General features: G+C 35.7%; 3 protein-coding genes and 2 long non-coding RNA genes across 16 annotated transcripts in view; 4 read left to right on the top strand and 1 right to left on the bottom strand.

Moving 5' to 3' along the window:
• LOC125659463 (disks large homolog 1-like) overlaps positions 1–34,615 on the top strand; it is a 79,596-nt gene extending 44,981 nt beyond the window's left edge. For both annotated transcript variants that reach the window (XM_048891138.2, XM_048891139.2), the window contains 17 exons: positions 5,413–5,479; positions 5,970–6,106; positions 8,078–8,219; positions 10,592–10,703; positions 19,776–19,932; positions 20,442–20,544; positions 20,712–20,814; positions 21,461–21,637; positions 24,053–24,116; positions 24,287–24,413; positions 25,848–25,874; positions 26,073–26,120; positions 26,440–26,541; positions 26,697–26,869; positions 28,360–28,469; positions 29,078–29,169; positions 32,106–34,615. In XM_048891138.2, the coding sequence (XP_048747095.1) occupies positions 5,413–5,479; positions 5,970–6,106; positions 8,078–8,219; positions 10,592–10,703; positions 19,776–19,932; positions 20,442–20,544; positions 20,712–20,814; positions 21,461–21,637; positions 24,053–24,116; positions 24,287–24,413; positions 25,848–25,874; positions 26,073–26,120; positions 26,440–26,541; positions 26,697–26,869; positions 28,360–28,469; positions 29,078–29,169; positions 32,106–32,212 (1,848 nt within the window). In that variant the 3' untranslated portion in view covers positions 32,213–34,615. The remainder of the gene's footprint in view (positions 1–5,412; positions 5,480–5,969; positions 6,107–8,077; positions 8,220–10,591; positions 10,704–19,775; positions 19,933–20,441; positions 20,545–20,711; positions 20,815–21,460; positions 21,638–24,052; positions 24,117–24,286; positions 24,414–25,847; positions 25,875–26,072; positions 26,121–26,439; positions 26,542–26,696; positions 26,870–28,359; positions 28,470–29,077; positions 29,170–32,105) is intronic.
• Positions 34,616–44,724: 10,109 nt separating this feature from the next.
• Positions 44,725–78,139, top strand: LOC125659467 (hexokinase-2-like). Of its 4 annotated transcripts, none has more exons than XM_048891145.2 (11): positions 44,725–44,948; positions 70,887–71,049; positions 71,539–71,678; positions 72,370–72,585; positions 72,779–72,878; positions 74,359–74,438; positions 74,596–74,708; positions 74,902–75,057; positions 75,198–75,337; positions 75,640–75,776; positions 76,460–78,139. In XM_048891145.2, the coding sequence occupies exons 1-11, from the start codon at positions 44,865–44,867 to the stop codon at positions 76,577–76,579; spliced, it is 1,449 nt and encodes a 482-aa protein (XP_048747102.1). In that variant the 5' UTR covers positions 44,725–44,864; the 3' UTR covers positions 76,580–78,139. The 4 variants fall into 4 exon arrangements, with proteins under 4 accessions (XP_048747102.1, XP_048747100.2, XP_048747103.2 ...); XM_048891143.2 differs by lacking the exon at positions 44,725–44,948 and adding an exon at positions 64,779–66,215; XM_048891146.2 differs by lacking the exon at positions 44,725–44,948 and adding an exon at positions 65,929–67,977.
• Positions 59,813–62,894, bottom strand: LOC130050002 (uncharacterized). The gene is made up of 2 exons (XR_008798358.1): positions 62,390–62,894; positions 59,813–59,911 (listed from the first exon to the last, which is right to left on the bottom strand). It is a non-coding gene; the product is annotated as an uncharacterized LOC130050002 (long non-coding RNA).
• Positions 78,140–87,855: 9,716 nt separating the features above from the next.
• LOC125659109 (mitotic apparatus protein p62-like) lies at positions 87,856–114,528 on the top strand. 8 transcript variants are annotated; one of them, XM_056148313.1, is made up of 10 exons: positions 87,957–88,115; positions 88,385–88,482; positions 88,674–88,796; positions 100,743–100,833; positions 102,386–102,543; positions 102,651–102,692; positions 102,887–102,978; positions 103,303–103,333; positions 105,578–105,641; positions 114,410–114,528. In XM_056148313.1, exons 1-9 carry the CDS (start codon positions 88,085–88,087, stop codon positions 105,629–105,631), a joined length of 720 nt encoding a protein of 239 aa, XP_056004288.1. In that variant the 5' UTR covers positions 87,957–88,084; the 3' UTR covers positions 105,632–105,641; positions 114,410–114,528. The 8 variants fall into 8 exon arrangements, with proteins under 8 accessions (XP_048746613.2, XP_056004288.1, XP_056004292.1 ...); XM_048890655.2 differs by having other exon boundaries at positions 87,979–88,115; positions 88,370–88,482; XM_048890656.2 differs by lacking the exon at positions 105,578–105,641 and having other exon boundaries at positions 87,856–88,115.
• LOC130050001 (uncharacterized) lies at positions 105,839–107,277 on the top strand. The gene is made up of 2 exons (XR_008798357.1): positions 105,839–106,451; positions 107,137–107,277. It is a non-coding gene; the product is annotated as an uncharacterized LOC130050001 (long non-coding RNA).
• Positions 114,529–144,179: the final 29,651 nt, after the last annotated feature.

The raw sequence follows: 144,179 nt of genomic DNA, 5'->3' as shown, positions 1-144,179 counted from the left end.
TCTTTGTTGCAAAATATGATCTAGAAATTGAAGGATCCAAGTTTTACATGGAGGATAAATACTGAATCTTTACAAAATCTTACGTTCAGGAACAACAGGGCCATGGTTAGTAATATTAATATGCAAGCATCCTTAGATAGTGCAGAATCAAGTTTTAGAATATATAGAAAATAATCTAAAATAGAAGCATGGCTATAAATTCTCATACTGCAAGCATCTTCTGATAGTTCAGGTTGAAGTTTGTTCAGACTATGACCCTGGAGGGTAGGAAGAGAGCACAATGGGGGATCAAAGTTTTGTATGGGAATATATAGGGAAACATCTTTTCCAAAATCTTTAAATCTTTTCCAGAACAACAGGGTCATGATTAGTCATAAATATGCAAGCACCTTCAGGTAGTGCAAATTCAAGTTTGTTCAATTTAGGGACACCATTGGTAAGATGAGAGCCACAATAGGAGATCAAAGTCTGATATCGGAATATACAGGATAAACAGGGCCAAACTAAGTCGTATCAAAATGCAAACGTTACTAAGATGTGTGGATTAAAGTTTTTTAAGCCCCCATGACTAAAGTGGTGGTTTCGGTTGGGGAGAGGGGGTATTGTTATTGTCCTGTCTGTCTGAAACTTGAACCTTGTTTATAACTTTTAAATAGTGAGTGATAGGGCTTTCATATTTCAAATATGCTTTCCTTGTGACAAGACTTCTTTTGTTTCTAAATTTTGTTACCTTGACCTTGTAGTTTGACCCAAATTTCAAAACTTTAACCTTGTTCATAACTTTTGGATGGTGAGTCATACATCATACATATTTCATGTGTGTTTTCCTTGTGACAAGACCTTTCTTTTGGTATCAAACATTCTGACCTTGAAACTTGACATTGGATTTTGACCTTTCAGGAAACCTAGGCAATATTTCCTGAATGTTTATGGTAGGACTTCAATATTTTGTATATAGATTCCTTATGGTAAGACCTTACATTTCATACCTTGATTTTTTACCTTGTATCATGGTTATATTATGGTCCTGTAGGGTGAAGTTGGAGCCACAGTATGGGGTCACAATTTTCATGGGAATAAAAATTGCCAAAAAAATCTTTTCAAAATCACAACAGCTGAATAACAGTAGGTCCAAGGTGATTCAGATGAGCAATGTGGTCCATAGGCCTCTTGTTTTCCTTAAATGTAACTGATGTCATTAAACAGTTCATTTCCCAATGCTTGAAACTGTTGTGGTTCTCTCTCTCTCTCTCTCTGTCTCTCTCTCTCTCTCTCCCCCCCCTCCCAATTTTGAGGCTTGAAAATATCCAATAACAAACTGCTAAGTCTGTAATCCGAGGCTTGTAATTCGCTTCATATGAAATGTTGTATGGGTTAACTAATTTTTTCACTTTCTCTTATAAGAAAGTAGAGGTTAATTAAATGGTGCTTCTGTTTGAAAATATGATTTATTCAGTGTTAATTTTAAAACAAATGCCATTTATTGACATGTAACAAAAATTCCCAATATGTTCTATTTTGATTCTGTTCTTCCCCATTGAATGGTTATCTGTACCATTCCTGTACGGTAGAGAGGGGAAAAAAAGTCGCATATGATTAAATATGTTATTCAACAAATATGAATTCCTACAGTTGTGTTCAGTCTGGTTTTGCCTTTTCCAGGAAAATTTTCAGAAAGATGGAGACAATAATTTTAAACTCTTGCAGTTACTCAATAACTCACTGTGGTGATTTTGATTGCTTTTAAGCATCATACCAAAGTTAATCCATGGGGTAAAGAGATGTTTCCGTAACATAGTGATGTTCTTTGTATAGTTTACATATATCAGGTGAGGAAGACGTGAAAGTATCCAGCTCTCCAGTTTGAAAGAAATGAGTAATACCATTTCTTGCAGATTGTTTTTCCATCTGACACTTGTCTTCATTATCCTTCTTTTTATTGCATATTGCATAGTCAATGGGCTAAAAAAATGTTTTTTCATCACCAGATATTAAGCCTAGCAGGCAGAAGACAATTAATGGAGAGCATAAATGGCAAATGATTGAACTTATCAAATTTATTGTGTAGCAATTTATTGTAATTTAAGTCTGAGGGGAAACTATGGCTAACATTAAACAAATTTTGTTCCATTTTTTTTCTCTCTCTCTCTCTAATGTCCTAAATGTATTGAGAAAACCTGCATACTATAGTATGAAACATAATGCTGGAATCACCACAGGAATTGTTAGTAGTACAGCACTCCATATAAAAATCTACTCTGTCTCCAAATCATTTTGACATTCAGTATTGAGTACTGTAAACCAACATTTATTCGCGGCTACTTCATTTCACGATTCACCTGTGGTAAACTGGTTCGCGGCAAGTAATTTTCGCGATCGAGCCTTTTTACATACAATATGATGAATAGATCAAATGTTATATGTTGAAAAGTTGCATTATTAGACCACCACCACCCTTTCTGTTTGAAAAAATAATGTCCGAAGAAAACGGTGAAGTGATCTTTAAGAAATTCCAACTTTTAACTTTCTCATTCTGAACATAAGATGATCAGAAAATATGAAAGATTGAAAGAAATTCAGATTTTTGAAAAAAATTTCAACTTTTGATTTCTATTATAGCCCCATCTAATCAGATGGATGATATTGACAATAAGTATCTTTTTTTGATTGATTGAAATTCATCAGTGAAAAGGACATCTACTTATGATAGAAATGATGTCGTGGAATGTTCAACAGTGCACAATCAAACAATCTTGTAGAGGGTTATAAAACAAAACACTCCATTTCAAACAAGACAGGTACTATCAAGTATTAATTTCTATCTAGAATATCACATGTGCACAAACAACAAATATTCATTGCTTTATGAAACGGAGACATGTGTTTTAGTTCTCTGAAAACTGTTCCTCGTAGATAATATTTTGTCATTGCAATTCAATTTGATTGTTTTCAAAGCATGCATTGATTAAATGCAGGTTGTGTCATTGTGTTATACCTTTAGGCAAGATCTTTTGGTTTCATTTCACAGATGATGTTGATGAGGTTGTGGTATAATTGGTATGTTATTCAAGCCAGGTCTGAAAATTGATGAATCTTTCAACATTAGGGAGAGTTTTTTTTGGTACCAGCTTGATGAAAAAGGGAACCATATAAATGGATATTGGTAATAATTTGGTATATTGAGAATGAAGTACTTCGTGTAAAATGGGAGATAACTTCATAAAAGGGATGAGCAAAGCTGGTAAAATGATTAAGTGGAAAATTAGAAGAGAATCGATTTTAGCAGTTAATGTCTAAGCATGGTATAAAGAGAGCACTGAACTGGAGGTAACAATGACTTGTGTTTCTGTATTTAATTTGCTGGTATTCATGGGTAGTTACACTTATCCATAAACCCAGAATCCTTTTAGACTAATCTGACAGTTTTACTTTTAGTATTACATATCCAAAGAAAGTGATAAATGAATAAAATGGTGAACTTTTTATGCCCTCGGAATTGAAGATTCAGGGAGCATATGGTTTTTGGCCTGTCCATCTGTCTGTCTGTGGCAAAAAACTTTAACCTTGGTCATATCTTTTACATGTACACCGTAAGAGGTAGAGCTTTCATACTTTCTTATGGCAAGACCTTTTTATTACCACCAAATTCTTTGACCATGTGATCTTATCATTGACCTTTACCTACTTAATCCTCTTCGTGCATGTCTGCACATAAGGCTGAAATCAGAAATGTGAGGTCGGTGGCCGAGTGGTTAGGCCGTCAGACTCTCGACCGAAAGGTCATGGGTTCGAGTCCTGGCCACGGCAGGGCTGATGTTGTGTCCTTGGGAAAGGCACTTTACATGAATTTCCTCACTCCACCCAAGTGTAAAAGGGGTACCTGGCTATAGACAGTGAAAGATATTGTTAGAATGTTAGTGCTCTAGCGCTTAATGCCGCTTATAATGGCAGCTTGCACTGTATGCTTCCTAGGAGGCTGAGAAACTTCTAGATATTTGATATAAGGTCTGCCGGGGTAATAATGTACATTGATAATTGTAAAGCGCTTTGAGCAGCATACGCTGGATAAGGCGCTATATAAAACCAATCATTATTATTATTATTATTATTATCAGCTCCCGCCACACTTGTCTGTCCTTTGTCTTCGTTTCTGCTTCTTTCCAGGTTAGTCCCATCTCTTTCAACTCTCCATCTATCATTCTTCTCTAGGTTTCTTTTGGTCTTCCCCTCTTTCTTTTCCCTTCAGGAGTCCATCTGAGAGCGACATTTGCTGGGCATACTTTGTTCATTCTCATGGCGTGCCCTAGCCACCTCCATCTGCGTTGTTTAATTTCTAATTGGATGCTCTTTTGAGATGTTTTACTCCGTAAGTCTTTATTAGATATCTTTTTCGGCCAATAGATTTTGCAGATTCTCCTGAGGCAGGTGTTATGGAAGGATGACAGCTTCTTAAGGTCGCTCTGAACAAGTTCCCAGCACTCTGCTCCATAAAGTAATATGGACTTGACATTACTGCTATAGATCTTTACTTTAGTTTTAAGGGAAACTTTTCCTGATCTCCACAAAGGTCTTAACTCACAAAAAGCTGATCTTGCCTTGCTAATTCTCGATGTTATGTCTTTTGATGTTCCATTGTCCTTACTTATGATGGCACCTAAATATGTGAAGTTGTCTATTTCTTCGATGTCATGATCCTGGATTCTTATGGGTGTATTACAGGTATTATTTATCGCCAATACTTTTGTTTTTTGCATTTATGTCCAAACCAATAGACTGTGTAGTTGTTTCTAGTTGTGTTGTCTTTCTTTGCATTTGTTGTTTGTTGCTTGAGATGAGACAGAAATCATCGTCAAAATCAAGGTCTTCGAGAAATGATTCCATTGAACTTTGACCTGGTTTTAATTTATTCTAATCCAGGGGCATCAGTGTTTCACTAACACATCTTGTTAGCTCCTTTTTGAATACATCAACTGTCCAAAGGTTTTGATTCAGAAATGTAAATGACATTCAGATGCATGAATGATAGTTATATGCTACAATTTATTTTCTGAATCTGTTAGATTTAAATGAGGCATTAAACTTACTTGATTACTTTTATTTTGCAAAGTTTTGTAATTCTGTATGTAGATATAAAAGACATTTAAAGCTAGATTTGATTTGAATTATTTAAAGATTTTATAATGACCCCCAATACTGAAGATCAAAGTGGATTTTGTTCTTGGCTCATCTGTGTGTTTGTGTGTGAATGTTGTCCTTTTATTTGAATTATGCAGTGCAGATCCTTCATATTTGCCACTGTGCTCTGCTGATGCGAATGAAGTACAAAATGGGATTGTAGTCAGACTTATCTGGGTCAAATTTGTCACTGTGACAGTATATTGCTAATGGAAAATTTGTACATTTATTTTTCAGCATGTGAAGAGGCTAAAAGCACCTACAGAAAATATCTTGGAAATACAGCTGGTCAAGTCAAACAAGGGTAGGTAACTGTAGTTTTGTATGTCTCCAACACTTTGTTTCAGTGTTTCATTTGAATTAATTTGATCAAGATTTGTTTGTTCATTGAGCTTATACAATATGAGGTTTCTTTCTTCATTTGGATGGTGTAAACATTTTCATTTGCGTTATGTTTTTGTCAAATGTGAAGTTATGGTGACTTTATGATAACTGTATGAAGTAGAATTGCACAAAAGGATAAATCACATTTGCTTTTACGGAAATGGCTTTACTGTATCACATATAGCATGCAAATTATTTTATGCATTGTTATCAAACAAGAGTGTTACATGTACTTTCAGAAGCCTTTCATCAATACCAGCGGTAAAAGTTCAGTCACTGAATAACTGTTATGAAACAATTATAATAATTCAATTTCTTATTGTAACATGAAAAGTTAACACTGCCCGGCTCCTCATTCCCACCTCTGCATGATTCTTCTGTATCGCATGGCATTTATTTTTTTGCTGCAGGCCTAGGTTTCAGTATAGCAGGGGGAATAGGAAATCAACACATTCCAGGAGACAATGGGATATTTGTTACCAAAATTATAGAGGGAGGGGCAGCCGAACAGGATGGCAGGCTAGCCATGGGGGACAGGCTCATTGCAGTGAGTAGAAATTGACCAATAGCATCTTAGATGTCGGCAAATTTATGATATGCTGTAATGGTTAAATTATTATAAGCTTTATATGAAGTAATTTGTCACAGCTGCATATCAGAGGGAAAATGCTTATGTAAGGAGTGATTTTAATTTTGAGGCATTTTATGTTATATAACCTGGTTTGGGTCAGTGTTCATTTTATAATCCGCAAAGCGACCAGATTATATAATAGAACAGACTGACCCAGACCAGGTTATGTAGCATAATATGCCCAAAAATTAAATCACTCCTTGTAATTCAATGGAAAAAGACAAAACTACAAATTTTCATTCATGACTATCTGAATGAACACTGATAACATTATGATTAATTCAGCAACCACTGATGAAGTTTCACTTTGTTGAGCTCTGGAGAGGGTCATCTTAGTTCTGTGTATAGCTGAAGCATGTAATTTATTTATTAGATTTGAAAATAATCTTCAAATACAAGAAAATACAATTTTTGGTTTTTGGTTTTAAGGTATTCAATGTATAATGACCATATTTCATATCTAATAAATGGATGATGGAATTTTTGTAATCATGGTATCATTTTGAAGGGTTCATCAAATAAAAATAATCCACCATAGGAATTTTCAAAATTTTGTTTACTGCTTGATTTATTTCACCTAGAATTTAACATTGAGGTATATGAGAAAAGCATGTTTTATTACAATATTTTAGAAGAAATTATATTTTCATACAAATCTCTTGGTAGAAAGTTACATACGCTTTCTCTTGATGAAAATATGAAATAAAATTAATCATTGACCACACACATTTTTAGAAAATTAGATTTTTCTTATTTTTACAAAGGGCAGACAACTCTTCCAAAAAGTCTTAAGTGCAAAAAAGTCAGCTTCTAATTATGTACCAGTCATGTGAATTTCATCTGCTTCACTTTCATCATTATTTAACAATAAACATTTATGTTGATCTAAATCCTTCAAAATTGTTCATCATCCTTTCATTATACATGGAATACCTTAATATGAAATTTTGAAATTACATTGAAACTTGCAATTGCATGCAACATTGTCATCAGTGAAATCCGACTCAGTAAATATAAGCAAGTGACTAATGGTGATCCACAGTCCAGCCTGATGGGACATCATCTGGTAGAATATGACACATTTTATGCTTTGAGAGATAGATCAAGCAATTCCCCCATCCCCCAAGTGAAAAATGTATTTTAAAATGAAACTGAGGGAAATTTACAAGTCCTTGATATACATGTACCATTGTTTAGAATATGGTATCTTTGTTTTATGCTGTTATTTAAATATACAGAGTTTGAGAGTATTGAGTTTATCTAACAAAAGTGTCTTACTGTGTAAGTACAAATTTGTCTTATTTGACATCAACAAAAAATCTATCTAACAATGTCTTACTGTGTAATTACAAGTTCATTCTTGTTTGATATCAACTAAAAATCTATCAAAAGTATCTTGCTGTGAAAGTACAATTTCGTCTTATTTGACATCAACAAAAAATCTAACAAAAGTATCTTGCTGTGAAAGTACAATTTTGTCTTTTTTGACATCAACAAAAAATCTATCTAACAATGTCTTACTGTGTAATTACAAGTTCATTCTTATTTGACATCAACTAAAGATCTATCTAACAAAAATATCTTACTGTGCAAGTTTAATTCCATTGATTTTCTCATTAATAGTAGACCTACAACTTAACAATGCTACAATGTAGATTAGAATATCAAAAGAAAAAAAGTAGTGCCACTTTGGGTTGTCAGGGGGCATATCCCCATACTAAGTTAAGTTATGCAATATACACTAATTTTTTTCAGTATGCTCGACTAGTCAAATTGTGCGCAACATGTAATATTGAATTAAGTTTTTAACAAGTTATGATAAATTTCCTCAAAAATGGTACATTGTATAAGAAATGTATGCAAGAAATGAGAATTATTTTTCTGCAGGTGAATGAAGCCAATCTTGATAATGTGACACATGAAGAAGCGGTGGCAGCTCTGAAGGCCACACAGGAAGTGGTTAACTTAACCATAGCCAAACCATCCTACGTACCCGACAATGTCAGCCAGGAACCTGCCACTCCACCCTGTAAGTTTGTGATGGAGGGTAAAGCATTTACAGAATTATATGATTGTCTCAAACTTGTAAATATTGCTTATCACAATCCAGTCTCCCTATTCACAGGCATCATAAATGTGGGCTCAATTGCAAATACTGCAAACTACAAATAGGCTTCATATCGGGGATTTGTAAATAAACGTAGTCATTAATAAATTTTCATTTCATTGTAACTAAGGCAATTTTACCATTGTTATAGATATGTTGTAAAAGAAATGGGGTTTAGTGCACACTCCCAACATGGGGGGGGGGGGGGGGGGGGGGGGGGGGGGGGATCCTGAAAAAACCTTAATCATATGTATTTTGTGCATTGAAAAAATTACAAAATTGATGTGCAAAATTGCTGGAATCAAAGTCAATATTGAGAACTTTCTTCCTCCTGTTTGTTTTCATTTGAAATGATGATGACAATGTTTCATGAAGGTGTGTACTTATTGCACATACATGTATATATGTTTACATTCACGAGTTGATGTGCAGACAATATTGTTGCAAAGAGAGATAACTCTATTTCCAAAACCAATTTAGTTATCCAGAAATGCTCACAAAGAAAGGGGAAATGATGGACATAAATTAAAATTGATAGACATTAATTAGAATTGATAGATGGTAATTTAATTGATTTAATTTGTGATCAGATTTGAAATGTTAAAAATCAAATTAAAAGTAAATAACTTGTTTTGACATGACAATAAAAGATGCAAAGTACATGGATATGTAAATTGTAAATTAAACATCAAGATTAAACATCAACAACAGGTAGATTGTACTTATTGGTATGATTTAGGCTGTCTTATCGAGTTGTTGTTGAGAAATAAATAGTAAAAACCAAGGACAGATAAAAATGGATTTATTCTGTTGTATTTTTGTGCTTCCTGGAGAAAAACTTACCGACATTTCCATTTTACCTTTATTTATATGATGCACACTACAGATTGACTTCAGGAATCAGCTACCACTACTGATTCAGTTGTTGAAGGATTGAGTAGTACATGTATTCAATGTGATACTTTTATTTTTATGGTATCATGTGTATGTTTTTGTTTTCATTTCCATCTTGTTATGCCCCCCCCCCCCCCCCCCCCCCCCCCCCCAGAAGGGGGATATTGTGTTAGTGTAAATTCTTCTGATACAAACTTTGTCTGGGCCATAACTTTTTTGTCTTTTGACATAGGCCTTTGATATTCAGCATGTGCGCATACCATGATAAGACTGTTGTGTAACATTTTTAATAACCTTTGACCTTGAAATTTTATGTAAAGGTCAAAAAATAGAATTTGGGAGGCTTTTTTTTTTTATCCAAACCATAACTTTTTTTGTTATTTGACATAGGCCTTTGATATTTGGTATGTTGGTAAGTTTAATTTACTGTCATATGTTCACAACACTGTTACTTGGTTGAAGCACAATTAGGTGACTGTTAAGTATTGTAAGTCTTGATTTTCCACTTTAAAGATGATGCCTAAAAATGTTTTAAAAACTATGAAAGGGGAGACATCAGTTTTAGTATGCTAAAACAATTATTTCTCCGAGCTTTATTTTTATCTTATTTCATTTTTTTTTTTTTAAGGAGTGTAGGTACATTAACGGAGAGAGTAAGGAATGCATGATAAATAGATAGAAAGTAACCAGGAACAACAGAATGAATTTCTTTTTTTTTTTTGCTGACTGCTTACCAACCTTTTTTTACTACCAAACTGTGAATTCTACGAAACTAGTAAACAAGTTTAGAAAAATATATCGGAAAACTAATGAGACTTGAAGAAAATACCAATTTTGTTTTCAAAAGATTTTTCAAAAATTATTTTTTAATTAAATGTAGATTTGCATGTGATTGTTATGTATTTGGCACACAACTGGAGTGACTAAACTGTCGACAATATTTATGTAACTAAACTGTGGACAATATTTATGTAAGTATCATGAGAGCTACAACAGTGAAAATCACTGGTGACCCGGGGGAAAAAGAAAAGAAGGGTGATCACTTCAGTCCTATGGATTGTGCACATCCCTCACTATCTAGGTTACAATTCCTGGAAAAAAATCGCACAATACTCTACGGTATATAGATGTGCATGTATTCATTCGTTAACTGGATACTCCTATAGAGAACATGAATTGGGACTTGAGTAATATTTACAATATGATGTCACTTAAAACCAGAAATTTGAAACAGCATTAATTTTTCAGCAAACCCCATTTAATATTTGACACTTTATAGTAACATGACACACCAATAAAAGCTTTTATCTCCTCTGAGTAGATGTTTAAATATAATATTACAAGATAAAGACTAATAATTGAATTCAGTTGAGATATTTTATAGCAATTTTTCATTACAGCTGCCAGAAAAGCTGAAAATATTGCTATTGTTGCACCAACCTCTAGTCCAGACCGACCTACAAATGTTTCACACCATTCAGAAAACACCTACGCAAATGAGGATCCAGGGAGGTAAGGCCCAAAAAATACATCAACTAATAGACAGGCCCAAATATTTCACACCTCTGAGGGGAAAAAATGTGGAAGCGATAAAACAAAATGTACAAATGGCTATTTTCTTTTATCAAATTCCTGGTATATTTTGAACTTAAAGCTATACAAACTGTAAGTGGCGGTATTTTTCAGCCATCCAAGTATGCACCTTTTGGTATAACTGATTTAATCCCCAAGATTTAATGAAAAAATCAGCAAAATAAAAAAGGGACTTGAGAGCATATCCCTATAAGGAATGTTTCGTACAAATCGCCTATGACACAATCGTTGTATACACGGACATGGGAATGATGATTGCCGAACATTATCAGGTTACTGAGACCGAGGTCATACAAAGATAGAAACTGACATGAGTAGTTACACATTTTGTTTGTTTTAAATCATCATATTGTGTCATGAATGACTTTAAGTATTTTAAGTGTAAGAAAGTAATAATTACACAAATGTGCCACTCAAATGAAATTTTGATAGTGAATTAACTATGAAATTGGCATATTAAATTGTTTACAAATCTGACATTTGCGCAGTGACTCTCTCGCATCATTCCAAACTGGCGACCTCCGAGTTCAATGCAAATCAGAGATTACAAACAGGAATTACTGTCAGGAAGACTCTGATTCAATGAGATTATTTGTATTCAATCACAAATATGTTAAATATTTGTTCTTTTAATTTCTTTACCATCAGTTACAGCTTGTATTGCTTTAAGAACATTACTCAGAATATCTAAAAACACACCATACAGAGTGAAAAATGGTGTGTAATTATGAAACTGAATGGTCAGGATGTCAATATCTGGACACTCAAATTCTTTATCTCCCGATTTTTCATGACTTCCAAATATCGAGAGTCATCTGTGTATCATGATATCGAATATTGTCCCGATAAAATACCTCAATTCAAGTGTTGGTGTTTGAGAGGGGTTGACTGTATTTTTTATGAGATGTAAAATCTATTAACTAGATTCCAAATTTCAAAACTCCTGTACCCCAGGGCCTTGGGGATGGGGCAAAAACTGTCAAAAATTTATTAGTTTTCAAATATTTTCTTCTCTACAACCATACATATCTGTAAGAAACACTAAATGCAAAGTCATGTAGAGCAGGAAGGCCTCTACCAAAATTTTTAATTTCATGATCCCAAGGTAGAGATTCTGACACCAGGGCAGGGTCAAACTTGGCATATAGTATTTATGTGTAAAACATTTATCGCAATTCACCTTTGAATTAGAACGCTTTACCCGATATATGAGATGATTGAACAGTTTGAATGACATGTTTGATGTATTACAACGAGTTTTCATTGGCCGATTACAGCCCACCCACTTTCTCGAGCAGATTCAGGTGATCAGATAAGATGGATGGACTAGAAAATTACTAGCTGAAGAACTGTAGCTCTCTGAAAAAATATTGTGACGGAACAGAGCTACAGATCCAGCTCTTATAAAAACCTTCGATTTACGGGGCACAAAAAGCTGCGCACGGTTGAGGCCTGATATCGGTGTATTCTTGTGTTGCTATCTCATAAATTCAATATTTAAAAAATCTTAGCATATTTTCCTACTATACTTGTGTCCAAACATACCTTCAAATATTAATTAATGCGACACACGACCTGAAAACTCGCAGCTTCAAATGATTTCGTTTGTTGATGTAGCCATGTTAGGTAGCCGGTCAATTCGAACTCTGTTGATATTGGTATCTATTCGTAAAATTGGTTGTAAGTTATGTATTCGCTCTTCAACATGAATAATAAATAGAAATTAAAAAGTATAGTTTTTTTAAAGGTAAAATAAGCTCTCGATTACAATCGAAAATGCTACAAAAGTCCATTATGGTCCTTAACACTCGTGTGGCAGAGATGGAGACCGGCCCACGGGCACTGGAAGTTAATGTAAATATATAGTATGTACATCTTTTTATACATGCACATACTAATATTTAAATTAACTTCCAGTACCCATGGACCAGCCCAGACTAATGAAAGCCGCATTGCCGTGAGTTTAGCTATTTGAATAATTATCATTTAATGGAACTGGGATGATATATTATTTAAAATATTTGTGGGGTATTAGTTCACATCTAGACGCTATTGTGCCAGTACGGAGATGAACTGGGATTCGAACTAACTGGCAAACTAACAAGGCTACGTCAACGAACGAAATCATCAAAAGCTGTGAGTTTTGGGGTCGTATGGGGCTTTAATAGATATTTGAAGGTATGTTTGGACACAAGTATAGTAGGAAAATATGTTAGGAATTTTTTGATATGAAATTTATGAGACAACAACACAAGAATACAACTTTTTCTCTTTCTTCCTTTGAAGTTTGTTTCCATCTGGCCGTCATGTTTTCAAATGCCGACTACTCCCGTATAAGGGAATTTGGGTGGACTTATACATATGGACCAATGAGAGTTTCTGTTGCATTTCGCAATTGTATTACAAACAGATTCAATTGTGTCGTCACACAACGCAATGCTATATCGACCAAAGCGTTCTAATTCAAAGGTGAATTGCGATAAAGGTATTGATACTAAATCGAAACTAAATGGATATTTAGAAGGAACAGGTAGCCCTTAATTTACTAAAATTGAAATTTCATAATTCCAAGAGAAGGGGTTATACGGGTCCATGGTGGGGCCAAGATTATCGTAGTGATTTATCATTTCAAAACTTCTATAATTTTGCTGATACAGTTGGAAAACTATTTGTGTATAAAGAAAAGCAGAAAAGGATGTACCAAGATTGTGAATTTCACATCCTGACTCTGACTCTAGGGCGAATCCAAAATTTACATCTAGTGTTATATATAGTATTAAGTCTTTCATCATTATGGCTACTTCAGGGGCATTTATGTTTTAAAAACACATCTTATTTTCAATGGCTTCTGAATATTAGACTTACGGTAGGTTAGATATGCAGAACAATATAATTATTATAGATTTGTAGCCTGTGGGAGTAAAGATATTTTTATCTAATACTCAGGTTATGAAAGAGGCCAGTGGACTTCTTGTATATGTAATACTTGGATTAGGCAAAGGAAGATTGCTTTCAATTTTCATTTTCATCACAGGGCCCTTTTTACTGGTCAGGTGTCATTTGCCTTGTGTTTTTGCAATGAAAGCTATGAACAGGAATTGATTTACAATTTGTAAAAAGGCAGCTCTAGAACTGTGAAATATTATTTATTAAGGATACGAAGCAAAATTGAATAGTGTAAGTTCAGAAGTTCAGAAATTAAAGTAAAGGTTTTTGTTGATAATTAGACAAAGAAAGATAACTCATATTCGGATACAAATGCCTGACATTAGATGAACGAAAGTAAGACAAAGAAAGATAACTCATATTCGGATACAAATGTCTGACATTAGATGAACGAAAGTAAGTGCTGTAGTACATGAAATACATGTTCAGAAAAAGTGAAACTTTTCCAAAGTGTTCGAAGAGGAAAAAAATTCTTTTTAGTTAGTCTTGATATGTTTATATATTACTAAGTATTGATTTAGAGGATTTCTTACTTTTGTTAATGTGGTAGAGTGTTCACTTCATAAACTAGGAGGTCAAGAGTTTCAAGCCTCACTCGTGGCATGGCCATGTCAAACCTAAGACGTAAATATAGGTATGATTGCTGCTTTCAGAAACACTTGACACTTAAGAGTGAGAATCACAGGTCTTTTGGATATTACATTAAACATAGAGGTTCTATGATGCAGTAGGCATTGGCACATTTTCGAACCCACACTGCTATGGCCCTGAGCGTTTGGCATAGGTCTAAATTTGTGGTACTTCACCTACAAGTTAGTGATGTCTCAATTTGAGTAAAAATTCTTGCAGGGACATAAAACAAACAAAACAACCAGCTTTGTTGATGAGTATTTTAAGGATCAACCAATTCCAGGGGCAGATCCAGGAATTGCAGTTCCGGGGGTGCCACTTTATGAGACAGTGGGATCTGGGGGCGCCTTCAGGCCCCCAGTGGGTCCCGGGCAAAGCCCTGGTGGGGGTCCAGGGGGCAAAGCCCCTGGAAGCTCCGGGATTTTACAGATTTTATAGGGTTTGAAATATGTCTCCTATTTAGTCATTTGTACTATTTTCTATCATTTCTAAGGTGAAGTTAATAAATGACGCAAATTTTAAGGGTTTCTGGGACAAAATTAAGTTCTCCCAATAAAGTAATGCAAGCAATCAAAAGATCTTGTCATTTATTTCTCCGGAAGTGGAAGAAATTATTGCTTTTTTTATCATTTAGTACATTTTTCTAAACAAGATACCCCAATTTACCTTAAATTTGAAAATTTTAAATCCACCACTGAATTGTATATACATGAATATGTATTAGTGATAGTGAAAATATATGAATTCATGAATGAAATCGTACCTAATTGGAATTTTATAATGTCCATATATATACAATTTATATGTACAAAAATTCTAAAATGTATGTGAATATTTCTATTTTAAGCCAAAAATACATAGTTCTGTGTAAAGATAAATAAAAAAAAAAAAATTAGACTTAGTTGGAAATCAGTTTTTGGCTCACCTGCATCATCAATATGCAAAAATCCTCATTTTATATAGTGTGTTCACACCACTAGGGTCAATAGTGTAGGTTATAGTGTGTTCATAGGACTTCATACCGTGGTTCCTCAGGGTCAAGGCAGGGCCAAATAAGTGTTCAAATATTTAGCATTCTATTTAATTTATTGCTTCGGATTGGTTGATCCAGCAGGGTAATTATTTGCAAATTCTCTGGTATCACATGAAATTTGTTTTGGTTTTCGGTAAAGCTGTGGACTTTTTGAACTGATTGATGGCCCGGGTCTTAATGAAAGTTGCTGAGTGTGTTTTATATATATGTATATCATAGATCATTCACCAGTTGTCTGAGATATAACTTAAAAATCCTTCCACTGATTAGGAATGTCTACTATGCAACCCAAAGCAATGTCAGCAATGTCGTCATCTTATGAATGTCACCACAAAGTGTATTAGTGGGTATGTGATTGATTGTAGATAAAACAAATTGAAAAGAAGGTATGCAAAAATATTTAATGATAATTTTGATGAGAATGTAACTTGATAACTTTAATGAGAATGTAACTTATTAAATGCACATACTTTTTAAAATGAATTTTTTTAACTGTGAAACCAATTATCAACACACAATCACAAAACGTCTCACTGTAACAGAACCAAATGTTGTTTTCTTCCCGCCTTGCAATTTCATAATCAGGAATTTCTGTTAATGATCCATTTTTTACTGGGTGAAATTTTTTTATTTTTATGAAAATAGTCATAAAATTCTTAACATGAATATCGTGACAAACTTCAAAATTTACATTGAAATGTTTGATTTTTTTTTATCATTACCATTTTCTGACAAAATTTGGAAACTGATACATTTTACAGCAGGGACCCAAGTGCCCATAGACATTTTAAAACTGAATAGTAGAACACTTCTCAGGCTCAGATCCTGGTGTTAACCGTAAAGATAATGTCTGAGACTTTGTAAGAGATTCTTTATGATTTATATATTCAGTCTTCATGGGTTGAACATGTAGGTACTATCTATTGATGAGTAAGTCCATCTTTTAGTGATTTCAGTGTATGGTAATTCTTGCAGCATATGGCTCATCATGGAGTGGAGTTGTCATATGTTGTTAAAGGATTGGTATTACCATTTCACAGATAATACACAGTAGCTGGCACAGGACACAGTAGCTGGTGACAAAATCCATATACATCTGTTATATCATTCCTGCTAACAGAAAACATATTGATTTCATTTTATTGGCTGCCATGAGACACTTGCTATTTTGAATGTTGTCATTAGACTGCTGTAATGTACTGGGGAGTATAATTATGTCTCGCTTTCAATACTAGTTATCTTAATATTAGATGTCTATTAATGGAGTTTATCATAACTGAAAATTATATGCTTTAGGAATTTGATTTGTTTGCACAGTACAGGAACATGCAATGTTTTTTTTTTAGGGGGGTGTAATTTAATCACACATACTTGTATGTGCAAACATAGGATTGCATTTAGTCATGAACATTGGATGGTGTGTTATGCTGTTTCATTTGATCATGCAATCTTTTTTTCTAACTACCTTTAAAAGGTGACAATTTCAAGTTTTAAACTAACTGCTTACAAATTCATGACTGCCAAAAAAATCCCTACATTTTGATATCACAGACCTCATTTTATTCCACTATATGCATTAATATGATGCAATCAGTTTTGAGATGTCCCCTCACATTTCTCAAATTATGCAAATGATGGTTCAAATATTGCACTTTTATTCATACATTTGTGTTTCCCTTTTACTAGATGAATACGCACAGCATGTCACTAGATAAGGGATCTAATTCAATGCCAATGTCATTTGTGACTGTACAAAATAGTAAACAAGAATTAAATAATTGAATTTTAAAGTTCGAGTCCCTTCATGGAACCCCATTTCAAGCTTTTGCCTGATAAAGAAAGCCACTTGAATGAGAACTGTATTGATCTAAGCTGTGCAGTGTAGACACTCAATCTCAAAGTGCGGTATAACTGGGATTGTGTTTAATTTAAATCTTCAGAGCAGGCATTGTTGTCTAAGCTGGTATTTAGGTCAGTAAACAGTGGCTGCCCTGTAAATAAACTGGACAGATATACGGTTCCTCACTGCAACTCCTACTCTTGTGTTTTGTTAACCTTGCCATGATTGGAAAGATGTGATGTCTTGGTCAGCTGGGCGTTTGAAGCCATGGAACGCATCACATTCTTAATGATATGCTAAAGGATGTTTCACATTTAATTGAATTCAGAGTGTAGATCAGGTTTTACATCAAAGGAAATTGTCCTGATCTTCTAGGATTACTGACTAGTGTAGTGATTTGTAAACATGGGGGAGATATATGATAAGTAAATATACACGTATTCACTAGGAATGTTGAAACAGAAAGGACAGCAGCGGAAAGACCCTTATTTTTATGATCCTCACATCAGCAGGTTAGTACTGGCTACTTACATGAGTATCAACATTTTTAGAAACCTCAAAAGATATATATATATATAAGCATTTTGTCTCACCACCAAACTGTCCAGAAGAAGCAGCATTGCAATACAACAGGTTACAGTACAAGAGAGGTTAAATATAGAACATAACAAATGTAGAAATTGTTCCATTGTATCATGTAAAGCCATTTATTTTGACTGTGTAGTGTGTGATCATGAAATGGGGGATAGCAGAAAACTGCATGATTGATAAATTTGGAAGCTAAGGTTGATCCAGTAGTGGTTTCTTACATAACCCCTGGGGGTGGTGTTGCTGCAAGAAATTTTCCACCAAATTCTGAACAAGAATAGGAAGCTAATTGTATTGTCTGTGGTCCTGTTGTATGGCTGCTTGATACTCATGTCAGAGTTGATGGTACATGATATGGTCCTGTAATCCAAGTAAAGGCTGGGTAAAGGATAGTAAATGTGGTCTTGCATCCATTCTACTGAAGCAGGCCAGAATTAGGAGGTCTGTGTGTGACAGAATTGACCTACACTCTGAAAAATCAGGGACTGTGTGAGACTCCTAGCGTTACGGGTAGTGTGTGATAACGTAATTTACATTGATCATGGTAAACTGTTTTTATCATTATTAGTTCACCCATGAATGGGAGTATTACTAATTGATGAGGCAATTCTACCAAGAGCCAGTGTCTGCAGTCAACAAGTAACACCTCTTTGCTCTGTGAAGTTACTCTTCGGAGAACACTCTGAAATGCGGCCTGTGAATACTGAAGATGATAGGGTGTGATCCCGATATTTTATGGAAACAAAGGATGCTTTTCACATTAGAGGAAATCAATTTATTTTTATCAGGAAAGCACCGAATCATTACGAGAAAAAACTTATCACAATTCTTATCAAGGACATGGATTGATTATAAATGTTTCCTGCAATTGTTGTATCACAAATTCTGTCACATTGTATATATGGACAAATGCTCAAGACATGTAAATGTGTACATATGTTCCTAAAATGTGATGGAATCATTGTAAAATGCAAGCTCTGAGAAATGAATGAGATCTTGATGATGTAGATATGCAGATAGTCTTATTTTTGTATGAAAACTTCATGGAAGTTTTGAAATTTAGTCAGGCACATGTAACTTGAGTACTAGCCACTTCAACTGAATCAGATTCTAATGAATATAAATTAGGTGGAGTCAACAAAGATGGAGAGGTCAAGTACTTACTCTATAGTAGATAATAAAGCTTAAATACAACTTTCAAGTTTGCTTTGGTGTAATTTTAAGTTTATTTAATCTTCCCAGTCTAATTATATCAATATAAGTGCAGTCACATTATTTTGTTTTTGTTGCTGAACCACCTTTGTTATGTATACACCAATCAGGCTTTGAGATCCACCACATGTGCTAGGCCTCACTGTTATGGCTTGGGTCAGTGCTTTGATACCACCAAGATGGCATACCTGATTGATTGGTGCCCTGTTTCCATGGTTTGATGCTAATGCTTTTCTGCTTGTTGTGTAAATGAATGTACATCATGTACTCTTTAATTGAGATTCTCTGATACAAGATATACTGCTTATTGTTAATTGGTGTAAGATGACTCACCACATTCCCCGATGTGTAAAAGTATGTACAAAGTGGAAGGTGTATATATGTACTAACAGTTTAACATCTTCAATAAACCTTGGTACATTGCTAATTGTTATCATGATTACTAGGGCAAGGATGGATTTGGCAGAGTGGGTACAGATATTGTGTAGAATTCGTAGTTGTGCCACTACTAAGGTGCTATTTCTGTTTTCATTCAGTTTCCCAGACGGCCTTGTGTGAGATAGGTTTCCTCCTTGCAATGTGAGATCCTCCGTAGGATTTCCTGGTTACATGTGTACAAGGGAAGGGAGAATTATGAGTCAGAAGTTCACTAATCAGTTCAACAAGGGTGTTTTCACTAAAGATTGTTATTAATTGTACTGGTATTCTATATATTTTAATGAACTCATTTTTCTTTCTTCAGGGACCCAAGGAAAATTGTACTGAAGAAAGGTTCAACTGGTTTGGGCTTCAACATTGTTGGAGGAGAGAATGGCGAGGGGATATTTGTTTCCTTCATTCTGGCTGGGGCACCTGCTGACCTCAGTGGGGAGCTTAGGAGGGGTGACCAAATATTATCTGTAGGTTATCCTGAATATCTCCATACTGCAAGAGTATATACTAAAATGATTAGTTAAGGGAATATGACTAATTTGACAGTATCTCTAGTAACAAAGATTGATTTTACAGAGCTCAGAGATATACATGTATAATTGAAAATTGTCAGTTCCAGTATTAAAGCAGGACTGTTTGGAACCACCTATTGTTTAGGATTATGTAACTTTGTATGCATAGCACTGAGGAGCACATATCAATAAATCATTGCACTATTACATCATTATTGGAATTCGGAAAACTTTACTAATATAATGCAAATATTAGAGTGCTGTATTACATGAATTTCATATTGTTAAAAGTCGAGAAAGCATGCAGAATAATTTGGAAATGCATGTAGTTTTATCAATGACTTGAATGCAGCAATAAAGCATGTCAAGAGCATCATTAGGTCCATCTTGCAATATTTTGGCTGAAGAAATACTTGTTCCCCCCATGATTTCACTAAGGTTATTAATTCTGTGGTTTGTTGTAGGTTAATGGTAAAGACCTAGTCCTGGCCACACACGAGGAAGCAGCAGGTGCTCTTAAGACAGCCGGGGACACTGTGGAACTGGTGGTTCAGTATCGACCAGATGGTAACCTAGTTCTAATAGAAATCAAAATGATTTATCTACTGTTGAAAGATTCAAGAGGAAATTTGCTTTTAGTATGTGAGGAAAATTGAAACATCTTAACTAAATACCCTTGGAGGTATTGATATTGAATTGGGTTTTAACGGCATATTGCTGGTTTCATTTTGCAGAGTACAACAGATTTGAAGCCAAAATTCAAGATCTGCGGGAACAGATGATGAGCACCAGTACGGGCAGTCTACGCACGACACAGAAACGGACGCTATATGTCAGGTTAGAAATGCGTATCAACTAATGTACTTAAAAGACAATTACACTTTTTACTAGTAAAGTTTCCCACTACCCTATTTAAGGCCGAAATTCAACCCCATTCCTAATTGGGAAAAAAAACTTCAACAATAATATAATGTCATCATTTTTTTTCAAAATCTGTGTTTATTTTCTCCTTGACTTTTCATTATTGGGATCAGTATACATCAATTAATGAACCGATAGAGTATGGAATCCCATATGAGCTATAACTTGGCATACTGTTGTAAATGTTTGGTTTAAGTGAAGGCAATCTACAAGATGCATGATGTTGAGAGAATTTTAGAGATAAGAAATAAAATGAATTGTTGTATTCTCATGTAGTATGATATTATGCAGTGGCAATGATAGGAATTAAAACATGTCAGATGTAGCCATGTTACCTTAAGGTTTATTGTAAGATTATTGATCGTTGTGACATGTCTCTCATGGGGAAAGTAAATTGTTTACAAATAGCGTAGACACATTTCTGTTGTATTTGATAACAAAGGACAAATCTGATGATAAAGTTGAAATTTTGCAACTCAGAAGAACAGAATGGTTAAATTTTGAAGGAAGCCTTATCTTTATTGTGATTGTATTGTAAACCATTGGTCTCGTTGTTTTCTAGAGCACTGTTTGATTATGAACCAACAAAAGACAGTGGATTACCTAGTAAGGGTTTAGCCTTCAAGTACGGGGATATTCTGCACGTAACGAATGCTAGTGATGATGAGTGGTGGCAGGCCCGCTATGTCACACCGGACGGAGAGGAGGAGGGAATGGGCATCATTCCAAGTAAAAAACGGTCAGTAACCATGGATACAGAGGGAGATCTCGTAACATGGAGATAATGTCTTTGTAGTTTGAACTGGTTTCACTTTTATCATGGAATTCAGAAAGCGTTACATTTAAAAGGAGTCTAGTCTAAAAAGTACAGAGAGGAGGGATAGCAGCTGTAGTAATTATAGTAAAAACGAGATATAGAAAGTTTCCAAACTTTACTTTTCATACCTAGTTGGAATAAATGTTACAATATCAAAAAGAAAATGCTAGGTGTGCTGGAAAAAGGTGCAATTCTAAAATGTGGGCCTCCAAATGTGGGGTATTTTATTTTTGGTTATTCTGTTAAACTTTGCATCTTTCAATTTTGATATGGATAAAAATGGTCATTTTATATTTTGATTGAAGAAAAAAGTCAAAGGTACATGGGTAATTAAGATCATAGTTCTGATTTACAACAATAAGTCCTGGTGGTCTTCAATTTTAAAAAAGATAATGAGAGTTCTAGAAAATCCGACTGTTTTTATAGTTTGATTTCCATGGCGGTCAATGTGCAGTAATATTCAGATTTTATGATATATCGAATACCTATATGGTTTCAACGGCAACAGTTTGTATGAATAATAAAAACAATCAATATTTACTACACATTTGAGATACAGTGGAACCCCGTTATTACGTTTTCCATTTTGTCACGATAAAATAACGTAATAACGGGGGCAACGTAATAAACGTTCCCAGTGAAATCCATTAAAAATATCATTTGGAAATTGTATATCGTCCGTTGGTACTCCGTGAAGGGGTGTGTGAATATATGTTTACTGTTTCTTTGTTTAAAAGACTATGATACTTTGTTTTATTTACATCTTATCTTTAATGTCCGTAATTCTTCATGTTCTTATCCCTTTTCTTTATTTCTGGTGTAGGATTCATAAGGATGTTTTGATAAACGTTGCTTTTCTGCATTCGTTTGGACCGCCATTTTGTTCAACTTTAAAACAATGCGTTCATGTAAATTTCTCTCAATAACTCGTTCCGGTTCGTATTCAACATTCGTATTAAAAAAAATAACAAAACATCGTTTTTATTAAGTTCGCGAATTACACAAAACACAACGCAATAAAAAAAAATCCCATCCAAAAAACAACAAAACTATAGACACAAAACGCACACGATACCCAACACTTACACACTTTTCTCACCAACGATAAACACGGAGAACAATTTAAGCGCAATCCACATAAAAAAAAATATAATGATGCACGAAGATTTCATTTACAACGCTAAATGATGGCACTAAAATCACGTGCGCATCAGGGGATTTTAGAATATTCACAGAGGTAAATGCCGTGCACGAATCGGCCGATAACACAAGACAGTTTGGTCGGTGTATGTATGGACGAGATTTACGAACACCAAAGCTGCATGTCGAAACAACGGACAATTTTTTAATTGAACACTTCCTTTAGTCACCTATGTCCAAGAAGTTACCCAAGCGGTTTTAACATTGCTACGATAAATCTTGTCTTTCATGTTTGGTACCAAAGCTGTCCGTAAATAGAGTTTTAATAGCGAAGGTAATCACACAATGCTGAACACGCAGGTAGTTGAGAAATTATTTCTTTGATTATCAAAATATGAAAAATGAAGTAACTTTCATAGAGTACAATTTCTAAATAAACATTATTTAATTGTTTATCACTGGCTTCGATACGGGGTATTCACCTGTATTGATGTCGCAAGATCTATCGAAGCGTGATCAGTCAAGCGTCTCTAATCCCCAAACAGATCAGGAAATTTACGTGGTGACTGCCTCAGGCAGTCAAGGTGTGAATGGCTTATTATTTTGAGAATCACTATTGAATAATTAGGGGTTTATTACGTTTTCGTCGGAATTTTTATAACGTAATACCGAGTCCCGGCATCTTAGGACAACGTAATAACGAGGTCTATTTTATATAGGTTTGTTAAGAAATGGTTTTGTGCTTTGAAATTCCAACGTAATATGCGGACTAACGTATTAAAGGGGGAACGTAATAACGGGGTTCCACTGTATATACATAATGTACACAGAAATTAACAGCAAGACTACAGATTTGAGGTTGGTTCAAATGCAGCTATTGAAGAACAGAAAATTACGTGGTGTTTTAAAGTATAGTAACATAGGGTTGTAATGGGAGAAATGAAGGTCAGGTATCCCCACACTAATGCTCTTTGTAGACGCAGATATTAGAATGCTAAATTGCAGGCTTCAAATTTAGTCTTGGTGTCTTATTTACAACTCCTTTTAATTCTGATAATTACATTCTGTTTAAGTTATGAAATCCTTATTAAACATATTATCAGATTGCCACATAACATGAATGAAACAGGGGAATTTTTCTCTAATTTTATCTGTCAATATGGTGTATTATGTTAAATCTGAGTCGTTTTGTTACAGGGTAGACAGAAAAGAAAGGGCACGGTTAAAAAATGTCAAATTCACTGGTAAAACGAGTGAAAAGGTAAAGCCAATAGTACATTGACGTCATGTGTTTATTACTAGTGTTTGTCATAAATGGTGTAATTCAGTGTAATAAAGATAATTTCACATGCATTTTACAATTTGCTTCTGTTTTTGATGTAGGTGCAGGGAAAATTTTAGAGTAAAATATGAATTTTTTTGTTTTTACAGACAAATGGCAATGTGCAACATGTTAATTCAAATGAGAAGAAAAAGAAGAATTTTTCATTTTCCAAACGTTTCCCCTTCATGAAGAGTAAAGACCACGCAGTGGGGGAGGACATAAGCGCTGACGAGCGTAAGTAACTCAGGGTACCTGTACTAAGTGCATGCCAGGTGTTCGTTTCTGAACATCGCCAGAATTGAATTCAAATTTGTTCTTATTGTATTCCAAGATAGATTCAAACTTTATAGAAGTCCTTTAGATGAAAAGTACATGTGCATTCGTATTTATATAGTGATTATCGACAGATATCTTGAAATGACAGTAATTTAGATTCTCTTGTGGTTTTGTCTTTTTGTAGCTGAAGGTAAATTTTTGTATTAGCCAGTGTCTTGCTTTGCTCTGTTCACTCTGCTTTTGTCTCTGACTTATAATGTAGACCAAAACATGTAAGATGTACATTGTGTAACTTATTCAGTGTACACATTGTGTAACTTATTCAGTGTACACATTGTGTAACTTATTCAGTGTACACATTGTGTAACTTATTCAGTGTACACATTGTGTAACTTATTCAGTGTACACATTGTGTAACTTATTCAGTGTACACATTGTGTAACTTATTCAATTTACACATTGTGTAACTTATTCAGTGTACACATTGTGTAACTTATTCAATTTACACATTGTGTAACTTATTCAGTGTACACATTGTGTAACTTATTCAGTGTACACATTGTGTAACTTATTCAATTTACACATTGTTTAACTTATTCAGTGTACATTTCACGTGATTAACCGATGTTGTTAGTATTGTGGTATTGTCAGATGCTTATGTAACAAGTTGCCTATTTGACATTCTGTTTAATAATCTAGCCTGACTGCTTCAGTAGATTTTATTTTTGTGTCAAAAAACAAAGATCGAACATATTTATCATGGAAAATTTGAAAGAGGGGTGACTAACACTATATCTCTGTATGTGTTATATAATGGAACAATAAAGGTTAAATTTATCACTTTGTTTGAATGGAAGGTTACTATTCTAGGAAATGCTTCTCTTACACGGCTATCATATTTTTGAGACTTGCACTTCTTCTGCAATAAAAACTCTCAGATTTAGATAAAAGTGTAGTAATGCAGCATTTTACAGAGAATAATCTTTCAAATCCATCTTCTTTTTAAATCAAAATGTACACTTATTCATATATATGCCAGAAGTTCATTGCCCATTGTTCAAATCGCTGGTAAAGAAAGAAAAGAAAATTAACCAATTAAGTGTGTTTTTTTAATCGTGTTTATAAGACTTTCCCTGTTGCATATTTAAATATCTTGTATATTTCCTGTGAATATTAAAGATCTTTGTATTGATTAACATAATTTTCTCTGACATGATTTCCTTTTGTTTTGCATTTGATTTGATAATTGTAAAAGTAAGTCTGAAATAATAATGTGGTTTTATTTAATACTGCCTAGCAACATTATGTTGCCTGGTAACCTGCATGCTAATGTTGTTGATTGGTTGTGTGATTGTGCATGGTGTGTTGACCCCAGTTTGATTTTGTTGTTAGGTGGTGCTGACAGTGAGGCAAGCTATCGTAAGTACAGTAATTGTCTATTAAACTCAGTCAGTGTACAGATTCATACCAATAGAATCGTCATCTGGTGTACAACTCAATTTCAACAGAGTTTAACTCTGAAACACATTGCAAATTTCTATTTTAGCATACTTCATCACCATTACATTTTGTAGATTATTTTCACGTGTTTGAAAATGTTCTGAATTTCTTCTGTAGGTGGAGATGAACCTATTCTCTCGTATGAGGCTGTAGTGCAGCAGGAATGTAAGTCAGACATGATGGAACACTGATACTTTTTAAAATCTGTATTTTGAAAAGGCTCTCCTTCAGATTCAGGTGGCACATTGGGTAAAAATGCCTACCAATTTTTTTTTTCTTCCAAGGTTTTTTAGGAAGGTTAATTAGATTTTATCAAAAACAAACAAAAACGCACAAACAAATCCTATTATGTGTGCACCGTCCTAAATCCATTATAATTTTGGTGGGAGTGGAAAAATTAGAAGTGCCACCCAATGGCTGATGTTTCCATGGACATTATTTATGTGTTACGTTGTATTGCATGTCATATGATTTTTGTTTGCAGTAAAATATACTAGACCAGTCATCATTCTGGGTCCACTGAAAGACAGGATTAATGATGATCTCATCTCAGAATTTCCTGACAAATTCGGAAGTTGTGTCCCTCGTAAGTTTCCCTTTTCTGGCTGTTGTTGGGTGTGACTCTTGGTACAGTCTTGATCACGCCATTTCTTCTTTTCATATGAGCATTTACCTGTTTCATATCAGCATGTTGTATTGTACTGCACAAGGGAATTGACTTGACCTGGATTTTTGTTGTAGATACAACACGACAGAGGCGTGACTATGAGGTGGACGCAAGAGATTATCATTTTGTGGAGTCACGGGAACAAATGGAGCGCGACATCCAGAATCATCTGTTCATTGAAGCAGGACAGTACAATGAGAACCTCTATGGAACCAGTGTGGCATCAGTTAAAGAGGTGGCAGAGAAGGTCAGATACACTTTTTATTGTTGTTGCACAGTTTAAAGTTCCCTAATCATAGGATCAGAATGGACAAAAATAGATTTACCAGCAGTAAAAATTGTATTTCATCACTTAGCAGCAGTAAACTTAGGGAATGCGATTGTTTGGTGAATAAAGTATCACATGCCTTGTGTTACAACGTGCAGCAAATGTTTAGTATTCCATATACTACCAACAAGGGCAACGAAGTAAAACTGTTGAAGGAGTGCTGTCGATTTCACTCCTGCGCTCTTTTTTTTTTTCTTTTTTTTTTTTTTTTCTTTTTTTTTATATAGAAAGGTTTAACCAATTTCAATTAAATTTTGCTGTAGGAAATGTCTATAACAGTTTTCATTATAAAGTGAGTGCAAGGACATTAAAGAGCCACACATAATTATGGAAATCAGCTTGGTACAGTAGAACACACTTATAGGGAAGTGCTGGGGATGATAAATGTGGCTAGTTGATTGTATGTTTTACACATTCCGTCAAAAATTATTCACCCATATTGAGACATCACCAGCTGTAGGTGAAGTACCACAAATTTAGACCTATACTTAGCACTTGGGGCCGTAGCAGCGAGGGTTCTTTAATGTGCCAACATCTGCAGCAACACAGGACCTCTGTTTTAAAGGTCATATCCAAAAGACCTGTGATTCTCACTTCTAAATGCCGAGCATTTGGCGAAGGAGCAATCACTACCTATTTTAACAACTTAAGTTTGACCATGGCACAAGCGAGATTCGTACTTGTGACCTCATGGTTATGAAGCGAATGCTTGACCACTAAACTACATGACCTGTGGATGATGAATGCCATTTGTTATATCCAATAGTTCATGATGTTTTAAAACTGCAGAGAATGAAATTCACTTCGCTGTAAGCATGAATTCATTATTAAGCGTGATCGTTGTACAAAAGAGATGTTGGAATACACCGGTTTCGAGATAAGAGCTCTTCTGTCTAGGAGGTGCATTTAATGGTACTTTGAATGTGTAAGTGGGACAGAGTGGACCTACAGTCAGTTAGGAAGACAATAAAATGTATTAAAAGTACATTTGTTTAAAATATGTAAATTTAGGAAATGAGATACTGTGTTGAAAGAAATGTTTTACTAAAGTGGAAACATATAAACAATGTCATATTTGAAAGTAATGTCCTAGATATGATGCATACGAGCAATAAGATAACGTGATATAATAAGAATTTCATGTATCTAATTACTCCCTGATTTAATACTTATCACTTATTCAGTTTGTATGTCAATCGAATTCGGGTTATGAAACTGTGTATGAGGAACTTCCTGAGCACATTCATTTATTGTTTTACAAAGTTTTCACACCTTGCAGTGTACGAAAGTTCTTTAAAGGGAAATAATTCTGACACATCTCAAAACTAGTGTATTTGACGATTCCTTAAGATTAAGAATGGAGGAAAAATAGTTTTTGAATTATTAAAAGAAAATTTGTGGACTTTCAGGGAAAGCACTGCATACTTGATGTGAGTGGGAATGCCATAAAGAGGTTACAGGTGGCTGGATTATATCCTGTGGCCATTCTTATCAAACCGAAGTCCGTAGAATCCATAATGTAGGTGTTTTTCAGTATTATACATATATTATAAATATTGTATTGTATTATACATATATATTATAAATATTGTATTGTATTATACATATATTATAAATATTGTATGATACATATATTATAAATATTGCATTGTATTATACATTTGAATTGTTTTGCAACAATCCATACATCAAAGCAGATTAATTTCCTTTAGCAGTAATTAAGGGTCTTTTTAATTATTTTGCAATATGAAAATAGTTGAATACATATTTACAAAATATTTTGAAAGTAAACTGAGGAGATCTCCGTATGTTCGACAAGAGGAGCAGTATTGGTATGACAGGTTTTATTTGAAATATATTGGGCTTTGATCCCTTGTGTGGAGTTGGCTCTATTTTGTGGTTTACAATATTGTGTCCTGCATCAAGAGTTGCATGAACATAACTGAATTTAAAGTCTCTCTTGGACAAGGTATATTTGGGAATGGGTATTTACATTTTATTTATAATAAACAATGTTATGCCTGCAAGTTGAGAATCTCTCTCTCTCTCTCTCTTTCTTTCTCTCTCTCATCACATTTTTGGTGTATGTTTATAATTAGATGATTAAATTTGATCTTTGTTTTGTAGGGATATGAATAAGAGAATAACAGAGGAACAAGCAAGATTGACATATGAAAGAACCATGAAACTGGAGCAAGAATTCGGAGAATACTTCACAGGTTTGTACAGTTAAACACTCTCGTAGGAAAGTGCTGGGGATGAACAATTTTGATTCATTATAAAAGTAATTCATTATATCCAGTAAGTTCGTAATGTTTTAAAACCAAAGGGAATGAAAATTATGAAGTTGTAGGTGTGGATTCATTATAAGCGTGTTAGCTGTAATTGTGTGTTTAGCTTACCTGAGCTGAAAGCTCAAAGAAGCTATTCTAATCACTTTTTGTCTGGCATCCGTCCACCCATGAACTTTTTAACATTTTCGACTTCTTCTCCAGAACCATTGGGACAATTTCAATCAAACTTGGTACAAATCATCCTGGGGTTAAGGAAATTCAAGTTTGTTTAAAGGAAGAGACATGCTCCTTTCAAAGGGGAGATAATCAATAAAATGCAAAAATAATTGCTTTCATCCTGTCTGTCTGAAATTATAACCTTGATCATAACTTATGGATGATGCGTGAAAGGGCTCTCATTTCATATGTGCATTTATTTTGACAAGATCTTTGTTTTGATACCAGAGTTTTCACCTTTTGATAATGACCTTAGAGTTTGATGCCTACTCTTGATAAAACCTAACCAAGACAATATTAGGTATAATAATCTCAATGGGTCTCGGGACAGGCCCTCACCACAGTTAGAATGCCTCCCATATATTCGTAATGTAGCAGAAAATTGCAGAATCACTCTGAAATAATTTTAAAATCGCTAAAGAATAAACACATAAATTTAAAGTGAAAATTAGATACAACTAACCTCATGTCCTTAACACGGTAAAAAATTGTAAAATGATATTGTAAACTGCACAATGACAGTTTTCTCGATTCAAATTGACTGCCATTTACTGGAAACTGTCATTAGAACACCTTAACACCCTTTTATTTTCGAAAACAAATGCATAGTACCAAATTTGCCATGTAGAACTGCCGACTACCATACATGGAAAACAGTGAAACGTACCATTCACAAAGAGCTTGAAGACAAAAGGAGTATGATGTGCAGTGGACACAGAATTACCCAGTAGAATTGAAAGATGAACAGGCAAAAATTATCTCTTGAATGCAAGAGGGAAAAGATGTTTTTCCAGTGCGATCGGGTTAATTTTCTTCATTCAGGCCCAATGAAAGCAATTTTCATCAAAAGAAGAATATTAAGCCTTCATATTAATTTAACTTGACGTTACAATATTTATTTCACTTATTTATAGCATTGATTAGAAACGAAGAGTTCAATTTCCTGCAAAATAATTGCGTAGTAAAGATCATTAGTAACATTTTCCCTAAAAGGTCATATCTCCATGTTTGAGACCTCTCGATAAAAAGGTTTTTGCTTAAGCAATGACAAGTAAAATGGAAGCTGTAAATAGCAATATTCAAACTCGTAGGTTTTGCTTCTCCCTCGGTGCTAATTAGAATGGAATTAATGGGGAGTCAGTTGTGAAAGTCACTTTATTGGTTGTATATTAATGATATGTGACATTATTTTACTGAAACATGTATTAAGTACAATTTATATATTGGGTATATGGGATGCATTCTATTATTAAACTGGGTCTGCAGAACATCCTTGTGACAAGACCTTTCTTTTGTACTAAAGTTTGAGACCTTGTCCTTTGAGTTTGACCTACTTTAAAAAGAATTTAATGTAGACTATACCTCCTGACCTATTTAAGGTAGAGCTTTTATATTTTGTATGTTGATTCCTTCTGGCAAGACCTTACATTTCATACCATGATCTTTGACCTTGTGACCTTGACATTGAAGTTTGGTCCAAATTTCCAAACTTTAACCTTACTCATAACTTTTAAATGGGGAGTGATGCATCTGGTTTCATGTATGCATTCCTTGACAAAACCTTTCTTTTGATACTAAAGATTTTGACCTGCTTTTAGGGCAAGCTAACATAGGCACTAACTGTTTTAAGTTAGGGCTTTCATATTTTGTATATAAATTCTTTATGGCAAGACCTTACATTTCATGCCATGATTGTTGACCTTTTGACTTTGTATCACGCTTATGTTGTGACCTGTGGGGCTGGGTTGGGTCCACAGTATATGGTTAAAAGTTTTCTTGGGAGTAAACTTTTTTTTTTTAAATCTTTAAAATACAATGCTTGAACAACAGCAGGGTCAAGGTGACTCATTGAGCAATGTGGCCCATGGGCCTCTTGTTATTGCATACAGGGGTTTTGTCAAGGTTCTTTTTACTACCAGTAAAGGGTACCATTCTCCTTTTGACAAAAATATTGATAAATGTATCTCCCCTTTCACTGGTAAAAAAAAAAAAAACTCCTTTCAATTTTAGAAAACTCTTAAATTGGAGAAATTTTCTGCATAAGATTGTATATGGATTTCAAGAAAAATACAATTTATATAACTAATTTTTTAAAACTTAAACGTTGCAAATAACTTTTGAACATTGAGTGCTAGAGCTTTTATATTTCACTTGAGTATTCCTTGTGACTAGACCTTTTCATGGGTACCAACATTTTTTACCGTGACCTTGACCTTGGAGTTTGATCTACCTTTTAAAAACTTTAACCTTGCTGATAACTTTTAAACAGTAAGTGCTAGAGCTTTGATATTTCACATGGGTATTTCTTGTGACAAAACCTTTCCGTAGGTACCAAAATGTTTGACCCTGTGACATTCACTTTGGAGTTTGACCTACTTTGAAAAAAATTGACATTGGTTATAACTTCTAAATGGTAAATTTATGTTAGAGCTTTCATATTTCACATGAGCATTTCTTGTGACTTGATCTTTCTACTGGTACCAAGATATTTGTCCTTGTGACCTTGGCCATCTTTGGAATTGGCCATTATTGAGGGCATTTGGCATTTGTGTTTCACAAACACGTTTTGTTTGATTTCTTAAATGATAATTGTTATATTCATTATTTTGACAAGTAATTGAAGGACGGACTACTTCTTATTTCAGCTGTTGTGCAAGGTGATACTGCGAATGAGATCTATGCAAAAGTAAAGGAGGTGATCCGTGACCAGTCCGGCCCGACTATTTGGGTCCCAGCCAAGGAGAAGTTATGAGCTGGCCGACAGGCTGGCGGTTACTGTTGCAGATCAACCCTTGCTCACTGATTGACAAACTGCCAATAAACTGTGACATTCTTACCAAATTGTGTGATGCAGGACTTGGGGATAAAATCTACAAACCTGGGCGGGCAATAGTTTTATTTATTTGAGTTATGTTTCTCTCGGTTTTTTTTACTGTGAGTGTATCATTCTTCATTCTCAAACATGTATGTGACAGTATGAATCTTTCGCTCATGTCTAGATTAGAATTTCCTCTGGTTTGATTGATTTTCAAGAAAAGTCTATTCATGTCTTTTGTGATTTTGATATTCACACACACCCCAAAAAATCAAAATGTATAGGGTTGAACAAACACTGTATTGTAGTAAAAATGAAAGTAATGATTTGGAATAATAATCAGGTATTTAAAGAAAAGTTTACTCAAGTATCTGATCAACCAGGATAATAACAAAGTATTGATAATCAAGTGTTGCCAATTGTGATAAAATTGTACATATAAATGGAAAGGATAATATAGAAGAATATCGCAGGAGAATTTTAGTAGTGTAATATATACATGTAATTTAAATTTTTTTATGGTGAAAATATTCATGCTCATTATGTTGATTGATAGAATATTTTAATTATTCCATTTTATACCGTTTACATTGTACAACAACAGGTTATAATGCTGCCAATGTAGTCTTTAATTGCTTCCAGTGTATTTAGTTGTGCAATTTTAAATATGCTCTCTGCAATTGAATGGATAAAGTTGACTATACTAACATTCCTTAAGTATTCCAATGCAATTTTGATTGTACAGTGATCTGTTTTTAATAAGAAGGGTTTGACAGACTTGTTATTTTGAAATATTTTAAAGCATTGTTGTATCCATTGTTGGAAAAAAATCAAAGTGCTGAAGTTTTTAAAAAAAAATTGTTTTGTTTTTTGTATTATTGTTCATTAGGAGCCAAGCTTTAAACTCTTTCTAACAAATTTTTTGAATGTTTGCATATCTTGGGCATTTAATGTCGTGAGATTAGACAGCTCCGGGTTTCTGTTCCTTCATTTGCCTACCTCGTCCAGCCCCAGTCTACCAACTGATATTTGTTAGCAACAGTCAAAGATCATTTGTTTTGAACATTTACAATCAAAAACAGAAGTCCCACTATCTCAACATTTGTGTCTTAATTACAAAATCCGAAGGAAATTTCACAGTGTTGTACAAAATTGTTCCCCTTGGTGTACTAGTCATGAGGGTATCTAGTGATTTTCACCGGACAGCTGAAGCCATCTTGTTAGGAGAGAGGGTGGCAGCTGAAATGAAATTTTTTATAGGTAGACTAGGACCTGATTCATATCCACTCATGGTGTACTACATTTTCAGAGGAGTGTCTGGGCGGATATTTTCTTGCCATTTAGGGTCTATCTCTGTTGTGATGTCATTCATTTTTCATGGTGAGATAGAGGAATTTCTACAAGTGTTTGTAAAGATGTCCAGAGTCAGCCATTGTCCATTCATTCAGACACTGCTGTTTGTCATTTTCTATATCACATTTTTGTGCATTCAGAATCACTGATATTGTTCATGGATTCATTATCTGCCATTTGAATCACTTTTAGGTGTAGATTTGTTTTTGTAAATTTTTTCAGTATGAATTACCATATCTAAATAACCCACATTATTGTCTTCAGTGAAGTCAGCAAATCTACAATGTTTTATGGTAAATGTAGATCATTATAAGTGTACTGATGTAGCAGGAAATTGAAGATTTGAATATACAAATTAAATTAGATGGATAGAAAAAAGCGTATAAGGTACATGTATTTGGAATACAGCAAGTTCCAGAAATTGTTACCTTTTTAGTAGTTGGCTAAGTAATTTCAGTATTCAGCGTACATGGAAATTTTAAATGGAAGGTTAAAGCTATAATTCCTTTATCCTATTTGCTCCACAGGAAACGCCCAAATAAGGGCATATTTGAGATGCTACACACATTTGAACTCTGTGGTTCAGTCACAACACTTCTGGACAGAGACATTTGTCAAACATGGGAATTTCCTTACCCAGCCCCTCCCCCTTTACCTTTTTTTTTATTTGATGGTGTAAAGTCACCTCAGACTTCGTTCATGTAAACATCTTTACTGTTCTGAGACTTAACTAGTGTAAGCGTAATTTCTATATGCAGTAAGTTAGGTATGTGATACAATTCTCCAAATTACTGTTATGTCATTTAATGAGTTACAAGTGCTGAATGATTCTCCGACTTTTTCAATGTTTGAAATAAAGTCTTGTCTGCTTTCCATTGTGCATGTATATAATAAGAAATGCTTCTCATTGGATAAGCTGACTTAATTCAGGAGTCATTTACCAAGGAAAATAGTATATCATTAATATAAATTAAATAATTGTTTAAATCTCTTGTTTTTGTCATTCTTTCTTGGCATGTGAGAGGAGAACTAAGGTCAGTGGTAACCGTTTTATTACCTTGGCAGAACCAGATTGAAAGCAACAACTCCTAGTGTCTGGTCATGTTTGTGACATAAATGAATACATGCAGTTCTAGAAATGTGCGATCCGCATTCATTTTATTATAGCAGACCAAGCTTCACTTGTAATTAATTGACTAATTATATGTTGGGACTTGTTTTTAACAGAAATTTATAAAATGTAGATCAATAATTTATATCAAAAACGCTATGCATGGTCATATTTTTATAGAGGGGATCACTTTTTGTGTGGTCTAAGTAAGTTCGGACTTAAATATTACGGAGGCTGGATTTGCATAATTTACGTAAAGGGTATTGTGTTCCGGCTGAAACCCGAAAATGGTAATTTTGGTTCCGGATTTTATTGTAATTTTGGTTTCGGCCTTGGCTTCAATCTGTTAACTTTATCATTCTTGGGGATTAGTCATCTTAAAATTGGTTAGTGGCGGATTTAAGGGGGGGGGGGGCGCAGCCGGCGCGCGCCCCCACTAAAATTATCAAATTTAAGAAATCGTGGCATCTTGTTTAGAAAAATGTAAAGGATAAAAGAAGCAATAATTTCTTCCGCTTTCGGAGAAATAAATGACCAAATACTTTGATTTATCAAATTACATTTATTGGGAGAACTGAAGTTTTTTTTTCCTCAAAAACCCTTAAAATTTGCGTCATTTTATTAATTTCATCTTATCAAAAAATTATAATAAATAGTAAAAAAGGACTACATATGAGATATTTCAAGCACCATAAAATCCAGGAGCTTCCAGGGACTCGCCCCATGAGCCACCAACAAAGGCTTCGCCCTGGACCCATTAGAGGCCTCAAGACGGCCCCATAGCCCCTGCCTAAAAAATTGCGCCCCCTCTAACTGCGATTCCTGGATCCGCCCCTGTTGGTATCCATTTGTATAATATATTGGTGGGATTTTATTTGTTAAACTGGTCAGTCTGATTAAAATCGAACCTTCAATCTCGCTTCCCCCAACGAGGGGACATAGAAAAAAAGGGGAGTGGGGTGATATTGAAGGTCTTGTTTTAATCAGACTGTTAAACTGCCGTACGCAGAATGCTACGGTTGACCTTTGATAATCCGGTGTGACACTTCGTTTGCTTGTATTTGGTGTGCCGGTTTTAGAAAACCAGCGAGTTGTCGCCGCTTTGTGAACAAGAATATCAGTAAAACGGTTGAAATAAAGATTTATTTATTTTTTACTAGTCTAAGGTATATGTTCTGGGTGACGTTGACCTTTTCAAAATGACCTTGGTCCAAAAGTTCCTGTCTCGGGGAATATTTGTGATCAATATCTGATGAACGGTTTAGGAGATGGGAACTTTTATACAAAAAAAAAATGTTGAAATGAGGAACCTATATATGTTCTGAGTGACCTCTCCAAGACCTGGGTCCAAAAGTCCTCGTCTCAAGGAACATGCAAAATGTTCAATAACGTCAAAAGATAACGATACATAAAAAGTGCGAATGATCGGATTTAGTGCTTAAACAGAATCCATGTTTATTTTGTATGTGTCTATCATATATTCATTCTTTCATGGAATATGGTACAAACGGTGTGTATATATTCCGGCATTTCATTTTGATTTCTATAACATCAAAATGGTGTATTAAAGTAAACTACTGACAACTATACACACTTCAGAATTATATCGCACAAGTTTTGATGTTCTGTGATTTCTTCTAAATATGCCACGGAGTTCAGGTAGAATACACATTTCTGAATGTTCTGATTATAATTACCTGTGTGTCGGCAGCTAGTCACCTAGATGTATCCCGGTGTCACACTTATTCCATGATTAGGACAGTATGTGGGAATCTTGTTTTACTTCAAATTACGGTGTGTGTGTGTGTGTGTGACTACATGTTTGGTAGGTTGAGAGTCGTATATCACAACCACCAAAGTAAGCACGTTTCACCCCCTGTTTACAAAAACATCTCAGTACGAATTTTTTAATACCCGGTTGTCGACAGTTTTTTGCTTTTGTAAACACAGAACCTGCTCTAATGATATTAGTCTTTAGTGCATAACCAAATGAAAGAAACAAAATCCCATATACTGATTGATTGTATATTGTTTAACGTCCCTCTCGAGAATATCTCGCTTACATGGAGACGTCGCCATTACCGATGAAGGGCTGCAAAATTTAAGCCTGTGATCGGCGCTTACGGCCTTTGAGTAGGGAGGGATCTTTATCGTGCCTCACCTGCTGTGACACGGGACCTCAGTTTTTGCGGTCTCATAAGTATGCATTTAGATTTTATACAATATCAGCAAACTTACACATAAATACTATATACTAAGTTTTGCCCCACGCTAATACCGAAACCCCTACACCATAGTCGCCTCTTACTACAAGCAAGGGGTACTGAGGATCTATTCTAACCCGGATTCCCACTTGATTAAAATCCCATATAAGGAATGTTAGTAATTTACATTTAATATTTCTAAAGTTTTAAAAGATTTAAAAGTGTGTGCCCGGAACCAAAATGATGGCTGGAACTTAAATTATAATCTGCAAATAACGTGCCATTGGCTGGGTGTAGTATGTTGTATACGTGCCATTGGCTGGGTGTTGTATACGTGCCATTGGCTGGGTGTAGTATGTTGTATACGTGCCATTGGCTGGGTGTAGTATGTTGTATACGTGCCATTGGCTGGGTGTAGTATGTTGTATACGTGCCATTGGCTGGGTGTAGTATGTTGTATACGTGCCATTGGCTGGGTGTAGTATGTTGTATACGTGCCATTGGCTGGGTGTTGTATACGTGCCATTGGCTGGGTGTGGTATGTTGTATATACGTGTCATTGACTGGGTGTAGTATGTTGTATACTTGTCATTGGCTGGGTGTAGTATGTTGTATACGTGCCATTGGCTGGGTGTTGTATACGTGCCATTGGCTGGGTGTAGTATGTTATATACGTGTCATTGGCTGGGTGTGGTATGTTGTATATACGTGTCATTGGCTGGGTGTAGTATGTTGTATACGCGGCCTATTCAGTATTACACTGTTCGGTCTCGTTCCAAATTCATGATAATCTTTTTTTTTGGGGGGGGGGGGGGGGGGTCATAAGTTGTTAATTAAGTTAGAATTTTAGGTGACCTGTTACAGTTGGTCTGCGCCCGGCGTCGTTCGTCGTCCGTTAACAACTTCTTCCCAGAAACTACTGGACCAATCTTGACCAAATTTGGTATGTAGCATCTGTAGGTGAAGGAGACCGGAAATTGTAAATTTCATGACCTCCCATCTCAAGGGGCCTTAATTTTATGGTAAAAACTGTAAAATTTATATATTTCTTTTAAAATCTTCTTTGCTCCTGGGCATCTAGCAGAGAAAGTGAGTATCCTGTATAGTAATGATGAGCAAGGAAGCCTTTAGCAAAATTGTAAATTTCACGGTTCCCGGGGTAGAGGCTCTGACCCCAGGGTGGGGCCAAACTTACTATATAGTGTTTATGTGTGAATCCCTTAAATGACACCCTCTTTAGTGTTATTGATACTAAATTTAAACTAAATGTATATTTAGAAAGAACAGGTAGTCTTTTATCAAAATTGTAAATTTTATTATCCATGGTGTAGGGGTTTCGGTATTAGCGTGGGGCCAAACTTAGTATATAGTATTTATGTGTAAGTTTGCTGATATTGTATAAAATCTAAATGCTACTTATGAATAGCAGAAAAGGATGTACAAAAAATGGTGTATTTCCCAACCCAGGGTTGGATCCAGATTAGTCACATCTTTTTATATCAATACACCTATTATATTATGTAGTGCCTCACATCAATGTATGCGAGGACAGTTAAGTTTTAAGAAGATATCATGATTCATACTGTTGTTGAACATTAGAATTTAGCTTAGATATTCAGAACAGGGTATTTTATCTATATTTCATAGCCCTTGGGAGTGGCGATACGTTTGCACTAGTACTCAGGTGATCGATAAGGCCTGTGGGCCTCTTGTTGGTTGTAGATTTTCCCTTAAATTTTAAATATACAATTAAATTATGTTCACCAAAAGGTGGGCAATTTCTTCCGCCCGAGAGTTGGACTGATCCACCTACACGAAGTATTGGGCCATTCGAATCGCGACACAACCCTGTCAAAATAATCACTGCGTACAACTTCGGGAACGTTGCTTCCGCAACCAATATATAGAAAGTCTATTCCGCATGTTGACACGACAAGTGTAATCGGTCAATAAGGGATTGCTTACTCCTGGGCACTTGATCCCACCTCTGGTGTGTCCAGGGGTCCGTGTTTGCCCTACTCTTGACTTTGTATAGGACTTATGAGATTGATCGCAGTTCGTTATCTTCACCTTTTTTTTTTTTTTTTTATTCCCAACTAAATTGGTATAAAATGTTACAAGCGTTCTGTAGAGTATTTATAACAAAATTACAATTGTCATTTCTATTAATAGTGGTGTTAGAATACATGTACATATAATACCGTATAGCGGTATTTTTTTTTTTTTTTTTTTTTTTTTTTGACGGGTGATGAATTTGGTTAATTTTAGCGGCTAGATAGCTTTCCGCCAAATTTTACTCGCCAAACATGCACCTAATTGCAACTTCGATATTTGCAAGAGAGATAACTCTTCCTTGTCCGCCAAAATTTATTCCGCTAAAATTACTAGCATACCATTGAGCCAGCAAATGACCAAATTTAAGACCGCGGCGGAAAAAAACCTCTATATGGTAGATGAATATTCTGATACAAGCTACGGTATTTGAATATCCAAATCTTGACTTGACTTCGCGGACGAAGATTTTACAAAGGGGGCTGTCCACGCCTATTGCAGGCGCGCTGATGGCTGACAAGACCGATACGGGACAGGTTCAGCCGCAGTGGCTGCAGTCATAGATCTGGACTGGTCCTGATGTAGCTATTGAGTCTGTTCTATTCTTCCTCCTGTGGCATTTCTCTCTCAGGATCTTACTGCGTGAGTCCTCGGCAGCAAAAATAGACCACTTGTAGTGGTCAATATTGCAGGTACCAAGGGACTTCATCAAGGAGTCTTTATAACGTTTCGTCGGTGCTCCTCTGTAGCGGTGGTCAGTGGAGAGTTCGTCGTACAGGACTATCATTGACAGGCGGTGGTCCTCCATTCTGGAGACGTGCCCTATCCAACGTAGCTGCGGCTTCAGCAACATGGCCTCGATGCTGGTGATCTCCGCATGTTCGATAACCTCGACATTGGTCACATAGTCGTTCAAGGAGATTTTGAGGATGGTGCGGGGACAGTATTATTCTCAAAACCTTCCTGATGGGAGCGCTGTCCCCACACCATCCTCAAAATCTCGCCGATGGAAGCGCTCCGGTAATCGTAGATGATGGCGATAGGTGACCCACGACTCAGAGCCGTACAGGAGTGTGGTGAGTATTACGGCTTTGTAGACGCTAATCCCGGTGTTCTCCTCCAGGTGCTTCTTGATCTAGACTCGTTTGTATGGCCTGCTGAAGACGCTGTTTGCTTTTGCCAGTCTGTTGTCAATTTCCCTGTCGATCTTGGCGTCTGATGTGATAGTACGGGTACGTGAAATGACGAACTGTCTTCAGCTCAGTCTCGCCAATGAAGATGTGCGGAGAACAGTACTCTTCTCGGGGGCAGGCTGGTGGAGGACTTCCCTTTTTCCGACTAATCTCAAGTCCGAAGAGCTGGGCGGCCTCTGCAAAGCGAGATGTTAGGCACTTCAGGGTTCTTTCGGAATGGGCAACGAGGGCAGCGTCGTCGGCAAATAGGAGGTCTCTTAGCATCTGTTCGACAGTCTTTGTGTGGGCCTACAGTCTTCTGAGGTTGAACAGACTGCCATCAAGGTGGTAGTGGATGTAAACTGCGTCATCGTCGTTGTTGAAGTTTTTTGTGACTTGCTTAAGCATCATACTAAAGAAAATGCTGAACAAAGTCGGTGCCAGGACACATCCCCTTTTCACGCCGTTGATGATGGGGAAGGGTTCAGATAGGTCATTGTACAGTCTGACCGGGCCACACTGGTCTTCATGCAGTTGGGTTACCATGCAAAGAAATTGTGGGGGGGGTGGGGTGGGGTGGGGGGGGGGACTGCCGAAGTGTTCCATGATCAGCCATAGTCCCTTTCTGCTCACCGTATCGAACGCTTTGGTCAGATCAACAAACGTTACATATAGTCCTTTGTTTTGTCCCTGGCATCTTTCTTGAAGCTGCCTGGGGACATAGACCATGTCTGTTGTGCCCCTCTTTGCCCTGAAACCACATTGGGTTTCTGGCAGGTGGTCTTCTGCGATGGTAGGTATCAACCTGTTCGGTAGTTGGAGTAATCTGACTTTTCATCCTTATTTTTGTACAAGGTTACGATGATTGCGTCACGGAGGTCTCTTGGAAGTTTGAACCATTTATCCAAATAGTATAGTCGTAAATGGCCAGTTTTGTCTGAGTTCATAAACTGATACAATATGTGTATGTATATTTAGTTTACATGTGTCTTAGCTCAAATGAGCTGAAAGTTCAAGTGAGCTTTTCTGATTAGTCTGTCTGTTCGTCTGAGTAGACGCTTCCCATGACTGTCACACTAATGTAGTCATTCTGAGTAGAGACTTCCCATGACTGTCACACTAATGTAGTCATTCTAAGTAGACGCTTCCCATGACTGTTATACTAAGGTAGTCATTCTGAGTAGAGACTTCCCATGACTAATACGAGTCTATACCAGTAGAGCTACAGCCCCCAGAGACTAAATCGGGGGGGGGGGGGGGGGGGGGGGGGGGGGGGGGACAGGAGTCGGACCAGAGTAGGATTTCAACCCGGGACCTCTGATTCTGTAGGCAGATGCTTTATTAGTTCAAATACCTAGTCATCAATGTTCAAAACGGCCAGATTGCTCTCTCTCTCTCTCTCTCTCTCTCTCTCCACTGACGGACCAGGCTGGGAATCGGATACCTGGTCTCTGATTTTCTAGGCAGGTGCTATACACTCGAGTTATCTGGCCTCTGGAGTTCGAGCTGATCTGACCGTTATACACACATTTAATCATGAGTATTTCACCTGTGTGTACGTTACATGATTTGTAGTAGTGTTAATTCATGTCAATAATTGATTTATTTCCAGTGTGAATAAAATATGCAAGTTGCAAAACATGAACTTTTATTGGATTCCATAATCAGTGGCGGATTTCAGGGGGGTTGGGGGAGTTGGCGCAGCCGGCGCCCTCCCCCCTAAAATTTTCTTCAAATCTAAGGTAAATCGTGGTATCTTGTTTAGTAAATTGTACTAAACAATAAAAGAAGCAATAATTTCTTCCACTCCCGAAGAAATAAATGACAAAATGTTTTGATTTTTTGAATTACATTATTGGGAGAACTTAATTTTTTCCCCAAACCCCTTAAAATTTGCGTCATTTTATTAATTTCACTTTATTAAAAATGATAGAAAATAGTACAAATGACAAAATGGAGACATATTTCAAGCCCTGTAAAATCCAGGAGCTTCCGGGGGCCCCCACCAGGCTGTCCCCAGACCCCCTGCCTCATAAAGTGGCACCCCCTTTATCGCAATTCCTGGATCCGCCCCTGATAATGGTCTTCCGTTTCGTATGATTAAACCATGCATGCAGTTGTTGTTCATGGTCTGTTGATTTCATTTTGGTTGGCTGGGCTTGGTGTCAAAGGTTATATGTCATGGTTTTTTAAGTTATGATAGGTTTTTAGATACTCAGTTGTATTCACCAGCACAGTGTCCAAGGGTGGTTTTCTTTGCATATCTTTTCACAACTTTTATCCGACTTCAGGTAAGAAACTGAATCTTAACATATCAAATAGTGTGAATGTGTTAATGAATAAAAGGAGTGAAATGACGTATCTTATTTCATATTTAACAAAGGAGTAAAATAGAATGAATATTTTATACAGGTTCCTTGACAATCAGTAATCTTAATATTGATATTATGGCTCTGGTACCATATATCTGGTAAGATCTGTGTTCTGTATGTATTTTTGTGATGTCTAGTGTATTTATCATATGATTTATTTTGTGTGTGTATGTGTTGAATGTGCACTTTATCATATATACAAATGTAGTTTGCATAAATGATAAGATTTGTCATATCTAAGAGCATTATGGAACTGATACGGTCCATCTCCCCTTCCAACGTTTACAATTTGCACGTGCTCCTTCTTTGTATATACTTTCTCAGACACCGGCTTCTTCAAACAATGTTTGCTGCTAACCGATGGACAGTATCAGCCAACCCGAAAGACCATATCAACGGAGAAGCGAATTTCATTTATAAGTGACAATCTTCACAGGAGCACGAGATGCTCGCCCATAAATATTATTATACAACCGTTTTTCGTTTCATTTCGCTAGATTTCGGCTCGTTTTACTTCGTTTCGTTTCGTTTGGTGTTAACTTCGTTTCACATTTTACACTGAGGTACCCGGGTGTGAAACCAATTCTCCAAGCAGCGTGCCTGCTAAACCGCGCGACCATCTAGATAAGTAAAAACAAAAAAGAGAGTTCATTGCTACTTCCGTGCTTTATATAAAATAGTTTAAATGCAACATGCATATTGTATGTGCGTGGAATAACTGTTTTCCATTTCCGCGCGACCATCTAGATAAAAAGAGTTCATTGCTACTTCCGTGCTTTATATAAAATAGTTTAAATGCAACATGCATATTGTATATGTGCGTGGAATAACTGTTTTCCATTTCCATTCTCAATGACCGTGTACCGTGGAGTACTTTGCTCACTTCAACAGTACTTCGTGATTCCTTCAAGACTCGGCTACAAAACTAATAGGCAAATTTTCAACTGTAGATATACTAGTTTTTAATGTTTTTCAAAAATTTAACTTAAGCACACCCTAACGTGACAGAAAAGTAAACCTGATCACGGAGTCCATTGACTGGTAGAAGAAGTAGAAGAAGCGTATAACAGCATGGCGAGAATTCCATCGTCATCGAAAGCAAGTTTTTTTTTTTACGTACCTAGATGGTCGAGCGGTAGATAGCGCGTTGGTTACATGCTGCAAGGAGATTTGGTTCCGCAGGTCGTGAGTTTAACCCCAGGTAGGGGCGGAAATGGGTATCCAAATAAAACACTTAGTGAAATTTCCTGTGCTTTATTCGAATTGCATCTACTTCTTCACTTAGGACAGAACTCAGTTTGGAAATGTATTCAATCTGATTAAAATCAGATCCAGATTCATTGATCCGCTCACGTAGATCGCTACTGATCCGATCACGTAGATCGCAACACTAGGATCTGGCATAGAAGGTCACGTTCGCATGACCTTTCCTTGGAATTAATATTCATGTGAATTATCAGCCAATCAGATTGAGCCATACAGACGATGATGACTATTCTTAAATAGGTCAATTTTTAATTTTCTATCCAAGAATTTTTTGATTGTTTCCTCTCCATCGAGATTTTTCAATGTCTGGGAAAAAAAAAAAAAAAAAAAAAAAACAAAAAACCCACAGCATACAAATATGGTTTACATAGCATGTTTTGACAAGTGTGTAGTCTCCAAACATGCAGCAATCTTGCATCTATAACGTAAATATTGACGCAGGGGATTATGGGAATCTATGTTCGCTGGCAGAATCTGACAGCGTGAATTTGATTGGCTTAACGAAAGGTCATGCAGACGTGACCCTCTATGATATTGTTTGACCATTAAAACTCACTACTTTAAATAAAGAAAGCCTGCAAATTCTTTATGGATTCCTTTTTGCAGTCAGCGTTGAAAATAATAGCAGGTCCTATGTGATGGGTCACTATTTCGTTGTCAAGGTCACATGGCTTGGTTACATTTATCAGTTTCTATAGAGTTTTGTTGAATGAACAATGATTTTGACTTTTCTGGAAACAAGTAGAAACTGTACAAAATCCCTCACAATTTAGAATTAAGTGTAATTTTACTACGGATAAAGTCTGATATTATAATTATGATCCCAGTATGTAGGCCTAGGCCTACATCTAACCGAGTATGGGAGTGGATCTAATCGGCAGACCTCTATTTCTAGAAATTACGTAAGATCCTGATTTTTATTTGCATATTTAAACCAGTGAACAGCGTTGTTTCGGAAAAATACACGTCAAAGGTTTAACCCCTATAAATAACAAGGTTTATTGCACTTCCGGTCTGAGATTGTGCCGCTACTCCCGAACCTTTTGATTGTTTGTAGGGATGTCTCACGAGAGAAAAGGTTCCAAAGGGAAGAAACCGGCATCCAAAAGAGATTTTTTCAAGCAACCAATTGATAAACATTCGGTAAGTGCGGGATAATCTGTGCCACATAGACCTTGTCTAGGACGACGTGAGATACAACACTCCTCTATGTTTTTCCTATTTTACAGCATAGGGTATTGATTTCCATTTGTACATAGGTAATGTGCTCGAGTCGATTAAATAATAATCAACCAGTCTAGTTTGGATTGGTTCTAGTGCATAATTCTGTACTACAACTATTGCATATGATAAAATGTATATTTTTCAATACTTATTAAGTAACTTAAAAAATATATGATCTACTGTATAGTTTCCAAACTCACATTGCACGTAGAGGAGAATGGGGACAGATTATTGCATAATTATGTTTTTAGTCATGAAAATTTATCAGTTGAATGATCAATATACAAAGTCTGACCAGTGGAATGTATGCCTTCATTTAATTCACCACCACGTTAGTCACTGCTTTAGATTTTTAAATGTTTAGATTTTTAAAAATAGTTTTGCTCTCAGTCATGAGAGGTTGAAAAATTCCTTATTTTAAACAACATATTGGATCTCCACCAAGATCATAGGTGTAGCTTGGGTTCGAATATTACCGAGGCAGGGGGTCTGGGGGGGCTGTGCCCCCTAGAAGCTATGTTAACAACGTAAAAGGTGGTGTTTTTTTTTTACCGAGGCAGCTGCCTCGGTTGCCTCAATGGAAGCTACGCCACTGAAGATGATTTTTAAATTGCAAGAAGTCTTGGGGGAAATGCAATTTCATCTTTTGGTACATTTACAATTGATTGACAATATAGGGAGTTTTTAGCCCTGTGAGTTCTTTTCGGATATATCTCAAAATGAACTTGATTTATTATTCCAGGGCAAACTGAATGTATAACAAATAGCTTTAGACATGAAGACTGAATTTAGGGAAATTCAAAATTTAAGGGAAGTTTTTCATGTTACTCTTTGGTAATAATCCTCCTTTGTATTTATAAAACTTGATAATTTAATAATTTCTTGAGAATGTCCCCCCCCCCCCCCCCCCCTTCAACCCAACTATCTTATGGCATTTGTTTATTTCATCCATGCAGTCTGTATATTTTACAGGTGTGTTCATTCTAGACACATTTAATTTGATTCTTGTAAATGCATTTCTCAGTGACCAAATTGTCAAATTGTATTGCATGAAATATACATTATGGTGTAAAAATAGTTTCTGTTGCCAAGGTTTTTCAAGACATGTTACTTTTGAGATATCCATAATTCCCACCAGCTTTAAACTCTGGGATCAAAACTCTGCCTTGTGCAACAAAGAGGTTTCTAGATCTATACATGTGGATATCCTGTTGTAAGGTACTAATCTGAAAGATGTTTCTTTTAGCAATCTTATTACTAAACAATTATGTAACTGTAATGAGGATATGTGCATTTTAATTACATTGTCAAGCTTTGTTGATTAAATCATGATTTATTCCTTCAGTTTGTGAACCATATACAAGATTTGTTAGACAAACTTTAGTTCCAAAACATTTAGCAATAACAACAGGGAGTTTGCAAAGTGTTTTGTTTAAAAAAGGTGTAAAATTACTATTATTGTAATCATGTGTATCTATGAAAAGTCAGGTTTTGTTGAATTTTTTTGCTTAAAGGTAAAGATCCAAAGCTTTAAGTTGCCTACACATTTGAATTGAATTCATCCACAAAGTAACTAGCATGTGAACTTGGTAGAAATGTGATTTAAACATATTTTGTGTTAAACAGGCATATCAATGATATACCATTTGCTCCAGCACGAGATCCCCAAAATGTTTTTTAAATATCAATCAACTGTCACACTATCGCTCCATCTTTAGTTAGAAAAAACAGGATCAGAGCGTATGGCATAAAGCCACATATATATGAAAAGTGGATTTAAATCCCCTCCTAAAAAAAGGCAATTTTGAATGAAATTTGACAATATAGGAATGATGATGCTGTTCATGATGACAAATATTGACATGAAGAGTGTGTCGTGATGAGAAACATTAGTAGTCGTATTCTTTTGGATGATTTGTAGGTCATTAAGCAGTATTTGGCAGGTTACCTGGGAGGATGTGATAATTCACACATCTAATAAGACCGACAGACAAATCTATCTAAAATCTAAAATTTGTCTGGTCTATAGTGAGATGAATATTTTAAGATTGATTTGTCTATGGAGTGAATTAGTGCAGTCTTCAAGACAGCTGCACATTTTTTGTCTATAGATTCCATTGTTCAATTATTATTTGTCTCCACTACTTATACAGGGCAGGCTTTAGGAAATATACAGGAATAAACAGTGCTGTTAATGATTTATGCATATTCAAAATTAAGGAATAAATCTGTTTCAAGTCATGAAAGAAATAAAATAAAAGAGTACAATGAAAATTAAGGCTATTGTACCGGTAGTTGGTGTGTAGTAAATCAGTCAGGTTTTATAGAACTTGAAATTGTCTATCGTACAGAAAAGTAAGTTTCACACACTGCATTCTCGTATACAGTATACCAATCAGGAAAATATTGGTGTAATCTATGATTCAGCAAATTTAAGAAAACTAAACAGGTTACAACTTACACCAAAGACTTGTTTAATACATTGATCTGTACAAAGACTTGTTTAATACATTGATCTCTACCAAGACTTGTTTAATACATTGATTTCTACCAAGACTTGTTTAATACATTGATCTCTACCAAGACTTGTTTAATACATTGATCTCTACCAAGACTTGTTTAATACACGACTTGAGTAATGGTTTGGACAATTCACATGTTCAATCCCTCTGTACAGCTTCAGTTTAAAACCACCCATGCATATCGATTGTAGGGATGTTTCAAAGCTCTGGAATATTTTATATGTAGAAAGACGTATATTTATGCCCCCCTTCAAAGAAGAGGGACATATTGGTTTGCACCTGTCGGTCAGTCGGTAGACCACGTGTTGTCCGCTCAATATCTTGAGAACCATTCACTTGATCATAATGATATTTCATATGTGGGTTGGTTATGAAAAGAAGAGGACCCCTATTGTTTTTCAGGTCAAAAGGTTAAAGGTCAAGGGTCAATCTACTCTGGACATAGGAATATACAATCCACTCAATATCTTGAGAACCCTTTGCTTGACAGACATCAAACTTGGTACACTGGAACATCTTCAGGAGTTGATGACCCCTATTGATTTTTAGGTCACATGGTCAATCCACTCTTGACATAGGAAGATATTGTCTGCTCAATATTTTGATTTGATGATACTACTCTCAATTAAATGATCTGTGTGTGTATAACCCTTTTCAATTTTGCACCATGGGGGGCATATGTGTTTTACAAACATCTCTTGTTGCATTTAGCGATTACAAAAATAACAAATATCTTGCTATCACAAACACTATTATTGGCGAACATTTACAACCTGATAATATTTTTCTGCTTTTGAAAGTTTCTGTTTTCTATCTTTCTATCCTACTTTGATACTGTGGGGATCCGGGTTAGAATAGGTCCTCAGTGCCCCTTGCTTGTCGTAAGAGATGACTATATGAGGCAGTCCTTTGGATGAGACCATAAACACTGAGGTCCTGTGTCACAGCAGGTGTGGCATGATACAGATCCCTCTCTGTTCAGAGGCTGCAAGTGCCGAGCATAGGCCTAAATTTTGCAGCCCTTCACCGGCACTGGTGACGTCTCCATATGAGTGAAAAATTCTCGAGCAGGATGTTAAACAATATTCAATCAATCAACCATGGATTATAACTTGTAATGGAAAAACATTACAAACCCATACTTGCCTCAAAGATTAATTATTTGTAACTTTTGAGTTAAAGTCATTAGAAATTGGTCAACATCACAAGTAGAAATAAAGTTCATATCACAACTTTGTAATGGACAGACATTAGAAGCTCATGTTGGGTTTTAAGGTTGCTTTTTACCAAACAATATGCATTACCTGAGTCAAGTCTTGTTCAAGGTTGCTACTAATGAAAACAGTTTAATGATTGATAGTATATTATTTATTGTCTCACCTGAGAGAATTTTTCACTCATATGGAGATGTCAACATTACCAGTGAAGGGCTGCAAAATTTAAAGGGGAAGGCAACCCAAAAAATGTTTACATGATAAATGATAGGATTAATAATATATTATGATATATATTATGATAAAAGTGTCATACTATTCAGTTGATATACAGCCTAGATAAGCTTAGGTACTAATTTGAAAATGTTAAAAAATGAAATTCCCACCATCTATAGAGGCTGCCATGATGTGGAACTCTTTTGTATTCAAGACCACAACAATCAAATAATTTGACTTCACACTATCTGTTCTGGTTTTGATGAGATTCAAAGATCAAAGATGTGCATGTGGTAGATTTTGCGAATAAATAGGTTGATGCCCTCCTGTCAAGCAGTTAATTACACTAATGCAAAGGGAAGATGTGAAAAAAGTTTTTTTCTCTCGAAATTCCTGACCTAACTTAGTCATCTGAAAATAAAAGACTATGTAAACTCTGTCAAAATGCTTCAAGATTTTGAAAATTGAGAGGACCTGTATGTTGAAAATTTGTCTGTCTTATTTACCATTTTATTTTGAAAATATTCTGCCAAATGTCAGATGTACAAATATTATTTATAATTGTATAAACACAAATGAGGTAACTCCTACCTCAATACCAAAGTGGAATGTAGAGTTATCTCCCCATGGTGTCAATGATATATGCATAAAGGATGTTTTCAAAGTTTGTTTTAAAACTACATCAGATTCCTCTGTACAGTGGCTATACAGTATTGACTTCTTCACAGAATTCTTCCTGTCGGCTACTATCTCAAAAAAATTCAAATCAAAACATCAGATGTTTGTAACTTTTGTAAAAAAGAAACAGAAACTATTAAACATATCTTTGTGAGTTGTAATGAGGTATTGGATCTTTGGAGAACTTTAAGTTTGCATATTTACAGGACTACTTCAAAAAGGATTGGTTTTAATTTTAAAAATATAATTTTAGGAGAATTACCACTTACTAAAGACAACATGAAAATTAACTTTATTATTTTGTATACTAAACAGTATATTTTCAATACCTCATTACAAGGTAAAACACTAAACATTTTAGGTCTTTTGAACCATTTGAAAATAAAATACAGTATTGAAAGGTGTATATCTATTTACAATTCCAATCAATTATCTTTTGAAAAACAATGGAATTTGTGGAACAATATATTTGAACCCACTGAATAGTATATTTTTTATTGCATTTCTTGTATAAATTAATATTTTTTTGATACTATTATAGCAACCTCAATAATTTTGTTGTTGTTGTATAATTTCAGTTAATTTTGAAATGTATGAGTGGAGTATGAATGGTTGGTATGAGTAATTATATATCCATTGTACATCTTACCTATAAAAGTATATAATATGATGCACTTAATTTCTATACGGCTCCAAACTTAACTGTTCGTGACTTGTCATGTTTACAGTGCTGCTGATGAAATAAACTGGAACCGACGTTATGACATCATAAATTAAACTTCAATGGCTGCTCTCTTAGCGGCAGGTAATTTGTAATATATGATAGATTAATATTGATTTAATCGTAAAGAAAGGATTTTTGTTTATGTCATTTACGATACCAGTATAAGTAATAGTTTTTTCATAAAAGCAATAATATGGTTAGGATTGATTTTCCTTTAAAGGGACTGGTTCACGATTTTTGATAAAAATATTTTCCAGTTTTGATGTTAAACATTAGAAATATAACTGATTTATTGTTGACAGCCAAAATTTTGACCTTCTGAATGCAAGAATGAGAGCTATATTTTAGCCTTAAATATGTGTTATGTAAACAAAGACTCGAGTCTTTTTATGTAAACAAACAAACAAGTGAAATATTGATTTTGAAATATAATGCATCTTAATTTTGCATGGTCACAAATTTTGACTTGTAGATGACACATTTCATCCCAAAAATGCTTGAAATGTGAAAGATATAATAATACTTGGATCGATATCCATTTGAAAATTTCGTAAACAATAGCATACCGCAATCTTTGTTTACAAAACAAATAATAATCTCTCTATAATGAGCTTCTGTGATGATATATAACCTTAATTTTCATGTGAAATCTTTCAAACACATTAGACAGTAGATTTTGATCATTAAAAGGGAAAAACAATGTTGGGTAAAATCGTGAATCAGTCCCTTTAAGGTAGTACTCTACATCGTCATAATGGCTGACTTCCTTTAAAAACATGGATGAAAAAATCGTTATCAGCAATATTTGACTTTTCTTTTTCCAGTGAAATACCTAGCCGAGTAGCTCAGTAGGTTAGAATACCGACTGCTGAACTGTAGGTCGCAGGTTCGAGTCCAGCAGGGGTTTTAAATTTTTTTCAGATTACCTTCTACTAAAACTGTATTTTTTGACAAAATAAAGTAAATTTGAAAATTTTCAACTTCAAAATATTGTTGTACATATCCTCCACTTTTCATCTACATCAAATTTCTCTGGTGTAGCATACCTCCTTAAAATAATTTACACAAGATAAGAGAGAACTTGATTATTTCCCCTGACTGCCTTACTGTATTGGATTTTTTGGCATGGATCTCAGATACTGTACCAACATGTGAGGTGTTTCCATTCACTTTGTAAATTTACACTAGCTTTATTGGAAGAAGTTTTGATGTAATTAAACTGTACATATATTGCCTTGTTACATGTCATATTAAGTGTAAAAGTGTATAATATGTTTGTAAAGTCCAGTATTGATATCATTGGAAACTCACAGTACCGACCATGGGTTTCCAGAGGTGAAGCAAAATCATGGAAGATTAAATCTCTTTCTGAGTCAGATATCAGAGAGGCTGCTCTTGTATCATAATTGAAGAGCTCATACATGTAAATCAGGTGTTACTGCATGTATGTCCATCATATTAATTTTTATGCATTGAAATAAAAAGCATTTGTGTCCAATGATAAATCAGTTAGTCAGGTGAAAAAAATTCCAAGTTTACCATCTAGTCAAAGTGAAATTTAATTTCCATAATCATTTTTGAAACGAGAAAACTTTATTGACGGAAATTTGGCTGCAACGTCCCGATACCCAGGCGCACTTCCTGATTTTATTTTGAAGCTGAATCGGTCCTTCACTATGAGTTACTCTGGCAGATTAAGGGTATTGTTGACATTTTAGATCATTAGATAATGTTAGATCATGTCCTATTGTATTTTAAAAGGTGCTTTCATGTCTTAAGAAATGAAAATAACTTTTGTTATTTTTGAAATTATTAAAAAATGCATGTAGAAATTTGCAGTTTTAATAAATTTAATTTTATTTAATGATGGCTTTTGATATATATAATCATGTTTTACTATTCTATGATGTAGACCCTTTGTTATTCATGCTTATCTTCCCTAAAAATCTCTTGGCGGCCAATAATGAAGTAATGCAAATACCAGTAAAAGGCCTCCTAGATTGTTTACAAGTACATAAAGGCTTTGTTCTGTAAAAATTATTTGCACTAAATCCAAGAGGACAAGATTTTCATTATAAAAATTCCACTTTGAAGTGAGAGGTAAAATGGTAGGGTAATGTATCCCATATTTACATATTGCTCAAAATAAATATAAAGTGTTCATGTGATGAATTTATGTTGTATGGTATTAACTATAGTTTGAGTTACTTCCCTTACCTTTATTAGCACTCTGTCTTGCACATGCATCACCTGAAGAAAGAGAGAAAGTTTGGTATAGACTTTTAAATTTTTTCTTCTTCATTTAGATAGGTTTTATTTGTTGTGTATATAGATAAATGGTTTTTTGTTTTTTTTTTACTTCATACTTGTTAAGCCAGTTGTTTGATTTTGAATTACATGGGTTTTATATTTGATAGTGACCTTTTAAAGCAATCTTTAAGGATATTAATTATGTTTCAAGTAGATGACTAACGCTGCAAACGTGATAGACAGCACGAGATGAATAAAAGTTTTTTTACTTGCAGGGTAAATCTAATTCATCAAACATGTTTCAGTGTTATCTGGCAAGCGTGTGCATTTGTAATGAAAGAACTACATTGAATCCCATGTTCTGGTACCTGTCCAGGTAAATATTCCCCCTGGGGTTTAAATACCTGCACACATATTAGACTACTGTAGAGGTTGCTTTAACTTACAGACTGTGCCAAACGTGTACTCTCCCAAATTGCCCATAATATTTATTAATTTTTAAGTAAGGGATACAAGACGAAGATGGTCTGTTATGTCAGATACGGGACTGGCACGGTCCCATATCTGACATAATAGACCATCTTTGTCTTGTATCCCTTACTTAAAACATTGTTCTATCTAAAACAGTATTTCTCATAATATTGGCCTGCTCTTAATAATACTGGACTATGTTCAGTACAGTATGAAAAATAAAGTACTGTTAAGACAAAGAACTGACGTCACAACAATGTTTTAAATCTGCATATATTCAACATTTGTAAAATCTTTCAATTAAAAAGAAAAAATTTACACATAAGATAGGTATTGTTCATTTTATTGAAGACATTTTAACAGCAGCTCTTCTTTGAAGTATCAAGCACCTTAGATACTATAAACAGTGTACTGGATGTCAATTTTACAATGCTGATTTATAATTAAAATGCAAATTAGTATATGCAGTGGCCAATGTAGAAAACTACAGACACTGTAGCAGATTGGGGGTACATCCATGGGTCTGCTACATGCAGTATAGATCTACAGACATCAGAAGATTGGGGTACATCCATGGGTCTGTTACAACAGTGGGTCCAGGCATAAAGGTTACTAATGGCCAAGTGGTGTGTCATGACCCTGAAACAAGGTTATCTAGTCAAGGTCACTGGGTAGAACTAAGCCATAACTTTGAAATGGAGAAAATTAGAACCTCATCCTTAGCACAAAGTTTGTTTATGGTCAGTTAGTGAATCATGTCCTCTTGCAGTTGATAAACCTATCTTTGGGGAAAATTTGAGTGAAATCCAAGCAGCAGTTTTTTTTTTTATACCCCACGCAATGAAGTTGCGGAGGGCATTATAATGTTTTTGACCTGTCAGTCCCTATTTTGTCAGCGCAACTCCTCTGAGACCGCACAACAGAATTTCATGAAACTTTAGTTAATAAGGACACATTGTGTAGATGTGCATAATTCCTAGAAAATTCTGATTCAATAATTTTTCTGGGAGTTATGCCCCCATTGAACTTAGAAGTTTGAGCCTGTCTATCCTATTCTTGCAGTAATGCATAGCATTACCATTCATTAGGCCAATTAGAATTAATTGATAGATTATTATCCCCGCCTGCCCCTCAAAAAGGGTCCACCCCAATTTTTTTATTTTCGCCAAAACTATGATTTGAAACAAATTTGCTTCCCAGTGACATGAGTGAATGATTAAAGTCACAGAATGTTGGTTTTAATATCTCCTACCAAGGATTCTTTGAATGTTAACTTGATTAACACTTTGTGGGATGCCTTTTCTTATTAATCTTTTTTTCTCGGGAAATAAAGATTAAGAAATAAAATCCTCCCACCCGCCCCATATTTTTTTGTGTGACCGTGGATGATACTAATTAAGTTGAATTGGCCTTATGTGAGGCAGCATCAAGCAATGTTGGAGCGTGGGGTATGAGAGCTTGCTCACTTCTGCTTTCCTTCATTATGTAATCTTGTACATACTCGAGTAAACATGTATAAACTCAAACATAAAAAAAACATTCACATCCTTGGCAGACATAAAAGAAGACAGTGGGGTGTGACAATGAAAATAATGCTATCTACATGTAATATCAGATTTCAAACCCAAATACATCGTTGCAAGCCACGGCTGAAAAGTACGCTTTCACGTGAAAAGGGAGAGGAGCTTACTTTTCACTAGTGGCTTGCGACGATGACCCAAATATTACATATATATACTAATGATATGCACATTTTTGAACCAATATGAATTGAGATGAGCATAATGATTGAATCACAAGAAAATCAATATCATGGTTAACCATTTTATTTCCGCAATGGAAAAGGAATTGCTACAGGTCAAAGGTCACAAAACCATTTATGGTTATGATATGCTGAGATGCGAGTCAGTAGATTGGTTGTCTGAACAATATGACAAAAGAACCTTCAATCTGATATTAAGGTAATTTGTAACATTTCTGACACTTTTTTCTAAAATTCTATTTCGATTTCCTCTATATGAAGACTTGTTGCATGATTTCTGGAATAGGTTTAAACTTTATAGTGTAGTAATATTTCCATACTTCGAATGTCGGCCTGGTCAGCTCAGTGTTTAGATCTATTAATGCAAGAGTATTATGATTTGATTCCTGATTGATCCAATGATGTTTCTCCCTTTATAATGATAACTTCACAATGTCCAAATATATACAGCCTTTTGTAATGCAGAAGAACTGAGGCCAAAAATAAAAATTGATTTGTTTGATGTACTCCGACCGACCCGTCAAATTTGCTCCTACACGATCATTTTTTTCCAGCAATTTCAAATTTGTTTTTGTTTTTTCTTCGGTTCCCTTGAAAAATTGAAAATTTCATGACGTTCAAAAAAAAAAACCCTACCGACCGACCCACCTTGAAAAATGTGGGTCGGAGTACATCAAACAAAAATATTTTTAATGATGGCCTGACGCTACATTTTTAGCTGAGTTGCAACGGAAGTTGAACTCGGTTATTGGTTTGGTGATGCGGGCGGGCGTCGACAATTGGTTTCTGGATGATAACTGAAAAATTTACTATCTAATCAAATGAAACTTGGAGATATTGTTGGGTACCAGGTAAGGAAGACCCCTATTAATTTTGGAGAAAAATGGACAAAGGTCAAGGTCACGGTGACCGAAAATAAAATGAAAATTTCAGAAAAATTTGGTTTCCGGATGATAACTCAGAAAGTTTAAATCCGAATCAAATGATACTTAAAGATATTGTTATGTACCAGGTAAGGAAGACCCCTATTGATTTTGGAGAAATAGGTCAAAGGTCAAGGTCACAGTGTCCAAAAATAGATTTAAAATTCCCAAAATGTTTGGTTTCAGGAGGATAACTTGAAAATTTTTAATTTGAATCAAATGAAACTTGGATATATTGTTGGATACCAGCAAAGCAAGGCCCCTATTGATTTTGGAGAAAAAAGGTCAAGGTCACAGTGACCGAAAATAGATTGAAAACTTCAGACAAATATGGTTTCTGGACAGTAACTCAAAAAGTTAAACTCCAAACTCCTTTTAAAAATGTATGCACAAGAATTTATTACATTATTTCCAACAATTAGTTCTTCACAATTATAAATATGCCACATCATTCCTGACTTTAAAATGTATCCCATGCAGCTCGGTTCATGCACCCCTGGGTACATATATTGATTTTTATACGCCCGTCTTTAGACGGGACATATTATGGTATGGCGTTCATGTCCGTCCGTCTGTCCGTCCATCTGTTAGCTTTTTCGTGTCCGACCCGTAACTTAAATACTACAAGGCCTAGAATCATCAAACTTTGTCTGTAGATACATCTTGGGTAGAATGTTTGTCGCACATTAAAACCAGGTCACTGTGACTTTTCATTAAGAAGATATCCGTCTGTCCGTCCGTCTGTTAGCTTTTTCGTGTCCGACCCGTAACTTAAATACTACAAGGCTTAGAATCATCAAACTTTGTCTGTAGATACATCTTGGGTAGAAGGTGTGTCGCACATTAAAACCAGGTCACTGTGACTTTTCATTAAGAAGATATGGCCATATATGGCAAAAACTTGTCTGGCTCATAATTTGAAAACTAGAAGACCTAGAATCACCAAAATTGGTCAACTAATGCATCTTAGGTAGGAGGTGTGTCGCATCCTACTTTAAGGTCACTGTGACATTTAATTAAGGTGATATGAAAAAAAATGTTTTGATGGATACAATCTATACTGTTAACAATATGTGACGGGCGTATCATGTGCCGTGGCGGTGCACTTTATTATTACTACAACTATAGGAACCAAAATATGCAAACTGATACTAATATGAATCGGGTAATATTTCCCAACTAGAAACAAGATAGGATGCAAGTGAATTATACCGAAAATGTCAAGAAAATTTGTATATCATTGAGAAATGTTGCATATATCTTTATCATATGCAGGTCAAAAGTTGCTGAAATTCAGTATTATGCTTACAACCAATTTTTAAATAGCAGATGACCCTTTCAGGTTAGGAGGTTTAAGGTCATTAAGGATTTCTATGCATTCAGCAATTGTCAAAACTAGTTTACTTCTAACTTAGTAAGAGAGACCTTTATCAGAACATTATCAGACTACTAGAGAAGAGAGTTGATTGTACTATGGTTGTTTTTCTACATTGATTTTTCAATGTCAGAATTTGAAGGTCATGGGTCTTTGCATACATGCACTGGTTTTTATCTGATTCATGGAGAACCTTGACATTTATATACAGTTATCAAAATTCATTGAGCCAGGTTTATCATAATGACTTGTAGGTGACCCTTATTGATTTTTTTAGTTAGAATTGGTCAGAGGTTCCTGATTTGTGTAATTTAATACATACATTTGAGAAACAATTTGTATGTAATTATAGTATGATAGAGTTCATGCTCAGGGAGACAAAAGTTGGAATTGTTTGTCGATGTAACTGACGATCAGCTCTTGCGGACACATAATTCGTGTCCAATGTGCACTCTGTTACCTCTCAGTCCCAAATCCGTTACAAGGGCCGAACAAAATTCGTGTAAATTATCAAATCATTTAAGTCACATATTAGCCCTTTGTAAAATGAACAACTCCAAACATTATTATGGTCAAACTGATATTTGAAACTATTTCATACTCTTCTAGAAAGTCTACACATTTAGAAGAAAAATGCATGTATTTATTTTTGTCATAAACTGTTTGAAGACTTAATTGTCAAAAGTATTAAGTAAAAGTTGCATTAAAACTTTACAAGATAATGGAACTTTGTGACTGTCATACATGTGATTTATGTCATGTGCTTCCCAAAGAAGCTGAGACTAAATATCTACCTTGTAGGTCCACATTCTCCTCAATCTGTAGGAAACTTCTGATATCAGCAAGTCTGTAAAAATAAAAATCTACAAACTTCAAGGTAAAATGCTGACAATAATATGTGGAAATATTTCATGCCAAAGAGCAATTGTGTAAGTGGGCTGGTCCATTAATTTTGTAAACCAGCACGATTACCTCGAAACAAATTCATTGTCAAAATAAGAAAACAAATTTTTTAACCCACAGAGGGATTTGACTGAAATTTAACCAGTTCTAGTTTGGCCCAAAGTCCACCCTTACCCTTTCATTGAAATCTATTGATAACTCATTATAAAAATGTGGTGGACAGCAGGTAGAAAAATAAGCTCAGGTTGAATACCGGTACATAACCTCCCTCTAACATTGTTGACAGAGCAGTAAATTTCCATTATTTATGTGCATGCCAAATGAGCAAATAAAACATGTGATTTACAGTAGATAAGCTTGAATATTCTCTCTCTCTCTCTCTCTCTCTCTCTCTCTCTCTCTCTAGAATATCACACTCTAATGTTGATCTCAGACCTGGGATTGGCCCAGAGTTGATCTCCGCCTGAGCCCGTAGGGCTAGAATCAGGGATCAAAATATACATAATACATGGATATTATAGACAAAAAATCTTTTTCTACAGAACCCAACATCAAGACCATGTAGCTCTAATATTGTTGTATATTATACATTCCAATATTGTGTGGATCCTGTGATTAACTGGGGTGGGGTCATAATATGAGGACAACATTTTTGTGGGGATAAAGAAGGTAGAAAATCTTTTATAAATCTTCTGATGGGAAGAACTGCAGGGCCAGTGTGACTCGGGTGAGCATTGTGGTCCGTGGTCCTCATGTTTTGAGGGATGACCATTTAGAAGAAATGAGCATGGCATTGGTTTGGAACAACAGATTGATTGATTGATTATATATTGTGTAAAGTCCCACTCGAGAATCTTCCACTCTTATGGAGACGTTGGAACAACAGAAGCTATTAATTTCTTGGAGATGGTTTTATAGTAACATCACATTCAACACTTCGATGTGTGGTGCTTATAGGTTCATGACTATTATAGCCCTTCAAGCTCAGGACCCAATCACACAAATGTTAGGTTGACAGCTTGCTACAAAATTTTTTTTTCAAAAGGGATGATGATAACTAAATTCATGTTTTTATAAGTAAAATGAATTCAATTTACTATTTGGAATGTAATAAATTCATTCCCAAGATTTTACATTGGGGAAAATTTGTATAGAGTTATGGGGGGGGGGGTTAATATAGAAAATTTACAAGGCTTACTCTTATTTTTTAGCAATTTTTTGTACTCATTACAACTAATCTAAGCTAAAAAGTGTATCAACCCTTGCATCTATTTTTTTTATCAAGTGTCTTGACTTGCAATGAACTCCTAGTTAGTCATTCTTATAATATTACTTTCCTGTTAACTGTCAGTTAGACTTATAGTAAATACATTTAACTTGTGCCACTGGGTCAGGGAAATACATGTTAACTTCATAATCAAAACCAATAGTTTGCAAATTAAAAAAAAAAAAAAAAAGAGCAAAAAAAAAAAAAAATCTTGAAATCTGTGCAAGTACATTGCATGTTTTTTGTTCATGCACTTAGAGTTTTAAGTTGAGTACATTCACAAACAAAAGGTCGGTACATGTAGACCTACAATCACAGAATCAAAATAAGTATATAAGCTTTTGTACATATAAATTAGACACATATTAGATCAAAAAATGGTGTTGGCATTGTATTGATTTTGTATGGTTAACTGCCAATTCAATAATCACCAAAGAATTACTTTACAAAAGCAGGTTGGATACTTGCCTGCTAGAGTTTTAGATTAAACGACCTTCACCTACTGCATGTCGCATGTGTCAACTTCTCACAGCGTTAGGGTTGGATGGGATCCAGCACCAGTTCAACAAACTGGAACCTAGAAAACAAGTAGAGCATGTCCACAAACCTGCCAGCCTTGTGTATTAAATATGGAATATGGAGAAAATATGACCTGGGACAATAAATACAATGCTATTTAAGGAGTCCAACAGATAGGAATACTGCACTTTATATTATTGGAGTGAAACTCGTGTATTTTAATTACGAATTATGATACTGGTTATTTCTATGAACTTTTGAAACAAGTGAAATTATCTCATAATGCAGGAATGACACTTGGGGGCTTTTTGACATGAAGTAAAAAAATCTTAGGATCACAAATTGATTTTTCCATATATGTACTTGAAATTTATCATTGATCTTGTGGTTTAAGTTTTTTCTCCCTTGATATCATAGTTTTAATGTTGTTACACAATGGCATTGATGAATTTTATGGATTGATAGTAAATGGATAGGTATTAAGTCATTTTGTTCAATTTTTTTTAAAAAGAATTGAAATGAGTCCAAATTACTCATACAAGTCATTTCCTGTAAATGATAAAAATTTTATGCATTTATCTGTATTTTTTCCAAGTTTAAAATAAATTTGTTCTTCAAATCCCCTGAATTTTTGATTCCTGGACAAAAATGCAATCTCGTATGTAAGTCAGCTCTTGGTATAACTTTTCAGAGCTGATAAATATCATTCTTTTATCTTTTTTATGATATATTAGAAAAGAATAAATTAATTTCGGGTGAGAAAAAAGATTCACCACAATGAGATTTATACTACATTGTATCTTTTTATCTTCTGCAATGCAGACAATAATGTTTGTATCATAGAATGTTACAGCAAAAAATTGGCCAAATACTTGCACAAAAAGTATCATAGAAGTTGTTGGTCTTTTGGATGAGACCTTGGCCACCAGGGTCTTGTGTCAAGGTTGACAATGAAATGAAGAGTGTAAAGCACGAAGGTTTTACTCCTAAAGGTGGTGAATGAAAAATTATCATGGCTTCACACATACAATAACCCCCCATAAACCATGGTGTCATTGTTTGCAAAAATGCTTGAAAATGTAATTGGATCCAGTTTATGTGTTAGTTTCCTTTTTAATAACATATATTTCTTTTACTAAATGCAGTAATAGTCTTTAAAATAGATAAAGATGTATGTAAACAAGTTGAAAAATGTTTTTGATATATCGCAGATAAGAGTAGACACCAGTTTTACAATGGTGATTTACTGCGTACAATACCACATCTACAAAAGTATTGACAACCTTGAAAACTAGTACTGCGCAATTAGGTTTTTTTTTATTATAGTTTTTAGCAAATTGAGGTTTTACTGGATGCCAAGGTTACACAAGGGAAGAAATTACTTGTTATTGCTGTGACATTAGGTTATTACAAGGTTCTGACTTGAGATATATCTCAAAAACGGGCAGTTTATATTTGTGATAATGAATATTACATACATGATTAGCAATTCATATAATTATGTATGTACTTGTTTCCCCAACATGCTGCATCCACACGCAGTTTGCAGTCTCTGTAACCTGTAGTTAATGTTGTAAACTTTCTTTCTTTTTTGAATTTCCTTCTTTATAAAATGTCTTACTGTTATGCCCTCTGGGCCCAAAATTGGAATAAACTTATCTTATTTTATTACAGTAGCAACTGCAGACGCGTTTAAATAATTATAGACAAACAAACATGAAAATGAAAAGTGTCTGTCGTGAAATTGGAGATAATCGTGTAACTTGAAGGATTTTACTCGCAGGTTCACACACATAAACAGAACGGTAGTTGAATGAAAAGATGAGAATATTCAAGAATTGTAAGATTTTGATTTGAAAATCCGACTGATATTGAATGCTGCATGGTGAGCAGACAAATAATGTTTGATAGAACACAGAATGAAAATTGTCTTATCATTCAGAGCACATGTTTACTTTCTGTTTATACATGTGATGTAGAAAAAATTCTAAGAAATTGTGCATGTCGGAACAAATTTATGCAACAATCATCGATCAACTTATATAAGTGAACGTATTATGTAAATGTGATTAAATCATTTGTTTGTTTGGTATTCTGGTATGTCACAAGGCAGAATGCCTCCAGAATGTTGAATTATAACTTTAGAAGTTTATAGGATTGCTATATACATTATGTATATATATAAGATTCAATATTGAATTATAATTCTGTAAGTTTATAGTTTATAGGATTGCTATATAAGATTCAATGTTGAATTATAATTCTGTAAATTTATAGGATTGCTATATGATTTGCAGCATCTTACTAAAGTTATTAATATCCAAATTAAAGGTCTTAGTAGTTTCATGAAATCTTTTAAGTAATATTGTTGATGATTAGTAACAGTAATGTTGTTTATTATAACATATTCAGCAGTTTGAAAGAGTATTACCAACCCCCCCACCCCCCCTCCTGCACAGATTATTGAGAAACTAATAAAACTCTTTTTTAAAAATTATTTTAAGCATTCATATAAAAAAACATGATGTATTCTTACTTTAGGGAAGTTCCAGAATTATCCATAGAAATTCCGTACATATCTCCTATCTTCTTTTTTCTTCTTCCAGAATTTGCAATGTACTCACTCGTTAATTAACGTTTTGGAGAAATTTATGACGTACCTCATAATACTGTAATCTAGATAATGTGATCCAAATATGATACATGTTTCACCTATGGGAAGATGCAGAAAATATGAGCTTGATCTTTGTAACATTTTATACTAGGCAAAGTTTAGAGGAAATTGCACTGATCGAAGTTAAACTTTTGTCAGTATATGATTTGTGTATGTGCACATCCACATGATTTATGGCAATATGAATATGGATAGAGCAGATCTATCCAATTTTTTTCATCTCTATAAAAATACAGTTCTGCCAGCATGCTTTTGTGAAAATGCTTATATTGATATTTTTACTTCATGAATTTTGACCACAAGTATTACTCTCAAATAGTTTACAACTTTGAAATTTGGTCACAATATCTCCCTCAAGAATTGTAAAAGTGAGTTTGCATTTCAGCTGGATTGGTCCACCCTTGACCTACTTTAGGGCTTTAAGTAGGTCAAACAGTTTTCCAGACTTTTTTTCGTTACAGATACAGATATTGTTCTGAAATTTACACATAAGCTTCCTTTCAGAGGAATACGAGTTCAGTTTGCATTTCAACTGGATTGGTCCGTTCGTCCATGACCTACATTAGGACTAAAAATATGACAAACAGTTTTCCGAGCTTTTTTTCATTACGGATACAGATATTGCCCTGATATATAGTCATAGGTTTCCTCTTAGAGGAATACAAGTTCAATTTGCATTTCAGCCGGATTAGTTCATCCTTGACCTACTTTTAAAAAAAATAGGTCAAACAGTTTTCCAGGCTTTTTTTCATTACGAATACAGATATTGCCCTGATATTTAGTCATAGGCTTCCTCTTGGAGGAATACAAGTTCAGTTTGCATTTCAGCTGGATTGGTCCATCCTTAACCTACTTTTTGGAAAAAATAAATCAAACCGTTTTCCAGGCTTTTTTGTTGCACCATGACCTACTTTAAAGCTATAAGCAGATCAAATGGTTTCCTGGACTTTTTATCAATATAGATATTGCACCGACATTTTGTCACAACCTCACTCTCGGTGAAAATTTTATTCATAATCAGTTCACATGTCAGATAGATTGGTGCACCATGGCTCACTTTAAGGCTTTTCTATTCAGAATGTGTGTTGTATCAATTCAGAGTGCACAATATGCTTCCAGGTTGAATTTCACTCTCCGATGGGCGTATATTGTACCGTTTGCGGTACTCTTGTTTCAAAAAGGCAAAGCTTAATATTTTTGCATTTTGAAGGTACTTAGATTGGTCCTAAATGAAATCAAGCATGCAGAAGCATCTTTAACTCGAAGAGTCAAATCCCAGATCTTTTCTATCCATCTTTTTGCTCATTACTATTCCTCCTTTTGCTTGTTTTTATCCATCCATTTGCTTGTTTCTATCCATTCTTTTGCCTGTTTCTATCCATTCTTTTGCCTGTTTCTATCCATCCTTTTGTTTGGGTCTATCCATTCTTTTGTTTGCTACTATCCATCCTTTTGCTGGTTTCTATCCATCTATTTTGGCATGTAGATATAAGAAAATCTTCTCCAGAACACCGGCAATGGTAGCTCAGCGGGAAAGCGTTCACTTCGTAACTGGGAGGTTGTGAGTTTGAGTCCCGCTCATGCCATGGCTGCGTTAAACCTAAGAAGTTAAAATATGTAGTGATTGCTCCTTTGCCAAATGCTCAGCATTTAGAAGTGAGAATAATGGAACTTTCGAATATGACATTATTATTTATTTATTTATCAGAACCCTAACTGCTACGACCCTGAGTGCACGCTAAAGGTGGGTCTAAATTTGTGGATTCAATCTTCTCCAGAACCACTAGGCCAATTTCAATAAAACTTGGAACAAATAATCCTTGGGTGAAGGGGATTCAAGTTTGTTGAAATGAAGGGTCATGTCCCCTTCAAAGGGGAGATAATCACAAAAATGGGTGGAAGCATTTAAAAATCATCTTCTCAAGAACCACCTTTCTAGAAAAGCTGAAATTTACATGAAAGCTTCCTGACATAGTGGAAAATCAAGGTTGTAAAAATCATGACCCCTGGGGGTAGGGTGGGGCCACAATAGGGGATCAAAGGTATATATTTGAATATTTAGGGAAAATCTTTAAAAATCTTCTCAAGAACCACTGAGCCATAAGAGTAGAAATTTAAGTGAAAGCTTCCTGATATAGAGTACATTCAAATTTGTTCAGATTATGACCCTGGTAGAGTGGGGTCACATTAGGGGATCAAAAGTTTTACATGTTGACGTAAAGGAAAATCTTCTCCAGAACCACTGGGCCAATTTCAATCAAACTTGATGCAAATATTTCTTAGGTGAAGGGGATTCAAGTTTGTTGAAATGAAGGGCCATTTTGCTCAAGCTTGTGAAGTTGTCTATTGCTAGGAACTCAGCTGCTCAGGTTAGCAATTTGGCCATTTGCTAACATTTGAAATACAGACACTAAAACCTGCTATGTTTAGTAACACTGCAGGTTAAATTGTTTACCAGGGGTAAAAGATCGGGGTTTTTCGTACTGGTCAGAATGATTTACTAGTTTACCATGCTACTTGATTTAACAATATTTATTAGATCAGTCATATTTTAACTAGCCACAGGCAGACAGGCTACCTGTGGCTGGCGTTAGTGTCAAACCCTGTTTGGAAAATGTTGCTTCTCAAGTGTAACAGACCTGTATGAAATAAATGTCTAAGCATTAAATGAAACGTGTCCTAACCTCACCCTGGTACGTAATGAATGTGTTTAATTATCCTAACATTGAAATATTGAAAACATCTGCTAATTTGAAGTTTCATCAAATGTTACACCTTATGATTTACCATTACAGAAGAATTTTACAAATCCAACTGCAATTTAAAGAATCAAATGGCGGTAACCAACATTGAAATATATTAGACTTCCTTTTATGCCAGGCAACTTTGATTATTATTGACAATATGCAAGTTGAAGCCATTATCATTGTAATGAAAAATGACACTAATTAATACATGTTAATGTACAATGGATGCATGCACAGGTATTGTGATGTTATAAAGGATAGGTGAAATTCATACACTCTATTTCCCTACACTTATTGATTTACCAGGTTACTGAGGAATAGAGCATTTTGTAGTTTAGAAAAATCTACAGCTCTGTTTAAACTTTTGATAACAATTCTGGAGGTTTGCTCCAGGCTTAATGGTCATGCACACACTCTACAGAGCTTGTTATCAGAACACCACTCATTGAGTTTCAGTTGAGAAGATGTCATGTTTTGTGGCCAGACACTGCTTCTTATTGATTATTTGACAAAGAAATTGATTTTCCATGTTTTTATATAGTGGTTGAGAGACATCTGTGGGACTGTGTGCAGTAGTAGAGGATTTATATTTACTACCACACATACGTAGTGTCATGTGACCATGCAGTCTGTGACGTTTTTAAACTTATACATATAAGGACTGTTGTTGTGAGTAAATCCTTCCTTTATACACAAGTTCTGCTAAGCTGTGGGGAGTTTTAAAAACCCATTGAAAAGACTGCACACGTGAAGAAGAGTTTATTGGGAAAACTTGTAACAGGAAATTAAGAAACATGTCTGCCGGAGTTCAAGTCAGTGAGGAGGTTTCTGGGGTAAAGAAGGAGGAAGTGTATGAGGCAGCAAAGAAGATGATGGGGAGGGAATTTCAGCATGTGCTGGCATCCCTCCTCCAAATCCTCCCCGACTACGAAGAAATTCTGGTAAAACATATTAGATTTTATTCACCTGTTAGTTTCAAATGTCTGATTATATTGCAAATCTTAGCTACGCATTATTGCACGAGGAACTTGCTATAGAACTAATTCTTAACGCAGACTCCTTAATATGGACAATATGTATTAAATATCAATACACGTTGTAATTGACAATATAGAGTGTAAAATATTTGTCTCAGAATTCAAATCTCTTTACTGTCAGCTGTAAAAATAGTCACTGATGTCCTAAATGTATGGTATATCATGTTAATTTCACTACTGTGTATAAAATCTCATAAAACATGACATTTCAATATGTCACATTTGCAGGTCACCTGTCATATTTATGTAAAATCATTTTGGCAAAATGCCATTATTCATGGGTTCTGAGAATTGTGAGCACTTGTTGTACATCATTCTTCTAGTCCAAATCTTTAATTCTCATATAATGGTTGTCAGAAAACGTGTAGAAAAGTGGATTTTAGTAAGACAACATGTGTTTGTTTACTGTGTACGTCAGAAGTTTGGTGTGTCAGTCACCTTGAATTTGATTGGCTGATGCAATGGGTGTGTTCTGAAAGACGATTTCTATAGCAAGGCAGAATATTGATAATAAACAAAGTCAATTTAAATATTTGCAAAATTCTGAAATGAAATTTGACATAGTTCTTTATGTATAATGAGATGAATATAACATATAATATATATATATATATATGTAAGTAATAGATGCCCATCAATTTTTATGAAATAGATATTTTGCAATGTTTTTTATGAAAATTGCATGCTGTTGTTAGAGGCTTTCAAAGCATGGAGGTGGTTGACCTTTTTCATGAATTAATTGCCTTTTCTGAAGTGTTTTTATTATCGGGTATATGTAGTACATAAGATGAGATTGAAGATATGATATTACATCAAGAATCTTTTATGATCGTGATTCTGATGATTAAGGCAAAATAAAATTTCTCAGTGTCGTGTAGCATGCAATATAAGTTAAACTTGGGGGAGAAAGTGTTGGCGTCATGAAATATGATTAAAGATGCTTGGGAATTTGATAAGCAATATAGACTTATGTATTTGACATTCTTGAAAGTTTTGATTGATGTTTGCGTGATTTCATAAAGTTGTAAAATTTATAATAAGGATATTATTTTGTTAACAACTATGTGCAAACTTAATAGTAACACGAATTATTGACGTAATAAGTCAATTAAACGGGGGTGGACGATCAGATCGTAGCTGAATGATGTGAACTCACAGGATATTATGTTTCCTGTTTACATCAAATCCCGAAACTTAGATTTACATTGTTTACACACATGTGCTGCTGAAAAGTATGAAATTCTCAGTTTTTGTTTTAAATCTTGAATCTATGGATAATTAATGAAACTTGACTGCAAATTGTCAATATTTTAAATCAACAATTAAGGAACAGCATTCTACTTGGCTGACTGGTTTTGACTAACTTTGAGTTACGTCATTCAGGATTTTCCTTAAACTTTAAAACTTTGTGAAGTGTATTACGAAAAAGAAACGGGGTGTGTTTGGTGCAGTTTCAGACACTCTTGCACATTTTCAGTTGTGTTTGTAAAATTTACAAACATTGAACATGGATTCATTTTCTTAATAACCAGGAAGTGATGCAGAAAGTGACAAGATAGCAAAATTTCACTCGTGACTAGTTTTGAACTTTGAACTTTTTCAAAAGGCAGGAATGCCAGGAACAGAAGATATCCCCAAACGAACATCTTCCAAACGGACTCGCACGGTAAAAACCATGCTGTCATAGATCTCTGGGTTTGATTTGTTTACATTTTGTTATTTTTAGTTTTTTGTTGTTTGTTTACTTTGTATGATACAGAGGTTAAATACAGTAATCTCGTGTTATCCTATTTTTCTTTGAAATGATTTCATTGTTTTTAAACAAATCCTATGGCCTTAGTGCATTTAACCCACAAACATGTTTTGTAAGTATAAGGAGTTAAATGTACTGGTAATTTACTATGGTTGGTTTAATTGGTGTCTGGCCAATTAGATGTGTTGGCAAACATTTCCAGACATTGTCATATCCTTTTAATCTTAAAATTAAACCTTAATGATAAAATGCAACACGGTTTAATCTGCAATTCAGGTGTTACTTGAAGGTAAATATGGTAAACAAATTTCATACACATGTAATATTACACAGGTGAACTGATAATAGTGTATGTACTCCATTTGTCAGGTATGCAACATGTTAACAAGAAACACACCCTTTGTTTTAATTGCTATTGACTTGGAGGTTGTGCAATAATGAACATTGTATGCATCAGAACTCTCTCCTGTATCTCATTATTGGCACTTTGCCAGCCAATACCAGATCAATACACCAACAGAAATTCCTCTGTTTATTTCTGAAGGTCACACAGACAGGACATCTCAGGATCTTCTATGATATCTATTCAGATTGGGGAAATTCGTTTCTATAGGGGTCAGAGTGCATGTGTTCTGGGAGAGCGTGTACAGTGTTGTGTGGTAGATCCCTTGGTATGTGAACCGGATATTGTTTATCACTAACCTGCACTCCACTGAGTTCATAAAAGACATGTTACCAGAAACTGGTGATCAAGTTCCTAAGGCCAGTCAGGGTGCTGGTCAGAGAAAACCGTCCCGGAAACGGTCAACCAAGTCCAAAGATCGAAGTCAAGCCACTGTAAGTTCATTAAGGTCAAATAAATAGCCACTTGTGATAAACAATGTGATAATGGAGAAGTGTGTTTGAGATGGTTGTTTAGGGTGTAGCAGTTATAGGTAAAACTTATTTTCCTCACTGGCGATCCCTTGAGCTTCTTGATGACAGGTCATGCACATGTTTATACTCTTGCTGTTATTGTGAAGTCTGATGTAATTGAACTTTCTAATTAAGGGCAATTAATTCCTTGACATTTCTACAAGTGTCTGAGTATGAATGTGTTTGTTAAGATTTTGTTTTGTGGACAGTGATCTTTACCTGTGTATCCTGTGTTTGTATGAACTTTTGTGGCCTAGCTGTTGGTCCAACAAAAAAGGCCTGTATTGTTATTTATGACATCACTGAGGAATACATTGTGGGGGGTCTAATTGAAGCTGTCAGACAGCCATTATTAATTAACATGTTCTCAGTAGAAAATCTCTTATTTGCTTCAAGGTTCATACAAAACAATTATGCACAAACTATGTAAATTAAAGTTTCATAAGAAGAGAAGAATGTACATTTATTAATATATACATTTTGTATATCAAGTTCCAGTGGGTTGCAAAGACCACTTATAAACCCCACTAGTAGTTTGATTTTGATACTAGTGAAACTTGTAAAGGGAACATGACAGTGCTGTTTCATTAATGTCAGCATCCCCCAAGGAATTGTCTGTGACCTGCGCCATTCCTCTTGTAATCACTTTTTGTTGTTGATCTGGCAATTCTTGTCACATTAATGCTTCAATGAATCCTTATAATCAATACTTGCATGCAGGCCTACGTCAACAAATAATTATACATAAATTCCAGATCTTTCTTGCAGTTATATGCACATTGATTTCTCACAAGGAAATTTTATTACAGTCCAATTCATTTCCATTTATTTAAAATTTAAAATCTGTTGAAGGTCGAGAAGTTTTTCTTGCTGAGTACAGCTATATAGGGATAAGCTTTATTTATAGTACCAGTTATACATGTAACTATATACCTTAAAATTAAGGAAATAATCTTTTTGTAGAATTGGGTCGGGTGTAATTACTAAACATAATCTTAGAGCTGAAACTTTTGGGGCCGTGTGGGCCCCTGACCTTTCAGAGTTTACAGGCCTACATTGTGATCTACAGGCCCATTTTGTATTATTACTTGAATATTGACATGTGAAATTTTTTCCATGTATTTTGTACTCTCTAGCATTCAATTAAGTTTTCACCTGCTTTCACTTTCATGTTCAGTCTCTAGCTGTTAACCACAGGGGCATAACTTATCCCCTCTGTTCTCCATTACATTTATATGTATTTATTATATGTGTGAAAGAGAACAGAGGGGATAAGATGCCCCTGTGGTTATACTTTCCCTCATTCTCCATCAACTTTCTGGGACTTTGAGAACCCCTTTGATAAACTGCCTCATTCTCTTTGCACAGTCACAGTTTTGGTTAGTATATAAACAGTTGTTTGAAAAGTGGTAGTAAAATTTAAAAATTTCAACTAAACATGGGGATGTTTCAGTATTTAACTCGCTGTCCATTGGTGAGTCAGACTAACCTCTGCCCTGTACACTGTGATGCAATAGTTTATTGCAAGAATAATTAAGGAACTAAGATGTAGTACTTTCATGCTATGGATTAAGTAAATATCGATAATTAGTAGTGTACTGATTGTGAGACAACATACTGCAATTGTTTTGCAATATATCATATTTGTATAATGATTATAAATGAATTTGGGACACAAATAACTCTAGGGTACATGTATATTGTTTAACAACTAGTTGAAATTATCAATATCTCTGCCATATTTATATGATTGTGTTGAAAGTGAAATTCATTAAGGAGAACAAATTAGGATTCTGCTGATACGAGTATAATTCGGGAGATTATATAGGTTTGGTTTCATGTGTTGGTAAAATCTTAAACACTGCACTGAACAGTTTTTAATGATCATGATATTTTTCAAATTTCAGGTAGAAAACCTTGTTCGGCCATTCATTCTCAAAGATGAAGACTACAAACGTCTCATGGATATCATGTTGCAAGAGTTCAACAAGGGACTGGGCAAAGAGACGAACCCCACAGCAAAGGTCAAAATGTTCCCCACCTATGTCAGGGATGTTCCTGATGGTTCAGGTAAGGATTTGGTATAAAAGGTTGACCCATTTAGATCATTTTTGTCGTCTGACTGCTGAATAAAAATAATGTGCAGTACATGCAGTAATAGAAAATAGCTAGGTACAACTTTTGATTTGTTATAAATGTAATTCGTTATATTCAATAAGTTCATGAGTTATTTTAAAACTACAGGAAATAAAAATCAATGTAAACATGGATTCAAAGTTATGTGACTGATAAAGGTCAAGGTCATTTATAAAGGACACAAGGAAATAAAAATCAATGTAAACATGGATTCAAAGTTATGTGACTGATAAAGGTCAAGGTCATTTATAAAGGACACAATAAATTTACCAAATTTGAATATAATTAAACTTGGGGGCAGTAGCGTTTCCACAACCACACCTTGTTTTAGTGCAAAATACAAATTCTTCGTACCATTGAAGGAGTGTCTTGATTTGCGCGTTTCCTGTATACTCTCTGTGTCATGTCCACGTTTTCTTGTAGAGGATGGAGATTACCTAGCACTCGACCTGGGCGGGACAAATTTCCGTGTCCTCCTCATTAACCTCAATGGTCAGGAAGTTACCATGGAGAGTAAAATCTACCTAATTCCCCAGCACATCATGACTGGCACCGGTGAACAAGTGAGTGTCAATTATGCATGGAATGATGATTTTTTTGATTTTTTTTTAAGTGACACTAGTATGAATTCAGTGTAGTGAATGGAAAATGAGAAGTAAATGTTTGTGTTTTTAAAAAAATGAGCAGTCTTTGTTCTGTATATACGCCCATCTATTGATGGGCCATATTTATGGTGTAGGCTTTCTCGTCTGTCCATCTGTTAGCTTTTTCATGTCCAAGTCTTATTTTTACACTGTGAGGCCTAGATCTATCAAAGTTGTTCTGTTGATGCATCTTGGGGGGAGAACACAAACTAAAAAATACAGTTTATAGACAGGTCACAGTGGCCTCCTTCAGTACGTATACAAACCATGTTCAATCATATCTTACACACTGTGAGGCCTAGGACCATCAAACCTGGTCAGTTGAATGCATCGAACCATGCATGTTCAAATCATATCTTTAACATTGTGTGGCCATGCAGGACCATTAAACTGCATGTAGTTATAAATACATACAACACTTATTCTCAAACATCTGACTAAGGCTGTGTGAAATTTTAAGATGTATTGAATGTGGAAATATATTTCTTTACCTGCCAATAAGCTGATTTTGAAGTGATTCAGAAATTAGAAAGATTTTTTCATGTCATGTATATAGAATAGATAAACATTCAGATTATATATTGATAGAATATGTTTTGTTTCTTTTCAGTTATTTGACCACATTGCAGAATGTATCCACAAATTCATGACAAATCACAATCTGCTGGATAAGAAGATCCCCCTGGGTTTTACGTTTTCCTTCCCTTGTAAACAGATGGGTTTGAACCACGCCGTTTTGACGCAGTGGACGAAGGGATTCAAGTGTGAAGGAGTGGAGGGAGAAGACGTGGTCAGACTTCTTCATGAAGCCATCAAACGGAGAGGGGTATGTCGCTGTATGATGCCAGCAGAATTAGATAATGTCGATAAATTACAAACTGCAGTGTCTTATTTCGTAGGAAAAACAAAAGTGTATAGATATGTTATATTTGAAACAAATACCAAAAACGTGATCAACTTTGAATTGTTTATGTGTGAAGCTATGTCGGTAGTTTTATTTTGGTCTGTTGTTTTGACAGGATATTGACGTTGAATGCCTAGCTGTGATAAATGATACTGTGGGGGCGCTGATGTCGTGTGCGCACAGTGACAGAGAATGTGCAATAGGTCTTATATTGGGTGAGTACCACACAGTGACAGAGAATGTGCAATAGGTCTTATATTGGGTGGGTACTACACAGTGACAGAGAATTTGCAATAGGTCTTATATTGGATGAGTACTAAACAGTGACAGAGAATGTGCAGTAGGTCTTATATTGGGTGAGTACCACACAGTGACAGAGAATGTGCAGTAGGTCTTACTTTGGGTGAGTACTATAATGAAAATTCACACCAGGAAACCTCAGCAAACACCATCAGGTGATCATAGGAAAATCACCAAATTTTACATGCACTTTGCTCTATAAAGTTGGGATTTGCCTTTAAAACAGGATTCTCTGGTGTAAGACTGAAGTAAGTTTGGGAAATTATTTGGTTTAATTTGGGAAATATTTAGGTTTACTGAATTCATATCGTGTGATCTTTTCGGAGGAACAGTGTACAACAGTTTGAGATTTATTGCAAGTCATAAACTGATATTGCAGGAACATTTAATATCATATATGCATATTGTATCGGTAATCAATATCTGATGGCTCTATTAGAGAGGTACACACAAGAAACAGTCAATTATACATTCATGATAATGTTCCCAAAAATAATATACATGTATAAGATCATTCTGAGATGGCAAAGAAGACCAATCCTAAATCCAGACACCCCCCCACCCCCTCAATCTTATCACTAGTTGCCTAGACACACCCCCACCCCCTCAATCTTATCACTAGTTGCCTATGATGAATGCCTCTTTGAATTTTTTTCTTGTGTTTGCAAAAATCAATGTATATGACTGTGCATAGTAATGCTTACAAACAAACAGACAAACAAATCAAAAATATAATCTCCCAGCTAAAGGTGGCAATGTCTTATGTAAGGGTCAATATATGATTATTGTATTGATATCCCATTGTCCTAGATTTGCCTGTAAGCTTTCGTGTGGTAGAGGCTTAAATCACCTTTATGCAGCTGTTTACTCCAGCCAACACAAACTTGTGACGTACATTTCTCAAGAAGGTCCATTGTTAAAAAAGTCAGCCACATTGATTCATTGGCGAGTGAAGTCTGTTATGTTCTTGTACTTCCATTATGTATGTAAATATATTAGTCACCTAAGCTGACTTGGGGATGAGTTTTAATTATGTTTCTTGCTTACAGCCGTAACATATTTTGTAGACAGTCATATTGATTTTATTGTATAAACAGACAGACGATGGATTCGCAGGCATAAAACATATGATAAATATTTATGCTTTGCGACACAGAACAGTGAATTTATGGGATAACATGCTAAATAATTTTTTAACATATTCTTGAAATTAAAGTTTTGTGAAAATCATTACATATCAGATCTCGCAAAGCCTTAGCTATGTGTGAGGTTTCATAACTCAATTTACCTATACGATATATAGAATTGCACAGCTTGCTTACTACCTGAAATGCCACTGAGAATTTTTGTAACAGTTTCAGTACTCATTAAAAATTTTTATTCTTTACCTAACAGGAACAGGAACTAATGCCTGTTACATAGAGAGACTAGAAAATGTGGAATTGTGGGATGCTGACAATGATGAGCCCAAACAGGTAAAATCATATCCTTATGAAATTTTAACTGGTATAGAACAATGGACACTGAACTGTGAATACCTTGAAGGTTCTAATTTGCTAGAATTCTCCCAAGTTTGCTGTTAAAATGGATTGGTACAAAGAGATATTCTATTACCATCAACTTCATTGACAGGTTATGATTAATACTGAGTGGGGGGCCCTAGGAGATGACGGTAGTCTAGACTTCGTCAAAACGGAATACGACAGGCAGGTGGACAAACACTCCATTAACCCTGGCAGACAAACGTAAGTCAGAGGTCGGAGATCATTTCTCCAAGCAAGGGGCCAAGAAGTTAAAGATAGTCGATAATTCACAACTTTAAATTTTCTTGTGCATGATGACAAATTATTCAATACATACAAGACATGCATTTATTTTTGTGTACTTATTATCCAAATGTTCTAATATTAAAAGAAAAAATGTATTTGTAACTTTTAGGTATGAAAAAATGATCTCTGGTATGTACATGGGAGAAATTGTCAGACTGGCTCTGGAGAAACTACGAAAAAATGGACTTTTGTTTAATGGGAAGGGATCAGAAGAATTGTCCACCAGAGGGCGCTTTTACACCAAATATGTTTCAGAAATTGAAAGGTCAGTATCAAGACATTTTGTTAAGGAAAACTATGTCTGAATAAAATTGACTTACTTGCTAAATTTTATGAATTTGTTAATCGGTAACTTCTGAAAAATATGATTAATTTTCTGATCTACATTGTTTTATTCATGAACAGTGATGTTGATGATCACTTCAAGAATACCAAACAAGTGTTTGACGAGTTAGGTCTAGAGAAATATTCAGATGAGGATTGTAGAATTACGCAGTATGTCTGCTCTCTGGTGTCAACAAGAGCTGCTTTCTTAGCATCAGCAGGTAAGTTAAAGGTCCTGGAAACATATATTTTGATATTGTTAAAAGAAATTCCTTGCGCATGCATAATTGCATAAAAATAAATGTAGATAACATGTAAAGAGTAATTTAGCAGTCTCATGTTTGCTAAAGAGATGGCAGGTGAAGCAAAAAAGAATTATTCCTAGGTCACATGTCAAGGACGTACTATGGGTAGTTTCTAAGGGATGCATTAATTTGCAGTTCCTATATCAGTTAGAGAAGAACCCTATCATGAAGTAGGACTTTAATACACTTGTTTCAGTATCTATTTTATTTCTCTATAGGTATTGCTACTCTTTTGAACAAAATGGGTCGACCAGATGCGACGGTTGGCGTTGATGGGTCTCTGTACCGTTTCCATCCCCACTTCCATGACCTCATGATGGAAAAGACTGAACAACTCCTCTCACCGGGAATTAAGGTACACATTCCAGTGGTCATTGGATCAAAGTAAAGATTCAGGGCTAGGCCTGGAGGTTATAAAACTTTTTTGAGCACGTTTTCATAATCAAACTCTAAAACGTACTCTTACTCAAAAGTGAAGGTTATAAAACGTTTATAAAATCATTCTCATACTCAAATGGAGTACAAGCTCAAGATTTTTCGAGTATGCTTGGAGCTTGCTCAGAGTTGTACTCAAAACAAACATAGCTGAGTTTGAGTATGAGTACAGTAAAAGTTTTATAACCTCCAGGCCTAATGTCTATGTAAACTGAACAAAGGTAGAAATCAGGAACAGCCTCTTGGACAATATAGCCAAATAAATTTTCAGTTTCATTGAAGGTTTGAAAATACACGAGCATATGATGAACTGGCATACTTCATAAAGTGCTAATGAAAAACATGCCTACATGATGCATAGCAGTTCATGTATTTTCAAAAATGAAATTTATTTCTTACGTTTACATTCTACTTTCATTTCTGTCGAAATTCCCAGCCGTTGAAATAGATGTTCTATATCAAAATTCATATACTCAATTGTTCACAACTGCAATGTATTCATGAGGAAATGGCTTTAATGATTACAATTTGTAAAAATATTACAAACATTGAAACTGTAAATTTCTAAGGATTAATAATACATAGTTGTATTGTACATTGTAGTTCAAGCTTATGTTGTCACATGACGGAAGTGGAAAAGGTGCTGCCATTGTAACGGCTGTCGCTAACCGACTACGAGATTCTGGTAAAAGCAGTATAGGAGAAAACGCAGTAGAAAACTAAAGATTACATTTCTGTTCCATTGAAAACACCAAAAAATCAAACTCGACTACAAATTTCAGTGGAATCATGTTCCCCACAAATGGTAGAGCTGGATGCAGTTGTAGAATGCTTCCTGCATCAGAAATTTTAAAAGATCTTCGTTCATAGTAATTGTCTGGGCGTACACTTGCTTTCATTTATGGTTTTAAGAACTCTAAGGTATCCGTTTAAAGTGATTGTTGGAACTGTGTGAGACTTAATGGCTGATAAAAAAAAGCAATATCTTTTTATTGCATTTGGACGTGGTAGCTATTTTATGGAAATGCACTCTATGCTCAGAGATCTCATATGATATGCATAAATGAATGCATTGCTTGCTATGAAAGGAGATGTACACGAAATATATCGGGATAAAGTGTAATTTTACTCTGTTTCAGTGAATGAACAGACAGCCAAATAGTACATCCAAATTAAATCTTAACAGTTTGTTTCCATTTTTATCCATAAAATTGATTTATTTATACAATGTTGTTTTATCATTTTCTATTGCTATACATATATTTTATGACGAAAAGATGTACATTAGCAGCTTTTAGTTTAGATTAAAATATTGTATGTATTTAAAATAAATGAAAGAATGAGGTGCAAGTACTTACAACAATAGAATGGTGAAAGAAAGAGAGAGGGTTTACAGTTTTGGATACAAAAAGTTATATGCACTAAATGTACCAAGACTTCCGTGTCTAGAGAATAAGGAAAGAACTTCCATTATGTTTGAAACCTCCATTGCACTCTGCTTTTAGTTAATGATAAGAAAATCACACAGTTCACATTGCTTTGCCATATTTTAAAGATGGACATTACAGAGAGTAGTTTGGTATGTTTAATCTACCTCCATGTTTGCCCTTCTCCCTGAATGACATAAATTAAAAAAATAAACAAAAAAATGGACTAGTTTAATATTGGGCTTTAGTGAGTTCATCTCCTCTGTAGCTGGTTTGCTTTTTTTCTTTGTCAATCATTCAAGAGAGTATCATGGTGTTGATTAAATTTTCATTTTAAAAACACCAATCTTGAGCATTTTGTCATAATATATTGATCAACACCAAGTACCGTAATGCATCTTACTGGAAGAGCTTAATCTCAATCTGGGGCATTAAACTTTGTAAATATTTTTGGGGGGAAATGAGTTGGGAATTTTATTTTTGTTAATATAGAAAACCTAAAATTGTGATAGATAAAATGTACAGCTGCTTTGTAACGCGGGCCCTCAGAATGTCTGATTACCATAAATACGTGTAATGTTTAGGGTACCAGTAGTTTTGGAGCCGGTGCTTTGTATTTAAAACTGGAGTTACATACAATACAATCTCTTTTTATGACATATTTAATGTAATTATTGAAACTGATTTAACCTTGCAATTATCCCTCTCAGCAGAAAAAAGAAAACAGACCTTGATCCACCTCGATTTTCCACATAAGCCTCTTCTGTGTTCATTTGTTTGAGTCATCATAAAAAGATGACATTTGTTATAATTTGTATACATGCTGTGTAAAATTAAACAGAAAAACTGAATCTCAGACATTGTGTTTTGTCATTATGAAGTATAACAGCTAGGTATTGAGATCCTGGCAGCTCATTTAAGGTAGCTCACTACACTAAAGTTTATACTCTTTATGACACTACATCACAAGATGGCGATTTAAATGTTTTGTGAAATTATTTGTATTGATCGATTTGTTTGTCTCTCATTGTAGCTCAGTGGTTAAAGCATTGGGCTGGTGAACCGCAGATCTCGAGTTCAAATCCGCCAGTCTTTTGTTCATGTGTTGAAATTTTTTTGAAAATCATGTTTTTATCCAAATTTGCATATTTTCTGCCTTTTTGGCATATATACTTATTATATATCGTCATATGTTTTATGATTAAATCAATTCGTACTGATTTGAAAAACTATTTCAGGGTGTAGTGAGCCACCTTAAGCATCATGTTTGCTTTTCTGAAATGATATGGGCACATTCAATTTTAGCCCAAAGAAGTATGTTTACAATTAATGAAATTTGGCCCTGTTAATATGCAGTTTAATGTAATGTCATTTAAGAAATGAATTTCATTTTTGAAAATACACAAGTACACGACCTCAGCATACTTCTTAAACACATTGGCATTTCATAAAAAGTATGCCACTTGAAGTGTTCGATGTCCATACCTTAATTAACTCGTGAGCTGTCCTCAACACTTGTAACTTCTCCAGAACCACTGGGCTAATTTCAGCAAAATAAAAAATCGGTATAAATCTTGAGAACCACTGATCCAATTTCAATCAAACTTGGCACAAATCTTCCTTGAGCGAAGTGGATTAAAGTTTGTTCAAATGAAGAATTGTGCTCCATCAAAGGGGAGATGATTAAGAACCTGCAAAATTAGGATGGCCAGAAAAGTTAAAATTTATGTGAATGCTTCCTGATACAGTTTTGCTTCAATTTGTTCAAATCATGGCCCCTGGGAGTAGGGTGGGGCCATAATAGGGGATCCATGGTGAATAGGGTGAATCTTTAACAATCTTCTCCAGAACAGGCCCATGGTTTATCCTATTTAAATGCAAGCATTCCCAGGTAGTGCAGGTTGAAGTACGTTCAAATTGTGGTTCGTTGGGATAGGATGAGGCCACAACAGGGGATCAAAGTTTTACCTGGAGATATATTTCTTATTAGGAAAAATCTTTCAGCAGGACCATGAATTAATATGTAATCATCCCCAGGTAGTACATATTTGAAGTTGGTGCAAATTTAACTTGGGCAATTTATATAATTTCTATCGGAATATTCCCAGCCATTGAAATAGTCGTACTATATTTATCAAGATTCATACGCACATTATTCACATTCGTAAGGAAATGGTATTATTCTAATTGGTAAAAATATTGAAGGTAAAGACATTGGAAATATAAATATATGGTGTTGAATTTTCTTTAAAATGATGCACTCCATTCAGGCTTCAATCTAGCTGCAATAATGTAGCCCTCTCCAATGTTTTGGGTCGCCAGTGATCAAAAGATTTAAGGATAAGACATTTCTAAAAAAAAAAAAAAAAAACAAAAAAAAAAAAAAAACGTTCGGATGTTGGAAATATGGAAGTGAATTGGCAGATGTAATTATTCAATGGTGAACACATACATTGTATTTACATTTCCGATGCCTTTGTCTTTGATATCTCTACAAATTGTACTACGCACAAGTAAACTGAAGTTGGTATTTGAAAATAGATGCTGGAGTCCCTCATTGACAATATGTAAGGGTTAATGTACGAATATCGCTCCATTGCTTTTAAGGAATGGAGTGATACGAGTACATCGACCCACTTAAAATCCACCTTTGCTGGGCCCCTTGCTACAACTAAACTTTGTGCATTTTAATCATGTCTTACGTTTTTCATTCTTTTGTTGCATGCATTTATATCTACTTGTATAAAGGTTGACCTACTTTCCGAACACTCCATTCCTGAAAAATAATGGAGTGTTCGAACAAAAGAATGACGTCATAGGTGGATTTTAACTTATATAATTTAGTGGTCTTTCACAGTCTGTTGGAATTCCAAGGGCATGAATTGTGCTCCTTTATTAGCTGCTTTGCTTTTATTAGGTCACTGAATAAACTCAGGTGACTTTAATATTACAATTGCATGGTCAGCATTCGTCCTTTAACAACTTTTCTATATCTTCTTGATAATTACCATTTTAAATCCTTTCAAATTTGGTATGAAGCATGTTTGAGACAGGGGGTGGGGTGTAAATTGTAAATTTCAAGCCCCCTGGGGCCTTAGGGACAGGGCAAAAATTGACCAATTTTCAAAAATCTTATCTACAACTGCATATGTGTAAGAAGAAATAAATGCATAGTGATGTAGAGTAGGAAGGCATCTACCAAAATTGTAAATTTCATGATCCCCTCCAGGGTTGATCCAAAATTATTATAACAATGATTATTTTCTTTATCATTTGAAATTCTTCTTTAAGTTTGCTGACACAGTTTAAAGCTATATGCATATTTAGGAAAAGCCAAAAAAACCAAAAAAAACAACAACAAAAAACAAACAAAAAAAACAAAGGATGTACCAAAGTTGCGAATTTCGCAACTCCAGGGCTTTGACTCTAGGATGTTAGGATGTGTCCAAATTGGTCATATCGTGTTTTTGTTACATATATCATATCATGTAAAGCCTTTTATCAGTACATACACTTTCGAGGGCATTTAAGTTTAAAAGAATACATTTAGTTTTATACTGTTGCTGAATTTTAGAATTTAGCTTAGAGGTATCCAGAACAGGTTTTTTTTTTATCAAGATTTCGTAGCCCCTGGGACTAGTGATACGATACTCAGGTGACTGATAATGCCTGCGGGCCTCTTGTTTATGTCGCAGTCACATGTCGGATTGGAAACAACACAGCCGAGCCGGGGCAATACGACAGGGCTAGATTCTTTGACAGGGACGTCGGCAAAGGGGCGGCGGTCGCCGCCCCAACAATTTTGCCAAAATAATAAAAATAAACAAATTAAAATGAAATAAATAAATAAAAACAAAATACAAAATTAAAAGATATGTTACGGCGATATCTACTCATTGGAGCGGGAGGATAAACAAGTGTGAAATCTATTGATTACACAGACGTAAAATGGGATGTACATGTGTGTCTGTATACCTGTACATGTGTGTCTGTATACCTGTACCTGTGTGTTTGTATACCTGTACATGTGTGTCTGTATACCTGTACATGTGTGTCTGTATACCTGTACATGTGTGTCTGTATACCTGTACATGTGTGTCTGTATATCTGTACATGTGTGTCTGTATACCTGTACATATGTGTCTGTATACCTTTACCTGTATGTCTGTATACCTGTACATGTGTGTCTGTATACCTGTACATGTGTGTCTGTATACCTGTACATGTGTGTATGTATACCAATACCTGTGTGTATGTATACCTGTACATGTGTATCTGTATATCCGTACATGTGTGTCTGTATACCTGTACCTGTATGTCTGTATACCTGTACATGTGTGTCTGTATACCTGTACATGTGTGTCTGTATACCTGTACATGTGTGTCTGTATACCTGTACATGTGTGTCTGTATACCTGTACATGTGTATCTGTATACCTGTACATGTGTATCTATATACCTGTACATGTGTGTCTGTATACCTGTGTGTCTGTATACCTGTACATGTGTGTCTGTATACCTGTGTGTCTGTATACCTGTACATGTGTGTCTGTATACCTGTACATGTGTGTCTGTATACCTGTACATGTGTGTCTGTATACCTGTACATGTGTGTCTGTATACCTGTACCTGTGTGTATCAGTATACCTGTACATGTGTATCTGTATACCTGTACATGTGTGTCTGTATACCTGTACATGTGTGTCTGTATACCTGTACATGTGTGTCTGTATATCTGTACATGTGTATCTGTATACCTGTACATGTGTATCTGTACATGTGTGTCTGTATACCTGTATGTCTGTATACCTGTACATGTGTGTCTGTATACCTGTACATGTGTGTCTGTATACCTGTGTGTCTGTATACCTGTACATGTGTGTCTGTATACCTGTGTGTCTGTATATCTGTACATGTGTGTCTGTATACCTGTACATGTGTATCTGTATACCTGTACATGTGTGTCTGTATACCTGTGTGTCTGTATATCTGTACATGTGTGTCTGTATACCTGTACATGTGTGTCTGTATACCTGTACATGTGTGTCTGTATACCTGTTCATGTGTGTCTGTATACCTGTACATGTGTGTCTGTATACATGTTCATGTGTGTCTGTATACCTGTACCTGACCGCTGTAAACAATAAAAGGGGCTTCACAATCTAATTGGGAGCTTCATTGTTGTAAATGCGGGTGTGCTACAAATTGTTCACCGGGCTGTTACACCCCAAATTGTCGCCCTTCCCAAGTCGTCGCCGGCGACGATTTGGGGTTTCTTATGTAACACCCCAAATAGTTGCCTGTCCCAAATCGTCACCGGCAACAATTTGGGCATAATCTCACACCCCAAATTGTCGCCCCCCCCCCTTGCTGCAACTATTTGGAAACATCATTTACATACAGACTGGCCCTGTTTGTAAACTCCTCCTTCTCCTCTCCTCTTTCTTCTTCTCCGGGCTAGAATAGGTCCTCAGTACCCCTTGCTTGTCGTAAGAGGCGACTAAATGGGGGCGGTCCTTCGGATGAGACCACAAAAACCGAGGTCCCGTGTCACAGCAAGTGTGGCACGATAAAGATCCCTCCCTACTCAATGGCCATAAGCGCCGAGCATAGGCCTAAATTTTGCAGCCCTTAACCGGCAGTGGTAACGTCTCCATGTGAGTGAAATATTCTCGAGAGGGACGTTAAACAATATTCAATCAGTCAATCAATCAATCAATCAATCAATCAATCAATCAGTCAATCTTCTTCTTCTGTGGTCCAGCTATGACCACAAAAGGGTTTCTGGACCTTACAACCATTTTAATCTTCTACGATTTACTATGATCACGGTATTTGTTATTGTTGTTTTGGTTGGTAGTGGTTTTGTTACTATTGAAAGAATTCTTGTTGTTGTTGGTAGTGTTGTCATTGTTGTCTGCATGAATTATTTTCGTCCAGTCCTCCAGAGAGAGAGAGAGAGAGGGGGGGGGGGAGGAGAGAGAGGGGGGGGTGTCCGACAATAAAACGTTTTGCCTTTTGTTGTAGGGTCATTCTGCTGAACATGGGGTTGTTAGGTCTTGTGCATCGCGGATTGACCTCAGATTATGCTAGATTACGCCTGTTAACAGCTGTTTGGACACTCTCCCACCGTTTGAACACTCGTGAAAACCTCGAGAAACACCCAACCTTCCTCATTATTTCTCAATACAGTGTATGTTTTGTTTATTTAACTCATTGCGCTGCTCCCCCCCCCCTCTAAATAAGTAAATTAACAAACAACCAACCAAACACACAAATGAAACCTGTGGTTAGTCCCATATAACCTACATACAAAATGTTATCTCAATCGGCTCATTACAGCTCGCAGTGCTTTGAGCTCGCGATCAAGATATTTCATGTGGTTCGTAAACACCAGAGATATTGCAGAATTGCTGAAAATTGAGCACAACTCGCGGTGTTTTAAGCTCTCATTTCAGACTTCTAATTTTTGTGGAGGCATGACAGGGGGTCACTTGTAATCTACATACAAAATTGTAGTGTATTTGGTCGACAAACACCAGAGATATGGGTGCGGACAGACAGACAAATAGAACAAATGAAACCTATGTATCCCCATTTAAGAGGGTGTACAATAAAATAACTTCTGTGTAATCTCTCCTTAAAACGTCAATAAAATATTAGCGGGCGACGATTTAGGACAGGCGACGACCCTAATGATAGTGCAATCTTGTCCCAAATTGTCGCCGGGGTGACGATTTGGGATGCCTGGCGACGATTTGGGATGGGGCGACGATTTGCGGTGTAATATGGTCGATCGATGTTTGGAAACTATAATGATTCCCGGTTGCAAGTCAGGAAAAAATTATCGAAAAATATTAGAATATATAAGCATATACATGTAGATCAGAAGAAAATACTGAAAATTAGATGAAATTTAACGTCTAAAACAATTTGTTGAGATATTTATTTTTTTTTACCTTTGTCACACATATTCCTGCATTTCAATTTTTAGAAATGGATGGACTAACAAGTATCAATAAACCTGTTTATCTTAATTTCCTAAGCGTTGTCTCGGTAAAAGGAATCCAAAATTGCGTTCTTTAAACCCCTCTTGGTCACATGTATGCATGGTTATAATATGACGAAGTATCAAAATAATTACTACATTTTGTCTATACTCTATGATATTTTAAAAGGAAACTGATCTTATGTATTGCAGGTATTGAAATCATCGGTTCAGATACATTAAGTACAGTAAACACAATATTTGTGAAAATACATGTATCTTTTTAATCTATTTTTTAAAATCTTATTTTCAGGTAAGCTAATTAATTCAAAATCTGAATGTTGCGATGAAATGATTGCTAAGTCAAGGATTCCAAAATGAAATTGTTATTCGATATTGCTTCATCAAATTTCTAGTGTCTGCAAATTAAGAGTTTCAGTTTAAAATTAACGAACATTTTACAGTTGATTGGAATTCAGTCTTACGTCTGAGTTTGTTACATGATACTGAGGTCTGGCTTATAAGTATTCCAGGAAGTGTCTGTATACGACATTGACAGAATAGGAAAAGGGTATCAAGATTCAGGTGGTAATCTGAATTAAGTTAGTTAGACCCCCCCCCCCCCCTTTCGATCCAGTTCGCCTCCCCAATGTCAAATACTTGCCGACTCCTGTGTTTGACGTTGTCATACACACAATTTTTTTTATTTAGATTAATTAAAGTGTAACATAAAATGTCAAACAATATATCTGCTGTTCATTTTCATCTTGGTTTTGTTTAGATGTGACCACATTTAAATGTATGAGAGGTTCATCAAATTATCCGACTAGAGTACAATGTAAATATATAACTTTCTTATGTCAAATAATAAAAAAAATATATATAATAAAGCTTATTTTGAGAAAATTAATCGTTAGCTGGGGTAGGGGCACAGGGGCCCACCCCGAGCTGGGGTAGAGGCCAACCCGCCCCCTTTTTGACATTTCCCGTTATTTTTCATCATGCAAAATTAGCTATTTCCATGTGCAAAGCTAAATTGGCAACCCCCACCCCACGCGCTTTTTAGCTCACCTGAGCTGAAAGCTCAAGTGATCTTTTCTGATCACCCGTATTCCGGCGTCCGTCCGTCCGTCTGTCCGTCTGTAAACTTTTCACATTTTCAACTTCTTCTCAACAACCACTGGGCCAATTTCAACCAAAGTTGGTACAAAACATTCTTAGGTAAAGGGAATTCTAAATTGTTAAAATAAAGGGCCAGGCTACCTTCCAAGGGGAGATAATTAAGAAAAGGTAAAAATAGGGTAGGGTCATTAAAAAATCTTCTTCTCAAGAACCACTGGGCCAGAAAAGATGAAATTTATAGATAAGCTTTATTAGGTAGTGCAGATTCTAAATTGTTAAAATCATGGCCCCCGGGGGTCGGATGGGGCCATAATAGGGGATCAAAGTTTTACATACAAATATATAGGGAAAATCTTTAAAAATCTTCTTCTCAAGAACCACTGAGCCAGAAAAGCTGAGATTTAAATGAAAGCTTCCTTATATAATGCAGATTCTAAATTGTTAAAATCATGCCCCCCCGGGGGTCGGATGGGGCCACAATAGGGGATCAAAGTTTTACATACAAATATATAGGAAAAATCTTTAAAAATCTTCTTCTCAAGACCCACTGAGCCAGAAAAGCTGAGATTTATATGAAAGCTTCCTGATATAGTACAGATTCTAAATTGTTAAAATCATGGCCCCCGGGGATCGGATGGGGCCACAATAGGGGATCAAAGTTTGTTTTCTTTTGTTGTTTGTTTTTTTTCTTCGTTTTTTTGTTGTTTTTTTGTTTTGGATATAGTGCAGATTCAAGTTTGTTAAAATCATGGACCCCGGGGATTGGATGGGGCCTCAAGGTTTTACATACAAATTTATAGGAAAAATCTTTTAAAATCTTCTTTCAAGAACTACTGAGCCAGAAAAGCTGAGGTTTATATGAAAGCTTCCTGATATAGTGCAGATTATAAATTGTTAAGATCATGGCCCCCGGGGGTCGGATGGGGCCACAATAGGGGGTCAAAGTTTTACATACAAATATATAGGAAAAATCTTTAAAAATCTTCTTCCCAGAACCACTAAGCCAGAAAAGCTGAGATTTATATGAAAGCTTTCTGATATAGTGCAGATTCAGGTTTGTTAAAATCATGCCCCCCCCCCCCCCCCCCTGGGGTAGGATGGGGCCACAATAGGGGATCAAAGTTTTACATACAAATATATAGGGAAAATCTTTAAAAATCTTCTTCTCAAGAACCATTGGGCCAAAGAAGTTCACATTTACATGAAAGCTTTCTGACATAGTGTAGATTCAAGTTTGCAAAAACCATGGCCTCCAGGGGTAGGTTTGGGGCCATAATATGGACTACGGTTTTACATGCAAATATATATAGAAAGTCTTCTGATAAAGGCCAAGGTGACTCAGGTGAGCGATGTGGCCCATGGGCCTCTTGTTTGTTTTTACAGCAGTATAGTAAATGGCAGTGGAAGAGTAAGAATGTAAGCTTGAACTGATGAATTGAATCGGAGACATGTACCGGAGACGGTTATACAAAATACAAATGTTTATTGGCACAAACACAATTACAATAATTGGCAAAGGCCCATTGAACATCAATACATAATGTTTACATAATTTTATATTATATATGTCTCTGATTGGATCCGTGTAATGAGGCACCCCCACCCCACCCCTCACGATTTAGGATTTTGAAATTTGGGCAATACCTTTTATCCTTTTAGTTTTATTATGATTATTTTATTTTCCTTGTCAAGAATTTTCAGACTTTTCTCCTCTCCAACCCTCCCCTGTGCTACGTGTCTGACTATCATTGTTAAAGAATTGTTCCTCATTTTATTAAAAAACTTGAGATTCATTTCTTCTATTAAATGATGAAAGAAAATCTTTTTTGTGACGCTATAGAAAAAAAACAAAAAAAACTGTACAGAATTTTACAACACATAATAAGGAACAAAAATTAATTCACGTTTTGTGTTCCGAAGAGCCATCTATTCTGGATATAACTGGAAAATTCATTTTTAACAATATATGCAATTAACAATATATTTAGTGACACTGTATTTAACTAGGCCTATATGTGTTATGTAATAACTTCCTTTTCTTTACTTATATATGTAGCCTATATACAGTATTTAGATGTATTTTCATGGCCCTTGGTTGGAAAAATAAATATATGTTCAACAGATGAAGTAATATCAGCTGTTTGCACTTTTTTTTTAAAGAGTCCATGTCGGCGTAACAAGTATCAGAAGTTTGCCTATGCTTATAACATTACTGTAAGTGAATGCCATGTAAAGGTTATTATTATTGAAAGAATTACACTGTAAAATTCTAATATGAAGACGTCATCTCGCGTCTGGTTGATCAAAGAGAGACAATTCTTAATGTCTAGCTTGATTTAACAGTCATAAGATTAGCTCCCTTTCTTATGAGAGTTGAATCTCTCTCTCTCTCTCTCTCTCTCTCTCTCTCTCTCTGTGTGTGTGTGTGTGTGCTTTTCAGTGCGGAGAGGGGGTCCGAAAGGATATCCACATAATTAAAATACATAAAATTAAAGACAAAAATTCATGCATTCTCACAATTAAAAGTAAATAGTTCTGGGTTTTCCCCCTCCGTACTCACTTTGTCTGTTGACGTCATGCGAACATTTCGCGCCTTGTGGTTTTGTGCACGAGAAAATCATTCGAACAGACTATTCCAGGCGCAGAAGGCCACGGACGATTGACAGGGGAAGACGTGCAATATAAACGAAAATGGCAGAACAGGCAAGAGAATATGTATGGGGTAAGTGATACTCATTATATTTCAAGAAGGCTGTTTATCGTAAACTTTCTCCCAATAACAACACTACGAAATTGCAATTCCTCATTAATAATGGCGAAGCAATATACAGGTGTCCTGAAGTAATTACACGAGTTAAGATAAATATGAAGTAAAACAGTTGGAAAATAGGAGTGTTATATATCTACCAACCAATAAAGAATAGAATATTTCAAAGTATGCCATTCAGTTGGATTTCATTTTATGAAATAGCGAAGATGTTTCATTTGTAGCATGCGAACTGAACAAAGACAAACCTACTTTCGTATTCTCTTTCAAAGAGGAGGATGAGGATGAAGATTATCTCATTCACACACTGTTTCTTAAAAATGTAAGTCTGCCAGGCACCTTGTTAAATTTATAACTCCGTCACTCTTTTGAACTTAGAAAGTTTTGATAAGATCTACATTTATTGTCTTTATAAGATCTAGATTTATTGTCTATAAGATCTACATAAATTTATTGTCTTTATAACAGGTGGTTCTTGGTTTATAAGATTTAGATTTATTGTCTTTATAACAGGCGGTTCTCGGAGCTTCAGCGGTGGAAAATGAGAGGAATATTGTACAGATGGAAACTAAAAATTCCAACAGAAAGGATTTTAAGGCCCCAATTCTGTCACTGACCACGGGAAAAACGGACATGGTATGAAAGGGATAATTTGTACTTGACAAGTCTTGATGCATTCTGAATGCAGTTAAGTAGATCTAAACATATTAGATTTAAGTATATAGACTCCAAATTAGCAAATAATTGTAGTATTTAAATAGATCAATTGGGCAATATCATTCAGAAGAACACCTGTCTCAAGATCAGATGACCATGGTATGAACCGTAGACTGGTCCATTGCATATATTTCCCCCATTACATTGTTGCCAAACTTGGGGCTTAACACATATGATAACAACCGACTAATTGGAGCTATTAAAAACTTGATTGGTGTCGCCGTCTGGTTTATTAGTCCCCTACCAATGAAATCGAAGGGGACTAGGTTTGTGCTCCATCCGTCTGTCAGTCCTGCAAATCAGTTTTCCTGACTTTTTAGTAAACTCGGGTGACCTATTGCAATTGGTTATCGTCGTGCGTGTACAATTGAACATTTTTAAGTTGATGCGCAACTGAGTTGAGGCTTTCCAAAAATACTAGTGCTGTACATAAATGTACTTTACCGCACTGGCACATTAAAAGATGTCACAATGAAAAAATACGTTGCGACGAATGTCATGACGTACATATCTACAGTCCTTTTGCGGTTGAGAATGTCGAAAAAAAATTTCGTTAATATTTACCACCGCTGTCAAATGATAAACTGCAATCTTGTAAAAGTTTGTCAAATGGGTTATCTTAATTCTCTTTGATAATGAAATGGTTTCAATTCTTTATAACATACATGTTAAAGTAATATCCATATTATATTGTGATCTTTATCGCCCCTAATCTGCACATATAGTGACTTTCACAATGGACTTGTTTGCAGAAACGGGGTTTCCGTACATAAAAATTTCTTCGGCACGACACCCCAAGGTTTCTAAGTGAAAGATGTTTGATTTATGTGACGTGAACTTCAGTGTAAAAGGAAAGTTAGGGGAGCAAGTTGTGGCTTCAAATGAAAACCTGTTTTTCGGGCTAGATTCAACTTTGTATATGGAAAAATGGCTGCATCTTGCATATTCAATGCAAAAATTAGACATGTTAGAAGTCACGATAAACTTCCTCCCAACACTTTCCAAATTATGAAATTAATATGCTTTGAAGTTATATTAACTTCAGCTTGCATTGATATCTGGATATCGTGCCGATGGAATATATATATACATACACTATGATTTAATCTTTATCATTGGTCGGCCAATGCTATCTTGGAGAGAGCTGACGGAGAAAGATCGTAGAGAATGGAAGCTCCCTACTGCCGACCCTCAAGACTGGAAAGAATGGAGATCTGAGGTGAGATCTGCCATGCGTGCAGCCAGCCAGATACCTGGAAGGGGGCCCACTAGTGTGGACACTACTCGTGATACTGCACAGAAATAAAAAGGAACCGACAACAACTACTTTGCATGATCACGTGATGCACAGCTGATGTAGAGACTGTCGGTCTAGTGAAAAATGTATGGGAGGTCAATATGTACTTAATGATATATACATATTGTTTTTGTATAAAAGGGTTGTGTTTACAGAATTTGTCAAAAATTGATCTGTTAATTATTGCTTTTTTCCCTGGCATATTTCTATGGCCTTAGGCCAACGACAAAACTTGTTGAGTTTCCGCTAACGTTCCAGAAAAAAATAGGGTAGGTAGGTAGGAAATAAATTTCATTTTTTTTTTAAATTTTATTTTTTCAAAGTATAAGAAAACATTGTAAACTCTAACAAGTTCAATGATCTATTGAATGTTATACTTTCAATATAAAATTTTGCTTAAATTGCATTGCAAGTAAACTTTCAATCTTAGCATTTCACCGGTTATTGGCTGAGGATTATTTCCAGATGTTTTAGAAGAAACAATATTTTTCAATGAAACATATAGCATAAAACACAAATTAAAGTTAACTCCTTTATGCTCCTATGCTATACAAGTACCAGCTATATTGTTTCTACATTTAGATTGGTTGTCATGGGAATACATGTACTACTATTGAATATGTTTGACAGGAAAATAATATGATGATTTTGAAAAAAATATTAAAAAATCACCAAAATATCAACATCATTAACATATTTTAAGTTTATTAATTCATTTCTGAATGTACTTTCACAATCTAAATGGAACAAGGGTAGGAAGACAGTCTGGGCAGATCCCACTTATCCTAATGGGATCCAACTCTCTTCCAGCTAACACTTTTTACCGGACATAAATTTTTATTTTAAAAGAAAGTCTGCACATCTCCCCTCCCCCCTCGGCTCTCAACAGCCATCAACAACTCGGATGCGTTCACTACTTTATTTGTGGCCTTTTTCATAGTGTATTCAGTTAGAACTGCAGCAGAAACCATGGATGTGCATACAAATTTGATAGATTAGACATTCAAGTGCACTCCATAATGTCTGTCACTTGCATCATGACCTCCATAAAATCACCATAGGAGTTGGCAATTTTAACAAAAGAAAGTCTTTTATGGAAACATGACACTTGGCAAAGTCTTTCGGCCGTCTGTTAACTTCAATTGTCAAAGCACCGTTGCATGAGGCAAGCATGAAGGTACAGTACTAAGTCAACCATCATGCCATGCTGTTAGTTACAAACATTATCAATGTTGTTTAAAGGCTTGACACAATACCATGCAATTTTGTACATCGTTAAAGCGTTTGAATGACTTCATCTCAATGTCTAACTAAAAAGAAAACAAAAAACCGAGAATATATTTTTTCCGGAAAAATGATTTTTTTTTCCTTCAAATTAGCGGAAACAATTTCTAGGGTCGGGGCTATAATTTAGGGTCGGTCGGGTTAGCAGAAACACAAAATATTTTATCAGTAGCCTTGCTGAACACAACTGCGTAACTGCCATTCTTTTCGAATTTGGTATGAAGCATCATTGGGACAAGGGGGACATAAATTGTAAATTTCAGGACTCCTGCAACCCTTAGGGGCAGGGCTTGATGTTAACTTTTTATGTCACCAGTCCAGCCGGACTGATAGGGTATAGTATCAACCAGTCCACAGAAAAAATTACCAGTCCGACAAGAGTTTTCCAGAAATAATTAAACATATTCCATTAATGTTATCAAAATGAAATTTAACTCAATATGCCTCAGACAATAATGTAACACTTAAGTGGGATTTATAATTTACAAATCAGATTCGTCTGATATCTACAGGTCGAAGTAGATATATGCCAAATGTGTGTATAAGATTCCATAAACTGTATATTTTCCAAAATGAATGCTTTAGAAAATTAACCAGTCCCATCGGACTGCCTAAAACAAATGTCAGTCAGTCCGCCAGACTTATAACCAGTACAGACTGACGGGCATATGTTAATTTCGAGCCATGAGGGGTGGGGTGAAAACTGCCCAAAATTAACCGATTTTCAAAAATCTTCAACCACACACGTGTAAGGAAAACTAAATGCATATAGTGATGTAGAGCAGGAAGGCCTCTACCAAAATTGTATATTTCATGATCCCCGGGATAGGAGTTCTAACCCCAGGGTTGGGCCAACTTAATATATAGTGTTTATGTGTAAAACACTTGAATAATACCTTCTTTAGTGCTATTTATACTAAATGGAAACAAAATGGATAGAGCAGGTAGTCTTTTACCAAAATTGTAAATTTGATGATCCCCATGCAGAGTGATTTTTTAAGGCTCATTTTGGGTCCGAATTTCGGCCCTTTCCCCTCCTAAACATTGCCATCCCCCCCCCCCCCCCCCCCCCCCAATTTAGCTTGCATTTTTCCCAATAATAAAATTATGAAAGGAAAACGTATTTGATAAAATAAACATTCGATGTGAATTATATACACAAGACTTAACAAAGTGTTATGGGAATGATTTGGATAGAATAGTTAAAACTTTTAGAAGGTTAAAGAAAATTAGATGTGTAAAATAAAGATAATATAATGTTTGATATGAATTTAAAACTTAATATTTATGATAAAATTGATTTTTCCCAATTCGAAAGCCACAAGACCCTTGTAAAATATGTAGGAAAATCACTGCCAGAGTAAGGGTTCTGACCCCAGGGTGGGGCCATACTTAGTCTATAGTATTTATGTGCAAGTTTGCTGATACTGTATAAAATCTAAATGCATACTTGATGTTTTAATGTTAATACACCTATTATTTAAACCTTTTATCAGTGTATGCACTTTTGAGGTCAGTGAAGTTTTCAGAACTCATCTTGTTTTATACTGTGGGTGAACATTAGAATTTAGCTTATAATTCAGAACAGGAATTTTTTTTCTAGATTTCATAGCCCGTGGAAGTAGTGATACTTTTTCACTAGTATTCAGGTGACCGATAAGGCCGTTGCATGGGCCTCTTGTTTTTTATTTGCTTGCAGTTATTAATTTGATATTTGGTACATTGCTTTGCCATAACAAGTTACAGATCATGTTCGAATTTGAATTATCAGTTTTCCGGACTTTTTTTTGTTGCACGTGCTTGCATGCAGGTATTCATTTGATATTCAGTAGATCATGATGATTGCTTTGCTATAACAAGTTAGATTGAGTTTGAAGTTTTCCTCGTCTAGTTTTTTGTTCCTGAATAGTTGATTTTCAACCATCCTATCCAGGTTTCCCAATCTTCCCTTTTACCATAACTTTAGTCTTATAATGAACTTGAATATTGTTGATTTGCTGCAGTCCAATAATTTTTGCCTCCAGTAGGGGACTATGTATTGCTATGCAATACTCTTGAAATGCTTGTTCTGTTTCAAGGTAGCCCGAAGGTTGTCAAAATATTCCATGTTTAAGTATTAACAAAGTATATATAATTGAAATTTCTGAGGTAACCTTAATGTTCCAAGAAACTTTAATTTACAGTATTAAGCATGTTTTGATCGTTTTCTATTATCATAATCAGTCTTCATGAAAACATTAAAAAAAACTTGCTGGCCAGTGGGACCAGTGAACTGTCTGAATTTACTGTCCCACAGTGAAATTTACTGGCCCCCCCAAATTTTCATAGTACATGTTTATCGCATACATTATAGAATGCATTGTACAAAATTGTGCAATTTACTGAAACTTTATAAAATATGATTATTACTCATATTCATATCTACCCTAAGACATCCTATCTGTCAATACCAGAAAAAACAACACCGTACACGGTATTTTCTCTCTCTTCGACCGCAAACAAGACTACAAATTCACGTATTTTTCACAAACATGAAAACGGCCCAAGAGCACCTTGGGAAGTCGTCTTACCTACCAACATCAAATGTAAATAATTGATTAATTCTATTAACTTTAGAAATTGCATAAAATCAGAGATATCTGCATGCATGCAGCAATGGACGAAGTTCATTTTATTGGACAGTGCAATAAAGCAGCACATTACTGATGTGCATGGTGTGCAGTGTGATAGAATGCAGACATTTTTGTTTCAACAAGTTGCTCGTTGAATATTCACGTAATTAACGTACAAGTTATCTTGGCAATTACAAGTAAAAGCCGCCCAGAAAGAATGATGTCCAAACACTTTATGTGCTATTTATCAATTTTTATTTTGATGGTAAATTTAAGCAAATGAGACGTTTAGAATATCTAAATCCAACATTATATTTAATGTGAGTTACAAAAAGTATACAAGCGCATTAGACTTCCTGATTTTTTATTTTCACTGAACCGCCCGTAAAATTCACTGGCCTCGGTCTTTGGACCACTGAGTTTTCATGAAGTCAATGTTGCACTCCAGTGGTCAACATTAACGCTTGTCCGGTACCAGTGGAAAAACATTTCGGACAAGTGAATATTGATGGGCACTTGTCCGATTGGACAAGTGCTTTTTTTATGTAAAGAAGTCTCCAAACAATTTTGTGAAAAGTTTATCAGTAGTTGAGAGTCTGAAGTACATGTGTAATGCATGAAAATGAACTTTGATCCCGATATCAATCGCTATGTAAACTAGCCGAGTCAAACTCAATCGGGATTGGTATTCACTTATTGCGTACTATTTTTAATCATCCATGGATCTTACGAAGTCATTGATTCAAGACAGGAAGTCTAGATAAAATTTAGTTTTATGCATGTTGTTTTTATCGAGAGAATAAGATTAAAAATCAATCAAGCAGGTATAAAAATGGACTATATATATTAAGTAATTTAAATACAGTTTTCAAGTTGACAATATTAGATCCTTTTTTGAGTTTTTTTTGGACAAGTGAAGTTGAAGTTCGGACAAGTAAATATCTTTGTCCCTTGTCTGAATGGACAATTAGGAAAAAAAGTTAATGTTGAGCTCTGCACTCTGTTGTCCTCCTGTCATGCTTTCTTGTGTACTACACCCTCTGATGGCAGATTTGTGCAGGATATTTTTTTAAACAAAACTTAAGTTTCGATTTAATATCTGCTTCCTTTCCACTTAAACATCATATAAAGAAATTGATGGCTAATATACAGATGTATTTTTGTTTTACACTTCTACCAATTTTTACCGATTTGTGATGTTGATTTGTTTACACTGACACAGGCCTAGAAGTAATTGATGGTCCGGGGCCAGTAAAATGTCACCAAATTACTGAAGTATTGCTCATTCCAAGGCACTTGCAGCTGAAAACGTGTTCTTAGTGTAGACCAATTCGGAAATCGTCTGTCTTGTGGGTCATTCCATTGTGTAATATGTAGAGGAATCATCCGAGGATTGCCGATTGTGTAAACTCTTTGGACAACTCGCTCTTAGATACATTCATGAATTTATCTGTTGCCTTACTTCATAGTTAAAATTTTACACAAGTGAATATGCATGTGATAAGAACCTGGACGCACACAAGTCCAATATTTACTAGTCCGATTGTTGAGGAATTTTCATAACTTGCCCCTAGGGCACATGTTTACAAATTACCAGCCCAAATCCCTAACTTATTTGCCCCGGACAATTCGGCCATCAATTATTTCGAGCCCTGAGGTTGGACTCGACCAATCGACTATATCTACAATCCTCCTAAACTGTGCAAAGATTGAAAAAATTGTGAATCTACTGGAAATCCAGGGAGGAAACGACAACGAAGAGGTAAAAATGCACAGCTTGACAATGTGTTCAAGGAATGGTTCCAGACAGCAAGACAACGCGACATCCCCATCAGTGGCCCAGTTCTACAAGAAAAAGCAATATATGACTTCACCCAAAGGATGAATGTAGCAGATTTTAATGCAAATACCTGATGGTTTTCAAAATTCAAGGTGAGGGAAAACATCGGATTCCAAGAAACTTCATGGAGAAAATAAAAGATGCAGACAGAGATGCCACTGACTGCTGTCTCATTGATATTCTTCTGGAGTTAACTGAGTATAGTGCTGATGATATTTACAACGCGGAGGAGACTGGAATCTATTATCATGCCATTCCTGACAGTACCCATGAGATTGCCAGTCGATCAAAGAAGTGTAAAGGTCTTGTTAACTGCAGCTTTAATGTGTGTAGACAAGAGGAGACTAATAATCAGTGGCAAGAGCAAAGATCGTAGGTGCTTCTGTGTAAAAAGCCAGCTCGTCACCTACAGAGACAATAAAAATTCATGGATGATAGGAGAGATCTTCAGTGAACCAAGAAATGTGCTGAAATAACTGCAACATCCTTCTACTGGATGACAACTATATTGCACATCCAAAGGATTCAGCGGAACGCTTTGGCAAATTGGAATTTCTGCCACCAAACACAATTGATGGTGTGTGACCAGGGTACAATAAAAAATCTTAGAAAGCAAAATACCGCAGTGAAGTCGTGAGAAAGTACATCTGTGATATAGACGTTTAAGAGAGACCGCCAGCGACCTATTGAGTCTATTGGATGACGTTCATCTACTGAACCATGTCGTCAGTTGTTTCCTTAAAGATTGATTCTCCATTGAGGAGTTGGAGGAAAGCGACTTTCCAGCGGGAATGACGAAAGATGAATTTCAGGAATTCGTAGATCGCATCAAATGTCAACAGATGTAGAAATTTCTGCAGAATTCATTGGTACAAGGGAAACAGAAGATGAAACCACCCATCTACCAGTTTATACCAGCGACGTGGTAATTAAAAGATGCATTAAAGACCGTGAGAGGGTACATGGAAGAAAACAAGGAAGACGATTTTAAGTTATTCTACAATATAGAGGACAAGTCAAGTGTGGGGAAATTGATATGAAGGCATTCGATCTTGCGTGGTCATCGATTTCGATTGAAATCTTCCATTTTTTGCATTTCCTGCCAATGTATATTGCATTCTGGGATTCCAGGATGTAAAAGATGTAGTGCACAAACTCGAATTAACAATTTTGTCAATGACGGCATGTAGCAGACGGAGCTTAGTAAAATTTAATTTGTTATCATGAGGTGTTGACGTTTAGGAGTGAAATTTTTATGTACAAATTAACAGTTTTTCCTTTCCCTCTTTTCCAAAGACTTTGAATACTTTTTTTGAATTGAGTTAGGTTCTAAATAAAAGAAATGTGTGTTTTTGTCTTGGTGCACCAATGAAAATCTGGTGCATATGGTTTGAAGTGCGATTGGTTGAAGAGAGGTAACTCATGCTTTTCTAATATCGTGTTTATATTGTGCCTGACTGGTAAATGAAGATCAGAAAGTGCCTGGTGTCCAATTTATTAACTTAAGTATCTATAAGTATATCTATAACTAACGTGTAGTAGCTTTAAAACAGAAATATTAGGCAAAACTTTTGTATACATATCATTAGATCTTTATTTCCAAATAATATGCTTGTTGAAGCTACAGATATGTCAGTTTATTGCAAAGTGTGTCCAAAATGCGAGGCAGTGCCACGTGTGAGAGGTGGAAATTGTATTTATTATATACCCATCAATGTATCGTTCGTTGATACTGTGGATTTCACAGCGTGTGATCCGGTTTTCCTGATCACCACACTGGTTTTCTGATTCCGTATAAGTATCCTCTGAAACTGATGACGTCACAATGCATCAACGCAACGTTATTTGTGGAAAATATTGACCGCGTCACAAAACAAAAATTCTACGTACACAAAACATAATTTCATAGTACATGCATGTCTGTGTTTTTGATAATTTGGATTACATTTATTATCTTATAAATGTGGATTTAAAATGCAGAAGGGGGTATATAATAAATTTATCATTACTACAGTAACTTGATCCGAAGAGATGGATCACGTCTCGTTGACAGGCGGGGATCACCAGATCAAACTCGACGCTTCACGTCTTGTGTGATCTGATGATCCGCGCCTGTCAACTCGATGTGATCCGACCCTTCGGATCAAGTTACTGTAGTAATAATATATATTATGAAGTTTGAGCAAATCAGTTTCTATGCGAGATCGATACAAGTTACATTCTGGGGAAAGTATTTTTCATGGGTTTGTTAAATGTTCAAGTATAAACAGGTATAACTTACTGAGCATATTGTGCAGAATCAGCAGTTTTTTTAAATGAAAATGTTAGTTGCTTTTCTTCGAAAGTGTCAGTTTCAATAAAAAGTGTCCATTATGCCTATATACACCCTGACATCAGGACCATGATCGTTGTGTTAATATGCAAGTATCCCTTGGTAGTGCAGATTCAGAGTTTGTTATCCCCTTGCACAACTACATGTAGTTGTGAAGGGGATATATAGCATCGCTAATGTGTATGCGTGTTTCCGTTTGTGTGTAAGCATGTTGGGCAGATTCAAAGAGAACCATAAAACTGACGATCAGTTTACATACTTTGACATAAAAGAATCCCATTGATTTTCAAGGTCATTGATGAAATATTTCTTGATTTTGATTCATACAATAATAATTACGATTGAATTTATGTGAGAGTTAGAATAATTGAACGAATTGACTATCAACTTGCGTGTTTTTTTTTTCATTTGACTTTTGATCTCGTGAAGGTAATTTGGTTAGCAAACTTTGTGCGTATTTTGCCATTTTATTTGATGTTCATAAATATTTAGGCATTGTATGTTATTTTCCAGCTGGGAATTTGAAAGGTCTGTAGGGGGCGAAATGAGGCCCCATTCCCAATGCTAAAAAGCATTTTTGCTTTGAAATTACCCAATTTAATGAAAGCAGGGGTATAGCCTAATTGTTCATAAATCTACTTCACAGGCTCTCTGATTACTTCTGCTTCAAAATTGTGAAGTAAACCGAATTTTTTACTTGCTTATTTGAATGAGGTAAGCTTTGACAGGAGTCCAATTATACCTTGATGCACTCTGGATTGTTTTTCTCCCTATGTCATTGTATGAAACATTTTTCCTAATTACAAGCAAATGTCGCTATTTTTCCCAATTGAAAAAGGCTCATTCCCTTGAAATCAAGACCTTGAAAAAAACCCTGTAAGTCTACAGTACTATGTCATTCTTTCAATGTGATTGCAATGGTCACCGAGAACAAAAGTAAAATCAGTTAACACTCAAATCTGAGAAGTGACATCCAAAAATTTGCACACGATCAAGTGAAATGACAAGCTGTTATTGGAATGATAGTACATTTCCTGTAACAAAACTTACCAAAGTTTCTAACCTTTGAGTTTGACCTACTTATAAGAAAACATTATCACCTATTAAATACATCCTGAACTATTCAAGGTAGGTTGAACTATCATATTTTGTATATAGATTTACCTTTCATTTCTTGTCTTCACCTTCTCCAGAACAGCAAGGTCGTGTTGGTGTTGAGAGGTCATGTGTTAATTCGGGTTTGGTTATATTCCGACCCTTTTGAGCTAGGTTGGGGCCACATTATGGGGTCTACATTTTTTATGGGAACATTGGGGAAAAAAATGTGTTAGAAATCTCAACAACAGAGTCAAGGTGACTTGGGTGAACAATGTGGCCCATTGGTTCCAGGGTGGAGCCAAAAGTTTCAGTCATTTTTGTCTATTATTTGAAAGATTTCTTTAATTTTGCTGATACTGTAGAAAAGCTCGGTGCACATTGGAAAAAGCTGAAAAATTGTGGATTTCACACATCAGTATTGGCACTTTTGGTGGCTGCATGCATGCAGAGCTGCCAACCCCCACGATTTTGGCGTAAGGCTTACAATTTTAGGGCCAAAAATACGCCTTATGATTTCACTGCACATATCTTCTGATTTTCGCTTGTTTGACATTAGAGCTGTCCATCATTGGTTTTTACTTTTATAATAAACAAGCTATAGTCGTTACGTTTGTTTGCATAGTGATCTATATCTATACAGAGTCTAGATCATTTTAATGCTTTGAAATAAACATGGCAGCTGCTACTAAACGTAAAGCATGTGTTGATGATTTCGAAATAACAACAATACTCCCCCAAAGAAGAAAGCCTAATGGAGCTAGAAATTCAAAGAACAATATGCAACTACACTGTAAACATCTATTCGTTTCAAAGTCAGAAAGGAGGAGTTTGTATAAGTGTACAATCTGTTTGACAAATCGACATTTCTCACGGCGGCGAAAATGTCAAAAAAAAAAAATTGCCCGAATAACTGATTCAGTAACTAGTTATTTTTAAAAAAAAATTGCCAGAATAACTGACACAGTAACTGTAAAATTATATACTAATGTAACAATATTTTTTACACAAGTTTTAGAAAGTAAAATCAAAAGATGCATTTGATCTTTTGCAGTTGTGAAATGCATAACAATTAATATGTCTAAATTCATTAAATTTGGATTTGAAATGTGCATAAAATTGCTCAGGTTACATATTTATTCAGAAAAGATCTCCAGCGGCCCTGACTATTTTCCATTTTATAATGTTGGCAGCTTTGTGCATGTTTTAAGAACACATCTTGTTTTCTATTGATGCTGAATATAAGAATCTAGCCTAGATATATTCAAAACGGAAAAATTATTATAGATCTCGTAACCCTAGGGGCTACGTTGGTACTTCTCAGATGACCGAGAAGGCTTGTGGGCCTATTGTTTGAATGATTCTTTTTCCAAATTTATGATTTGTTGCGGAAATTATGTTGTAGTGTTTGCTAGATTTAAGTTTTGGTGAGGAGGTGACGTTTAGACTAGTGGAGGGGTCAGGTCCTGTGTTTCTCTCTGCCCAAGAACTCATTGGTAAGTGTTGCTCTAGGTTATGGAAAACTATTTTAGCAGTGTTAACTTGTTGAAATATATTCTTAATTTCCTGTCAGCAGATAAAAGTATTGCCGAAGTAGGTGTATATATACTAGTATAAAAAACTACTTGGTTCTTCTGCAGTGAAAATATAAAGCATGAAACACAAAAGAAAGGCCTTATTGCATCCTCAATATATCTGCAGCAATTTTTGTTTGTGTAGTTTCCTGAAGCTTTTCATGTATATACAACTGTAGTTGTAGTTGAACTTGCATTTGGGCTAGGATGTTGAATCAAAAGACATCTAATAGTTTTTAGCTCAAGTGAGATTTTCTGATCGCCTGTTGTCTGTCTGTACACCTTTTACATTTTCGACTTCTCCAGAACCACTGGGCCAATTTCAGCCAAACTTGGTCAAAAATCCTTTGGTGAAGGGCATTAAAGTTTGTTCAAATGAAAGGCCATGCACCCCTTCAAAGGGAAGATGTAATTACAAAATTGCATAAATAGGGTGGGCTCATTTCAAAATCTTATGAAAATCTTTAAAAATCTACTTCTCCACCACTGAGCCTGAAAAGCTGATATTTACATGAAAGCTTCATGACGGTGCAGATTCAAGTTGTTAAAATCATGGTCCCCAGGGGTAGGATGGGGACACAATAAGGGATCAAAGTTTTAAATACAAATATATAGGGAAAATCTTCAAACATTTTCTTTTCAAAAACTACTGGGCTAGGAAAGTGGAAATTTACATGAATGCTTCCTAACATACTGCAGATTCAAGTTTGTTCAAATCATGGTTCCAGTGGCTAAGATGAGGCAACAATGGGGGATCAAAGATTTACTTACAAATAGATAGGGAAAATCTTAAAAAATCTACTTCTCAAGAACCACTGAGCCAGAAAAGCAGATATTTACATGAAAGCTTCCTGGCAGTGCAGATTCAAGTTCATTAAACTCGTGACTCCAGGGGCTAGGGTGGGGCCACAACAGGGGACCTAAGTGTTACATAACTAATGAATACAAAAAAATCTTTTAAAAATGTTCTTCTTAACCTTTGGACCAAAGAAGTTTACCTTTGCTTGAAAGCTTCCTGACATTGTGCAGATTCAAGATTGTAAAAATCATGGTCCCTAGGAGTAAGATGGGGCCACAGTAGGGGATCCAAATCTTGCAAACATAATGGGGAAATCATTAAAAATCTTCTGAAATAACTGGGCCAGAAAAGTTTACATTTACATGAAAGCTTCCTGACATAGTGCAGAATTAAGTTATAAAAATCAAGGCCCACGATAGTAGGTTGGGGCTACAATAGGGATCAAAGTTTTACATGTGAATATATAGGAAAAATCTTTAAATATGAGCCAAGGTGACTCAGGTGAGCGATATGGCCCATGTACCTCTTGTTAACAATACTGATAGCTGTACAACAGTAGGGCCAATGTAACTTGTGTGAGCAATGTGACACATGGGCCTCTTTAATAACTGGTGAACATTACTTTCCAGTGTAAATTTACCACTGCAAATATAATTTCAAAAATGCTTTTTACAGAATACCCAGAAGAAAATATGGGTCAGGATGAAGATCTAGAAGATTATACAGAGACTGAGGAGGAGGATCTGAAGGAAACTGATGAGGAATCGCCAAAGAAAGAAGCCACAAGTAAGAAGAGGAAAGCTTTGGCAGCAAAAGGAAAAGGCAAAGCCAAGGTGAGCTATTCTGTCTAAGACCTGTTGAATGAAGCTGTTTAAGTCTACAGACACAATTCTAAGAGTTTGGTCACCTTGTCTTGATGGGGATGTTTTTATCACTTCAGAAGAAAAAGGTGGAAACGGAATCGGAAAGTGAAGACGAGGAGGTGAATATTGTTTGTCTTTTGGCTTTGATATTGTCTCCATTTAAAGTATTAAGCATTTGTTATGCAAGGTGATCCAGCTTCTCTTCATGTTGTGTCTGAACTATGCAGTTGATCTCAATCTCGTAAATGGTATTTTTTTTAATGAAATGAATAGCTTGAGTGGTAGAGGGTTGGGCAGTATAATTATATTTCAGGATGATGATGTTGAGGAGGAGGAGATGGAGAGTGATGGGGATGAGGAGGAAGATGAGGAAGAAGAGGAAGTCAGTAGTAGTCCAGAGAAAAAGTAAGATGGGGTCTTGTGATGTATTTACATATAAATGCAGGGTGAATCTTTACATGGGGGATGGCGAATATGACACACAAATGCATGTGTTTCTTAACCAATGTGAAATTTGTAGCAAGATAATTGTAAATCGGTGAAAAAAATTGTATGATTTTTTTTTTTATACTGCTTTAATATTTTGCAGTGTGTAAATAGTTTTTATAAGAAGCCGATATCTTGGGGGGAAATTTAAGGATTTTTTAAATTGAAAGATGACAATACATTCTTCGTAGAGTTGTCTTTCTTTGAACATGATTTAAATGATTATAAAATAACTATTTGCAGGAAAAGCTCAAAAAAAGACACCAATGCCAAGGTAGGTGTATGTGGATATATCTATATTATATAATTATATATATATATATATATGACTCTTTTTCGAAAATTGGGGAAAGAATCTTGTGGATAAGGGGGTTGTGAGCAAATTTGTTCATGTAGTTTCCCAAGCTTTGCATGTATAGTTTAACTTGCTTTTGGGCTTGTATGTTGAATCAAAAGAATCTACCAGACTTCTTTGTAGCTCTGACACCTGAACCATCAAAATCAAAATTTGTAGTCTTCACCAGAACTACTGGACAAAATTCAATCAAACTTGGAGCAAATCATCCTTAGGTGAAGGGGATTCACTTTGTTCAAATGAAGGGCCATGCCCTTTCAAAGGGGCGATAATCACAAAAATGCCAAAATAATGAAGGGTCGTTTAAAATTTTTCTCAAGAACCACTGGATCAGAAGAGCTGCATGAAATTGACATGAAAGTTTCCTGACAATATGGAGATTCAAGTTTGCAAAAGTCATGACCCCAGGGGTTAGGAAGGGACCACAATAGGGGATCAAAGTTTTACAGGTGAATGTATAGGGAACCATACTTGGCACAAAGCATCCTTGGATGAAATTTGTTCATATGAAAGTCCATATCCTTCTACAAGGGCATATGATAATTGATGAATTTGTAGTCGCGTTTAATTAAGTTTGATAATTTGTGAGTTTTTAATCCTTCTCTTCGAAAAGTTTTTCTGAACCAAGCTGCTTGTATAATGATAGTTTTGCTCAAGCTTGTTTATTGCAAGGAACTGCTGCTCAGGTGAACGATGTGGCCCATGGGCATTTTGTTCTAGATTTCATAGCCCTTGGGACTAGTGATACTTTTAATTAATACAAGGCCACCGATAAGGCCTTAGGGCCTCTTCTAGACGTTGATGTCTCTCCTCTACCAGGGTGTTTTAGCTCACCTGAGCTGAAAGCTCAAGTGAGCTAATATGATTGACTGTTGTCCGTCGTCTGTCCATCTGTCTGTAAATCTTTTCTTCTCCAGAATCACTGGGACAAATTCAACCAAGCTTTGCAAAAAGCATCCTTGGATGAAGGGCTTTCAACTTTGTTCAAAGGAAGGGTCATACCTCCTTGAAAGCGGAGATAATCACAAAAATGTAAAAATAGGATGGGGCAATTTAAAAATCTTCTAGCACCATTATGCCAGAAGAGCTGAAATTTGTATGTTAAGTTTGTTAAAATCATGGCACCTGGGGGTAGGATGGGGATACAATTTCTTAAAGAACCACTGGGCCAGGAAAGTACAAATTTTCATGTAAGCTTCCTGACATAGTGCAGATTGAAGTTTGTTAAAGTCTTGGTCCCCAGAGGTAGGTTTGGGCCACAATATGGGATCAAAGTTTTACATATAAATATATCGGGAAAATCTTTAAAAATCTTAAGAACCATTGGGCCAGAGAAGTTTACATTTACATGAAAGCTTCTTGTCACTGCAGATTTAAATTTGTAAAAAGTGTGACCCTTGGGGGTAGTTTAGAGCACAATACAGGGGTCAACATTAACGTTTGTCCGCTTGTCTGGTACCAGTGGAAAAACATTTCGGACAAGTGAGTATTGATGGGCATTTGTCCGATTGGACAATTGTTTTTTTATGTAAAGAAGTCTCCAAACAATTTGGTGAAAAGTTTATCGGTAGTTCAGGGTTGGAAGTAATGCATGAAAAATGAACTTCGATCCCGATATCAATCGCTATGTAAACTAGCTGAGTCATACTCGATCGGGATCAGTGTTCACTAATTGCGTACTACTTTCAATCGTCCATGGATCTTACGAAGTCATTGATTCAAGATAGGAAGTCTAGATAAAATTTTGTTTTGTGTTTGTTGTTTTTATCAAGAGAATAAGGTCAAAAATCAATCAAGCAGGTAAAACAATGGACTATATCTTAAGTAAATTAAATACAGTTTTCAAGTTGACAATATTAGATCATTTTTGAATTTTTTTTTCCGGACAAGTGAAGTTGAAGTTCGGACAAGTAAATATCTTTGTCCCTTGTCCAAATGGACAAGTAGGAAAAAAAGTTGTATGTTGAGCCTTGCAATAGAGATCAAAATTTTTCAAGCAAATTTAAATATTGGCCATGATGGTTCAGGTGAGCAATGTGGCCCATTGGCCTCTTGTATTTTTCTGTCCATGTGTCTGTCACAAAATCTTCTGAATGCATCTCCTCTTGTATGGTTTATCGGATAGACTTGAAACTTTGTACAATGCTTCATTGTCATTTGTAGATGTGCATATTGTTGAGACAGGAGGATCCAATTATTATACCCCTGACGCAATGAGTTGCAATGGGTATGTTTTTGACCCTGTCAGTCCCTTTCTTGTCAGCGTAACTCCCGAGACCACTCAACAGAATTTTGTTAAACTAGTTAATATGGACATACTGTGTAGATGTACATTTTTCCAGGAAATTGATTCAATAATTTTCTGGGAGTTATGCCCCTTTTGAATTTTGAGCCCATCTGTCTCGTTCTTGCAGTAATACGTAGCATTACCATTCATTATGTGAAGCATTGTCAAGCAATGTTGGAGCATGGAGTATGTGAGCTTTCCTGCTTTCATTTTCTTAGAAATAATAGTGGATCTAAGAGGGGTGGAGGATGTTAGAATAACTAATTGTTGACACTTCTCCTATATGGCTTATCTGATAGACTTGAAATTTTGTACAATAGGTCAATGCCATTTGCAGATGTGCATTTGTAGGGACAGGAGTATGCATTTGTTATCCTTAAGTTATCCATCCTTAAAGTTAAGAGTGAATCTGAGGGGTGGAGGGTGTAAAATATAGTTTGTGAACATGTCTTCTATGTGGCTTATCAGAGTTCATAATGTCTATGTTCCTGCTCGTGCTTTCTCCTCCATACCATGCAGTACATTTAGGGGAAGATTTCATTTGGAGCAATTATTATGGTTCCAATTCATTTTTCATATGAACAATCTCTAATTTGGAAATGCAATCCTACTATTAAATGTGTCTTAACGTAGTTGGAAGATCTTATTCAGATAATGCAGTGAAAGGCAGTTGACCAGTGGTTCCGTGTGTCCAGCTTGTTTATTGGTTGTGACTTTGGGACAAAGATGCGACTATTAACTTGTATCAAGGTATATAAATAGTACTACATTTAAACAATATTTCCCAATGAAGATGATCTGAGGGACACGGTACACATACTTGTAGATATATAAAGAGAAGCGTCAACATTTTACTTGTAAGCAGCTATAGTAAAACCGTTGATAGCTTATCAAAACTAAATCTTGTTTAAAAACCCTGATTGTATCTTGTTTAACATGGCTCATGGAGACGTCACAAAGACCGGTGAAGGGCTTCAAATCTAGGCCTTTGCTTGGCGCTTGCGGCCTTTGAGCAGTGAGGGTTCTTTAGTGTGCCACACCTACTGTGACATGGGACATCCATTTTTATGGTCATCTCCGAGGACCTGTGACATTCACACCTGATGCTGAGCATTTGGCGATGGATCTTTCACTACCTCTTTTAAGGACAGGTCTGTCACGACTGATTCGACCATTCGATCTGTATGAGAGATGAACGCTCTAACCTCTAGGCCACCGCGGCGACTGATGCATGTGTAAATGCATTCAACATTACCAGTAGACACTGTTTTGTGTTTAATTTTCGTTTACTTGATAATTTTGCTGTTGAGTTAAATTATATAAATGTCTGTAGCTATACACACTTCATAGTCGATGCTTAAAACATGTTTACAAATAGGAAACTCCATTTTATTATATCGGGAAGAAAATAATTATATCATTCTGTATATTTCAGGCTACAGCCAATGATAGCTGAGACAATGGAACCCTGGGAGACGCCCTTCTTGCACTTAAAAGTATTATGAGTTTGTTTATTGTCAAATTTGTAAAGGTAAGTCCATTAAAATGTCGAAAATGCCCTAATTCAGTTATAAAATTTTTAATTTTAGCCCTACATTAGCCCCAAGATTGATTTTCTAAAGTTAGCCCTCATTTTTTGTCAAATGGTACTGGACAGCCTGAAGACTTTTATGCTGCTGCTGAATATTAGAATTTAGCTTAGATGTACAGAACAGGAAATTTTCTCTAGATTGCATAGCCCCTGGGTCTAGTGATACTTTAAACTAATACTTAGGTGACCAATAAGGCTTGTTGGCCTCTTGTTTGATTGAGCTGTCCATTGAAGAGATGTTGCATGGTTTGTCAGGTGACGGTTAAGGCCATTAACATTTGTGGGTACATTTGGTGTGTAAATGAAAAAGAAAAGTGAGACTTTGATACACAGAAACTATTGGAGAGCATTGATAAAGTTTGGGATGGAAGTTAATGAACAAAATAAAGATTTCTTCAAAATCATTTCCTTTTCACACTTTGGTGTAACAAAGTGTTTAGAATCATCATGAATGTTCCTTAGAATGTCTGATGTATTGTGTGCATGATTGATTTGCACTGAATTCAGGACTCATGTGGTGGGGTTTTTCTCTGGGAGATGTTGAACCTAGGTTGACATTACTATTGCTATGTTCATCAGCTGAATCTACAAGGAAATCTTTCCTTGAATCTTGCCATTTCTCACGTAGAGCCGTGTTTCACACTTTGAAACCTAGAACCATAATAAATCAAATGGTCTTAAAATGGATTCCTTTTATGTGGCTTGCAGCACCAGGTGTTGCTAAATATGGCAGAATGTATTCTTGAGAGCAAATCTTCATTATTGGGGGTTTTAGGATGTAGCTGGAAACTTATCATAAAAGTAAAAATAAACAGTATCAGGATGACAAGTGTCTGTGAAGAAGTGGTCCTCTATTTATCTGAAGTGGGGATTATGGGACTGCTTAAGTGTGCCAAGGAGCGTGGTCCCTGTTCTGGGAGATCATGACTTCAAACAAACCTGGGCACTTCCAAGCCTCTTGACAGCCATAATTTACAGGTTCCTTATGAGTGTGTATGTTTGTTCATAATTCCTCAACAAGCCATGTGTCATGTACTGGTGAAGGTTGGGTTATGTCCCTTTTCTGTACCTTGTTGGGAAATAAGATCTAAAGTAAAATCAGTTTCAGATCTTCTGTAGCAAATTTACTGCTATTTTTGTATTTATTTTGTTGATTATAATGCTTCTACCCCCCTTTCGTCCTTAAATCCTTTGAAAAGGAGAAAAAATACTATAATGGTTTTCAAGTTTGACAGGATGAATACTGAAAAAAAAACTGATTCGGTTAGCTTATAAATTTGTCTTGTTTCTTATCATTGAACTTTATCACATTTTCAACTCTTTTAGAAGCTCATGGCCAATTTCAAACAAACTTGGTAAAATGTACCTTTATATGAAGAGGAGATTGGGGTTTGTTTAAATGAAGGAGGTGTTCTCTTCCAAGGGGGAATGTTGGGTATAATGAAAGAAGGAAATGTATGAAAAATCCAAAACTTGCATAAAAATTGTTACATAATGAAGATTCAAGTTTGCTCAATTGTGACCCTGGGTTCGGGATAGGGCCACATTTGGAGTTTAGATTTATACAAGGTAATCTATAGGAAAAAGGCTTTACGCATTTCTTCTGAAGAAGCAGAAGTCTACAGTTTGTCAAATTGATTTGCAGGTTTCCTAATGTAGTGTTGATTCAAGGACTATAAGGGCAGAACCATGATTTAGGTTGAAAGCTTTACAATGAAATATTTTGGGGAAAAGTGACTTAAGTTTGCAAACATTACCTAGAAATATTTTTAAAGCATTCTTTGAAGAACCACAAGGGCAGTTTATCAAATTGACATGCAAGCACGATTTGTAGTGTAGATATTGACGTGATGAACCAGGAGTAATTGTGTTGTGCTACACACAATAGGGGATTAAAGTATGAGATGTATGAGCAGGGTGACTCCCATAAACATTGTGGCCCAGGGGCGTGTTCAGAACCACAATCCATTTTGTGCAATTTCTTGTACTGGTGTGACTAATCCCAAGAAACTGCTACACCACCTGCACTAAGTTGGATGACACAGCTGCCTGGGAAGTGACATTGCAACAAAATACAACAAATTTTAATGTTTTCAATTATCATCATAAAATTAGCAATAAATCATAGTGTTTTCATTGGCATTTTAGAATAGTTGATATTGATTTTTGTGAGTCCTTGAACAAGACAAGCTCCAACATCAAATTTGCAGGTGTAGGTGTTTCATCTTTATGTGCTATCTATGTAATTTTAATATCTGCAAATGACCCTGTACTTACTTTTAGGTGCTTCATCTTTATGTGCTATCTATGTAATTTTAATATCTGTAAATCATTTAATACACATTTCAAATTGTGAAAAGGTTATTTCTAAAATTTTAAAAGAATATTAAGTTGCCTCATAAAATAAGTCTCAGATTTGGAGAAACTACTAAAATTGGGAGAAATATACCTATTTTCAGAAAAACCAGATGTAGTTAGAAGCCAAGAAGTTTTCAAACTGTATGATTGATAGTTAAGGCCTAACTTTGTGTTTTAATTTTTCTTCAGGAACTATTGGTATAGTATACCTTGCCTCTGTAATTCCAGAATGTTAAGATCTGTTGGATATGGAGTTGTCCAGAGTTACCTCCCTTCTACTACAAATTTAAAATGGATTTAATCTGCTCCACTAACATAAAAACACAATGTGGGGGGTTCTGGGTCAATATTTACAGAGTGTTTGGTACCCATCGCTTGTCTCTCATTTGAAGTACATGATGGTCATTTAGGAGGGACCTCAAAAGCCGACAGCCCTTATTCGTCAACTTTCACACGTTGAGCAGGTATCCTAATTATTTACTTAGCCGTTTGCTAAGATGGAATATTGTTGAATTTGTAAAGAGTTAGTGAAGAGATAATCTGCTATATGTATGGCATTAAAAGCTTGATTGTTTGCCCCATGAATATATGATTTCTAAATTGAAATGTTACCAGCACATTTTTGATTTTATTAATGCTTCCTGGAAAATGGGTATGAAATTGTAATTTTTGGAAGAAAACAAAAAAAATAAGGGGATTCCCAAGTTTTCTGTATTTTCTTTATCACTGATAACAAACATGACAATTTAGCTACATTTCAAGAATAGGAAGTCCCCTTCAGATTACATATTAATAGGTCTGTTAGTTTTGTGATTATGGGGTGTTGAAAGATGAAACAATTGGAGATCTCCTCTGTCAATATTTGGAGACATCAGAGTAGGGAACTCCACAGTTGTGATGGTTTATACCAAGATACGTAGTTTGTAATTGCAACTTTGGGGGTAAAGATTCTCGTATTTTTTCTTCATGGGGGTATGTTGAATACAGGCACTTGCCTCAACAGGTATTGAGGAGTGGACATGATAATGTGCCAATATGCATCTGTCCCTTTGAACATTTCCTGAAGTTGTAATGTGTGATGGGAAGGAAGTTTCAAATGCCTTAACTAGTTGAAAACAAACGGGTTTTGACTTTAATGACTATATCGATTTAAAGGAAATTCAATTGCTGCAATTTTTACACCAACCTCATCTGACTTTTTAGCTCACCTGAACCGAAGGTTCAAGTGAGCTATTATGATCACATTTTGTCCAGCGTCCGTCTGTAAACTTTTCACATTTTCGACTTCTCCAGAACCACTGGGCCAATTTCAACCTAACTTGGCCAAAAGCATCCTTGGGTGAAGGGCTTTCAAGTTTGTTCAAATGAAGGGCCATGTCCCTTTCAAAGGGGAGATAATCACAAAAATGCAAAAATAGGGTGGGGTCATTTAAAAATCTTAAGAACCACTGGGCCAGAAGAGCTGAAATTTACCTGAAAGCTTCCTGACATAGTGCAAATTCAAGTTTGTTCAAATCATGGCCCCCGGGGATAAGATGAGGCCCCAAGGGGTGGATCAAAGTTTTACACACAAATATGTAGGGAAAAACTTTAAAAATCTTCTTCTCAAGAACCACTAAGCCAGAAAAGCTGAGATTTACATGAAAGCTTCCTGACATAATGCAGATTGAAGTTTGTTCAAATCATGGGCTCCGGGGATTGGATGGGGCCACAATAGGAGATCAAAGTTTTACATACAAATATATAGGAAAAATCTTCTCAAGAACCACTGAGCCAGAAATGCTGATTTTTACATGAAAACTTTTTGACATAGTGCAGATTCAAGTTTGTTCAAATCATGGCCCCTGGGGGTAGGATGGGGCCACAAGTGGGGGGGGGGGGTCAAAGTTTTACATACAAATATAGGAAAAAGCTTTAAAAACTTCTCAAGAACCATTGGGCCAAAGAAGTTGACATTTACATGAAAGCTTTCTGACATAGTGTAGATTCAAGTTTGCAAAGGGTAGTTTGGGCCATAATAGGGTCTAAGGTTTTACATGCAAATATATATGGAAAGTCTTCAGATATGGGCCAAAGTGACTCAGGTGAGCGATGTGGCCCATGGGCCTCTTGTTATTGGGTCACTGGAGTAAACTTGGTGACCAGAATGTTGCATTTTGTCTGCATCCGCCGTCATGTGTTAACATTTTTAACTTCTTGATAACTACCATTCCAATTATTTTCAAATTTGGTATGAAGCATCTTTGGGACAAGGGTACATAAATTTCAGGATTCCTGCACCCCTGAGGCCCGAGCAAAAACTGAAAGAAAAAAAAAGAGGATCAATTTTCAAAAATCTTTTCAACTGCACATTGGTAAGGAATGCATAGTGATGTAAAGCAGGAAGGCCTCTACCAAAATTGTAAATTCTATAATCCCCGGAGTAGGTGTTGAGGACAGGGCCAAACTTGGTATATAGTATTTGTGTAAAACATTTAGATAACGTCTTTAGTGCTAGTGATGATGAATTGAAACTAAATAGATACTTAGAAGGAGTAGGTAATCCTTTATCAAAATTGTAAATTTCAGGATCCCTGGGAATAAGGGTTTTGGCTCAAGGGTGGGACCAAAATGATTAGTGATTTAAAGAGCAGGTTTCCCTTTACCAAAATTGTAAATTTCATGATCCCAGGGGTAGGGGCTATGGTATCAGGGTGGGGGCCAAAATGGTCAGCTATTAAATGTTAACAATTGAAGATTTTTTAACTTCTTGAAAACTACCTATCTAATTTTTTGAAATGTGGTATGAAACATCTTTGGAACAGTGGTGAAATAAATTTTAAACTTAAGGACTTCTGCACCCCTGGGTTCTTGGGGACGGGGGAAAAATTGAAAAATTGCCAATTGTTGAAAATCTCTACAACTGCACATCTGTAACAAAAACTAAATGCATATTCATATAGAGTAAGAAGGCCCCTACCAAATTGTAAATTTCATGATCCCTGGGAATAGGGGTTTTGGTTTCAAGGTGGGGCTAAAAGTATTAGTAATCATTGTCTTTATGATTTGGAAGACTTCTTTAACTTTGCTGATGCAGCATAAAAAGTAAATGCATATTTAGTAAAAGCAGAAAAGAATATACCAAAATTGTGATTTCGTATCCCCATGGTTTTGACTCCAGGATGGGTCCAAATTAGTCATATCTGTTAATGTTGCATATTTTCTGTTATGTAAATAGTCTTTCATTATTTCGACACTTTTGTGGGCATTAAAGTTTTAAGAATAAATAGTTTTATACTGTTCCTAAATATTAGTATGCAGAACAGGATTTTTCTCTCTCTAGATTTCATAGCCTTTGGGGCTAGTTATACTTTTAATACTCGGGTGACTGATAAGGCCTTGGCTTTGGCTGTGTTTTCGCAGTACTTGTCAGAAGTACTTGTCAGAAGCTAGTGCAATTATAAGGTAAAGATCCTTCATTGACATATTAGTTAAGAATGCAATGCAGGCATTATTCAAATACTGAGTAGAGATTTATTGTCCCTTAATAAATAGGGTGTCTATTTGGCAAAATGAAGGTTTATTGTATCCAAAGTAAATCTTGCAAAAATACTTATGGAATATTGTATGCAGTTAGTCTTTTATCCATAGTCCTATATGCATGTTTTGTACATTTGTGTGAGGTGGTGTTGAACTCTTTAACACACGAGACGGCTGTGGGACAAAAACAATTCCTGTTGGTTGGATTTGTATCATACTGTAAGATTCAGATCTCGATGTGAGCTATGATCATACTGTAAGATTCAGATCTCAATGTGAGCTATGATCATACTGCAAGATTCAGATCTCGATGTGAGCTATGATCATACTGCAAAATTCAGATCTCGATGTGAGCTATGATCATACTGTAAGATTCAGATCTCAATGTGAGCTATGATCATACTGTAAGATTCAGATCTCAATGTGAGCTATGATCATACTGTAAGATTCAGATCTCAATGTGAGCTATGATCAATATATTTCTAACTAATTCTTGTGTATTCCCACAGATATGGGTCATGCATAGAGTTTGTGATTGTTTTACCTGGGAAAATGTCCTTGGTGGTCAAATAAGAGCTTTGACTTAGATTTAAAGCAGGAACCTGTGTGAGGGTAAACATGAATGAAAAGGCCTCCAAACACTACAAGATAGGACCACAAAGAAGCCAGTTTGATCATTCATTCACATTTCAAACTCAAGCATCTAATCTTAGCTCACCATTCAACAGAGTGCTCCAATTGTGTTTATCTTGACCCATAGGTCGCAGAAAAAACAACTCTGTCCTTCAAAATGATTTCCAATTTTAAATTTATGAATGAAAATTTTCAATTAAATGAGTACCAGCCAAGCAACACTAAAATGCTGGTTGGAGAGAGAAGGTTTTGGGTCTAAATTAATCTCCGCTGTCGCTCCCCTGTGCATCGGAGATAGAAATAGGTAAAGCGGGGTCTGATTAATGAAACGGGTGATGAGACCTAGGAGCAGATGTGACACTTGAGGTCCCTGCCATAAGTTTTGCCTTTGTGTATGCAGGTGCCCCCTGTGTGGAGGCACTCGGGTAGATGTTGTATATCTCTGGATCTCGTATCCATACTCGTTACTCCTAACTTATTGGACAACATATCGATTTAGGATTTATTTTTTGATTTCTTCTCGCATGTAAAGTAGGACACACACAAAATTATTAGCTATGTATTGTGTGCATATGATGATTGAATGCGTGTTTTGTTTTCTTTTTAGAGTGGAAGGAAAGTCGTAAAGAAGGGGAAAAGTGTTAAAAAGGGCAAGAAATAGGCTTCGCGAGCTTCATAAAAACCGACCATTGTTCAAGTCTACATAATAAACATGCTCAACCTTCATCTTTTGTTTTTGCAATTGGAAACAATTTCTAAATATATGGGTATACATGTAGTTGCTGTTAGATCCGCATGTGTGGAACAAATTGCCATAAAATTGTTACCACGAGAACCCGAGTTGTTTGCTGAATGATCAGGTTTTCTCTTGTGAACATGGTGTCGGACTGATGTCTGTTTTTGTCACATGCTTGCATAGTTAACCTGTTCTGCTTAACCTTGAGGTAACATACTTTGCACATTGCAGAAGTGTTGCGTTGTTGTCGAAAGACATGCAGGCGACACAATTCAAGCTGCTTAGAATTGTGCAATGATAATCCTTGTCTGTAGGATTACAACCTGTAAGGTTTTTTTTTCATGTTGACCAATAAGACGATTGCGAAATGAAATGCCACTCTGTCATTGGCTACGCCAAAATGATGTCACATTGGAGGGCACGTGTAAAGTCTATTGAATATGAAAATATAGCAGGTCTGCAAGTTGAGCATATACGTAAACATGGTATGTTAACGTTCTGTAGTTTTGATAAAGTATGTGACAAAAATATCGTTTTTGAATACCAGTAAGGATAGTTGAGACGCTTCACGCAGGCAAAGCGTTAGCCTTTCATGGAAAGTGTCGGCGTTAAGTATATTTTTTAAAATGAAATTAAATTTACATTCGACTTTCATTTCTGTAAAAATCCCCAGTTAATGTATATTTATCGAGATGTATATGTGCATTGGCTGCGCCCCCTTAATCCGCCACTGGTAGCCATTTGTGAAGATCACAAAAGGATGAAATGTGTACGTGCTTGTACAAAGTTTTGTCTAATAAAATATATCGTTTAGAATTCCTAGAATCTTTTCCTGGGAACGCATATAAGCTGTAACAGTCAAAGTACAAAGCAGAAAAGGAGAAGGCGCACATGATGTGCAAAAAATCGATATTGAAAAACCAAGGACTTGTGACGAACATGGGACACAACACACTATCTAGTTTCACAGATTGCAATAGGAACACCCCTTTACTTATTTAGGTCACCCTTACTCGGGTGACCTTGTTTTCTGTTTGCGTCCGTCGTCGTTAGTCTTGATTGGTTGTATACATATTATTTAAAAGGTGGCTCACTACACCTAGAAATCAAATCTGCACGATTTAATGATGAAAGATCTGATATGTATAGAGTACATATTTAAGAAGAATATCAATTTTGGAGAGAGAGAAACATGATTTTCAAAAATTATTTGGCGATAAAAAGATGGTGGATTTGACTTCGGGGTCTGTAGGTCAGTAATAGCAGATGCACACACTAATCAATCAATCTATGTAATTCTACAAGACATTTGAATCGCCATATTGTCACGTAGTGTTGTATTTAAGTCTTGATGTAGTGAGTTACCTTCCAGTCTCTCGAGAATTTTTCACTCTTGCGAAGAAGTCGCCATTGCCGGTGAAGACTGCAAAATTAAGGCCTTTGATTGGCGCTTACTACCTTTGCGCAGGGAGGGATCTTTATCATGCCACATCTGCTGCGACACGGGACCTTGGGTTTTGGGGTCTCATCCAAAGGACCGCCCCATCATTTAGTCGCCTCTTCCGACAAGCAGGGAATACAGATGACCTACTCTAATCCGGATCCACACGGGAAGATCCGTTAGTCTTGTTTCGGTCCTAATCAGCTTCTCTAGAACGGCTAAACCAATTTTGGTATATAACCATGTATGGGTCAAGGGGAACAAACATGAATCTCGTGAACTTTGCCTCTCTTGGGACTGAGATTGTGGGTTTAAACCACAAAAATGTACCTGAAAAAATATTTACCCCTGGCCATCAAGCGTATTTGCATCATTATAATAAGCAATGAAACTTTTACCAGAACTGCTAAATTCGTGACCCATGGGTTCATGCCCAAGAGTGGAACTAAGTTGATCATGTATTGAAAATGCATTTTATCTTAGGAAAAACTTGTTTACTTTTGGACATCAACAATACAACATTTGCATGATTATAGTGGACTTCGAAGCGTCTATCAAATTGTGAGATTCATGACCCCAAGGGTTTGGTACTATGATGAAGCTAGATTGGTCATGTATTATTCAAATATACCATTGCAGTAGTAAGGCATCTTTTCGAAGGGGGAGGGGCGGGTTAGAATAGGTCCTCAGTCGTAAGGGGCGATTAAATGGGAGCGGTCCTTCTGATACCGCAAAAACCGAGGTCCCGTGTCACAGCAGGTGTGGCACGATGAAAATCTCTCCCTGCTTAAAGGCTATCGGCGCCAAGCATAGACCTAAATTTTGCAGCCCTTTACCGGCAATATTGGCGTCTACATACGAGTGACAAATTCTCTCGAGGGACGTTACACAATATACAACCTACCGTCTCGGGAGACGCTGCGTTTTGCCCTAATGGGTCAGATTTGATCTTGAGAGTAGCACCATTAGTGGTTTATCAGTCTGATACTTGAATGGCAGTCATTGACACATTTGTTGCAGACGTAGACGGAAGATGCATTTGGATCCTGATTTTGCTTTCCTTTCTTTTCTTGTTCTCGTGGACGGGGTGGTACTAAAAACTGGATCGAACTCGTTTACAATAAACATGTATTCATTGACTATTTGCCTTAAATCTATCGATCCTCCCGATTATTTGTCAGTCTGCCGACGGAGAGGCCTTAAGGTCATAGTCTGTCCGTTGTGCTAGTAAAAAAGTTATATTTGGTTTAGAAAAACAACAGGCTAGGTAAAAACTGCAGAATTTAAGATAAATGAGTAAAATAACTCCACATTCTATGGCAAAATTATTTTCGGTACAAGATCATCATCCTGTTGTTTTATGAACGAGGTAGGAGGCCTACATGTCAAGATTGTCCACGATGTACCTGTTGATGTTATAGAATAAGATGAAGTTATGTTGCAGAAAATTTAGTGATGGCAACTGAAGAGGATAGGATGACTCTTAATTTCTTTGATTGTAACTGTGATTTATCACTGTCTAATATTCTGAATAAATCAACATCTATTATCAAAACTTGTATTTCATTATAGTAAAAGTCAAGTACGGTAATATATATTACATTAGACTTTTTCTTGAGTCACCAGAAGGACAGAACAATCTGGTGCAGGACCTGGTTTCTGGTACAGGACCCGTGACTGCATGGTTTCTGGTCCTGTGGACCAATGAGTTCAAATGCCAAACGGCGAACGCTTCTTGATATTAAGAAATGGATGCATGGGTTGATATATATTTTTGGTTGTAATAAGTACAAATATAAGATTCCAAAACAAAAATAAACTTGTAAATTTTCTATGATGTTCGAAAGTTAAAGTATATTATCCCTTCCTATATATTCCTCGCCTTTATATATCTATATATCTATATATATATATATATATATATATATACTTCATTGAGAAATCATGGGAAAAAATTGCATTTCATATGGTAAATTGAATTCATTTCACTTTTAAAAACAAAATTAGTTGTCGTTTTCATCATTAAAAAAGAAGCTTGTTTGTAGCAATTTTCGGTAAGAAAGGATTCTTTCAAAAGATTTCTCAAGAGCTATACGATTTGTCCGACGAAAATTCGAGCATCGTCATACATGTGTTTGCATGTTTCAATCATGGTCCTCGGGGATCTTGACTGAATTGATCTCTCCGGAACACCTGCTGTACTTAGCAAAGAGTCACATCCTCTATGGGATTTATTGAGTAATGCAAAATAAAATTTGTGTCTGGACTTTAGTTTTTTTTAGCTCACGTGAGCTTTCCTAATCAAAATTTGTCTATCAGTGTTGTAAATTACTTTTCACAATTTCGTCTTCTCCAGAATCATTAGACCAATTTTAACCAAACTTCGCACAGTGTATCCTTTGGTGAAGGGGAATTAAGTTTGTTCAAATGAAGGGCCATCTTCTCTTCCGAGGGGATATATTCAAGAAAAGATACGGTCGGGTCATTTAAAGATCTCGAGAACCACTGGACAAGTAAAGAACAAATTTCTGTGGAAACTTCCTGATATGGTGGATCATATGGCCCCCATCAGGGGCGGATCCAGGAATTGTGGTTACGGGGGCGCCACTTTATGAGGCAGGGGGTCTGGGGGACGCCTTGAAGCTCCTGGATTTTACAGGTTTTATAGAGCTTGAAATGTATCTCCTATTTAGTCATTTGTACTATTTTCTATCATTTTTTATAAGGTGAAATTAATAAAAATGACGCATATTTTAAGGGTTTTTGGAAAAAATTAAGTTCTCCAAATGCAGTATTTCAAGAAAACAAAAGATTTTGATATTTATTTCTCCGGGAATGGATGCTTCTTTTATCGGTTAGTACATTTTTCTAAACAAAATACCACGATTTACCTTAAATTTGAAAATTTTAGGGGGGGGGGGGGCAGGAAGAAGTTTTTCATGGGTATTTTTAGGAAAAATACTCTGTAGAATTGATTGTTTTAGATGTTTTCCGCCACACTCAACAATTTTTCAGTTGTCTGGTGGCGCCCAGTTTTTGTTGGTGGAAGAGAGAACCCAGTTACAATGTACCTAGGAAGAGACCACCGACCTTCCGAAAGTAAACTGGGAAACTTCCTCACTTACCGGCGCGAGCGGTGATTTTGAGCGCGATGCTCTAACCACTCGGCCACGGTAGAACAGTAGGGCCATCATATGTAAGCATTTTAAAGTATTTCATATTCGACTTTGTTCGAAGCATTGCCACCGTGGATAGGATGGGGCCACATTAGGTGAACAAAGTATATTGTGTCGTCATCAGTCTGGAGAAGCTGTGTTTTAATGCTCAGTTTGAACATGCACGTGTGTCGTCATCAGTCTGGAGAAGCTGTGTTTTAAGTTTGAAAACATGCACGTGTGTCGTCATCAGTCTGGAGAAGCTGTGTTTTAAGTTTGAAAACATGCACGTGTGTCGTCATCAGTCTGGAGAAGCTGTGTTTTAATGCTCAGTTTGAAAACATGCACGTGTGTCGTCATCAGTCTGGAGAAGCTGTGTTTTAATGCTCAGTTTGAAAACATGCACGTGTGTCGTCATCAGTCTGGAGAAGCTGTGTTTTAATGCTCAGTTTGAAAACATGCACGTGTGTCGTCATCAGTCTGGAGAAGCTGTGTTTTAATGCTCAGTTTGAAAACATGCACGTGTGTCGTCATCAGTCTGGAGAAGCTGTGTTTTAATGCTCAGTTTGAAAACATGCACGTGTGTCGTCATCAGTCTGGAGAAGCTGTGTTTTAATGCTCAGTTTGAAAACATGCACGTGTGTCGTCATCAGTCTGGAGAAGCTGTGTTTTAATGCTCAGTTTGAACATGCACGTGTGTCGTCATCAGTCTGGAGAAGCTGTGTTTTAATGCTCAGTTTGAACATGCACGTGTGTCGTCATCAGTCTGGAGAAGCTGTGTTTTAAGTTTGAAAACATGCACGTGTGTCGTCATCAGTCTGGAGAAGCTGTGTGTTAATGTTCAGTTTGAACATGCACGTGTGTCGTCATCAGTCTGGAGAAGCTGTGTTTTAATGCTCAGTTTGAAAACATGCACGTGTGTCGTCATCAGTCTGGAGAAGCTGTGTGTTAAGTTTGAACATGCACGTGTTTTATTCTTACTCGCTCCTATCTTTGAAACGTCTTTGGTTTTTAAGACAACGTACTTCTGAACAAGAAATTTCAGTTTGGAGATTTTATGTGGCATTTATAGCATTTCACATTCATTGTCGTCGTCAGTAGTGGACTCCGCCCTCCCATCAACACTTTACATGGGTTGTTCTTTTTTCGTTAAACCCATGTTTATAATTCCTGAGGAAAAACTATATTTCTAAACTTTTTGCAATCGTTTATTTTATTGATGGTTTAATTCGTTGCATATACATGTACTACACGGCATATTTTGTATATTTATATATTAACATATCACTATGTTGAATCTCACACGAAGGACGTCTCGTGACCTCTGGGTCATGGGCTCATGCCTCAGAATGAGGCCAGTTACTCGTTAACATGTGTTCACAGTTCACCACAGTAAGATATTTAGAAGTCCAGATTGCTTCTTTCATCATTTTTCTTATCTCTCTTTGCGTATTGGGGCAGATAGTCCGCATGAAGGATTGTGTGTATGAGTGAATTGTGTTAGCACCATTTCTTAATATTTACATTTTTCATGTTTTTGCTTTTGATATCTTTACAAATTGTAATGCTCATGAATGCGTTGCAGTTGTGAAGAATGCATGTTTGAATCTTGATGGATACAGTACGTCTATCTTAACAGCAAGGAATTCCGGAAGAAATGAAAATAGAAAGTAAATATAAAAAATGAATTTTATTTTTCGAACTCTTGACGCCTGCATATATTTCATACAGCGTTAACGCGCTTCACGAAGTCTGCCGGTGTTATACGTCACAGTTCATACCCTCATATAATTACGTTGTTTTTTTTTACTAATGAAATAATACTTGAAAAACATGGATCATTTTGTCACGGAAATTGCAGGAAACTGTTACGTCGTACTACTTTAGACTGCAAAGATTTTCCCCTCGGTATCAAAACATTTGTAGTACAGAATCCTTCGTTTTCCCCCTTCGTTACAGGGTCTTGAAATCTGAACACGAATGAAATATGATTCACAAACAAAGTATGTTTATGTTTTGGTGAATAATTCCTTGAGATTACTGTAAGAGTACATTGGCCTGTATTCCTGAAGCTACAAGGCTAATTATTCGATAAACAATGAGGTCGAGTTTGCCCGATGCACAAAGTGCGAGAAGTTGTATTGTTTAATGAATTTTTATTTGATCTGACCGCTATTGTAAACAGTACAATCACACGTAATGATGGTAATATTGTCTGTACGTTGAGAGCCCCCCATTCCGGGAGAGTGTGGTAACATGCATGGAATTTTATCCAAACAGACCTCCGCTATCACTGCTCGGCAGGAGTTTGACAAGCCTAGCGGGTAGCTATCAACGATATCTCATCCTGCGGAGATAATTGACAGTCGACGAGAGTGACGTATAACGAGATGACAACGAGAGCACGCGCTTACATTTGGTCATTGTCTGGTGGTCTCCACTTTTGCTGACATCATCACCAGGTTAAAGGAGAACCAGATAAATTGTGGAGACCTCGAGTATCTATGGCATGTTACCCCCGAGTACCCGTCTGCCTCCTCGACATGTGCCGGCTATCCTGGAGGCGGAAGGGCTGTGAGATAACAGCGGTTTGCAATAACGGAAATGAACTAGCGTCATCTATTGACCTTTAGTGCCCGGGTATTTCCGTTCCGTAATGATGTTAAAACTATCAGTTTCCCATGGATGTTAAAAGAGATCACAATCTTGTACCCATAGATATCATATTTAAGTTACTCAAGAAAATGTCCCTTTAAGAGTATGTTTTGTGATGAATTGCTTTGACAGAAATTCGAGAAATTACAAAAAAAAACTTTATTCATCGTTATCTTCTGAATCAAGTTTTATACTATCAATAAATAATAGGTGAAAAAACTGTGTAGTATTACACAAGAGTAACAACATCTGATATCTCTGGCTTTGGTGTGAAAAATGTTATTTGTAGTTTACTTAACAAATTGAAAAGTACTTCAGGTGTTGGTTTTGAAGTTTATCACTTAATTGAAACTGAGTGTTCATTAATATTGCACGAAGGTAGGCTTAGCTGTCAATGAATTTTGGTCTCCATCACTCAGTCTAATCCAGCCTTCATTCACTATGTTTGGTGTTAAAGATAAAACAGACTCATTCCAAAAATTTATTAACTTCTCGGTAAACAATTAAATCTGATTCATGCTGCGAAGGAATCACCCAAAGCATATTTTATTTTGTTTTGTTTGGCTGACTTGCCTTAACTAACATTCTTTTAAATGTACACCACATCCATTTTTTGCTATATAATTGATTCTTTGTTTTTCTGTAAATATTCCGATGTTTTCTGTTGGGTTTCCTTAAAAAAAAAAACTTATTTTACTAGTTTTAAAATACATGGAAATTAATTAAACAACAGGTACTTTAAGGGTTTCTATTCCTTTATAACAAAAACCTTTCTCACGTTTGGTACTGGTTTCTGACAGTTCTAACTGGCTTATGGACAGAACTGATCAGCCATGTTTGAATAAACCCAAAAATGCTTTCCAGTACCAGTATTAATGGGACACGCATTGTATGCCGAATGGAGATCATGGTGACGTACAACCGTCGTCGATTTACGACGATTCCGACGACGAACTCCTAGTACAAGTGAACTGGTAGAAAATGTTATATTTTCGCGTATTAGCACGCAAATGCTTTAAAATCCCAAGAAGAACATTCATTTTATCAAGATGTCACTTGTACTGAAATATACAAGGATTTTGCTATATATTTGACAGTTTGTAAAAAAGCAATGAAATAAATGACCCTCGTTGGTATGTAAAATATAGGTTCGTCTGTGCCAATTAAACAGTATACAAAAGTTGTCCATGCATATTATATGCTGTTTTAATTAGTAGTTACAGCAACGGGATGTCACCTTAATCAGGTAGTATGGTGATTGTGTTGTCTGGGTGGTCTCACCGAAAGATATCGTCTGCTTCGTAACTAGAAACATGTTATACTAAACCGTATGTCTTAATTATTTTCATCATATGAAACAGTTTGCTGAATCCGAGCATGTGAGAAATTGCATCATTATCTGTAAAATAAAAAAAATCACAGACGTTTTAATGGCGTACCCAGATGTTCGCCGAGAAACGCGAGATGTCAACCAAGTCTTTGTTTTCTCGAGATCGTCTTACGTTTTTCATTCAGAAAAATAAAAAGATTAATTTCCTCTCCCTTATTGGAATCATAAATAAAACTCAAACAAATGACACAGCAGAACAGTCAGCAAAATAATACGAAACAAGAATTGTCCAAATCCATTTTGCCATAGTTTGCTTTTGATTTTTGTCCTCTCTGATATCGCAGGTACAATTATACGCTATCAGATTCTAATTAATATCTAGAATATATTTGGTGGAGTGATGAATATTTGCACAGGGACATGCAGGCCTGTCGCAGACGACAGTTTGACAAATGAAAGTCGGGTAGGTTCTCTTAAATTTGAAGACGCCGTTTCAAATTTCTCTATATTTGGTGTTTTTTGTTGTAGTTCCTCCAAATTTCTCTCGACAAACATTCATCAGAAATTCGTTCACAGGGTTGTTGGAATTGCAGGAATGTTTTCCCTTATGATTTTGTATTCATAGCATTTATTTAGATGAAGAAACACATAATCAAGGTCATAAGTACGTTTTTATGTCATGGGAGAATCTTGCTCACAACAAAGATCCTTCCTTTTCGGATTCTGTCTCGTAAATCAGGACTTTGTTAGTATTTACTTACAGAAGAGGGCGGGAGACAATGCAGAAAGGTGGTATAATACTTTTCTCTCCTTCACGCCGAAGAATACATCTCTAATCCCATGGTATCAAATTTGAAAAAAATCCCATAGTAATTAATATTTATTGTTGCGTTTAAATCTTTTGAAGATTATCAGAAGTAATGTTCACAATTTACGGCTCAAAAAGGTCTTGTTGTAATACGAAGGCATTAACTAAATGACTAAACACAATCACACAGAGCTTCGCAAATACAAATATTTAGTAACAACTAACCTTTTGGGAAAGAATCGGCCAGACTTAATGCTTCAAAAACAAGCAAACAGAACCCGTCCGAAACGTAACGACATTGCCGAGATTTAGAAATTTTAATGTCAACACCTTATTATATTTATTGAAAGCTCGATAAATATTGACCATTCATATGTCCTGACACTGCTCTCTCAAATAAATCTAACCTCATTTTTTTTCCAGCCGACTCTTAAGTATTTCTCTTTACAATCCGTACATGTAAAACTATTCTACTCATTATTATCGGTATATTTTATTTTACCCCGGTGTAAGCGTGAATTCTCCATCGGAAACTTTTTGCAGAAAAATCGTGTCATCATCTTGAATACAAAAATTAAAAAAAAATTCATAATGGTTGAATTGGTTAAAGCTAAAGAAAAACCAATTGTCGGTAGAACTAAGTACATTGTATTTATCAGAAAATATGAAAGATATCTAATTTTGAAATTGGATAAAGTTCAAATGAAATATTCAAGCTGCTATGAAAATATCTGAATCACTCTTTTCATTATTTACCTAGTTTTCCGAGGTCATCTGACTGACCCAAACAGGCCAATCAGGGAACGCGAGACAACAAGTATGCCATATCAAAGGGATGCACCAGATTCTTCTAAGATGACTTGCGTTCCACTAAATCGAAAAGGTTTGGATCAAAGAAAAATACAGGTACAACTAGATTTCTTCAGGTGTCAGCGTGTACCAAGTCAATTTCAATCGCATCAAAGGAAAACTGTAATGTTAGTTTTCCAATATACGTTATGATAGTTTTATATGAAATGCAATTGCAGATTGTTAGAAACGATTTGCTGAATCAAACGAAAATCATAAGATTATAAAATGTGTGATACTGCTTTAAAAAAGAATTCGGCCAACAATATCTCACTCTCTTTCTTGAAACATTCACACAATTTGATGTTGATGTACGAGTTACGAGGTAATTCTGGGTTGTGTATACAAGCCATGTGACATGGTTTACGGCGGGGTCATCGGAGTAGCCTTTGTTGGTTTCTATGTGTTTTACAAGTTTCTCCGTTAATTTTATATGTTTAATTTCTTTTAAAAATCTTTTATTGAATGCATTGGATGCTTCACATTCTTGTTTCGATAACAAACGACCCATCTCAATGTCTATAGGTCAGTCAATGCGTAGGAAAGAAAAGAATTAAAATCGTTTATCCTTTTCACAATTGGGCATCGCTTAAACATCAAATACCCATGAACATTCCAATGGTCTTTGTGAAAAATCTGGAGAGGTAATATTGCATATTTGACTAGCTTTGTAAACTTGATTTTATAGGAAATGTATTATAAATGTACATACACTTGTCGTTTAAAGAGATTTCCTTCAAATTCGTTATGTGTGTTATTATATCATTAAACCATCCTAGTAAAATTAGAATCATATCAATTAAGATTTAAAAAAAAAAAAACCTCCTCTCTCTCGTATACGATTTTCAAAGTGTCTGGATATGATTTAAGAATCAACCACTTACACATGAAAGATACGATCATTTTCAAATCCAAAACTCGCTATCTTGTGTGAAAACTCGGAGTAACTTTTCTACGTAAGGTATCGCAGTCAACAATCGAAACACAAGGTCATCAAATCAAGACGCAGTGGTCGACAGGGAGATGAGGTCTCAATATGGACGAAACTGACGAGTATTGCTATGGCCTGGAAATAAAAATTTGAAACTGGCGTTTTATGGATGGGAAGCGGGTAATATTTCCGAAAGTGAACATTAACATTTTAAAGTTGACATTTTGATTTTCCGATATGGATTATATATCCATTTGAGGAAACTAATACAGTTGTACGTGATTATCAGCTATTCAAAAGAGAGTAATCTTATATCGGGCTAAATATGTCAATGTCAACTTCATAGAGATATAAAAAAAACTTAGCTCTGCATCTCTTAAATGGGGGATACGCTTTGTAAATGAAAATACAAAATACGTGTAATGAAATGTGTTACTTCCGATTAACTCACAATACTACAATGTACCAATGCATTCACATTGATAAAATTCGCGGTTTGCACATCATTAAAGTACCCTAAGTTTCAAATCTCATCTCGTGAATTAGTTAGGTGTTAAAGGATTCTCCTGAGATTTCATGATTTGAATACTCAGTCATTTTGAATGTTTCTTCCCTTGATATTTGAGTATGCCGAATTTAATATTTGCACTTTCCACTTTCATTTTACACAAGTCTCCAGTTAATGAAACACTGGAATTTGTATTTGTTCACAGAAATTTTACAAATTTAATACATTTCGTGCTACTATCTCCATTTCCTTTCATCTACAAAATAGTATGCATAACATAGCACAAAAGTTTTTAGTTTATGAGATATTTAGCAAATCTAATATATTATCTGCTAGTATCTCATATTTTCCTTTTAACTAATAAATTGTTTGGGAAAAGAGACATGAATTATTACAAAATTTCCTAGTTAAATAAATATTTGAATTGTAATTGTTCACAGTCATCTTGAATATTAATGCAGTATCTGTTAGTAACCTTTTCCCTTTTATCTGGTAAAAGTTTGAAAAACGAATGCAAGTTTGGTTCAACCCCTATTACACGATGGTGATAGAAAAAACCTACAATCCATCAACATATTTGGTTGCTCATCAATATTTTTTAAAAGGTGACTAAATGGTACCAAAATTAAACCTAAAGTACATATTTAATGAGAGACTTCTTTGTCGAGGAAAACAGATAAAGCATATTTGCATCGATAATATTTACGTCCTGATTGCAAAGCGTCTGAGTGAGAGTGATCGATTTGTTACTGAGTGAGGTCTGCGGTTGAATTAAAACTAGAAAGTGATATAATGAAGTGGATAAAACAGCAGTCACTATTGCATCATGACTAATTAGTTTCAATAGTTTGTCATTAATGAATCACAAAAATAGGACGGTGCCGCAGACAAGGCCACTCCTGACTGTGACTGGCACACGCTGTACAACTGTCTGGCTGGTATTGTGTTTGAAAGAACATGTTGTGAATAGTAAGTCGACCCGACGTTCGAATTCGAGTCTTTAATGCATTCTGAGATTTTATTCTGCTAAATATAAATGATATATAGAAATCTATCAAAGTTTCTCCACATAAATATGTGCCCATGTGACCTGTTAAGTATGTTCAGAGCACTGTTAATAGTGATACTGTCCCACATTTCTCAAACCAAAATGAATGATAATATTATAAATCAGACAAGCAATACACAGAATGAAAAATAATATACTGTATATTATTGTAACGCAGTCATCAGTGTGCAGTGAGTTCAGTATAGACGTAGTGTTCAGTGCAGAAATGGTACTCACATCAGTGATGTTGTGTAAAGTGTACACATCAGAGCAAGAATCAGTACTTAACATCGCACTTCTATTCAGTTTGTGAGTAAAATGTCCAAGGTTTACATATCGATAAATTCTTCAAAAAGAATATTTAATCTTATAATGTTTCCTATATATTTGTATGTAAAATTTTGTTCCCTGCTGTGGCTAGTGATGGGCAATCGAAAAAAAAAATCGACAATCGGATTAATCGGATGCACCTTTTCGATTGATTAATCGAAAAAAAAAATCGAATTTCATTCATTTCAAATTTATGGCATAAATATATTAAATTCACTTGACTTTTCCCCTAAATATTATCTGAATTTGAATAAACTCATTAGAAATTAGAAGTTAATTATCCCATACTTTCTATTTCGATTTTGTTTTCCCGGGATAGGGATATATCTCTAGACTTTTGTTGTTCTTGTGGGATCCAGGTTAGAATAGGGCCTCAGTACCCCTTGCTTGTCAAGAGAGGCAAGATCCGAGGCCTCGTGTCGCAGCATGTGTGGCACGATAAAGATCACTCCCTGGTCAAAGACTATAAGCACTGAGCATATGCCTAAATTTTGCAGCCTTCACCGACAATGGTGACGTCTCCATATGAGTGAAAGATTCTCCAGAGGAACGTTAAACAATATTCAGTCTTATCGGATGTCTGCTTTGTCAGCCATTTATGTTTTTAGTTAATTTGCGGCAGAAATATTCGTATCATTAAAAAAAATATACCGATGTCGGCGATTTTCGATTTTCAAAATCACAATCGATTCTCACATCGTGTCAGTGATAGCGACCGACAATCCAAAGTCGTCGATAATCGGCATATCACTAATTGTGGCCCCAACCTACTCCGGGGGAGGGGCATGATTTTTACAAATTTGAATCTGCAATATATCAAGAAGATGCCATGTAAATTTGAACTTGTCTGGACTAGTGATTTTTAAGAATATTTTTAAAGATTTTCCCTATATATTTGCATATAAACTTTTGATTCCCTATTATGGCCTCATCCTACCCCTGGGGGCTATGATTTTAAAGCATTTGAATCTGAACTATGTCAGGAAACTCCCACGTAATTTGAAATTTTCTGGCCCAGTGGTTCTTGAGAAGAAGGTTTTTAAAGATTTTCCCTATACGCATATAAAACTTTTATCCCCTATTGTGGCCTCACACTACCTCCGGGGATCCATAATTTTGACAAACTTGAATCTTCATTATGGCAGGAAGCTTCCATGTAAATTTCTACTTTTCTGGCCCAGTTGTTCGTGAGAATTTTTGAAATGACCCCACCCTTTTTAACATTTTTGTGATTATCTTCCCTTTGAAAGAGGCATGGTCCTTCGTTTGAACAAAGAATCTTTGAATCTCCTTCACCCAATGACAATTTGTACCATGTTTGACAAAAATGGCCTGCTGGTTCTGGAGAATTTTTTTTAAATTTTGTCAATGTATTTTCACTATTATCTCCCCTTGGAGAAGGGCTTTATCTCTCATTTGAATAAACTTGAATTCCCTTAATCCAAGATTGATAAAAAATGGCCTGCTGGTTCTGGAGAAGATTTTTAAATTTTGTCAGTGTGTTTTCGCTATCATCTCCCCACGGAGAAGGGTGTTACAACCCCTCTTTTGAACAGACTTGAATTACCTTCACCCAAGGATGATTTATGTTGAAAGTTTAGTTGAAATTGGCCAAGTGGTTCTGAAGAAGATGAAAATGTGAAAAGTTTACAACAACTACAGACAACGGAAAGTTTTGATCGGAGAAGCTCACTTGAGCCTTGGGCACAGGTGAGATGAAAAGTAGGCCAAACACGGACCCTTAGACTCATCTGATCAGCCCCCTCCCGAGTTTTCAAGACATCACTCAATGAAATAAAGCTGGTGAATGTTTGATACGTACTCGTCCCTTCTCTATATCTACTAGAGGATATTTCTCGATATTGCGATTCGGACTTGCAATCACTGGTACAAATTGATATGATAATTTTCGAGAGACTCGATTGTACCCATTTCCGGAACGGTGGCTTTGTGCAAATCTGAATGGTGCGCCCTCTATTGCTTTGATAACCCAATGTAAACAAAAGAAATGGCGGATTAATTCGAAAATCTATAAAGGGGGAAATTGAGAGGGGAAAATGTTTAAAGGAAAAATTACATCTTTCGCCAGGAGTAACAGATCTAGATATTGTGGGTGGTTAAGCTTGTTAGCGGAATTCTCCTGTGTATATCTGGAGGTTTAACACGTATGAATCACAACGGTAACGTTGTAGTATTGATTGATTGATTTATATATTGTTTGACGCCCGTCGAGAGAATTTTTCATTCACATGGAGACGTCACAATTGCCGGTGACTTACTTATGCCTCCTGGGGCATAGGCCGCCGACAAGAGATCTCCAGGCATCTCTATCCTGGGCCTTCTGTTCGATCTGTCTCCAGGTATATCCCATTTTCTTAGTGTCGGCATTGAGGTCTCGGCGCTATGTGTTTTTCGGCCTTCCTCTTTTTCTCTTTCCTTGGGGATTCCAGGTCAGCGCTTGTAATCCATGGTGGCCAGCTTCAGAGGCCTTCGAGTTGAAAACCGGAATTCGTCAAGGGTGCTTGCTCTCCCCTTTTCTCTTCCTGCTGGCTATTGACTGGATTATGAAGATGTAAACGGACAACATAACAACAGAAATCCAGTGGACACCTTTCAATCAACTTGATGACCTTGACTTCGCAGATGACCTGGCACTACTGTCCCATACCCGACAACAAACACAGGAGAAGATCAACAACATAGCATCCACCTCAGCGCAAGTAGGTCTAAACATCAACAAGGGGAAGACCAAGATTCTCAAAGTCAACACCGTCAGCAACGAACCAATCAAGCTGGAAGATGAGGTATTAGAAGAAGTGGAATCCTTCACATACCTGGGAACTGTCATCGAGAAGCTGGGCGGAACTGATGCTGATGTGAGAGCTAGATTATTAAAATCCAAAACAGCATTCCTACAACTGAATAACATATGGAATTCCAAAGAGCTGACACTGCAGACCAAGATCAGACTATTCAACGCAAACGTCAAGTCAGTTCTTCTACACGGGGCTGAAACCTGGAGGACAACAGTGGCTACAGTCCAGAAAGTCCAGACCTTTATAAATTCTTGTCTGAGAAGGATGCTCCAAATCCGCTAGCCGAAAACCATCATCAACAAAGACCTGTGATAGAGAACCAACCAGCTCCCTGAAGAAGAAGAGATTCTAGGACGACGCTGGAGGTGGATTGACCACACACTCCGTAAGTCAGCGTCAAACATTGCTGGTGAAGGGCTGCAAAATTTAGGCCTATGCTCAGCGCTTATTGCCTTTGAGAAGGGAGGGATCTTTATCGTACCACACCTGCTGTGATACGTGGCCTCGGATTTTTCGGTATTATGTGAAGAACAGCCCCATTTAGTCGCTTCTTGCGACAGGTAAGGGTTACTGAAGACCCATTCTAACCCGGGTATCCACGTGCTCTGGTACAAACACAAACGTTGTAGCACATTCATCAGTAACGTTGTATGTAGATGTGACGTTAGTAATGTGGTGTGTAGATGTGACGTCAGTAACATGGTGTGTAGATGTGACGTCAGTAATTTGGTATGTAGATGTGAAATTACTAATGTGACAGCAGTAACGTGGTGTGTAAATGTGACACCAATAATGTGGTGTGTAGATGTGACAGCAGTATAGTGGTTTGTAGATGTGACGTCAGTAATGTGGTGTGTAGATGTGACGTCAGCAATGCGGTGTGTAGATGTGACGTCAGTAATGTGGTGTGTAGATGTGACGTCAGTAATGTGGTGTGTAGATGTGACGTCAGTAATGTGGTGTGTAGATGTGACATCAGTAATGTGGTGTGTAGATGTGACGTCAGTAACGTGATGTGCAGATGTGACGTCAGTAAAGTGTTGATTGATTGTATCTTGTTTAACAAGTGAGAATTTTTCACTCATATACAGACTTCACCAACACCGGTGAAGGGCTTCAAATTTAGGCCTTTACTCGGCGCTTACGGCCATTGAGCAGTGAGGGTTCTTCAGCGTGCCACACTTACTGTGATACGGGGCATCCGTTTTTAAGGTCTTCTCCGAGGACCCGTGACATTCACACCTTATGCCGAGCGTTTGGCGATGGAACTGTCACTTTCTGTTTTAACGACTAAGGTCTGTCGCGGCCAGGATTCGAACCCCGGCCTTCCGCATGCGGGGCGAACGCTCGAACTTCTAGACCACCGCGGTGGTAATGTGGTGTGCAGATGTGACATCAGTAATGTGGTGTGCAGATGTGACATCAGTAATGTGGTGTGCAGATGTGACATCAGTAATGTGGTGTGCAGATGTGACATCAGTAATGTGGTGTGCAGATGTGACATCAGTAATGTGGTGTGCAGATGTGGCATCAGTAATGTGGTGTGCAGATGTGGTGTCACTAACGTGGGGTGTAGACATAAGTATACCTTTTTATACCGCTTGATGTAGGTCTGGCTTGTAGCAACAGGGTTTTTGACAACGTACTTTCCCCGTTATTTTTATATGCAAACATGCAAAGTTCGATTCATTAGCTAGTGCCCTCTGTTTGATAGTGGTATTGAATGGTAGTTGTAATGTAAGAATTAACCTATGAATTGAACCCTGTATTGGAGTATCAACTCCCCCCCCCTTTTCTTTGTGATTTACAGACAATGTTGAAGTCGCCTTCTCCGACTGCCTACTTTGAAAAACGATGCTGCGTACCAGCAGCTAACGTTCGATGTGAATACTGTTTTAGTGAAGGCATCAGTAACGCCGTGTGAAGCGTTGATATTTCATTAATATTATACTTCCATGTTAATTAATTGACTCTGATTGGTTGAGAAACATTTGATACAAAATATTATCACCATCTGGATAACAAAACTACGCCCTCCAGCGTAACAGAACGTGCATTGTAGTAACGGTCAATACAACAAAATATGTTGACTACTGGGAATCCAAGCGCCTTCGGTTCACCATCGAAAACGTGCGTTTTGCTTAATGTTTGTCTTGCATCGAAATAACAAGATAAATCATGTACTCTCTATGAAATATTTTCACCTGGCATAAGATGTATGTGTCAACCGTAATACTTTATAACATTTAGTATAATAAAGTAACTATTGCATGCAAATGAGAAGAACGTTAGAAGTTGTCTTTCCTCGAAAAAAAAACAACAACAACGTCAGCCTCGGTCGACAATGGTTTTAACGGGTTGATAATTTTCAATGATACCCTCACTTACATGTAATATTTATATAATATTGCGTGTAATTAACGTCTTGTGTGGCTACCTATGATCTATTAGTTGTCTGTCCCACATTATTTCCGTTACAATAACAATTCCTTCTTCCTTCACTCAAGAAAGATTAATGTGTATAAAAATAAAGGGTTTGGTGATGTACATATACCTATAAGATTGTCGGAGGCCTAGGTATGAACACACAGAGACATAACAAGGTTTAGTGGTTACTGTATTGAATTAATCAATAATATTCAATCATGCATTGATTGATGATGTAAAATCGATGATGTATACCGGTTTTTCAACGAAACAAGATCAAAGATAAAAAATAAATGATAGGGTGGGGATGTTTTACTTTTAGAAAATGATTTTGAACTTTTTTGAGATATAATTATTAGCATACAACAAATAATCATACCCGCACTTTCTAAAGAAAGTTCAGATATATTGTTGTTACCCTGGTCCGTCCGTCACACTTTCTTCTTCATCAAACTTCTCTTTTATTTTAAGAGTAACCAATTGATATTTTGGAATATGATAGGTATCTTGTAGATGTGCAATAATGTTTCAAAAATTTCAATTTTACCGTGGGGGCCAAATGGAGGTAAAAAATTATGACCTTTTTCTTTAAAATAAACTCCCAAAAATTCTGGTTCCCAGAACTCCTCATACATTTAAGGCGCATATTTTGGAAGATGATTGGTGGTGTCCTATAGGTGTGCAATAAGTTTTCGGAATTTTCATTTTCATCCTGGGAGCCAAATAGGGGTAAAAAAAAAACTCCTCTTACATTTCACGCAATAGCCAAATCATCCTTTGGAAGGAAATTGGTGCTGTTCCATAGATGTGCAATAAGGTTTCAGAATTTTCATTTTCACCCTGGGGGCCATTGGGGGTCAAAACGAAGCTTTTATAGAGAAAACCTGACCTGGAGGTTATCATGCAAACTCAACCATGTTTGTTTTGAGTACAACTCTGGGCAAAATTCGAAACATACTCTAAAAATTTTGAGCATGTACTCCATATGAGTGTGAGAATGATTTTATAACATATATTTTTGAGTATGAGTACGATTTAGAGTGTGTTCGAAAACGTGCTCAAAAAGTTTTTTAACTTCCAGGCCTGGTGCTCAGTGCATTATGTTATGTGCAACAAGAATATGTTTTCTTTAAGGGTTGGAATTTCAACTATTTCAAAAATATTTGAATAGTCAAAAAAAAAGATGGGGGTTTGGATGACCCAAATACACTTGGTCCACCATGATCAGGGCCCCATTGCACGAAGATGAGCTAAATTCATCTGACAGTTAATGTCTAGCTAACGCTATGTAAATGTAAGAGTTAATGTCTAGTTAACGCTATGTAAATGTAAGAGTTAACATCTAGTTAACGCTATGTAAATGTAAGAGTTAACATCTAGTTAACGCTATGTAAATGTAAGAGTTAACGTCTAGTTAACGCTATGTAAATGTAAGAGTTAATGTCTAGTTAACGCTATGTAAATGTAAGAGTTAACATCTAGTTAACGCTATGTAAATGTAAGAGTTAACGTCTAGTTAACGCTATGTAAATGTAAGAGTTAACATCTAGTTAACGCTATGTAAATGTAAGAGTTAACATCTAGTTAACGCTATGTAAATGTAAGAGTTAACGTCTAGTTAACGCTATGTAAATGTAAGAGTTAACATCTAGTTAATGCTATGTAAATGTAAGAGTTAACATCTAGTTAACGCTATGTAAATGTAAGAGTTAACATCTAGTTAACGCTATGTAAATGTAAGAGTTAACATCTAGTTAACGCTATGTAAATGTAAGAGTTAATGTCTAGTTAACGCTATGTAAATGTAAGAGTTAACATCTAGTTAACGCTATGTAAATGTAAGAGTTAACGTCTAGTTAACGCTATGTAAATGTAAGAGTTAACATCTAGTTAACGCTATGTAAATGTAAGAGTTAACGTCTAGTTAACGCTATGTAAATGTAAGAGTTAACATCTAGTTAATGCTATGTAAATGTAAGAGTTAACATCTAGTTAACGCTATGTAAATGTAAGAGTTAACGTCTAGTTAACGCTATGTAAATGTAAGAGTTAACATCTAGTTAACGCTATGTAAATGTAAGAGTTAACGTCTAGTTAACGCTATGTAAATGTAAGAGTTAACGTCTAGTTAACGCTATGTAAATGTAAGAGTTAACGTCTAGTTAACGTTATGTAAATGTAAGAGTTAATGTCTAGTTAACGCTATGTAAATGTAAGAGTTAATGAAAAGTTAATGAAAAGTTAACAGTCTGTTAAAGTTAACTAACCGTCGTGCAGATGGGTCCTGAATACTCAATGCATCTTGATATGTGCAGCAGGAGTATATATGGTTTAGGGGTCAATACCTCAATTGTTTTAAATATATTTCAACGATTATGAAATAGGGTTTGGGATTACCCCAGAGCATTTGTCCAACAGAATACTAGAATACTCAATGCACCTTGACATATACAGCAATATATACGGTATGTTATATGGTAACTATTGTGACTTCATTCCTAGTTACATAATCGCGACGGAGAGGATATTACAATTGTATGAGGGTACTACTGTGTCTAATGACAGCATCTAGTTTATTGCATTGAAACCGGTAATAAAAAATACTTAATGCATCTTGGTATATGCAGTAAGCAAGAATTTATATAGTATAGGGTTTGTTATATGGTAACTATTGTGACTTCTTAGCAAATTACACAAGTATGACGAAGAGTATATAGAAAAGCAAGCACTCGCGTGTCTTGTGACAGCATCTAGTTACTTCTCTTATTCAATGTAAAAATATGAATATGAGCAACCTTTCTATCGATTAATTAATTAATAGAAAAATGATTACACAGAGATACCTGTTAAGAACTGACTAGAATTCAACTTGCCAATGAACTAGCGAATGACAGCACCTTAATTAACACAATAATTGTATAGAGTACGAATTCCAAGATCGTGTTATGAACTCCTGATTCAAGGCTGTCCACGGTGTTTCCATTTAGATTTAGCCTTGACCATTGGACAAAATCTTGTATGAAAGGAGTTTTAGTTTTCAAAAAAAAAAAAACCTCCCTCATTAGTTTTGCTTTATTTTTTTTTCAAAATGCAGCAATCATGAAATGCATGTTCTCATCTGTTATTAACGAAAATTAAAAGACAGACACTCATGCTTCGAGGATGGTGTGTTTGATTACTTCTGCGATAGTTTGTTGTTAATTATAGGGGTTTGAAACTAAGAACACAAAATCTCACAGAACATGATGCTATCACACCTGTCTTACAAATATTTACAGTTTATGAAAGTACCTGGTTTGAAAAGAAATGCATTAGAAGAGTCTATCATTGGTGAATGGGTACATTTTTCACATTGCTGAGATTCAAGATATGTGTCTTTATATGTCCCACATTTTCCCCTATCCAAAATCAATGATGACTTAATTAAGGTTGTCTATTTATAACTACTATATTTTATTATAGATCAGTGATTATGTAGATACTTGATATTAATTAGAAAGTTTTAACAAATGAAGATAATTTACCTCGTGATTTTGTTATCGTTGTAGCTATCCCCTTCAAATAGCTTTATCATTGAAGACTATGGGGGTAAAAATAACTACGGATATCTCGGAAACAAAGCTGAATTATATAGAAAATGCCACTGTCAAAAGTTGCATGATCAAATTTGATACGAAATGTGAAGGTCACAACACAAAAATTATGTTGTTTGTTGTTGGGTTTTTTTTTTTTTGGGGGGGGGGGGGGGGGTATCTTCGATTGTTTGTGAACGGCATATTACGAAAAAATATATAAGTGCTAAAATTCACAATCCTAAACATGAAAATGGTTTATAATAAACTAAAAGTAAATCTGATATGAATTAAACATTTCTATCACAACATCACAATTTGTTGAAATAATCTTTGCTATAATTTATATTGAGTGCCTTTTGAAATAACCCCCGCTTTGGATTGACTACCTTAAGCCAGTTTTGGTTATTAACGCTGCCATATTAAAAGTTGTTACTAAAATTGCTTTAATAGAAACCACCTTTCTTATTTCTTCTGTGAGAGTGCATTTAGATAGTGAATTTTTATCAGAGAAATTCTATGGAGACAATAATTGCGAGGTACTTCTTCATATTACACAGTCTCCAATGCTTCGTGACTGGGAGGCTTTACACTTCTATATGACGTCAGTTATATCGTGTATCTCAGTTCCATTACCAATATCATTTATTACATGTACCTCTCGGATTTATCACTTAATTAATTAACGTGTGTTATTAGTGCCTGTAGTTATTCTAGACAAGTTGTGCTTGCGCATATCTGCTTGTAGCTAGCATGTCTGATGCACTACTTACACTATGCACAGTACAACAAATGTTCGCACTGTCACATGCAACATACAAGTATAAAATAAAGTTAACACCTCACTCCTGTCATATTTTCGAATTGGGTCTGTTGCGCTGGAAACGCGCGCGCGCGCGTGTGTATGTGTGTGTGCTTCATGGCAAGTGAAAGTTCTCGGGCTGCATCTTGTGTCAGCTTTTCCAATTCGATTCTTTGATTTATTTTGAATAGCAAAATATCAGAATCTTTATTTGGATTTACTCAAATATGCATTTATTCATCAATTTCCAACAGTTTCTTGATTTTGTTAATTGTACATTTTTTCCCAGATAAGTCATCTTAAATCTTTTAACAAACGTTATTAAATTTTCATTTAGAATAAAAACTTCTCCGTGTGTTGCATTTTGATGTATAACTTTATTAACCTTTATAAACGAGAGAAATGTTATAAAATGATTCATTTTAGGAAGATGTATCGATTAAAGTTTTGAGAGGAAAAGGTGTCACCATACCAGATGCTTTATAGTGTTTCATTAAATGATATTAAAACGCAGTTCTTACCGACAAACAGGTTAAAACTCTTACATTCAAAATATGATTAATCACTCATGATCATTTCACTCAGTTTGTAAGAATATGTATGAGTTTGTCTGTCGAAAGCTCGAATTTTCGTTCGTCGTGTCAAGAACAAATTCCACTCATATGCGGAATACAAAGTACTTGTTGATTTCCGCTGATTGATACGTGCACTTGTGTGCTATCTGCAGCACCTGAGTTATGTAGAAGTAGCTCTGAATGATGGAGGAGTGTGCATGCTGATGACGTCACGACCCCGTGCCAATTGGAGAATTTCTGCAAAAAGATTGATAGCCTAAGTAAAGGACTATTGAAATAAATAAAATTACCAAGCACATTTTTTTTAAAGATTCCATGTGCTTATTTCCGCGTTCTCTGTACACTATTGCTGTTGTATAGATGAAAAAGTCAGTATGGGCAGCCCTTGCCATGACTTTGCTTTCAATATGATTGAAGTTCAAATCAAACATTACTACCCACGCTTGCGCGGGAGACGTTGAGACCTCTATACATGTAAATAATTTCATTTCTTGTGTATTGGATTAAAATTAATTTTTGGTTCATTCATGCAGGTGTTTGAGAACAAAATTAAGAATATTGATAAAATTAAGTAAACATAACACGGAGCGTTGTTTTGTTGTTTTCATTTTATTGGCTCCCACTTCATTATTTATTTCAAACCTTCAGATCATTTAGAGTTCAAATTGATAAGAATCATCGGATTCAATCCGTGTTCATTTCCTCCGAAAAAAATCGACGTATAGGGTTTCTTTTTTTATTTCAATGAAAACTCTGATGAACGTCTTTTCTTTTTAATTTCGGGTTGCAGACCTAAACCTGCGTTTAGCAACCAAGCAGTTCGCTGCCCCCCCCGCCCCCCGCCCCCTTCGAGTTTGCTGCCCCTTCCCAGACTGTTGTTTTTTTTTTATGTCCTCTTGTTGTTAATTGTTTTGTTCTTAATACACAGTGTATTCTGTATATATACATATATTTTCCTCCGCTGTTTTACAAGCTTCATATTCTCTGTGCTCTAGTCACAGAATATGGTATTTATTTTATACCAATGATAAAAAAAATCACACGACCTATATACTTCCTTCTGATGTGAACATATTTTATTGCCTATGTAATATACAACAGGTTTGAACACAAGTTCTTACAACTTACGAGATGATTAATTGATAACGATTGTCATAAAACATATTCATAGACACGTGGAAAGAGTTCGTTAAACATAACATTTCTTACTACTTCCTTCTAGGCGATGATTCTCAAATTAATAAATGCACAAGTGTAGAAAGAATATAGGCAAAAACACAAATAGTCCAGATTCTCATTTTTTTTCTTCACTTAAACAGTGTTAAAGCAGCGTAACTGAGGAGGGGGGGGGGGGGTGCCAAAGGATGCACATGTACATATCATGACCAAACGCAGAAACATCAACTCTGAACTCTGGTTTCAAAAGATTATTACCCCCTCTCCCCCAAAAAATACTACCCGCACTAAAAAAAATCTGCTCCTAATTCAGTTACTAAATCGTTACTTAGATATGTTACTACATGTACATCACAATATAGATAAATTGTGCAGAAAAGAAACTGATAAAAATGAATCCACTTTGATAAATGCAAAAATCCTAATTGCCCTATTAGGATTGATATAACATCAAAGTGCCAGATTTAGAGGGGGCTGGCCCTGTATTGTTCATTGATATGCCATTACAATTGCGGTTGAAAATTACTCACAAGCTTAGGATACCGATCCCGAACCTTTTGGTTGAAAGGTTAATAAAACGATCACGAGGTAATCTATAGAAGTTTACTGATTTTTCCAATTTTACAAAAGTGTTACCACGATTCGGACTTTTTTGGGCAAACTGATATGTGTCATAACATAATGTATCGTCGGAGCTGTGTGAAATGCAATCAATCAGAACCGCACCGGTTTGGGTTGTAGGATTTTCATTCATGATTAAAATAGCTTAAGTACTGTAAAAAGATCGAGAATGATGCTTTATTAACATGCTTTAACCGCATGAAGATGATGTTTTTAAAGATATAATGAGTTAATGATAGACAGACAGTTGTGCTGGTATCTTTAAATAAAAAAAATATATGAAACGAATTTTATTGCTTTCGTGTATGTATAGCTTTTATATGTATTTTAAGGAATGCCTTGATGTTGCAATTTGAAAATGCATCTATTTTTTTCTTTTAGAATATATTTTATTTCTGCGTTAAAAGTCTAAACACCAAGGTACTTTTACGGACTTTTTAGTGCATTTCTTCTTCTTCAATTCTTGGTGCTATCCCAGGACGTATCCCATACTTCACTATGTACTCGATTCCTTGGTCTTCTTCAGTACAGTTTCTAAATGTGATATCTACTTGTTTGAGCTTGATTCGTAAGATTCTTAAGTACAATTTCGGGAAGAGATTTCCAAGGTACAGAGCGCTGAATCTAACATGTCACAAATTTTTCGAATGGATGTACTTTACATTTGTCTTGATAAAACTCTGTGGTTAGAAAGTTCTATAGATTGTGTGAATGAGTCTTGCTTTACTAAAGAAATTTTCCAATGAGTTTACACTAAATTAACAACTTTTTGTTACATGAGTCAGAATTTCAAAGTTCCACCGCCACAACATTATTATAGTTTCATTCGTGATTATTTTGATCGTGTTATCTACCTTCAGAAATGTTTCTTTTTCTTTTCGGACGTTGTAATATATGTATCATTCTAAAGTGTTTGTGAAATATGCCGTGTGCTGAAATCTCCAGAAATCCCAGTGATACATTAATCATAACAAAATAGTTTAACAATGTTAAAGTTTTATACGTAAACTCTTTGGGGTTTTATCAATGGTACCTTATTATGATTAATGACATCAGGGGTCTTACTCTTAACGACAAACACCTGGACGTAAAATATTTACTCAGATTTTATAGAGATAAAAAATATAATTACCCCCAAATAAACACGTTAACAAATCGAAACCTTCATTTTTGATCTCATTCAACTTAGATCAATTTGGCATTTTTCAACACGAACATTTATTTTTCCCCCTAATTTTTCGGGGTTTTTTTTCTTCCAAAGAAAGGTAGAATTTAAAAATCAATGAACAAAAAAGAAGCAAAATATTGATCGATGCCGTAACGTTTATTTAACATGACATTATGTGTAATTCAAGTTAATGTTTACAAAGTTCTGCTTAATTTGTCATAACCTTTAAAAGCAAGTTTTGTTACATACAAAATGCAATTGTCAGATAAACAAAATTTCCCCAATAAATGGAATTCCTCTAACATTACATGTTTCTGCCGCAATTCTTTGCACCTTCCTTTAAAATGTTTAAGAATTTGCGTGAGGGTTTTAAAATTATTCCGAGATGATAAATATTAAAAAATCTGTTGCTTAATCACTTAAATATTTCCGGAAGATTAAAAATAAATAAGAATATATTAGATATTTTCATCCTGCTTTTTGGCGCAGACTAATGCATGGTAAACAACTTGGGCAATATGGAACTGCGATCGGTAGTTCTAAAATAACACGGAATTTCATATTTATATCTCGTTTGGGAGCCAAAGCAAGTATCAAAATAAACGAAATATTTGCAAGACTCCTCTTCTAGACACCACTTGACTTTGGCGTGTTATTTATAAAGTATTCTCACTAGAAATTAATTCATATAATTATCAAAATGGTAGGGGACATAGCATACATTACAGTAAGCCTTGGCAAACTTTTCATTGATGGCTAAGGAAGATCTACAACTAATTTGAAATATATTTGCTTTTATCAGCTGTGAAGAGAGCAGTATTAACTTTCATTTTACTTGGTAACCCGTGATTACAGGATTAAAATGTTACTTGTGATCCGTGATGTATTAGCGAAAGGAATAACTAATGAATTCATTTACACATTCCTTTGTAATAAAACTCACACTGACCAAAGAGGGCATTCCGACAACGCCAACAATTTGAAATTTCATGCTGACTACGTTGTTTTTCATCTGGTAAAGTTATCCATATATTTGTTAAAAAATATCCCAGCATTGGAATAAGATATGTAGATAAAAATATACCCAGTCTGGGTAATTTGTGCTTTTGCCATCGGCTTTTGTTCTGTTAATGATACGATGTTTTAAAACTGTTTAAGATTTTTTGCGTAGGACACCTCTGCCCAGACAGATTATATGTCATGACGTCATCAGCAGAGTTATAAACGTCTAATGGTATTCACTGACAGAAGGAAAAAGAGACGCTCTCCGCTATAGAAGATGATCTTTTCTTTAAAGTATTTCACCCCGCCAGCCATTCGCCATGTTGTTTAATGTCATGGGTTAATTACGGCCTCTTTGCTAATTTAAAGCTATATGTAATAACAAACGTTTAATTCAGACAGAGTAGAAAGGCGATCTCGCAGTATCGAGTGAAACCGGATGAGGGTAAATCACAGGCTTTTCCTCAGGCTCCGACTGTGATAATCACACGGCTGCAAGTAAATGACCGCTTCACTTTTTACAATTAAAGAAATTACAGACCTTCTTATTGAAAAATATTAAACCTGATTGGTGGTCCCATGTCTTGACCAATTTGTAATGGCGACGTCCATTTCTCGTAAATCAGCACCAAGACGGGGAGAGAGTTAAGTTCGGTCATAACGTCAAACTTTGAAGCTTGGCGCATGAGCTCGAACTGGGTTTTACGATCGTCACACCGCTAGTAGTGGAGACACTGTCACTACCTCCCGTGAATCTTAGCGCCACGTATGTCCATCCTTAAATTCTAGTGACCAAACAAGATTTCTTAAAAAGATGAAATCCAGAACGAGATTTACTACCTTGGTTTAACTTTACAGAAAAAAACTTTCTGTTTCTAGACATTTTCTTCCCCCTCCAGTTGACTCCTAAAGAAAATATATTCATGAAATTGAATACTTCTTAAGTGGGCAACCTTAACGCCTTTTACATTTCTTTTTATGGCAGAAAAACACGTATGTTTTGTTTATTTGTGTTAAAATGTCTTTAATAAATACCGGTACATTTTTATATTTGCATAGTGCTCTCTGGTCGCCAAATTTCACTAGCATATATTTACAAGGGATCGACATTACTTTAAACTCTCAAATTGTTCCTAAGATGCGTCTTTTTGCCCCCACAGAACTTAAATCTTATTAATTGCGATGATTCTATTTCAAATACTTCTCAAATATTTCATGCCGCCGCCGAGCTATGTCAACTTTCCCCTAGTTTGTTATCTCAATAATTCATTCTAACTCAGGACTCCCAATTAAAGTGGTTACCTCACATTCAGTAATAACAGTGTCTAGTGTTTCAAATGATAACTTTAAGAGACTAAATTTAATTGAAATCGAGACGACTCAACGCTGACACAACGGTCTGAGCTAAATGTTTATCAACATGCACACTTTCTCGTTAACTATTACAAATGCAGAAACTGAAGACATGCGTAACCTTTGTGTACTAAATATCACAGAAATATTCTGCCATTGCATTCATGTTTTCGCAATTAATTTTAAAGAAGCAGCCATGTAATTACTGTAAGTTTGACTTTCAATTTGTTTTCAACGAAATTATTTTTTAACGAAGTTCGCCCAAGTGACTTGTACCATACCGTCTGATTATGGGAGAGACTCATTTCAAGTACAGCACCCCGAACCTTTTGAAAATTAAAGGCTCAATCTCTGTGGTAATCCGCAAATTTCAAATGCTCCTTTACTCCCGAGTAGCAACATTGCGGTTAAACTAGGAATCCTAATCATTTTCGAGTTTAAATGTAACACGTCGAGACCACGAGAGAAGAAATCCGAAATTCTATAAACGAAATGTTCCCCCTGTATTGTATCCGATGACTTTTGCTTGGATGTCATCTTACCCAAATCTTAGATTAGGAGTTCAAAGGTCGCAGGTCAAGGTAATGCGGGAATATGTCACATTGTAATGGAGCGTTATTTTTGTTAACATAGGTATATAATTTGGAGGAGAAAGAAAAAAGCAATAATCTCAGAATAACAGTTCTACAAAGGATCCAGATTTTTTGTTGTTGTACTTTTGAGTCAGTACTAGATCTCCACGACTAAGGCGACATAGTTTCCCCCTCCCCCGAAATTCAATGTTTTGTAATAACAGTTAATTAGGTAGCTAAACAATGGTCGCTAAACTCTTCCAAACAGAAAATAACTGCCGGTCTCCTTGCTGTTAATGCGAGCATCAGGTCGTCTTACAAACAAATAATTAGGAATTTTATATCTTGTCGTGGCAATCAATGAAAACTGTCGATTTTTTGTGAACACAGTTTGTCTGGCTGGCGTTGATTTATAAATAGCAAGAACATTTCTTTGGTGTTTTATTCTTTGCATTGTAAAACGAATAGCAAAAGTAACATCTAATATATACATGTATATACA

This window comes from Ostrea edulis, chromosome 9 (assembly GCF_947568905.1).
Source record: "Ostrea edulis chromosome 9, xbOstEdul1.1, whole genome shotgun sequence".
NCBI lineage: Eukaryota > Metazoa > Mollusca > Bivalvia > Ostreida > Ostreidae > Ostrea > Ostrea edulis.
Note: the sequence above shows the minus strand (reverse complement) of the source record. Positions and strands in the feature narration are given on the sequence as shown.

What these genes read in the sequence shown, in the direction of transcription:
- LOC125659467 (XM_048891143.2), top strand. Translation starts at nt 66,069, where the DNA reads ATGTCTGCCGGAGTTCAAGTCAGTGAGGAGGTTTCTGGGGTAAAGAAG. An exon ending in TGACTGGCACCGGTGAACAA is followed by an intron (nt 71,679 to 72,369) that starts GTGAGTGTCAAT and finishes GTTTCTTTTCAG; the next exon opens with TTATTTGACCACATTGCAGA. An exon ending in TGCAATAGGTCTTATATTGG is followed by an intron (nt 72,879 to 74,358) that starts GTGAGTACCACA and finishes TTTACCTAACAG; the next exon opens with GAACAGGAACTAATGCCTGT.
- LOC125659109 (XM_048890654.2), top strand. Translation starts at nt 88,085, where the DNA reads ATGGCAGAACAGGCAAGAGAATATGTATGGG. An exon ending in GGCAAGAGAATATGTATGGG is followed by an intron (nt 88,116 to 88,369) that starts GTAAGTGATACT and finishes GAAATAGCGAAG; the next exon opens with ATGTTTCATTTGTAGCATGC. An exon ending in AGTAGTAGTCCAGAGAAAAA is followed by an intron (nt 102,979 to 103,302) that starts GTAAGATGGGGT and finishes AACTATTTGCAG; the next exon opens with GAAAAGCTCAAAAAAAGACA.